Here is a 144,179-nt window from a genome sequence, read left to right on the forward strand (position 1 = left end):
ATATTTCAGCTGCTGCAGCTCCATTTCAAACCACCCCCATCCTGCCCCCACACAAACAAACATGAGCTACATTCACAGTTGGGCTCACTGTCTTAGATGTTTGGGAACAGCCAAAGCCCCTGTAGCTATTCTACACTGAGACTGATAGCAGATTCTGTACCCCCCTCCCCCAAAACTCTGATCTTGCCACCTGTGGGTCTGACTAGATTCTCCTGCTTTTGGGAATGTGTACTGCATATTCACAGCCTGCAGAAAATTCCGTGTGGAAAGTGGGTTAAATTAGTTGACAAATTCAGCAGGTTTGGAAGTATTTGCGAAAAGAGAAAGCAGAGTTACTATTTCAGATCCAGGGACCCTTTTGATACAGTCAGAGTCGAGAGTGTGGTGCTGGAAAATCACAGGTCTGGCAGCATCTGAGGAGCAAGTGAGTCAATGTTTTGAGCAAAAGCCCTTCATCAGGAACGTGGGGGGTGGGGGGGGGAGGGAGCTGGGAGCACAGGTAGGGGGTAATGGTGATAGGTCGGAGAGGAGGGTGGAGTGGATAGATGGGAAGGAAGATGAACAGGTAGGACCGGTCAAGAGGGCGGTGCCGAGTTGGAGAATTGGATCTGGGATGAGGTGGGGGGAAGGAGGTGGAGATGAGGAAACTGGTGAAATCAACATTGATGCTGTATGATTGGAGGGTCCCAAGGCAGAAGATGAGGTGTTCTTCCTCCAGACATCGGCTGGCTAGAATTTTGGCGATGGAGGAGGCCCACAACTTGCATGTCCTTGCTTGAAATGTTGACTCTCCTGCTCCTTGGATGCTGCCTGATCTGCTGTGCTTTTCCAGCACCACACCTTTTGACTCTGATCTCCAGCATCTGCAGTCCTCACCTCTTCCCTTCTGATACTGCCTGACCTGTTGGATTTCTCCAGCAATTTCTGATTTTGTTCATTTCAGATCTCCAGTTCTTTGTTTTGTTAAATTAGTTGAGTTCATTCTCAATGATGGAGTCAGTGAGGGAATCTCTAAACAATGGCAGTATTTAAAATATTTTAAACTAAAGTTTGCGTACATTGGCTGTTGTTTAGCTACAGGAAACTGCAAGGTCACCAGAAACATCTGCGACCGATCCACATATCCACTGCCTCCACATGGGAGGCCAATATTCAGAAAAATACTAAAAAGTAAAAAAATTCGGTGCGGGTGGGGGTGGGGTGCGGCATGGAATTACTGAAAATACTTCAGGGCTACACTGACATTAAACCTGGATTTATCAGCCTAACCATGTCTGTTCTACACAATGGGAGAAAGTGAGGACTGCAGATGCTGGAGACCAGAGTCAAACAGCATGGTATTGGAAAAGCACAGCAGGTCAGGCAGCTTCTGAGGAGCAGGAGAATCGATGTTTTGGGCACAAGCCCTTTGTCTTGATGAAGGGCTCTTGCCCAAAACGTTGATTCTCCTGCTCGTCAGATGCTGCCTGACTGGCTGTGCTTTTCCAGCACAATACTGTTCAACTCTACTTGTTCTACTGTAAACCCCGTTTGCTGGTGAAGGCAATGACTAAAAGAAGAAATGTTTCAATTGATCTGAGTAAAGGTTGAAAGTGTGCTGTTTTTTCTCACTGGAACCTATGGAGGGAGTGATCCCAAGCCTGGACAGGTAAAAAGTTTGGGAGATTCTACATTGTCTTGAGTGAGAGAGCAAACCCATTCCCTTGGCCCAGTTCTGTCAGGGCTATTTATCTGAGCCACCCCAGGATCTCAGAAACAGGCCGTTGGCCTTTTAACTAATAACCATCGTCTGAGATTTCTGGGAATTGATAAAACACTGGAATAGATTTTCTTTTATGGCCAAGCAACAGACTGACTGATGTTGGAAGATGTAGTCTACTGCTCCTGAGTGTTGTGTATTCAATTATTCTGCTCTAGCAATAAACGTTTTCTAAATGTTTTGTGCATACCAAGGCAGTTTATTACCTGCACTTTGGTTCTGCAGTAAATAACTGCTTGCCTTTAATGCTCACTGACCTATCAGCTTGAAATTCCGATAACCAATGAGTCACTGGAAGCCACCTACAAAGTTCACTCTTGGTCTGTGCAGTGGGAGCAGAGTGCCATCTGTATCAAAGGCTGATGTGACTGTGCAGCTTTTATAGGTATGTACATTCAGAAAATAACCCATTGAAATGTACCCTCGGTGTATTTATTCAGATTAACAGAAACATTTATTCTCACTTATGTCCTGAGTTTTGCTTAGTCCCAGAATCTGGTTTGACTCTTCTCCTACTTTAAAGCAGATACAGCTAAAAGTTGCCCATTTTACCTTCAGATTCCTCCCGGGCATAGGTGGCACTTATTGCTTCTGAACACTACATGAATTCATTCCCATCACAACACCAAGCCATCTGCATCCCTTCCCCCCCCGCCTCAGGAATTAAACACAGCCACTGTTGTTTTAGGCAAACTTAACAGATTCATCTTTGGAGGGAAACAGAACACCCTTTTATTGGAGGAAGCTCCTAGGGGCATTTTCTTCAACAAATTATCTCTCACACATTTGTGAAGATTCACTTGCTGTTCCCTCCTTCACCTGACTCTGATATCCACACATGCTGCAAACTTTCTGTCTCCAATCCTGTCTCCAGAGCCCACATCTCAACAACAGAAAAAGGAAGCATTACATGTGAGAAACAAGAAATATTGGAAATTCAGAACAGGTCAGAAAGAGCAGAGAGGTTAACATTGCAATCAAACTCAATCTCTCATGAAAGCTTCCAGCTGAGGACTTTGTTGGAATGAATTACTGCAGAGGAAGCTCTCTCTGCATGGATGCTGCCTGACTCGCTGTGATCGCCAACATTTTTTGTTTTCAGTAGAGGACTTTTCCTGTGTTTCAGATCTTGAGTCACTTGTGCATTTTCTCATGTTTTTTGTTTTTAATCCTGATAGCTAGCTGGGCAGAAATAGAACTCAACACTGCCTCGGAAAAGGAAAGGATGAAGCAACCCTTTGAGGTAGCGATGAAGCTGATGGAGGGGGACCAAGACTATGCTGGGCTTTACACCATAAGATGCATTAATGCATTTATAGAAGTGGGGGTGGGGGGGTGTTCAGTTGCATGGACATTTACAGGGAAAGTTAAAATAGAGGAGGGCTCAGCAGAGGTTATTAAAATCTCCAGAACAAGAAATAGGACAGAGAATATGGGAAAAATCAGGAGTTTAACTTCACGCAATGTGGATATGTGAATAGAGCCATAGAGATGTACAGCATGGAAACAGACCCTTCGGGCCAACTCATCCATGCTGACCAGATAGTAAATCTTTTATGAACCCTTTCAAGTTTCACAACATCCTTCCAATAGGAAGGAGACCAAAATTGCATGCAATATTCCAAAAGTGGCCTAACCAATGTCCTGTACAGCCACAACATGACCTCCCAACTCCTGTACTCAATGCTCTGTCCAATAAAGGAAAGCATACCAAACACCTTCTTCACTATCCTATCTTTCAAGGTGCTAAGAACCTGCACTCCAAGGTTTCTTTGTTCAGCAACACTCCCTAGGACCTTACCATCACGTGTATACGTCCTGCTAAGACTTGCTTTCCCAAAATGCAACACCTCGCATTTAACTAAACTAAACTGCATCTGTCACTCCTCAGTCCATTGGCCAGTCTAAGGTAATCTTCGCTGTCCACGACACCTCTAAGTTTGGTATCATCTGCAAACTTACTAACTATACCTTCTATGTTCACATCCAAATCATTTATATAAATGACAAAAAGTAGTGGACCCAGCACCGATCCTTGTGGAATTCTACTGGTCACAGGCCTCCAGTCTGAAAAACAACCCTCCACCACCACATTTGAGCCAGTTCTGTATCCAAATGGCTAGTTCTCCCTGTATTCCATGAGATCTAATATTGTTAAACCAGTCTCCAATGGGTCTTGAAAGCCTTACTGAAGTCCATAGTCATGTCCACCGCTCTGCCCTCATCAATCCTCTTTGTTACTTCAAAAAGCTCAATCAAGTTAGTGAGACATAATTTCCCAAGCACAAAGCCATGCTGACTATCTCTAATCAGTCCTTGCCTTTCCAAATAGGTGTAAATCCTGTCCCTCAGGATTCCCTCCAACAACTTGCCCACCACCGAGGTCAGGCTCACTTGTCTATAGTTCCCTGGCTTGTCCTTACCACCCTTCTTAAATAGTGACACCACAATAGCCAACCTCCAATCTTCCTGCACCTCACCTGTGACTATCGATGATACAAATATCTCAGCAAGGGGTCCAGCAATCACTTCTCTAGCTTCCCACAGAGTTCTAGGGTACACCTGATCAGGTCCTGGGGATTTATCCAATTTTATTTGTTTCAAGACATCCAGCACTTCCTCCTCTGTAATCTGGATATTTTGCAAGATATCACCATCTATTTCCCCACACTCTATATCTTCCATGTCCTTTTCCATAGTAAACGCTGATGCAAAATACTCATTTAGTATTGTCCCCATCTCCTACGGCTCGACACAAAGGCCGCCTTGCTGATCTTTGAGGGGCCCTATTCTCTCCCTAGTTACCCTTTTGTCCTTAATGTATTTGTAAAACCCCTTTGGATTCTCCTTAATTCTATTTGCCAAAGCTATCTCATGCCCCCTTTTTGCCCTCCTGATTTCCCTCTTAAGGATACTCCTAGTGCCTTTCTACTTTTCTGAGGATTCACTCGATCTATCCTGTCTATACCTGACATATGCTTCCTTCTTTTTCTGAACTAAACCCTCAATTTCTTTAGTCATCCAGCATTCCCTATACCTACCAGCCTTCCCTTTCACCCTGACAGGAATATACTTTCTCTGGGCTCTAGAAATCTCATTTCTGAAAGCTTCCATTTTCCAGCCATACCTTTACCTGAGAACATCTGACCCCAATCAGATTTTGAAAGTTCTTGCCTAAAACCGTCAAAATTGGCCTTCCTTCGATTTAGAACTTCAACTTTTAGATCTGGTCTATCCTTTTCCATCACTATTTTAAAACTAATAAAATTATGGTCGCAGGCCCTAAAGTGCTCCCCCACTGACACCTCAGTCACCTGCCCTGCCTTATTTCCCAAAAGTAGGTCAAGTTTTGCACCTTCTCTAATAGGTACATCCACATACTGAATCAGAAAATTTTCTTGTACACATTTAACAAATTCCTCTCCATCTAAACCCTTAACACTATGAAAGTCACAGTCTATGTTTGGAAAGTTAAAATCCCCTACCATAACCACCCTATTATTTGTATAGATAACTGAAATCTCCTAACAAATCTGTTTCTCAATTTCCCTCTGACTATTAGGGGGTCCATAATACAATCCCAATAAAGTGATCAGCCCTTTCTTATTTCCCAGTTCCATCCAAACAACTTCCCTGGATGTATTTCCAGGAATATCCTCCCTCAGCACAGATGTAATGCTATCCCTTATCAAAAATGCCACTCCCCCTCCTCTCTTGCCTCCCTTTCTATCCTTACTGTAGCATTTGTATCCTGGAACATTAAGCTGCCAGTCCTGCCCATCCCTGAGCCATGTTTCTGTAATTGCTATGATATCCCAGTCCCATGTTCCTAACCATGCCCTGAGTTCATCTGTCTTCCCTGTTAGGCCCCTTGCATTGAAATAAATGCAGTTTAATTTATTAGTCCTGCCTTGTCCCTGCCTGTTTGACTCACTTCTGTTCTCAGCTGTACCCATCTCAGATCGATCTCTTTCCTCACTACCTCTCTGGGTCCTACCCTCCCACCTTATTAGTTTAAATCCTCCCGAGCAGCTCTAGCAAATCTCTCTGCCAGTGTATTAGACCCCTTCTAATTCAGGTGCAATCCATCCTTCTTGTACAGGTCACCTCCACCCCAGAAAAGATTCCAGTGATCCAAAAATGTGAATCCTTCTCCCATACACCAGTCCTCAGCCATGCACTTATCTGCTCTATCCTCCTATTCCTGCCCTCATTTTTCCCGTCCTCCATCAAATAATTATGAGAAAAGGGGGCAGTCAACGTAGGACTGAGGGTGTTGTACTTAAACATATGCAGCATCCAAAACAAGGTAAATGAGCCTGTAGTGCAGATTGAAACTGGGAGGTACAACATTTTGGGTATCACAGAGATGTGGCTGCAAGGGGATCAGGCTAGGAACTAAACATTCAAAAATACACTTTCTATCAAAAGGACAGGCAGATGGGCAGAGGGGATGGGGTTGCCTTGTTAGTAAGAAATGAAATTAAATTGATCGCAAGAAGTGATATAGAGTCAGAATCTGTGCGGGCAGAATTGAGGAACCACAAATGAAAAAAGACCCAGGCGAGAGTTATGTACAGGCTTGCTAGGAGGAGACAGGATGTGGAAAAGAAAATAAATCAGGTCAGAGAAAAGGCAGGTAAGAAAGGCACTATTGCAATAAACATGGGGGACTTCATTATGTAGCTGGACTGGCAAAATCAGGTGGGCACGGATCTCAAGAAAAGGAACTTGTGGAACGTCTACAAGATTTTTTTGGAGCTGATTGCGGTTGAGCCCACTAAGGAACAGGCAACTCTGGATTTGTGATGCGTAATGAGGCAGACTGGATTAGGGTGAAGGAACCCTGAGGGGGCAGTGACCATAACATGATAGAATTCACCCTGCAGTTTGAGAGAGAAACTGGAATCAGATGCAATTGATTACAATTGATTAAAGGTAACTGCAGAGACGTGAGAGAGGAGCTGGCCAGAGGTAATTGGAAGGGAAGATGGTGGAACAGCAATGGCAGGAATTTCTGGGTGTAATTGGGAGGCACAGCAGAAATTCATCCCCAGGAAGAAGAAACATACCAAGGGGAGGCAACCCCTTATGGTCTTACATCAAATTAGAAGTGAACCATTCAGCCCATCAAGTCTGCTTCACCATTCAATGAGATCATGGCTAACTTGATAATCCTTAACCCACTTTCCTGCCTTTTCTCTATAATCCTTAATTACCTTATGGATTAAAGACCTCTTTATCTCAGCATTGAATAATTTAATGACACAGCCCCAATGGCCCTCCTCATCTCTGTCCTAACTGGACAGTCTCCTTACTCTGAGATGTTTTCCTCTGGACCTAGACTCTCACAAGGGGAAACAACCTTTCCACATCTACCTTATCATGTCCCATTAAGAATTCATTTCTGTCCTTGTTGGTTTTAATACAGACAGTAGGAATCTACCAGGCAAATTGTATCTCTAGCTTTACATCACAAATAAAAGCAGCAAAATAGAAAAACCGATTGTTTATGGCAGCAATGGAATGAATGGATTAAATAGCCATCTTCACTTTGTAACTACCCACATATTAACACATTACAAGGAAATTGAAACTAAAATGAAGAGCAGCTTTGAATGTGTCTGAAAGCAGAGGCTTTAACCATCGCAGTACAGAGAGAAATCGCACATTTTACACATTGTGCGGCTTGTCTGTGTTCCTTGGCTAACTACAGGAGACTTGAGTAATCTGTTTCCATATGTACATGTTATAGTAACATTGTGGGTCTAACAGCAGAAGTGATTAGCTGTGTGTTTTACATTGTGCACATTGCAGTTTATGATGTTTTTAGATCATTATTGCCCACATTTTGATATGAATGTGTTTGTATCTTTAAAGAATTAACCACAGGTCACTGCATCAGGTCACTGTATCAGGTCACTGCATCAGGTCACTGTGTCATAACTTCATCCAAATGTTCAAACCCGAAACACGAAAACTGGTGCATTTCGAAATTCTGGCGTTACCACAATAGACAAGATCACAGGGATATCCGGATCACAGTGAAAATATTCTACCGCTCCTAACTAACCCTCTTTATCCATCCTCCCAGTGCTCCTACAGGGCTCTTCTGTTCCAGTGGTAATGTTCCTGCCTCTGGATCAGGCGGTCTGGGTTCAAGTCCCACCTACTCTGGAGATGTGCTATAAGACATCTCAGTCCTCTCCAACTGTATTTTTCTTGCAGTGACCTGTTACCCGCACCCCACCCTCCCCTCCCTCAGCGCCAAAGAAGGATTTTCCATTTCTGTCAAACTGAAGCACACTCTCACACCTGCACTCATACAGACATGCAGAGAGACACACAATAACACACACAGGCACACAATAACACACACAGACACACAATAACACACACACAGGCACACAATAACACACACAGACACACAATAACACACACAGGCACACAATAACACACACAGACACACAATAACACACACAGACACACAAATACACACACAGACACACAATAACACACACAGACACACAATAACACACACAGACACACAAATACACACACAGACACACAATAACACACACAGACACACAAAAACACACACAGACACACAAATACACACACAGACACACAATAACACACACAGACACACAATAACACACACAGACACACAAATACACACACAGACACACAAAAACACACACAGACACACAAATACACACACAGACACACAACAACACACACAGACACACAATAACACACACAGACACACAAATACACACACAGACACACAATAACACACACAGACACACAATAACACACACACAGACACACAATAACACACACAATAACACACACAGACACACAAATACACACACAGACACACAATAACACACACACAGACACACAAATACACACACAGACACACAATAACACACACAGACACACAATAACACACACAGACACACAATAACACACACACAGACACACAATAACACACACAGAGGCAAATATCTGTACATGGTGAGATATAATGGAAGAGGTGGGGCTTGAACCCAGGCTTCCTAACTCTGAGGTAGAGATACCACCCCTACACTGCAAGACTCTGCATACAATCACACACAGTCTCACATGCACACTGGTAGCACACATGACATTCCATGTGTCATGTAACTCAGACACAGTCACACACAGACAATTGACACATGAAATGTCCACAGGTACTGCCAGACAAACAGACAGTGAACAGCAACAGGTATACTAACAGCACACTCTCATACTGCCACACAAGCATGGTCTGATACAGTCAGTTAAGTGTAATGGGATAACTGTATAGTTGAACCATCTGGGTTATTGTATCTACATAGAGTGACAGAGCAGCTATTCCATTTAAATTAAAAAGAAATTCTGTCAAACTACCAGCACCATTATACTTTTAAGTTGCTGTGAGAAAGAGTTAAAACAAAAACAAAGAACAAAGAAAATTACAGCCCAGGAATAGGCCCTTCAGCCCTCCAAGCCTGAACCGATCCAAATCTACTGTCTAAACCTGTCGCCCAATTCCTAAGCATCTGTATCCCTCTGATCCCCACCTACTCATGCATCTGTCCAGATGTATCTTCAATGAATCTACCGTGCCTGCCTCTACTCCTCTGCTGGCAACGTGTTCCAGACACCCACCACCCTCTGTGTGAAGTACTTACCGCGTGTATCCCCCTTAAACTTTTCACCTCTCACCTTGAAAGCATAACCTCTCGTTACTGAATCCTTCACCCTGGGAAAACCTTATCTCTATCTACTCTGTCTATACCCTTCATGATTTTGTAGACCTCAATCAGGTCCCCCCTCAATCTCCTTGTTTCTAATGAAAACAAACCTAACCTACTCAACCTCTCTTCATAGCTCGCACCTTCCATACCAGGCAACATTCTCGTAAACCTTCTCTGCACCCTCTCCAAAGCATCCACATCCTTTTGGTAATGTGGCGACCAGAACTGTACACAGTATTCTAAATGCAGCTGAACCAATGTCTTGTACAATTTTAACATGACCTGCCAGCTCTTATACCCAATACCCCGTCCGATGAAGGTAAGCATACCATATGCCTTCTTGACCACTCTATCCACCTGTGCAGCAACCTTCAGGGTACAATGTTCGAGGAGACAGTGAGGACTGCAGATGCTGGAGATCAGAGCTGAAAATGTGTTGCTGGAAAAGCGCAGCAGGTCAGGCAGCATCCAAGGAACAGGAGAATCGACGTTTCGGGCATGAGCCCTTCTTGAGGAAGAAGGGCTGGTGCCCGAAACGTCGATTCTCCTGTTCCTTGGATGCTGCCTGACCTGCTGCGCTTTTCCAGCAACACATTTTCAGTTCAGGGTACAATCTCTCTGCTCATCAATGTTTCCCAAGGTTCATCTGTTTACAGTATAGTTTGCTCTAGAATTAGACTTCCCAAAATGCATCACCTCACATTTGCATGGATTGAACTCCATCTGCCACTTCTCTGCCCAACTCTCCAATCTATCTATATTCTCTGGTATTCTCTGACAGTTCCTTATGCTTTCTGCTACTCCCCCAATCTTCGTGTCATCTGCCAACTTGCTGATCATACCAACAGTGTCCTCTTCCAGATCATTTATGTATGTCACAAACAACAGTGGCCCCAGCACTGACCCCTGTGGAACACCACTGGTCACCTTTCTCCATTTCGAGAAATTCCCTTCAGCTATTACTCTCTGTCTCCTGTTGCTCCACCAGTTCTTTACCCACCTAGCCAGAACACCCTGCACATTATGCAACTTCACTTTCTCCATTAGTTTACCATGGGGAACCTTATCAAACGCCTTACTAAAGTCCATGTATATTACATCTACAGCCCTTCCTTCATCTATCAACTTGGTCTCTTCCTCAAAGAACACTATTTTAAAGCACGGTCTCCCCGCACAAAACCATGTTGCCTATCACTGATAAGCCCATTCTTTTTTAAATATAAATAGATTTTATCCCTCAGTACCTTCTCTAGCAACTTTCCCACCACTGACGTCAGGCTCACTGGTCTGTAGTTACTCAGAATATCCCTACTACACTTCTTGTACAGGGGAACAACATGAGCAACCCTCTCGTCCTCCGGCACCTCATCTGTGTTTAAGAATGCTACAAAAATATCTGTCAGGGCCCCAGCTATTTCCCCTCTCGCCTCCCTCAGCAACCTGGGATAGATCCCATCTGGTCCTGGGGATTTGTCCACCTTAATAACCTCTAGCCTACCCAACACATCTTCCCTACTTATGTCAGCGTGATCCAGAGTTATCAAACTTCTATCTCTAATCTCAATATTCATCATGTCCCTCTCCTCAGTGAACACTGATGCAAAGTAAGCATTCAGAATCTCACCCATTCTCTCAGGTTCGACACACAGCCTTCCTTCCTTCCTTATCCTTTAGTGGACCAATCCTTTCTCTAGTTACCTGCTTGCTTCTTACATAAGAATAAAAGGCTTTGGGATTCTTCTTAATTCTGCTCAACACGGTAGAGACCATTTCAGGGGAAGGTTTGACCGTGTGAGAGAATGAGAAACGTACGTAGCTATATGGAAATTTTATGTAATGCAACTTAAAAATGATGAGGATTGGGAGCTTAATATACACCATGTTCAGAAAAGATGGGGAAGGGAAGTAGAGAGCGAGGATGGGGTACAGATTAGAGAAGGCATTGTGGCCTGTGAAAGAGAGGATGGCTTTGGGAGAGTAAGGACAGAATCCATTTGGTTCGAGCAGAGAAGCAAACAGCCTTTGATCATGCTGCTAAGAGTCGTCTCCAGAGACTGAAAGAGATGCAAGATTGACAGAATGTGATGATAAGGCTGTGCTGGAGGACCTTTAATGATCACATATCAACAACTTATACTTATGTTGCATCTTTAACAAAGCAGAACCTAATTAGCCACTTCACAGGAACATTACCAGATAAAATAGGTGACTCGGAGCCACGTAAGGAAATATTAGGTCAGATACCAAAGAGTGTCCCTGGACCAATCAGGGAGGAAACGTTGGAAAGAAACTGAATCTGGTTCTGGGCAGTGAGGAGGACCAAACATGGGGAGCAGTTGGGTAAGAGTGATCACTGTATCAGAGGTTTCAAATAGTAATGAACAACAACAAGGAACAATGTCAGATTGACCTTCTAAACTGGAAAACGGTAATGTCACTGGGATGAAAGGGGATCAAGCCAGGATGAAACAGATTCAAACACTGACAGGAAAAAACTGTAATGGAACAATTCATGATCTTTACAGAGAAGATGTTTCATGTATATTAGTACATTCGGACAAGGCTGAAGTGGGCTCCTTGAACGATGAGGGATCTGGAGAATATGACCAAACTGAAGAAGAGGCTGAATGATTCTCCTCATCGAGCAGAGAATGAGACAAACTGGATAGTTCTACCGAGAGCTGCTTAGACCCTGATGGTCAAATGGCCTCCTCCTGTGTAATGATTGAATAACGTGATGTCTGGTTGCATATTAATGTTGCCCTGCACCTACTCAGTGTTAACTGTGATTTGAGTGAATGTGCTGAATAGCATGTGCTAGATATTTGCTACTCCACACAGCGACACCCTTATTGAGAAACAGCCTGCCTGAATCCCAGCAGATTCTTGATGTTGAAGTGCTCGGGGTGCTGTTGTCCCTGAGCTCCCAGTTATACAGTTCTTGATCAGAGCAGTGATGTTGGAGTGAGCTGGACATGGTGTCTACACTGGTTGGTGTAAGTGCTAGTTAGTTAGGGCTCAGTAAGATTCTGCTCTGTACTGCTGCCAGAGCTGCTGACTCCTTTACCATCTGTCAGAGAGCAGTTCCACGAGAATGGGAATAATGATGGCCATGGAGAAGACATGGACACTGGCGGATATGGAGTTAAACTCTCATCCTTCAGCACCTCCCATAGATTACCTGTAAATTCAATGAGATGCATTTTGTAAAACAGATTAAGTTTCCGCCATTTGTAAGATTTGAAAAATGAGCTTCACAAACAGAAATCCATCCTATTCTCAATCCTCACTGCCCATCCCAATCCTCACTGCCCATTCCCAATCCTCACTGCCCATCCCAATCCTCACTGCCCATTCCCAATCCTCACTGCCCATTCCCAACCCCGATCCTCAGTGCCCAGTCCCAATCCCAATTCTCACTGTCCACTCCCATCCGCACTGCCCATCCCACTCCCAATCCTCACTGCCCATTCCCAATTCTCACTGCCCATTCCCAATCTGCACTGCCCATTCCCAATCCTCACTGTCCATTCCCAATCCTGATCCTCAGTGCCCACTCTCAATCCCAATCCTGACTGTCCATTCCCAATCCGCACTGCCCATCCCACTCCCAATCCTCACTGCCCATCCCATTCCCAATCCTCACTGCCCATCCCACTCCCAATTCTCACTTTCCATTCCCAATCCTCACTTCCCATCCCAATCCTCACTGCCCTCCCACTCCCAATCCTCACAGCTCATCCTGCTCCCAATCCTCACTGTATACTCCCAATCCACACTTCCCCCTCCCAATCCACACTGCCCCCTCCCAATCCCAATCCACACTGCCTAATCCCAATCCACACTGCCCACTCCCAATCCGCACTGCCCACTCCCAATCTACACTGACCCCTCTTAATCCCAATCCACACTGCCCACTCCCAATCCGCACTGCCCACTCCCAATCCACACTGCCAACTCCCAATCCTAATCCACACTGCCCACTCCCAATCACAATCCACACTGTCCACTCCCAATCCGCACTGCCCACTCCCAATCCACACTGCCCACTCCCAATCACAATCCACACTGTCCACTCCCAATCCGCACTGCCCACTCCCAATCCACACTGCCCACTCCCAATCCCAATCTGCACTGCCCAATCCCAATCCGCACTGCCCAATCCCCTTCCCAATCTACACTGCCCACTCCCAATTCCAATCCACACTGCCCATTCCCAATCTGCACTGCCCACTTCCAATCCACACTGCCCACTCCCAATCCCAATCCACACTGCCCAATACCAATCCCAACTGAATCCATACTTCCCACTCCCAATCCACATTGCCCCCTCCCAATCCCAATCCGCACTGCCCACTCCCAATCCACACTTCCCAATCCCAATCTGCACCACCCACTCCCAATCCACACTGCCCACTCCCAATCCACACTGCCCAATTCCAATCCACACTACCCACTCCCAATCCACACCGCCCCCTCCCAATCCCAATCCACACTGCCTAATCCCAATCCACACTGCCCACTCCCAATCCACACTGCCCACTCCCAATCTACACTGACCCCTCTTAATCCCAATCCACACTGCCCACTCCCAATCCGCACTGCCCACTCCCAATCCACACTGCCAACTCCCAATCCTAATCCACACTGCCCACTCCCAATCACAATCCACACTGTCCACTCCCAATCCGCACTGCCCACTCCCAATCCACACTGCCCACTCCCAATCCTAATCCACACTGCCCACTCCCAATCACAGTCCACACTGTCCACTCCCAATCCGCACTGCCCACTCCCAATCCACACTGCCCACTCCCAATCCCAATCTGCACTGCCCAATCCCAATCCGCACTGCCCAATCCCCTTCCCAATCTACACTGCCCACTCCCAATCCCAATCCACACTGCCCATTCCCAATCTGCACTGCCCACTTCCAATCCACACTGCCCACTCCCAATCCCAATCCACACTGCCCAATACCAATCCCAATTTGCACTGTCCACTCCCAACCGAATCCATACTTCCCACTCCCAATCCACATTGCCCCCTCCCAATCCCAATCCGCACTGCCCACTCCCAATCCACACTTCCCAATCCCAATCTGCACCACCCACTCCCAATCCACACTGCCCACTCCCAATCCACACTGCCCAATTCCAATCCACACTACCCACTCCCAATCCACACTGCCCACTCCCAATCCCAATCCACACTGCCCAATCCCAATCCCAATCCGCACTGGCCACTCCCAAACCACACTGCCCACTCCCAATCCCAATCCACACTATCCACTCCCAATCCGCACTGCCTACTCCAATCCCCACTGCCCACACCCAATCCCAATCTGCATTGCCCACTCCCAATCCACACTGCTCACTCCCAATCCACGCTGCCCATTCCCAATCCACGCTGCCCACTCCCAATCCTCCCTTAGGTAAATAGTGAAGATGTACACAGCACTGCAGTGATGTGGACGGGCAAGTGTTGGACTGGGGTGGACAAAGTCAGAAGTCACATGACACCAAGTTACAGTCCAACAGGTTTATTTGAAATCACAAGTTTTCAGAGTGCCTCTCCTTCGCCAGGTTCCTACAATTCCTCCTGTTATCCCTAATGAGATCAGCTAATTAAAACAGGAATAATCAACAGAAAATTGACAATCTTACCTTGAAGTTCAAAGTCTACAAGACTGGGGTTGAGTGCATCAATATCTGTGTTGATATCTCCTTCTACAAGGATATCGTGCATATCTTTGATTAGGGACTTCTCTGTGAGCAGTTGGCTGCTGATCTCAGCAATGCTGGCAATTGGTGCTGTCTGTCCTGGGATGGGGGACTCTTGAGCAGTGTTGCTCTGCGCACTGGGCTGGCTGTGGAGCTGAGGCTGGCGAAGTTGAGGTTGCATTGTTGCATGACCAGAACAATCCTGGTTCATGTTTGCCTGCATGCCAGTTTCACCATATGGATGAAGTTGAGGACTGAGAATTGCATGTGGATGTTGAAAGTGTCCCAGACACAGAGAGTGGGAATGATCCTGAACATGTAACAGAGACGATGGAGCTTGTGGATAGAGAGATGATGATGTCATCATTGAGGACTTTGTTTGATCAGGTTTTTCTCCAATTAATTTTTCCAATTCATCTGCAAAAAAAATTCTGAAATTTATTGCTTACATACGGTACAGCTCCATCAGTCACTTTAGGTCACTCTCACAGTGTCCAATTACTCAGTGGGCATTCTGGGTCACTCTCAAAGTGTCCAGTTACTCACCAGTCACTCTGGGTCACTGTCACAGTGTCCAGTTACTCACAGGTCACTCTGGGTCACTCTCACAGTGTCCAGTTACTCACGGGTCACTCTGGGTCACTCTCACAGTGCCCAGTTACTCACCAGTCACTCTCAGAGTGCCCAGTGATCAGTTAAACATCAAATTAGCTGTAATTTCTCAACAGTCTATAATATTTTTGTGTCTGTAAACCTTTTGGGACATGCTGAGGTATTGTGAGGTAGTATAAACGTGCATGCTTCTCTTTAATTATATCAAAAGCAGCAGGCAATGAAGATCTGGAATGAATAGGAAGTGTTGGAAAATTCCAGTTAATTAGGCAATTTTATCCTACACTGGAGTTCTGCCAGGTAAACTCACACCAGAGCCAAAGCAGGCTGTAACAAGCTGTGGCATTAGTTACAATGGCTAGTGTCAAGATTAGAGTGGTGTTCGTAAAGCACAGCTGGTCAAGCATCTCCAAGGAGCAGGAAAATCGACATTTCAGGCAGAAGCCCTTTATCAATTTGATTCCTGATGAAGGGCTCCTGCCTGAAATGTCGATTTTCCTGCTCCTTGGATGCTGCCTGACCTGCTGTGCTTTTCCAGAACCACACTGATCTTGACTCTGATCTCCAGCATCTGCAAGTCCTCACTTTCGCCTGCAATGGCCAGTGGATCACTAACCGGTTTGCTGCCTTTGCCACTTGCCTGGTTTGGCCATGCACTTTCTCACAGCTCCTGGATCCTTCCTTCGCCACTTCTGCAGCTCCTCCTGCATCTTCTGGATCTTACTGGGGTTCAGGGTCCACAAACAGCCTTTTCTCGATGTACCTCCAGACTTGTTTTCCACTTTTTCGAAACATTTATTCAGGGACAGGTTGTGTCGCACTGAGTTTTTCCAGCCATCTGGTGCTGTCTGCAATGACATGGGGATAATCTTTATTTCTCCAGGTTAGCCCTGACCCTTGGGGAAGAGTCTTTACCATTTTCATGCCAGCCAAGAGGTAGCTATTTTCCAGCACCTTAGCCCACAGTGTCAGGGTGATCCCAACCTTGTCCTTACTCAAGCTCCCAGCAAGCAAGTGTTATGAAGGTGTTGGTGTGTACTGTACCTTTAGGAGAGAGAGAGGAAGCGAGCAAGGACTGACTGAAAGCACAGAGTGTGCTGAACAAGGTAACAATGTAATATCTGGTTGACAAATTAGCTGGTGTTGTGTTCCCATGGTACAAAAACAAATTTAAATTCAGCCAGTTTCAATTATGTCTCAGAGACCAAAATCCAATTGAATTTGAATTTTACTGTTTGGGATGATGTCAAACCAATGAAATTATTTAATGTTTTATGGGTATAAAATCGGACATTTTGAACAGTTAGGGGAAGAACAGAAAAGAGCAGCCGAACAAGCACCAACATAAAGCCAGCCGGATAACTCTCTGAAAGGTACCTGGCCATCAGACATTTGTGCAGCTAAGTCAACCAAGAAAAATCTACAGAGAAAGTTCAACATCCAAAGACTGGGATTGAAAGTGATTTGGCATAAATTTAAGAGGGAATTTATCGGACCAGTATTGGAGGTACAGAATGGGAGGTAAACGATAGGGTTAAGAGAAAGGAGTTGTAAAGAGTTATTGTTTTAATGTTCTCTTTTGGACTTAAAGAATAAAGTTGTTCATTTTTACTTTAAATAGTGATCTCTGATAGTTCTTTTCCTCAAAATTTAACAGGTTACGGCGTGAGGTGAGCTTCTCTGTGCGTCAGGTTTAAATTAGCAGAGGGGTTTTCCCCCATGTCATAAAACCTGGGGGGTTCGTTGCCAGGATTTGGGAATGATTTGGCAGGATTGACACCCCTTGTGGAGGATCCCAAGGAAAATCAAGAAAGTGAGGAGTTAAAACAGAAATATCCTGGTATTTTCCCAGATTATGTAGCAACCAGATCTCCCTATCATAAGTCACTGCACGAAGCAAGAGCTAAAGAGAGAGATGAAGGAGTTGAGGTTCAGTTAGCGAATGCCCTGTTTGATGTAATGGTGCAGGGAAAAACCTGAAAAGGCAGAGGGTCAGACAGAAGTGTTTAGTCCTGAAATGCTAAGGGACTAACAACAACAAGAAAAGACGATAGAAAATATATATGTGGATGCATACTCCGAAAAGCAGGCTGAGAATATTCCGGAGAGTTATTATCTGAAAGATAGAATCCTAAGGTGAAAATGGAGACCACGGCATGTTAGTGCAGAGGAGAATGGGCCGAAGTGCATCAGATTATGTTGCCGGTAGCATACGGACAGGAGGTGTTACAGGTAGCACATGAACTACCTGCAGGAGGTCACTTAGGGATATGAAAGACTCAGGCTAAGGTACAAAAATATTTTTATTGGCCTGGAATGCACCAGGAAGTGGTTATCTTTTGCCATAATGTGTCATAAATGCCAAATGGTAGGCAAGGCCACAGGCAGCAAAACCCAGCACCTCTGTTGCCAATTCCCTCATTTGAAGAACCTTTCACGTGATTTATGATTGGTTGTATAGGTCCCCTCCCAAGAACTAAAAGTGGGAACCAGTACTTGTGAACCATAATGGATGTGTCTACCAGATTTCCAGAAGCAATTTCATTAGAGTATCAAGGCAGAAAAGGTGACAGAGGAGTTAGTAGCTTTCTTCATGTGGTATGGGCTGCCCAGCAAGTTTCAGTTGGACCAAGGGTCAAATTTTACTGTTAGGCTATTTAAGAAGGTTATGGATAGCTTAGGTATGCAGCATTTTAAATCCAATGTGTATCATCCTGAATCCCAGGGAGCTTTAGAAAGGTGGCATCAGACCTTGAAGATCATTGGCAGCATACTGTCAGGGTTACCTCAATAATTAGGATAAAGGGTATCCCGTTCTATTTGTTTTCCATTAGAGATGCCCCAAATGAATCTACTCAGTTCACTCCCTTCGAGTTAATATTTGGTCATGAAGTGAGAGGCCTTTTGTAATTAATTAAAGAAAAATTGACAGGACCTAAGTCAAAGATCTCACACTTAAGTTATGTATCTGAAGTGAGGGAGAGACTAAATTGAGTAGATGAGTTAGCTAAACAGCATCTAAAGAGAGCACAGTGTAGAATGAAGTAGGTGGCAGATAAAAACTCTGAGACTTGGATGTTTTCCCAAGGGGATGATGTGTTAGTACTGTTACCAGAAATAGGAAATCCCTTCAAAGCAGGTTTAGTATTCCCTAATAAATTGAGAAAATGTTGAGTCAGGTGAAATATCTAATAAAAATGTCAGATAGAAAAAAAATGTACTGGGTATGTCAACATGTTGAAACCATATACTGGATTAGTGGTGCTGGAAGAGCACAGCAGTTCAGGCAGCTTCCAACGAGCATCAAAATCGACGTTTCGGGAAAAAGCCCTTCATCAGGAATGGCTTTTGCCCGAAACGTCGATTTCGCTGCTCGTTGGATGCTGCCTGAACTGCTGTGCTCTTCCAGCACCACTAATCCAGTATTTGCTTTCCAGCATCTGCAGTCATTGTTTTTACCATGTTGAAACCATATTATACTAGAGAGAAAGAACTGGAGAAACAGGTGTTAGTTACTGCTCCGCAGAATGAGGAATCAAATCCAGATGATGTGGATTTTGATGGGCCTCAAAATAGATTAAAAAATAAAGAAGTCCTTGAGGAATGGGATAGGTTAGTAAGCTATCTGTCTCAGGAGCATAGAACGCAGTTGAAAGATTTGTTACTGCAGTATAAGGACATATGTAAGAATCAGCTGGGGAGGACTAATGTTATTGTACATGAAGTGGACGTAGAGAATACTGCTCCAATGAATCAACACTTCCTTTGGCTTAATCCTTTCAAAGCCAGGCAGGTCCAGATGGAGGTGGAGGCCATGCTCGATAATGACAACGCGAACCAAGCCAGACCGAGTGGAGTTCGCCGATCATCTTAGTTCTCAAACCGGACTGGACTCAGTGATTCTGCGTGGATTATCGGAAGGTCGACACTGTTACAAAATTGGACTTACACCCAATTCCTAGATTGGAGGACTGTATCGAGAAAGTTGGACAAGCCAGTTACATCACCAAGTTGGACTCAATGCATGGTTACTGGCAGGTACCTTTATCAGAGACTGAGAAAAAAATTTCTGTGTTTGTAATCCCAAATGGGCTACCTCAGTTTAAAGTGATGTCCTTTGGAATGAAGAATGCACCCACCACATTCCAAACATTCCAGAGTTGTGGCTGGGTTAACAAACTGGGCAGTTTATTTGGACGATGTAGTGATCTTTCGTAATTCCTGGAAAGATCACATGGTACAGTTGGCCGAGCTCTTTGAATGACAAGAGAAGCAAATCTGGTGATAAACTTAAATAAAGCTGAATTTGCAAAAGCAGAAGTGACGTTCATGGGACATAATATCGGTCATGGAAGGTTGACCCCACGGAACGCAAAGACAAAGGCCATTGAGGAATTTCCACGACCAACCTTGAAGAAAGAGGTGCTTCGATTCTTAGACTCAACGGATTCTATTGGATGTTTGTTCAAAGTTGAGCAGCATAGTGGCACCGTTAACCAATGTGCTGAAGAAGAACACAAAGTTGCAGTGGACAGAACCATAGCAGGAGGCATTCGACCAGTTGAAAGCCATATTAACCACCAAACCTGTTATCGCTCCACCAAACTGTTCAAAACCTTTCAAAGTCGCCATTGATGCTAGTGACATAGGAGTTGGAGCTGTACTCCTACAGGACGATGAGGATGAGATTGAACTGCCAGTTGGTTACTTTTCAAAGAAGATCAACATCCACCAGAGGAAATACTCCACAATCAAAAAAGAACTATTGAGTTTGGTAATGGCCTTACAACATTTTAATCTGTATATGATGAACAATGTGTCGGATCACAATCCTCTCACATTCTTAGAGCAGTTCAAACACAAGAATATGAGACTATTTCTTTTGAGTCTTACTTTACAGACTTTTAATTTACAAATCGTACGTGTTACAATTATAGATGAATCATCGTGGATTTAACTGATATATATGAGATTGGTAACTATTGAATGTTATATATATGTAGGGAGAAGTTAATATGAACTGAGATTAAGGTTATGTATATGTCATGTTACTGTGGTTAAGGAATAGAGAAAAAAAAAGCCATCTTTCCATTTTGATGGTTCAGTTTTTTCCTAAGGGGGAAGGTGTTATGTAGGTGTTGGTGTTAAGAGAGAGAAAGAGGACTGACTGAAAGCACAGAGTGTGCTGAACAAGGTAACAACGTAACATCTGTTTGACACAAATAGGTGGTGCTGTGTTACTATGGTACAAAAACAAATTCAAATTCGGCCAATCATAGTCATAGAGATGTATAGCATGGAAACAGACCCTTCGGTCCAACCCATCCATGCCAACCAGATATCCCAATCCAATCTAGTCCCACCTGCCAACAGTCGGCCCATATCCCTCCAAACCTTTCCTATTCATATACCCATCCAAATGCCTCTTAAATGTTGCAATTGTACCAGCCTCCACCACTTCCTCTGGCAGCTCATTCCATACACGTACCACCCTCTCTGTGAAAAGGTTGCCCCTTAGGTCTCTTTTATATATTTCCCCTCTCACCCTAAACCTATGCCCTCTAGTTCTGGACTCCTCGACCCCAGGGAAAAGACTTTGCCTATTTACCCTATCCATGCCCCTCATCATTTTATAAACCTCTATAAGGTCACCCCTCAGCCTCCGACGCTCCAGGGAAAACAGCCCCAGCCTGTTCAGCCTCTCCCTATAGCTCAAATCCTCCAACCCTGGCAACATCCTTGTAAATCTTTTCTGAACCATTTCAAGTTTCACAACATCTTTCCAATAGGAAGGAGACCAGAATTGCACACAATATTCCAACAGTGGCCTAACCAATGTTGTGTATAGGCGCAACATGATCTCCCAACTCTCGTACTCAATACTCTGACCAGTAAAGGAAAGCATACTAAACGCCTTCTTCACTATCCTATCTACCTGCGGCTCCACTTTCAAGGAGCTATGAACCTGCACTCCAAGGTCTCTTTGTTCAGCAACACTCCCTAGGACCTTACCATTAAGTGTATAAGTCCTGCTAAGATTTGCTTTCCCAAAATGCAGCACCTCGCATTTATCTGAATTAAACTCCATCTGCCACTTCTCAGCCCATTGGCCCATCTGGTCCAGATCCTGTTGTAATCTGAGGTAATACTCTTCGCTGTCCACTACACCTCCAATTTTGGTGTCATCTGCAAACTTACTAACTGTACCTCTTATGCTCACATCCAAATCATTTATGTAAATGACAAAAAGTAGAGGGCCCAGCACTGATCCTTGTGGCACTCCACTGGTCACAGGCCTCCAGTCTGAAAAACAACCTTCCACCACCACCCTCTGTCCTCTACCTTTGAGCTAGTTCTGTATCTAAATGGCTAGTTCTCCCTGTATTCCGTGAGATCTAACCTTGCTAATCAGTCTCCCATGAGGAACCTTGTCGAACACCTTACTGAAGTCCATATAGATCACATCTACTGCTCTGCCCTCATCAATCCTCTTTGTTACTTCCTCAAAAAACTCAATCAAGTTTGTGAGACATGATTTCCCACACACAAAGCCATGTTGACTATCCCGAATCAGTCCTTGCCTTTCCAAATACATGTACATCCTGTCCCTCAGGATTCCCTCCAATAACTTGCACACCACTGACATCAGGCTCACTAGTCTATAGTTCCCTGGCTTGTCTTTACTGCCCTTCTTAAACAGTGGCACCACATTAACCAACCTCCAGCCTTCCGGCACCTCACCTGTGACTATCGATACAAATATCTCAGCAAGAGGCCCAGCAATCACTTCTCTAGCTTCCCATAGAGTTCTAGGGTACACCACATCAGGTCCTGGGGATTTATCCACCTTTATGCGTTTCAAGACATCCAGCACTTCCTCCTCTCTAATTTGGACATTTTGCAAGGTGTCACCATCTAGTTCCCTACAGTCTATATCTTCCATATCCTTTTCCACAGTAAATACTGATGCAAAATACTCGTTTAGTATCTCCCCCATTTTCTGCCGCTCCACACAAAGGCCGCCTTGCTATCTTTGAGGGGCCCTATTTTCTCCCTGGTTACCCTTTTGTCCTTAACGTATTTGTAAAAAGCCTTTGGATTCTCCTTAATTCTATTTGCCAAAGCTATCTCATGTCCCCTTTTTGCCCTCCTGATTTCCCTCTTAAGTATACTCCTACTGCCTTTATACTCTTCTGAGGATTCACTCAATCTATCCTGTCTATACCTGACGTACGCTTCCTTCTTTTTCTTAACCAAACCCTCAATTTCTTTTGTCATCCAGCATTCCATATACCTACCAGCCTTCCCTTTCACCCTGACAGGAATATACTTTCTCTGGATTCTTGTTATCTCATTTCTGAAGGCTTCCCATTTTCTAGCCATACCTTTACCTGCGAACATCTGCCCCCAGATCAGCTTTTGAAAGTTCTTGCCTAATACCGTCAAAACTGGCCTTTCTCCAATTTAGAACTTCAACTTTTAGGTCTGGTCTATCCTTTTCCATCACTATTTTAAATCTAATAGAATTATGGTCACTGGCCCCAAAGTGCTCCTCCACTGACACCTCAGTCATCTGCCCTGCCTTATTTCCCAAGTGTAGGTCAAGTTTTGCACCTTCTCTAGTAGGTACATCCAAATACTGAATCAGAAAATTTTCTTGTGCACACTTAACAAATTCCTCTCCATCTAAACCCTTAACAGTATGACAGTCCCAGTCTATGTTTGGAAAGTTAACATCCCCTACCATCACCACCCTATTACTCTTACAGATAGCTGGGATCTCCTTACAAATTTGTTTCTTAATTTCCCTCTGACTATTAGGGGTCTATAATATAATCCCAATATGGTGATCATCCCTTTCTTATTTCTCAGTTCCACCCAAATAACTTCCCTGGATGTATTTCCGGGAATATCCTCCCTCAGCACAGCTGTAATGCTATCCCTTATCAAAAATGCCACTTCCCCATCTCTCTTGCCTCCCTTTCTCCCTGGTTACCCTGCTAGTCCTGCCCATCCCTGAGCCATGTTTCTGTAATTGCTATGATATCCCAGTCCCATGTTCCTAACTGTGCCCTGAGTTAATCTGTCTTCCCTGTTAGACCCCTTGCATTGAAATAACACCTTCAGAACTCTGGGGTGTAGGCCATCTGGTCAGGTTAATTTATCCACCTTCAGAGCTTTCAGCTTCCCCAGCACTTTCTCCTGAGTGATGGCCACTGCACTCACCTCTACTCCTTGACTCTCTTGAAGTTCTGGAATGCTACTTATTCTTCCATTGTGAAAACTGATACTATTCAGTTCCTTCACCATTTCTTCATTTCCCCATTACTACTTCTCCAGCCACATTTTCCAGCAGTCCACTGTTCAGTCTTGCCACTCTCTTACCTTTTAGATATTAGAAAAAAACCCTTGCAATCTTTTACATTACTAGCCAGCTTAATGGCATATTTCATCCCCCCCTCCCCCTTATTACTTTTCTATTTAGCCTCTGCTGGTTTTAAAGACTTCCCAATTCTCTGACTTCCTATGAGTCTTCACCACATTGGATGCTTTTCCTTTTGCCTTTATGCTGTCCCTGACTTCCTTTATCAGCCATGGCAGGCTCGTTCTCCCCTTAATATATCTCTTCTTCCTTGGGATGAATTGCTGGGATGCCTCTTGAATTTCCCGTGAGAAACTCCTGCCATTGCTGATTTCCTACCTTCCCTGCTTGGCGCCCTTCCAAACAACTCTGGCTAGCTCCTCCTCCTTGTCTCTGTAGTTACCTTTCCTCAATTATAATACCATTACTTCTGATTCCAGTTTCTCTCTCTCAAACTGCAGGCTGAAATCTATAGTCACTACACCCCTGGAGTTTCTTCCCCTTCAGCTCCTTAATCCAGTCTCCCTCATTACACATTACCAAATCCTGATTTACCTGTTCACTGGTGCTGCAGCAGATATGGATATGTGATTTTCCACCGCATTATCCAAGTCATTAATAAATAAGAGAATAATTGAGGTCCAAAAAAGATCTGAGTAGGATACCACTGGTCACATCCTGCTAATTTGATTACCCGTCTGGTATCCCTACTTTCTGTCAACTGCCACTCAACCAATTTCCCAACCATGTCAGAAACTTGCCCTCAATTCCCTGGGCTTCTTCAGTGGGTCTTTATCAAATGCCATTTAAACAACATCTATAGGGATTCCTCTGTCCACTGCTTTCGTCACTCTTCAATAAAGACACCACTTGACTATTGCAACTGAACTCTTGAGTGCTGACATTTTATAAACAGGATATTTCTGAGACCTTTTTGTTACATTAGAGGTGTAGAACTACCACAGTATAAAACGGGGATTCTTTACCTTACTGGATAACCTGATTTTCATTGAATAAGGACACTTCAGTTCACATTGTACTTAAGAAGCTGGAGCATTAGAGACATTTTAGGTCAGATTCGCTAGGAAACTGGTACAAATGTCACGACTTAAAAAATTGGGGTCATTAGAACAGACATAAATTGTTCTTAGCTACTGAATGAAAATTGGATGGTCTTATTGTCAGGCATTGTTAATGCAAATCAAAGCAATTGATAAATGTAGCCAATTCTCTTATTCATGCTCTGACCTAAGTTAACTCTTTTTGGAGCAATGCCTTAATTTCAAACTTCTCATCTTTGTTTTCAAACCCTTCCATGGCATCGCCACTCCCTATTTCTGAAAACTCGTCCAGCCTCACAATCTTCTTCAATATCTATTCTCTTCTAAATCTGGACACTTGGATTTCTCTGATTTTAGCCATTTCATAATTGGGGAATGAGCCTCCAGCTGCCTAAGCTCTGGAATTTCCAATCTAACCGTCTCCCTCTCTCTCTCTCTTGCAGGTCCCACATGGCTCTGTGCATTGGTTGATAAAGCTGTTGTGAAGTCTCGTTGGATATTTTACCACATTTGAAGCAAGCCATTCAGCCCAACATCCATGTGGCTCACACTGCCCCATCCTATCTAGCAGGTGCTTTCTCCAGCATGAATTGATGTGGCTTCCACTAAATATCTTTCAGTATTAACCTCAGGTTTTACACTGCAACCATTTCATAATAAGCAAGTTCCTTTTGCCACATCCTGCCATTTTCTTTGTTATGTTTGTTGAAAACATGAACACTGGGGAAATCGGAAAGTTTTTGTGCGGATACTAGTGAATTTTAGGCACATTAAAAGCATTCACAACGTATTCACCACAGCATCAGTTCACCTCAGAAGCATCCGAACCAAAAGGTACAAACTCTAGATTTTCTCCAGGTTCACAGAGAAAGAGCTGCTGACACTCAAGAAAGAGCCAAGGTGGAATTTCACTCTCTCAGGAAGCACCTTAACAGCAGAAGGAAGTAGCAGCTTAGGGTTTCTTCCTTTCCTGGAGAGAGCACTTCTGTTTTACATAAAGAGAGTAACATTTCGCTGCAGAAGGAGCTCTTCTCTGTTTGTGTTGAATTTGATCCCTAAAAACGTTGTGAATCTTTATATCATATCAGTCAGTGTGGTTTTGTCTTCATCTTCATGGTAATTGAGTATCATCTGCTGGTCGGAATGCTTTACTGCAGTCTGTTCCCAAAACCTCCCTTGCAGCCTTTCCCATCTTGTTAAATCTGAAGCACAACTGTACAAATTGTAACTTATCATTATGTGAGCGAGCTGTCATTTCAAGATGTGTCAATGTTGTTTAATGCAATGAAGATGTAGTATTTTGGATCAGGCAGATGATTTGTGAGCAATATCAGAAAATCACCATGGGATTGAACAATGACTGGTGATTAATTCACATATCACATCGAACAATAATAATATCTGATGCTGAAAGCTGTAGTCCCGAGGATTCCCAGGTGGCAAAAGCTCTAAACTGGCATGTATTAAAGAATGGGAATAAATGTATGCTATGTTTAATATAGACAGCAGTGGTTTAAATGGGCCACACTTTCTGGTGCCTTCACACTGGGAAAATGAGTGGGGGAGTTGCAGTTGAATTTGCAGTATCTCCTGATTTACAACATGCCCTGACAATTTACTACAGAGGCCGAAATCTTATATAGGAATATTAATAGTGTATCAGAGTGTCATTCTCACCTCTCACACAGAAAGTTTGTGATTCAACAGTTGCTTGCATATAAATATATTTTAGTCAAATACTGATAGAGTTCTGCACTGTTGAGGGGTCAGTGCTGAGGGAGCCCTGTACTGTTAGAGGGTCAGTGCTGAGGGAGCGCTGCACTGTCAGAGGGTCAGTGCTGAGGGAATGCCGCACTGTCGGAGGGTCAGTGCTGAGGGAGCACCGCACTGTCAGAGGGTCAGTGCTGAGGGAGCACCGCACTGTCAGAGGGTCAGTGCTGAGGGAGCACCGCACTGTCAGAGGGTCAGTGCTGAGGGAGCGCTGCACTGTCAGAGGGTCAGTACTGAGGGAGCGCTGCACTGTCAGAAGGTCAATGCTGAGGGAGCGCCGCACTGTTGGAGGGTCAGTGCTGAGGGAGTGCTGCATTGTCAGAGGGTCAGTGCTGAGGGAGCGCCGCACTGTCGGAGGGTCAGTGCTGAGGGAGCGCCGCACTGTCGGAGGGTCAGTCCTGAGGGAGTGCCCCACTGTCGGAGGGTCAGCGCTGAGAGAGTGCCGCACTGTCAGAGAGTCAGTGCTGAGGGAGTGCCTCACTGTCGGAGGGTCAGTGCTGAGAGAGTCTTGCACTTACGGTGGGTCAGTACCAAGGGAGTGCTACACCTATGTGTCAGATAGATAGCACAATAACATCTCTACTTCTTCATGGTGCTAAGGAAATTCAGCATTTCAGGTGAGGGGGAAAATCTTAAAAGGTACCTAAGGGTCAACCTTTTCATGCAGAGGGTGGTACGTGTATGGAATGAGCTGCCAGAGGAAGTGGTGGAGACTGGTACAATTACAGCATTTAAAAGACATCTGGATGGCTACATGAATAGGAAGGGTTTGGAGGGATATAGGCCAAGTGCTGGCAAATGGGCTCAGATTAATTTACAATATCTGGTCGGCATGGACGAGTTGGACTGAAGGGCTTCCATGCTCTACATCCTTATGACTCTATATCTGTTAAGACTCTAACAAAGTTTTATAGAAGCACCATAGAAGGCAGTCTATCTGGATACATCACAGCTTGGTACGGCAACTGCTCTGCCCAGGACCATAAGAAACTACAGAGAGTTGTGAACCCAGCCCAGTCCATCATATAAGCCAACCTTCCATCCATTGACTCCATCTATACTTCTCGTTGCCGTGGAAATAATTAAAACATATAAGACATCAGACAGTTACATAGGATGTACATTGAAAGGCTTTTTCCTCTGATGGCGATGGCTAACACAAGGGGACATAGCTTTAAATTGATAGATATAGGACAGATGTCAGAGGTAATTTCTTTACTCAGAGAGTAGGAGGGGTGTGGAATGCACTTCCTGCAACAGCAGTAGATGCGCCAACTTTAAGGGCATTTAAATGGTCATTGAATAGACATATGGATGAGAATGGAATTGTGTAGGTTAGATGGGATTCAGACTGGTTTCACAGATTGGTGCAACATCAAGGGCCGAAGGGCCTGTACTGTGCTGTAATGTTCTATGTTCTAATACCAAAGACCCCTCCCACCCCAGTTATAATCTCCCCTAACCTCTTCCATCAGGCAGAAGACACAGAAGCTTGAACTCATGCACCAACAGGTTCAAGAACAGCTTCTTCCCTGCTGTTACTAAACTGAATAATGGACCTCTCTAATTTCAAATCTAATGTGATCTCACTCTTTGTGCACCTTCTCTGCAGCTGTAACATTGTATTCCTCACTCTGCTCCATTACCCTGATGTACTTTGTATAGTATGGGTTGCCTGGACTGCATGCAAACAAAACTTTTCACTGTAGCTAGGTACATGTGACAATAATCAAATCAAATCAAATCAAATAAGGTAGGTGTTGAAGGATCTTGCTTGTTGATTGCTCCAGGGTATGTCTCCTGAGGGTTTCTGACAACGCAGGGATATGTGAATTTTGTCAACTCTTGGATATCAGAGTGTGCTTTTGAAAGCATTAAATTACATTGTTGGGTAGAGTTTTAATATTTATTTGAAAGAGAACTTGTTTTGAAAGCTGTTGGTTTTTTGAGGCTTTCCTCGGCCTGTAGTTATCCAGGGAGTAGAGATGAATGACTTCATCAGGAATGCTGCATTGGTGTTGGTCAGAGGATTGGGGCAGTTGTTGGTCATGAGGAGGTGCAGCTTTCAGATCTTTAGCAAGGAGCAAGACAGCAAGGAAAAGGGAACAAGGGGAAAATGTGTGCAACCCTCCCCTTGTTTGATGTGTGAGTTAATGCAGGAACAGCTCAGGAGCTTAATGTCTGAGAAAAGCCCACATAGCCGCTGGTGATTCCAAATGGCTGGTATGAAGCATAAAGCTGCAGACTAAAAGTCTCTTTTGTGTAATAGATTCCTGATACAAGTGGAAGATTCTCACTCCCTCTTATCTCTACATCTGTCAGTAAAATATTACATAATGATTTACCAGGTTATTGCATTAGGTAGCAGCTGCGCTGGATCAGATTTCTTAATTCCTCCTAAATTGTAATTACAGATTTATTCCAGTCTGATCTGAACTCTCCGGTGCACATGAAGACTTGTGATAAACACAAACAACATCACCATTTCCAAACAGTCAAATTCCTCTCCTATTCCTTCATCTTCTGATAAATAAACTGCCTTTGATATCCTGACCAATCTTGTGTGGTCATGACAGATCTGTTGTTTCTTGTTGTGGTTCTGTTCGCCGAGCTGGGAATTTGTGTTGCAGATGTTTCGTCCCCTGTCTAGGTGACATCCTCAGTGCTTGGGAGCCTCCTGTGAAGCGCTTCTGTGATCTTTCCTCCGGCATTTATAGTGGTTTGAATCTGCCGCTTCCGATTGTCAGTTCCAGCTGTCCGTTGCAGTGGACGGTATATTGGGTCCAGGTCGATGTGCTTATTGATTGAATCTGTGGAGGAGTGCCATGCCTCTAGGAATTCCCTGGCTGTTCTCTGTTTGGCTTGTCCTATAATAGCTGAAAATGTGTTGCTGGAAAAGCGCAGCAGGTCAGGCAACATCCAAGGAGCAGGAGAATCGACATTTCGGGCATGAGCCCTTCTTCAGGAATGAGGAGAGTGTGCCAAGCAGGCTAAGATAAAAGGTAGGGAGGAGGGACTTGGGGGAGGGGCATTGGAAATGCGATAGGTGGAAGGAGGTTAAGGTGAGGGTGATAGGCCGGAGTGGGGGTGGGGTCGGAGAGGTCAGGAAGAAGATAGCAGGTTAGGAAGATGGTGCTGAGTTCGAGGGTTGGGACTGAGACAAGGTGGGGGGAGGGGAAATGAGGAAACTGGAGAAATCTGAGTTCATCCCTTGTGGTTGGAGGGTTCCTAGGCAGAAGATGAGGTGCTCTTCCTCCAGCCGTCGTGTTGCTATGGTCTGGCGATAGAGGAGTCCAAGGACCTGCATGTCCTTGGTGGAGTGGGAGGGGGAGTTGAAGTGTTGAGTCACGGGGTGGTTGGGTTGGTTGGTCCGGGTGTCCCAGAGGTGTTCTCTGAAACTTGCGGAACGTTTCAAGCCCACACTGACTCTCTGAAAAGCATCCCACTCAGACCTACCCGATCCCTGTAACATTGTATTTCCCATGGCTAACCTACCTAACCTGCACATCTTTGGACTGTGAGAGGAAACTGGGGCACCCAGTGGGGACTCTCACAGATGTGGGGAGAATGTGTAAACTTCACACAGACACTTGCCCAAGGGTGGAATCAAACCTGCATCCCTCATGCTATGAGATAATAGTGGCTAACTACTGAGCCACTGTACTGCCCCATGGTGACCCTCAGGTTAAACTGCCTGCAGTCCTCTCTCTTGCTCATGAAAGATCATCCCTATGGTCTGGTGAGACTATGGTGACTTTAACTGACATGTGAATCCAGTCATACAGCAACTCTCGACATTCCTCTGGAATGGCCAAGTGAATCATTCAGTTCTGACTCAAAATGTTGACTCTTTTCTCTCTGTACAGATGCTGCTAGATCTGCTGAGTTTCTCCAGCATTCTCTTTGTTGTTTTAGGGAATCACTCAGTCATATTGAAGATGGCAGCTCATCACAGCCTTCCCAAGTCAATCAGGGTCAGGGAATAAACAGTAATGATCCTTATATCCAATGAACAACAATGAAATATCAAGTTCCAAGTCACTATCTATCTCTAGGCGTTAAGACTTGTTAGCAGTCGAACCGTTATTTTATAGAGCTCTGTTATTAAAGTATAAATTAGGGTTTACTCATGGGGTGGTCCTGGGTTAACTGCTAAGACATTGAGGAAATGAGACTTCATACTTAAATAGTTAACACACCTTAAAGTAAGGAAAATGTTCAGTCATGAAGTTGTAGATCTCACTCACAGGCAAACTTCCAGCTTTACTGTTCCTCAGTGCCATGAAGATGAGAATGCTATAGAGAGAGAAATGTAGAGTTAGTGTTTAATATTTATTCAAGATCAAATTCACATCCCTACCTCGATACAAAAGTTAAAAAAACCCTGCAATTTCTGGAAATCTGAAATGAAACTGCACAATGCTGGGAAATGTTCAGCAGGTCAGGCAGCAGCAGTGTGAAAAGAGAGAGACAGAGTTTACGGGCAGAATTTTATGAAACCAAATGGGTGACATGGGCAGAAATGAAAACAGACATATCCTTGCCTCCAGCCCCATCACATGGTGCTGTATCAATCACACAGTGACCAGTTCGCCAGGAGGAAAGTTGGCTGTGGAGAAGCCCAGAATTGAAGAGTGTGGTACTGGAAAAGCACAGCCGGCCAGGCAGCATCCGAGGAGCAGGAGATTCGATGTTTCAGGCGTAAGTCCTTCATCAGGAATGAGGCTTGTGGGCCAAGAGGGCTCGACATGGACATCTCCTACAAACCCACTGACTCCCACAGCTACCTGGATTACACCTTCTCCCACCCTGCCTCCTGTAAAAATGCCCAATTCATTGCATCTATTTCTAGGAGGATCAATTCCAGCACAGAACATCCCAGATGGCCTCCTTCTTCAAAGATCACAATTTCTCCTCCCATGTGGTTGATGATGCCCTCCAGTGAATCTTCTCCACTTCCCGCAGACTGCCCTTGAACCCCACCCCTCCCAGTGCAACAAGGATAGAACCCTCCCCGGTCCCCATCTTCCACCCCACAAACCTCTGCATACATTGCACCATTCTGCGCCATTTCCACCTCCTACAAACAGAACCCACCACCAGGGATATATTTCCCTCCCCTCCCCCATCAGTGTTCCAGAGAGACCATTCCCTCCATGACTCCCTTATCAGATCCATGCCCCCACCAACCCACCCTCCCCTCCCGGCACTTTCCCCAGCCACTGCAAGAAATGCAAAACCAGCGCTCACACCTCACCCCTCACCTCCATCCAAGGCCCCAAAAGATCCTTCCACATTCATCAGAAATTTACCTGTACCTCTACCAATGTCATCTACTGTATCCATTGCACCCGATGTGGTCTCCTGTACATTGGGGAGACAGAGCACCAACTTGTGGATTGTTTCAGAGAACATCTCTGGGACACCGGCACCAACCAACCACACTGCCCTGTGGCTGAACACAAAATACCTCTCCCATTCCCCAAGGACATGCAGGTCCTGGGCCTCCTCCATCGCCAAACCCTAACCACCTGACACCTGGAGGAAGAACGCCTCACCCTCTGCCTTGGGACCCTGCAACCACACGAGGTCAATGCCCATTTCACCAGTTTCCTCATCACCCCTCCCCACATCTTATCCCAATGCCAACCTCCCAACTCGACAGTGCCCTCTTGACCTGTCTATCTTCCTTCCCATCTATCCGCTCCAGCCTCCCCTCTGACCTATCACCTTCACCCCCACCTCCATCCACCTATTGCACTCTCAGCTATTTTCTCCCTATCCCCAACCCCCTCCCATTTACCTCTCCATCCCCGAGGCTCCTTCATTCCTGATGAAGGACTTATGCCCAAAACATCAATTCTCCTGCTCCTTGGATGCAGTCTGACCTGCTGTTTTTCCAGCACCACACTCTCGACTCTAATCTCCAGCATCTGCAGTCCTCACTTTTTCCTTGGAGGTTGAAGCCCAGAGCAGGCTGATAGGTGATAATGGGGTTCAGGGGAAACCTATAGCAAGTGGGAGGTTTACCAGGACATGAGCAATAAGATGCTGCTTGGGAAGAGGTCCTCCAGAAAACAAGGTAAAAGTGAAGTGCAGAGGAACTACCACAATCCTGTTAGATCCATCATGTCCCACTTGCTGTGAGAGACTGAAGGCAGCTCACATCCAAGGGCTTACAGAGAGTCACCCTTAACAATGGGTGAGGAGCACTCACAGACAGCCGCACAGTTTTATAATAATTGCTGATGTACCCTCCTGCAGGCTGTCAGCAAAGCTGAGCAGGTCCACTTCCTAAAGCTGGGATTTCCTTATCTAGCAAAGAAACCCAATGGGAGCTGCATAGGACTGCGCTGCGAGAAAGCAATAACTGACTGGTTTGATCACATGGAATACAATGAGAACTAGCCAGTTGGATACAGAACTTGAAGGTAGAAGACAGAGGGTGGTGGTGGTGGTGGTGGTGGTGGGTTACTTTTCAGACTGGAGGCCTGTGACCAGTGGTGTACCACAAGGATCAATGCTAGGTCCACTGCTTCTTGTCATTTATAGAAATGATTTGGATCTGAACATAGGAAGTATAATTAGTAAGTTTGCAGATGACACTAAAATTGGAGATGTTGTGGAGAGCAAACAAGTACAACGGGATCTTGATCAGATGCGCCAATGGGTTGAGGAGTGGCAGACAGAGTTTAATTTAGATAAATGCAAGGTGTTGCATTTTGAAAAGGCAAATCAGAGCAGTTATACGCTTAATGGTAAGGTCCTAGGGAGTGTTGCTGAACAAAGAGACCGTGGAATGCAGGTTCATAGCTCCTTGAAAGTGGAGTCGCAGATGGATAAGATAGTGAAGAAGGCATTTGGTCTGCTTTCTTTTATTGGTCAGAGTATTGAGTACAGGAGTTGGGAGGTCATGTTGCAGCTGTACAGGACATTGGTTAGGCCACTTTTAGAATACCACATGCAATTCTGGTCTCCCTCCTAAAGGAAGAATGTTTACAGAAAGGATTTACAAGGATGTTGCCAGGATTGGAGGGTTGAAATATAAAAACTGGCTGTGTCGGAGGATGAGGGGTGACCTTCTAGAGGTTTATAAAATCATAAAGGGCATGGATAGGGTTATCAGACAAGGTCTTTTTCCTGGGGTGGGGGAGTCCAAAACTGAATGGCACAGGTTTAAGATGAGAGTAGAAAGATTTAAAAGGGACCTAAGGGGCAACTTTTTCACACAGAGGGCGATGTGTGTATGGAATGAGCTGCCAGAGGAAGTGGTGGAGGCTGGTACAATTACAATATTTAAAAGGCATCTGGATGGGCACATGAGTAGGAAGGGTTTGGAGGGATATGGGTCAAGTGCTGGCAGGTGGGACTAGATTAGCTTAGGAGATCTAGTCGGCATGGACGGGCTGGATGGAATGATCTGTTTCCGTGCTGTACAGCTCTATGACTCTGTGACCTTCAACATTTTGTGTTGTGTATGTGTGTGTGTGTGTGTGTGTGTGTGTATATGTGTGTGTGTGTGTGTGTGTGTGTGTGTGTTGGGGGGGAGCGGCGGTGGTGGGTGGGTGGGATGTGTGTGTGTGGGGTGGGTGGGTGAGGCGTTGGGTGGAGTGTGTGGGGGGGTTGTGAGGGGATGTGGGGTTGGGTGGGTGGGTGTGGGTTTGGGTGGGGGGGAATGTGTGTGTGTGTGTGGGGGGAGTGGTGTGGTGGGTGGGTATGTGTGTGGTTGGGTGGGGGGGATGTGTGTGTGTGTGTGGGTGGGTGGGTGTGGGGTTGGGTATGGGGGAATGTGTGTGTGGGGGGTGGGGGGTTGGTGGGTGTGGGGGGGGATGTGTGTGGGTTTGTGTGTGTGTGTATGTGGGGGGGCAGTGGTGGGTGGGTGGGTGTGGGGTTGGGTGGGGTTGATGTGTGTGTGTTTGTGTATGTGTGTGGGGGCGGTGGTGGGTGGGTGTATGTGGGGTTGGGTGGGGGGGTATGTGTGTGTGGGGGTAAGTGGGTGTGGGGCATGGGTGGGTATGGGGTTGGGTTGGGTGAATGTGTGTGTGTGTGTGGGAGGTTGGTGGGTTGGTGGGTGTGGGGGGATGTGTGTGTGTTTGTGTGTGTGTGTGGGGGGCGGTGGTGGGTTGGGTGGAGGGGATGTGTGTGTGTGTGGGCGATGTGTGTGTGTGTGTGGGCGATGTGTGGGTGTGTGTGTGCGATGTGTGTGTGTGTGTGTGGGCGATGTGTGTGTGTGTGTGTGTGGGCGATGTGTGTGTGTGTGTGTGTGTGTGTGTGTGTGTGGGTGATGTGTGTGTGTGTGTGGAGGGGGACGGTGGTGTGCGGGTGGGTGTGGGGTTGGGTGGGTGGGTGTGGGGTTAGGTGGGGGGATGTGTGTGTGTGTGTGTGTGTGTCTGGTGTGTGTGTGTGTGTGTGTGTCTGCATGTCCACAATGGCACCTGAAGTTATCTCATAACATCATTACACATGGGAGCATTCAGCCTATCAAGCCGACTCTGCCTTTTGATAAGAGGATGCCTATTTTCCTGTGGCCTCAACTCCATTTTCTTGCCTATCACTTATAACATCAACTCTCTTGTTGATGAAAATCTGCCTATGTCAGCCTTGAAAATATACAATGACCCAACCTCAACGCTGTGTGGGGAGGAGAATTCCAAACACTCAGTTCGCTGAGAGAATAAATCTCTTCTCACCGACAATAGCAGACCTTTTACAGTATTCAGAAATTGTTCCTCCTAGTTCTAGGTTGCCTAAGTGGTTAGGGTATGAATGGCACATAGGAACACCTTGAAAATATACTCTGGACACAATCATGGAGTCAGTATTCAGGACCATCATTAAAATTACCTGTACGAGTAAATGGGTTTGGGGTAAAGCAGATGGTGAGATTCCTGGGCAACATGAGGTGTATTTCTCTGATAGAGGTACTGATCAGTAGGAGGACAGGCCCTGGGGTAACTGGGAATGCCAGAGTACTGTAAAACAAATACAAATTCACAATCAATCACTTCTGGACTCAATAAAACAATGACTTGAATCTACATGGACCTGTATAATATGTCTCAACAAAAGCCTACAGTTTCTTCACTTGCAACAGGTAAATTACTCTGAAACTCCATACCACCATCAATACCTTTGTTATCTCCAGATGGCATTATTTAGTGACCCTCCTAGCTAACCTCCACTTGGCCACTTATGCAAATTTGAACTTACCTAAACATTTGTGACTCATTTCCTATCTCACTTGAAGTTCTGTTCACCCAAAACTCCTCTCTACTTGCTGACTTACGCTGGCTCCCCTTACAGCAATGTCTCAATTTTAAAATACTTATTCCTGTTTTCAAATGCTTGTATGTTCTCAGCCCTTCCATCACTAATGTTTCCCAGCCCTGCAATCCTGTCACCTTTTTGCACTCATTTCATTCTAGCCTCATATGCTTTTAATAACTCTGCCAGTGATTGCTCCGCCTTCACTTGCTTGGGTCCTGAATGCTAGAATTCCCTCCTGAAACCTCTGTCTCTCTAACTCTCTCATCCTTTAAGAAAGACTTGAAACCTTCCTCTACGAAAGCAAAAGGTTCACCTGTCTTAATATCTTGGAATATGCTTTGGGGTTTCAATTGCTTGCTCCTTCTCCTAGGGAGGAGCTTGAGGTTGTAATTATGTTAAAGAGCCTTTGGTGCTGGTCTCCCCAGGGTGACTGTACCTGCTGTTGGAGAGCTGGAATGGAGCAGTAGATGGGTTGGGCGTGTGGATGATGGCACAGCAGTTCATGTCCCACCTGCTCAATCCTATGTCCAGGCAGATTGTTACTTTCATATTTGGGATTCGGAATCTGTAAGAAGATAGAGACCACAAGTCTATAAGATAAAGGAGCAGACTTAGGCCATTCAGCCCATCAATTTGAGCATGGCTGGTATGCTCCTCAATCCTATTCTCCTGTCTTCTCCACAAGATGTGGTTGAGTCTTAACTGTCCTCTGGGTAATTAGTATGGATAATAAATGCTAGTCTAGCTAGTGACACCCACATACCCTGAACAGGTATTCTTTGACCCTCCCCCAACCAATCAAGAACATATCCATCACTGTCTTAAAGATACTCAATGATTTGACCTCCACAGCCCTCTGTGGCAATGATTTCCACACATTCACTACCTTCTGGCTGAAGAAATTAATTTTCATCTTAGTTCTAAAGGGTCATTCCTTTACTCTGAGGCTGAGCCCTTGGATCCTAGTCTCTCCTAGTAGTGGAAACATCTTTTTCACATCCACTCAATCCAGGTCTCTTAGTATTCTGTACATTTCAATCGGATCCCCCCTCATCCTTCTAAACTCTATTGAGACCCAGAGTTCTCAAGCGATCTCATATAGGCGAAAGTGAGGACTGCAGATCAGAGTCTAGATTAGAATGGTGCTGGAAAAGCACAGCAGGTCAGGCAGTATCCGAGGAGCAGGAAAATCGACATTTCCTGATGAAAGGCTTTTGCCCAAAACGTTGATTTTCCTGCTCCTCAGATGCTGCCTGTCCTGCTGTGCTTTTCCAGCACCACTCTGATCTAGAAGCAATCTCATATGCCAAGCCCTTAGTTCTGAGGATCATTCCTGTATACCTTCTCTGGACCCTGTCCGAGGCCAGCACATCCTTCCTTAAGTATGGGCCTAACACCGCTCACAATATTCCAAATGCAATCTGATCAAAACCTGTACAGCCTCAGTAATTCATACCTGCTCTTGTATTCTAGCTCTCTTCAAATGAATGCTAACATTGCATTTGCCTTCCTAACTTCCAACTGAACCTGCATGTTGACATTAAGAGAATCCTGAATCAGGATTCCTTGGTGCTTCAGATTTCCAAAGTTCTTCTCCAATTAGAAATTATCCACACCTGTATTCTTCCCACCAAAGTATATAACCTCACACTTTCCCACTTTATCGGCTATCTGCCACTTCTTTTCCCACTCTCCTAACCCATCTAGGTCCTTCTACAGCCTCATCACTTCCTCAACACTGTCCATCCACCAATTTTTGTGTCATCTGCAAATACAGGAACAATACCCTCAGTTCATTTGTCCAGATCGTTAGTACATAACGTGAATAGTTGTGGTCCCAGCACTGATCCCTGAGGAACTCCACTAGTCACCAGCTGCCATCCTGAAAAAGACCCCTTTATCCATACCCTGTGCCTTCTGCCAGTCAGCCAATCCTCTATCCATGCCAGCACCTTGTCCCTAACACCATGGGTTCTTACCTTATTTAGTGGTCTCCCATGTTATTCTTGTCAAAGGCCTTCTGGAAATCTAAACACATCACAGCCAATGGCTCATATTTGTCTACCACGATAAAAACCAGGAATGAAGCATGTGGCCTGGTGAAAGGGAGAGCTTTTCCCTTGAGGAGCAGGCTAGCCAAAGGATAATATAATCACTGATGATTCTCTGTATGTTGACAACCTCGAGTTTACAGTAAAATAGGGAGACCTCAGTGCTTCCACACAAATACAGCCACAAAATGGGGCAATTGAATGATGAGGTCCTGATCAGTTTGCCCTCACCCTTTTCCCAGCACCAACAGGGCCTAGGGGCTACATTGCTGCTTTGACTGAGTGGATGGACTATAGCATTGCCAGTTAACTAGCACCTGTGAGGCCAGAAAATGATTTGGCATATTCATCCAGTTGGTTTCCCAGTCAAGGAACTGTATCCTGAGGTTGTTTCAAACACTCCCAGATGCTACAATGACTCATGCCATCTCACTTTAATCTTTTTTCATTTTCACCTTGTTGCCAAAGTTTCCAAATGTTCTGTGAAATGGACCTTCCTGTAAATTCTTGTCCTTTACCTTTCAGGCATTAAGTGTAAGCAGTGTCAATGAGATGCTTTATCAACGTTTTCACAACAAGTCTGCAGTGCACCCTGGGTCATGTTGTGCTGAAGATGTAAATGTTTCACAACAGTATCCATTGTGAACTAATAATTTCAATCCATTTCCAAATTCTGGGAATGTTACATTTATCCAAAGCTGGCTCCGTACTCACCTTGCCATTCTATTTCATTGCGTTGTCTTTCAACAGATTTTCATTTCTGAGGTGAAGTGTGGAGACAGGTTCAAAATCAGGAGAAACCTCCACTCAAATGAAGAATTGTATTCTTTTAGGTTTATTACATACTCAGAGATGGAACAATGCCAAATTTGAGTTTGGGGAGGTGTTTCTGAGGCTGTTAAGGACATTCTGAGCCCCAACTCCAGGACCACAATTACATATCACTGGGCAGCAATTCACTGTCTGGAACCCTAGGTATTTACCGTCAAGTAAAATGTTATAATTCCAATGGACTGCAGTTCTTTGACAACATTTAGCTCTCATTCATTCAGAACCATTCAACATCTAATCTCACCAAATCACATTCAACTGAACCGTAACAAGCACAGATAATCACAGCCCTGGGGGATTCCTATCTCTCACTGTGTCTATCAATGCAGGAGCAGTGCTGATACCCCCATGTGAACATCTCAAAATGCTGTAATCCTTCTGCAGGCAAAAGGTGTGCACAGCCAGTGTCAGTGTGTACCATTTGGGTGAGGGATGGTGTGCCTGACATAAGGTGTGTGACCTTTATCGAGGAACAGGCTGCCCATTGGTAGGGCAACAAAGAGCAGTGTACGTGTGCTGACGGGAAGATAGGATCAGTCCGGCTAGCCAGTGAAGAAGCCTCTATTCTGCTCCTGCCAGACATCAACATCTTCATGACACTTTAGGCAAGGATGATACATCCTGACATTAATGAATCTTTATGTTTATCTCTGCAACTCTGGAACAGAGCATCAGGCAAAGGCCAGCCCCAGCCCCAAGAGGCGTTCTCTCAGCTTTACGTCAGGAGGAGCCCCCGGGACCTCAGTAGATGCTACCTTAGACTTTCCTCCCCATCTCCACCATTGCAAAGACAGAGACATTCACCTTTGGTGGGTGTGGACTCAGGGCTCTGACAAACAACATCAGTGGGTTTGCTGCTGACTGACAAGATTCTGTGGGTTCAGGCATAAGCAACACGGGTTACACACAGCCATCTCACAGTGGAGGGGAATTAGTAACAGCTTGCACTGGCATTCACTGGTGCACACAGCAAGAACATGGCTCGATGGTTAGCATTGCTGCCTGTCAGTGCCAGGGACTCAGGTTTGGTTCCACCCCTTGTCTGGAGTTTGTCCATTCTCCCCATGTTTGTGTGAGTTTCCTCCAAGTCCTGTTTTCTTCCACAGTCCAAAGATGTGCAGTTTAGGTAGATTGTCCATGCTGAATTGCCTGCAGTGCCCTTGGGTGTGCAAGCTAGGTGGCTTAGCCATGGGAAATGCAGAGTTGGGAGGGTAGAGGGATCTATCTGGGTGGGATGCTCTTCGAAGGATCGGTGAGGACTCTGAGTGGACTCGAGGGATTCAGTTGTAGGAGACTATGCCATGAAGATGATATACCAAAGGTGTAGAATAATCTGATTTCATGGATAAACAAAAATCTGGCAGGTGGAGCATATAGTGGGAAAATCTGAAGTTCTTTACTTTGGCAGGGAAGATTGAAAAGGTTTAGAAGAGGAACAACTGCCACATTCTAAAATGCAGTGTGATCGAAATGCTCCAGTGCTTGAGTCAAAGGCTAATGTAATTATACCCTTTGTCATGGGAGAACTTGAACATCAAGGTAAGGATGTAATGCTTCAATTATGAAGAGTATTGATGATCATTCCAGCCGATGTGCAGGTCAGGTGAATTGGCCAAGCTAAATTGTCCATGGTGTTAGGTCCATTAGTTGGGGTAAATGCAGGGGAAATGAGTCTGGGTGGGTACTCTTCAGAGGTCGGTGTGGACTTGCTGGGGCAAAGGCCCTGTTTCCACACTGTGGGGAATCTAATCTAAGCAGCTTCTGGAATAATGTGTATATTTAAGTGTCCTTAATTTAGGAAGGTTGTAATTGCATTAGGGGGCAGTTCAGAGGAGGCTTACGAGATTGATACTTGCAGTGAACTGATTATCTTGGGAGGAAAGATTGGACAGGCTGGGCTGATTTGTGTGAAGATCATCCTCAGATGGTGATGACCAGCACAAGGGGACATAGCTTTAAATTGAGGGGTGACAGATATAGGACAGATGTCAGAGGTTGTTTCGTTACTTACTAGTAGGGTCGTGGAATGCCCTGCCTGTAACAGCTGACTCGCCAACTTTAAGGGCATTTAAATGGTCATTGGATAAACATATGGAATTGTTTAGGTTAGATGGACTTCAAATTGGTTCACAGGTTGGCATAACATTGAGGGCCGAAGGGCCTGTAATGTGCTGTAATGTTCTATTGATTTAACATGGGAGAAATAATATACCACAGCCAGCCCTGGTATCTGGGACACAGTGATTCGAGACCCCTATAGAGAATCGTGGCCAGGTTCATCCCTCATAGGCAATACTACAGCGAGGCTGTGAGTCCTTTGCTTGATTTGTATTAGTGACTGAAGTTCTGTTTGTAAATCAGTGTTCAATCTCAGTTCCAGGACAATTCTGCAGGAGTTCCTCAGGGTAGTGTCCTAGGCCCAACTATCTTTAACTACATCATCAATGGCCTTCCTTCCATTGGGTTCATCATAAGGTCCAAAGTGGGGATGTTCGCTGATGATAGCACCATGTTCAGCACCATTTGTGACTCCTCAGATACTGAAGCAGGCCATATTCAAATGTAACAAGTTCTGGACAATATCCAGGTTTGGGCTGACAAGTGACAAGTAACATTTTGCACCACACAAATACCAGGGAATGACGATCACCAATAAGAGACAATCTAATCACTGCTCCTTGATGTTCAATGGTGTACCATCACTGAATTCCCCACTACCAACATCCACAGCCTTCTCCTAAGATTGCCAGCATCAACACAACAGCTGAAAGCAGTGGGTGCTGCAATGATGTGTCTCCCAACAACATTCCAGCAATAGTCCTGAAGACTTGTGCTCCAGACCTTGTCGCTCCCCCAGCCATGCAGTTCCAGTGCAGTTACAAAACTGGCATCTACCCAACAATGTGGAAATTGCCCAGGTATGTCCTGCATGTAAAATGCAGGACAAATCCAACCCGGCCAATTACTGGTCCATCAGTTTATTCTTGATCGTCAGTAAAGTTGTGAAAAGGGTTGTCGGCACTATCAGGTGAGATTAGAGTGGTGCTGGAAAAGCACAGCAGTTCAGGTAGCATCCGAGGAGCAGGAAAAATCGACATTTCAGGCAAAAGCCCTTCATCAGGAATGTTAATGAGAACATGTAAGGGCCATCTATGTAACTGGTATAGTTTTGGTGGTTGATAAATGTCTGTGTTTGCTCTGACAGTCAATCAGAAATGAGCAGTAATAGTCTGGCAACTATAAATTGTTCATGATGATTGTTGGACAAGAAACATGTGCCTCCAAGCATATACTTAAAGAGAATCAGTAATAACTATACCCAAGACAAAGATCACCTCAACAATTGATTGGAGTCACAGCTGGTACATTGGAAGATGATTGTGGTTGTTGGGAATCAGTCATCTTAGCTCCAGGAGATCTCTGCAGGAGTTCCTCAAGATAGTGTTCTAGGTCCAACCATCTTCAGCTGCTTCATCAATGACCTTCTTTCCATCATAAGGTCAGTAACAGGGATGGTCGCTGATGATTACACAATGTTCAGCACCAGTTCATGACTCCTCAGATACTGAAGACAATATCCAGACTGACACATGGCTAGTAACATTCGTGCCACACAAATGCCAGACAATGACTATTTCCAACAAAGGAGAACCTAACCATTGCTCCTTAAAATTCATTGGTGTTACAATTGTTGAATCCCTAACTCTATTAACATCCTGAAGGTTACCAGAATCTGAATTGAACCAGACAGAGAAATACTGTAGCCACAAGAACAGGTCAGAGACTTGAAATTCTGTGATTAGTAACCAGGCATGAATCAGGAATGTGATGGAATACTCTTCAAAACACCATCCAGAGAAAGCAGCCTGTTTGATTGGCACCACGTCCTTAAACATCCACTCCCTCCACCATCGACACGCAGTAGCAGCAGTGTGTACTAACAAAAGATCTGCTGCAGAAATTCATGAAGTGTCCTCTGACAGCACTTTCCAAACCCATAATCACTTCCATCTGTAAGAACAAGGGCAGCAGAGACATGGGAACACCGCCATCTGAAAGATCCCCTCCAAGTCTCTCACCACCCTGACTCGGAAATATTTGGTGTTGCTAGATCAAAATCCTGGAAATCCCCTCTCCATCTGAACTAGGGGCAATTAGGAGTGGGCAATAAATGCTGGCCCAGATAGAGATGCCCACATCCCACGAACAAATGAACAATAAAGATATGCGTTGCTTCTTTCCTGAGTAACTGTGTCAGGACAGTCAGCTACACTGCAAGTTCCATCTCATCCACATTGTGCAACATTCCAGATGATGTAATTCTTTCTTGTTAAGAGACTCTGGCTGTAAAAAGCCCCTGTTCCACTCTTTGCCTGAATACGCACTTTGCTGTCTTTCCAGGTAACAGGAGCTCGTACAAACACGACTGATATTGTTTGAGTCAAAAATGGTTTAAACTTGGACAGGATATCACTGCTTTTATGAAGCACATCAAGTGAATGTGTTTGAGATTTCTTTTGTTTTAATGGGAATTGGATAAGTGTTGAGCTCAAGTCAGTAATAACTTCCTGCATCTGAATGCTTCATTCCGATTACTCATAATCTGCTGTTTCTAGTCATAATGGAGGACGCCAGACTTAACGTTTATTCAAAAAGTCAATCACAGGAAGGAGACTTCATGTTACTGATATTTTGAAGACAAGAGCTAAAATCTTATGATATTATTTAAGATTTAGTGTATAGTAGAAACTGTTACTTCAGTTGTATTGCTACACAACTACAGTCTGTTGTAATTGTTTGCCTAGTACAGCCATGATGTAGAATGGTGGAGCAGGCTTGAAAAGTTGAATGGCTGACTCCTCCTCCTTTGTGTTCCTACCACTGACTGTACTCCCTGTAACCCGAGGAAAGTCAAGCATTCTACAACTTAATAATTGCACAGCACAATTTAACAGGGCAGTCTTTTTAGCCTGTAATATCAACAAATAAGTTAATGTGGGAAATTAATGTCATGCAACTAATCAAAACAAAACAAAGAATTGCAGATGCTGAAAATCTGAAGCAAAAATGGAAATTGCAGGGGAAACTCAGCAGGTCTGGCAGCAGCTGTGGAGAGAAACCAGAGTCAATGTTTTAAATGTAGAACCCCCAGTGAGAGTGTTGCATTGTCAGAGTTGCCTTTTTTTTAATGTAGGCTGTAAGCAGTCTAAACCAATAGATGCAGAGCTGGAGAAGCACAGCAGGTCAGACAGCATCGGAGGAACAGGAAGGTTGATGCTTCGGTCTGGGATCCTTCATCAGACAGATGCTGTCGGACCTTCTGTGCTTCTCCACCACCACATCTATTGGCTCTGGCTTCAATCATCTGCAGTCCTTACTGTCTCCACTAAGCAGTCTACCTGCGTTGCTGGAAAAAGATCTCTCTCTATTTCTTCAAGAGCTATGTCAAACATCAGTGTCATGTACCTGATGTCCTGGAAAAATGTAATGTTCAGCCTTAATCCTTGAAGTTACTTTTATTCACACTGTAATTAGCCCTCAATAAAGTGACCATAATATTTTGATTCAGAAGTGAGATGGTACTATTCACTGAGCCTTGGCTGACACCTCCTGGTCAGAGGTTGGTTAAGGAGGAAGTGTCAGATCTTCTTAAACCATATACCTGCAAAGGTAAAGTTTACTCGCAAATGCCGGGAGCAGCAGGTAGAGAGGTTTGGATATTAAGAGACACAGGATCCTCTCAAACTTTGATGTTAAAAGATGAGGAGATATGTACCTCTGAAGGACAATTGCCAGAAAAGGTACTAGTAATGGGAATTTACTGTGAGACAAGAAGTGCTCAATTATGTAGTGTGAGGTTAGAGTGTCCAGTGAAGAGTAGAGAAGTCATGGTAGGAATACTGGACAATCTCTCAGCTCCAGGAACACAATTTGTCCTTGTTAATGATATAGCTGGTTCGCAGGTTGGAGTGCTGCCTACTGTGGTTGAAAAGCCAATGAGCACTCAGGCAACTGAACTATTGCAGGAAACATATCCTGGAATCTTTTCCTGACTGTGTGGTAATGAGGTCACAAAGTCACCAGCTGAAACAGGGGAGATCAAAGAGTATAGAGAAGAATGTTGAAGTGGAATTAGCAGAGACCCTGTTTGATCAGATAGTTGAGATAAAGTAGGAGCAGATAGATGACACAGCAGACATCTTTAGCTCAGATAAATTTATCAAGTTACAGCAGAAAGATCAAAATTTAAAGCAATTGCATCAAAAGGCATACATAGAAAAAGATTCCAAATGTATCCCTGAATATTATTACCTTAAAAATGATGTCCTAATGAGGAAATGGAGACCATCACATATTCAAGCAGATGAGAAATGGGCAGAAAATCATCCGATTGTATTACCAGTGGTACAGAAAGGAGGTCCTCCCACTGGCACATGAGCTACCACTTGGAGGTCGTTTAGGAATGAGGAAAACACAGGCTAAAATACAAAGGCATTTTTACTGGCCTGGATTACACAAGGACATAGTTGAATTTTGCCAAACATGTCATACATGTCAGGTAATTAGAAAACTGCAGGCAGTGATAAAACTTGCACATTTAATACCTATTCCTGCATTTGAGGAACCTTTCACAAGAGTCTTGATTGATTGTGCAGGTCCTCTACCTCAAACAAAAAGTGGGAATCAGTATTTGTTAACAATAATGGATGTGTTGACTAGATTTCCAGAGTCCACTCCATTACGCAAGATCAAGGCAGTAAGGATTATAGAGGAATTACTCAAATTTTTCACTAGATATGGACTACTGACAGAAATACAATCTGATAAAGGGTCAAACTTTACATCAAAATTATTCAAGGAGGTTATGGACAGCTTAAGAAAGCTGTGTTACCCACTGCCCCAGTATTAGCCATGCCTAATTACACAAAACTATTCTCGGTATCTATCGATGCCAGTGATGTAGGTGTCGGTGCAGTTTTCTTGCAGGAAGACAACGAGAAGATAAAAAGGCCTATCGGGCATTGCTCCAGGAAGTTGAACATTCATCACCTGAAATACTCAATGGTTGAGAAGGCGACTTTGAGCTTGGTGTTGCAACATTTCAGTGTTTATCATATACACCGATCATCACCCATTGAGGTTTGTAGAGAAATTTAATGATAAAAATTCCAGACTGTTTAGATGGAGCTTGTTGTTACAGCCATTCAATTTGAAAATTGTGCATGTGGCAGGATGAGAAAATGTAATTGCTGATGCATTGTCAAGACCTGAATGAGAAATGGAGGCTTTCGCTGGTGGGAGGACAACAGACTAAAATGGAATGTATTGGTGCGTGTTTACATGTTTAAAGTCAATGTAATATATTTGTGTGTTTTAGAGCACTGACCAAATTTGTAAGGGCTTTTAAAATGTAGCCAACTTTGGATATTGATGGTTCATTTTTTTAAGGGGGCGGAGGTGTGATGAAGCAGTTCCTTCAATAAGGCTAGGTTGTCCTTGGTTTGTTTTAGAGAGCTTGTAAGTGACCCATGTTCCGAAAAGTCTGAGTTTGGATGGATTTTAGGGCCAATTTATTTACAGCTAACAGATATTGCCTCAGGCAGAAGGCTTTCAAGTTAAAAAAAAAACACTTGTATAATGAAAGGGGAGTGGCTAGTTCTTCCAGCTCACTTTTTTTCTTTGGTTTGGGTTTTTTTTAGCAATAGCAGTGAAGAAAGGTTGTTGGAAGTAAATCCAGCCTGGTACTCTCTCTCTCTCTGACTTCTCTCCTGTATGATCTTGTTTGCTTTTTCCTTTTGTGCCAAGAGGTGGTTATGGGGATTGTTGCAAGTATTTTGGAACAGCATCATTAAGTTGGGATAGTCTGTTGGGTTTTCAGATAGGATAAGTTATTCCGTATTCCATTTTCTGTTCTTTATGTTCATTCAGTAACCTTGTAAGTAAGTTCTATTTTTTTTAAACAAAGTTGTTTGACCAATTGATTCTCTCCTGGAATATCCACTGTACACCTGCTTAAGTCAAATAGCAAAGCTAGGGTCTGGACTACCTTCTTGAAATGTTTTGAGGCGTCTGGCCTGATCCATAACAACACATCGTAGATATTTTTCTGAGATATTGTTACAGATCTCTGGAGCAGGTGGGACCTGAACCCAGGCCGCCTGGCTCAGAGGTAAGGACACTACCACTACCACTGTGTCATAAGGGCACGGGAAGGAAGGTTAGATATTTTCTAATCCCTCTGTTCAGATTTGCTATTATGCATCACAGAAGTAGGCAGGATTTGAACTGAGACAGCCTAGGCCAGGAGGTAGGGACACTACACTGAACCCTCCTTGATGCTTATTGTAAACTGTAACTTTTATAGAGTCAGACAGAAATTGGGTCATCTCACCTGTGCTAGCATCACATGAACATGCCCAGCATTGTGTAAATGACAAACCCGAATCACTGGAACCGCTGATAGTGGAGTTGTGCAAAACTTTAATGTCTCATTTCAGGGGTTCGGGGGATAGGGAAATGTAATTGATCAGGAATATCCCAGCATTGGGAGTTCCTGTCAAATGGCCACAAGTAGACAAACATATGACTGTCGCTGGGGATATGGCTGATCACCCAGGGAGAGGAGAGTTTCACATCCGAGTGTGTTAAGAACTCACTGTGTGTAGAAGGTGCAGTGGCAATTCCACAGACGAGTGTTGAATGTCAGTCTGTTGCTGGTTCAGGAAGGAGTTGTTGTCTAATGATCCTGGAATGTAGTTCATGTCTGCTCGATAACACTATACCTGCTCTCAGAACAGCCTGGTTCACCAGAAAACCTAGAGTTAAATAAAGACACAAGTCAGTTTTATTTATTGTATCAGCATTGATTCTTGTCAGCTTTTGCCCTTTTGCCTTCATTTTCAAATGTAGTTATTCCTTTCTTGAACTCATTCCACGAACACCAGGGACTATCTGTCATCTTGTTCAGATAGTTATTATTCAAACTTGAACCTGTGGAAATGTAGTGATAATGTCACTGGACTGGTAATCCAATAGCTCCAGGCTAATGTTCTGGGCTTGAACCCTACAGATGGTGAAATTTGAATTCATTGATAATCTAGAAGGATCAGCCAGCCTGCACTCTCATGAATACAATCCTAACTGATCTAATCTGTCCTCATACATGAGTCCTGCCATCCCAGCAATCAGCCTGGTAAACATTCACTGCACTCTCTCCGCAGTAAAAAATTGCTTCCTCAGATAACGACACCAAAACTGCACACAATATTCCAGGTGTGCTCTCAACAAGGCCCTTTATAATGCAGCAAGACTTCCCTGCCCCTCTACTTGACTCCACCTGCTCTGAAGGCCAGCATACAATTTGCTTTCTTTACTGCCTGCTGCACCTGCAATGCTTACCTTCAACAACTGATGTACAAGGATACCCAGCTTTCATTGCTCTCAATTTATAGCCATTCAGAAAATAAATCTGCCTTCCAGTGTTTGCTTTTAAAGTGAATAACTTCATATTTACCTCCAGCTGTCATGTAATTACCCACACACTCAATTTTGTCCAAATCACACTGAAGTTTCTCTGCATCCTTGTTACAGTTCACCCACCCACCCACCCAGCTTTGTGTCATCTGCAAATTTAGATTTAATTCCCTCATTCAAATCATTTCTATTGTGAATAGCAGGGGTGCTAGCACTAATCCCTGCAGAATTCCACTTAGCACTTCCTGTTATTTGGAAAGAGACCCATTTATTCATACCTTTTGTTTCCTGTCTGCAATCTAGTTCTCTATCCCTGTTAGGACACCTCTCCCAAATGCATGTGCTTTAATTTTACACATTAATCTCTTATATGGGACTTCGCCGAAAGCCTTTGGAAAGTGGTCAAATAAATCACATCCACCGTCTCCCCTTTATTAACTCTACTATGGAGGTGGTGGCCTAGTGGTATTATCACTGGGTTGTTAATCCAGAGACCCAGGAAATATTCTGGGGACCCGGGTTCGGTGTCCATGATCGAAGCAAATGGAATTTTAATTCAACAAAATCTGGAATTAACAATCTAAGGATGACTACAATTTGATTGCCAGGAAAACCTAATGTCTGTGAGGGAGGGAAATTGCCGGCCTTACATAGTCTGGCCTACATATAACTCCAGACCCATAGCTATGTGGTTGTCTCTCAACTGCCCTCTGAGCAAATAGGGATGGGCAATAAATGTTGGTCCAGCCAGAGATACCCACATCCTGTGAATGAATAAAAAGAATTATATGTTTCAAGAATTCCAGTAGGTTTGTTAAGTGCTTTCACAGCACACCCTGTACCCTGGCCAACATCGCTATCTCAGGCTTGCTGCAGTGCTCCAGAGAAGCTCTGTGCAAGCTGGAATAACAGCACCTCACTTTCCACTTGGGAACCCTGCATCCTTTTGGACTCTATAGAAGCATGAAGGAGGAACTGGGTAGAATTGACTGGGATAGAGGCCGAGTAGGCAAGGCAGTGGAACAGCAATGGCAGGGGTTTCTGGGAGTAATTTAGAAGACACAGCAGAGATTCATCCAAAGGAAAAAGAAGCATAGTACAGGGAAGATAAGGCAACCATGGCTGACTAGGGAAGTCAGGGATAGCATAAAAGCAAAAGAGAAAACATATAATGTGGCAAAGAGCAATGGGAAACCAGAGGATTGGGAAGCTTACAAAGGGGACAACCGAAAAAGAAATAAGGAGGGAGCTGATTAAATAGGAGCGTAAACTTGCCAGTAATATAAAGGAAGACTGTAAGAGTTTCTTTAGACATATAAAAGGCAAAAGAGAGGCAAAAGTGGACATTGGGCTGCTGGAAAATGACGCTGGAGAGATAGCAGTGGGGAATAAGGAAATGGCTGAGGAACTGAATAATTACTTTGTGTCAGTCTTCACAGTGGAAGACACAAGTAATATCCCAAAATTCAAGAGAGTGAGGGGCCAGAGCTGAGTGTAGTGGCCATCACCAAGGAGAAAGTGCTAGAAAAACTGAAGAGCCTGATGGTGGATCAATCACCTGGACCGGATGGTTTCCATCCCAGAGTTCGACGGGAGATAGCTGAAGAGATAGTGGAGGCATGAGTGGTGATCTTCCAGGAATCGCTAGAATCAGGGAGGGTCCCAGAAGACTGGAATTTCACTATTTAAAAAGGGAGTGAGGCAAAAGACAGAAAATTACAGACCGATTTCCCTAACCTCGGTTGTGGGTAAGATCCTGGAATCCATTGTGAAGGATGAGATTTTGGAATACTTGGAAGTGCATGGTAAAATAGGGCAAAGTCAGCATGGTTTCATCAAGGGGAGGTGATGCCTGATAAATCTTCTAGAATTCTTTGAGGAAGTAACGAACAGATTAGACCAAGGAGAGCCAATGGATGTTATCTACATGGACTTCAGAAGGTCTTTGACAAGGTGTCACACAGAAGGCTACTGAGAAAGATAAGGGCCCGTGGTGTCAGAGGCAAGGTGCTAGCATGGATAGAAGCTTGGCTGTTTGGTAGAAAGCAGAAAGTGGAGATAAAAGGATCTTTCTCAGGATGGCAGCCGGTGACAAGTGATGTTCCACAAGGCTCAGTGTTGGGACTACAACTTTTCCCTGTATACGTTAAAGATCTGGATGAAGGAAATGAGGGTATTCCGGCTAAATTTGCAGATGATACAGAGATAGATAGAGGGACAGATGGCAGTGTGGAAGCAGGGAGGCTGCAGAAGAATTTGGACAGGTTAGAAGAGTCAACAAAGAAGTAGCAGATGGAATAGAACGTGGGAAAATGTGAGGTCATGCACTTTGGCAGGAGGAATAGAGGCATGGACCGTTTTCTAAATGGGGAGAACATTCAGTAATGTGAAGTGCAAAGAGACTTGGGAGTTCAAGTCGAGGATTCTTTCGAGGTAAACTTGCAGGGTGAGTCAGTAGTTAGGAAGGCAAATGCAATGATGGCATTCATTTTGAAAGGACTTGAATATAAAAGTGGGGATGTATGTCTGAGGCTCTATAAGGCTCTGGTCAGACCACATTTGGAGTATTGTGCATGGTTTTGGGCCCCATATCTCAGGAAGGATGTATTGACCCTGGAGCGTGTTCAGAGAAGGTTCATGAGAATGGTCCCAGGAATGAAAAGCTTAACATATCAGGAATGTTTGAGGTCTCTGGGTCTGTACCTGATGGAGTTTAAAAGGGTGAGGGGGGGATCGAATTGAAACATACAGAATACTGAATGGCCTGGACAGAGTGGATGTTGGGAAGATGTTTCCATTGGTAGGAGAGACTAGGACCCGAGGGCACAGCCTCAGAGTAAAGGGAAGACCCTTTTTGAACGGAGATAAGGAGAAACTTCTTTAGCCAGAGAGTGGGGAATCTATGGAATTCATTGTCACAGAAAGCTGTGGGGGCCAGGTCACTGAGTATATTTAAGACTGAGAGAGATAGGTTCTTGAGAATCAAGGAATCAAGGGTGGGAGAATGGGGTAGAGAAACCTATCAGCCATGATTGAATGGCAGAGCACTTGATGAGCTGAATGGCTTAATTTCTGCTCCTATGTCTTATGGTCATATCGTCTTATGGACTGAATATCAAATTCAACAATTTTAGGGCTTGAGACACCTTCTCCCATGTCCTCACCCAACCCCCACACACCAGGCCTTCGTATCATATGGTAAAAACAATGACTGCAGATGCTGAAAATCAAATACTGGATTAGTGGTGCTGGAAGAGCACAGCAGTTCAGGCAGCATCCAACGAGCAGCGAAATCAACGTTTCGGGGAAAAGCCCTTCATCAGGAATAAAGGCAGTGAGCCTGAAGCATGGAGAGATAAGCTAGAGGAGGGTGGGGGTGGGGAGAGAGTAGCATAGAGTACAATGGGTGAGTGGGGGAGGAGATGAAGGTGATAGGTCAAGGAGGAGAGGGTGGAGTGGATAGGTGGAAAAGAAGATAGGCAGGTCGGACAAGTCAAGGAGACAGTAACTGAGCTGCAAGTTTGAAACTAGGATGAGGTGGGGGAAGGGGAAATGAGGAAGCTGTTGAAGTCCACATTGATGCCCTGGGGTTGAAGTGTTCCGAGGCGGAAGATGAGGCGTTCTTCCTCCAGGCGTCGGGTGGTGAGGGAGCGGTGGTGAAGGAGGCCCAGGACCTCCATGTCCTCGGCAGAGTGGGAGGGGGAGTTGAAATGTTGGGCCACGGGGCGGTTTGGTTGATTGGTGCGGGTGTCTCGGAGATGTTCCCTAAAGCGCTCTGCTAGGAGGCGCCCAGTCTCCCCAATGTAGAGGAGACCACATCGGGAGCAACGGATACAATAAATGATATTGGTGGATGTGCAGGTGAAACTTTGATGGATGTGGAAGGCTCCTTTAGGGCCTTGGATAGAGGTGAGGGAGGAGGTGTGGGCACAGGTTTTACAGTTCCTGCGGTGGCAGGGGAAAGTGCCAGAATGGGAGGGTGGGTCGTAGGGGGGTGTGGACCTGACCAGGTAGTCACAGAGGGAACGGTCTTTGCGGAAGGCAGAAAGGGGTGGGGAGGGAAATATATCCCTGGTGGTGGGGTCTTTTTGGAAGTGGCGGAAATGTCGGCGGATGATTTGGTTGATGCGAAGGTTTGTAGGGTGGAAGGTGAGCACCAGGGGCGTTCTGTCCTTGTTACGGTTGGAGGGGTGGGGTCTGAGGGCGGAGGTGCGGGATGTGGACGAGATGTGTTGGAGGGCATCTTTAACCACGTGGGAAGGGAAATTGCGGTCTCTAAAGAAGGAGGCCATCTGGTGTGTCCTATGGTGGAACTTGTCCTCCTGGGAGCAGATACGGCGGAGGCGGAGAAATTGGGAATATGGGATGGCATTTTTGCAAGAGATAGGGTGGGAAGAGGTGTAATCCAGGTAGCTGTGGGAGTCGGTGGGTTTGTAAAAAATGTCAGTGTCAAGTCGGTCGTCACTAATGGAGATGGAGAGGTCCAGGAAGGGGAGCGAGGTGTCAGAGATAGTCCAGGTAAATTTAAGGTCAGGGTGGAATGTGTTGGTGAAGTTGATGAATTGCTCAACCTCCTCACGGGAGCACGAGGTGGCGCCAATGCAGTCATCAATGTACCGGAGGAAGAGGTGGGGAGTGGTGCCGGTGTAATTACGGAAGATCAACTGTTCTACATAGCCAACAAAGAGACAGGCATAGCTGGGGCCCATATGTGTGCCCATGGCTACACCTTTGGTCTGGAGGAAGTGGGAGGATTCAAAGGAGAAATTGTTAAGGGTGAGGACCAGTTCGGCCAAACGAATGAGAGTGTCAGTGGAAGGGTACTGTTGGGGACGTCTGGAGAGGAAAAAACGGAGGGCTTGGAGGCCCTGGTCATGGCGAATGGAGGTGTAGAGGGATTGGATATCCATGGTGAAGATAAGGCATTGGGGGCCAGGGAAACGGAAGTCTTGGAGGAGGTGGAGGGCTTGGGTGGTGTCTCGAACGTATGTGGGGAGTTCCTGGACTAGGGGGGTAGGACAGTGTCAAGGTAGGTAGAGATGAGTTCAGTGGGGCAGGAGCATGCTGAGACAATGGGTCGGCCAGGGTGGTCAGGCTTGTGGATCTTGGGAAGGAGGTAGAACCGGGCAGTGCGGGGTTCCCGGACTATGAGGTTGGAAGCTGTGGGTGGGAGATCTCCTGAGGTGATGAGGTTCTGTATGGTTCGGGAGATGATGGTTTGGTGATGGGGGGTGGGGTCATGGTCGAGGGAGCAGTAGGAAGAGGTGTCCTCGAGTTGGCGTTTGGCTTCAGCGGTGTAGAGGTCACTGCGCCAGACTACCACTGCGCCCCCTTTATCCGCTGGCTTGATGGTGAGGTTGGGATTGGAGCAGAGGGATTGGAGGGCTGCGCGTTGTGAGGGTGAGAGGTTGGAGTGGGGGAGGGGGGACGACAGGTTGAGGCGGTTAATGTCCCGGCGGCAGTTGGAAATGAAGAGGTCGAGGGCAGGTAATAGGCCAGCACGGGGTGTCCAGGTGGATGCAGTGTGTTGGAGGTGGGCGAAGGGGTCCTCGGAAGGTGGGCGGGAGTCCTGATTGTGAAAGTAAGCTCGGAGGCAGAGACGACGGAAGAATTGTTCGATGTCACGTCGTGTATTAAATTCATTGATGCGTGGACGGAGGGGGATGAAGGTGAGTCCTTTGCTGAGGACTGATCGTTCGTCCTCAGTGAGGGGGAGGTCTGGAGGGATGGTGAAAACTCGGCAGGGCCGGGAGCTGGGATCTGGTGTGGGTGTGGAGCTGGGAGTGGGGTCGGAGCCAGTACCTGGAGTGGGTGTGATGGTGGGGGGAATGGGGGTGGAGGCATGAGCTGGGGTAATGTTGCCCTCGGGGTTCTGGGGTGTGGGGATAGTGACAGTAGGGTCTGTGGGGGGCGAGTCAGCAGAATGCAGGTGAGTGGCGCTGGTGGGGGTGGAAGTGGTGGTGATCATGGCAGTAGGGGTGGCGGAAGTCACTGAGCATGTGGCATCAGCGACTTCGTATCATATGGTCTGCTATTACACACTACCCATTGTTAGCCACCAATAGTCCCCATTAACAGCCAATCATTCTCCTCGGCTGACTGTTATCCACTCCTTTGTCCAACTGTTACTCTCTCTCTTTAAGCTCTGTCTCCACTTATACTTTACTCCTTAACCCCTCCCCACCTTACCTTCTGCATTAAAAAAAACCCTTTTCCTACCTACTATCAGTTCTGAGGAAGGGTCACTAGACCCAAACTGTTAACTGATCTGTCCACAGATCAGTTCTAACGAAATGGCAAGATCACCAACATCTATGCTAGTCTGAGCTAGGTTAGTGAAGGTTAGTTCATTAGAACAGGCCTCACCACCATATGCTGATGAGGGTGTGGGCTAAATTAACTAGAATTCTCACTGCCCACTGTCTACAAACTCTTCCTGAATAGTGCCTGTGAGTGAGCACTGAATGACGAAGGTATTAGTATTAGTTTACTTAATGCCCTTTATGAAGGAAAGTGTGGCACTTCTATAACACCTTCCCGACCTCATCATATTCCTAAGTTCTTCAGATTCAGTGAGATGTTTTTGAAGGGCAGTTACTGTTGAAATGTGGAAAACACAGGAACCAGTCTGCAGACAGGAAGTTACCAGGTTCTCTGTTTTGGAGATTAACTGAGGAAGAGGATTCTGGGAAGATTCCCTTGCTCTTATTGAAACTAGTGTCTTGGCATCTTTTTACATTCACCTCACAGAGTAGACAGGGTCTCAGGCTTATATCTCATCTGGAAAAAAACCTCTAATAGTGCAGTTTATCTCCCTACTTCATGGGAACGGTCAGTCAAGAGTGTTCTGCTTACGTCCCTAAACATCAAACTTAACCCTACAATCTTCTGAGTTAGAGGGGAATGCCTGCTCCCAACTGAGCCATGGTTTACACATCAATCAGCCTGTTCCCACTAATCAAACACAGTGATTGGCCATTTGGGTGAGGAGCTAGAGAGAGTCTGGGCTCTGGAAGAACGATGCCCTTACTCACAGAGAGGAGGGGAGAAATGTTTCGATGAGTTGTGAAAGATGAAACAGGACACTGCTTTAAAAAGTATTAGTCAAATGACAGCACTATCTGTTGGATCAGCATTGAATGACTTGTAATGCCTAATAGCCATTTGGTAATTTGCCAAGGGAGGACAATGCTGTGGTTTATGCACTCCTGTCCAATGATATCTGATATTGTGCAAACTGACACACGCTTCTTAAAATGTTTACAGCCATTCTAACCAAACACCAAATTCGAGTAAAAGTCTCTATGATGGAGCTTGTTGTCAGCTGTAATGTATAGTATTTCTGATGTTCTGACTTGAGACCAACTTGTAATTCAAACCCTAAGCCTTAATTAATTCTCCTAGGATGTGCTACCTGCATGACGTCAGTTATGTTGATGCTCTGTCCAAAAAGATTAACCAAGCAGCGTGAAAGATCTTAGCCATTTCTCCATTGTTACAGACACAGGTAGAGTAATGGAAGCCTGTTGCTGTGCAGCCTCAATGAAATCAGATAGTATTATCAAGACCCCAAAGTCCAAACAGTTAACTAGATGGATCCCTAGATTAGAGTACTGTGCTCAATTCATAACATAGTGCTATACAGAATGAGGCCATTCAGTCCAATGAGTGTGAGTCAAATCTCTTGAAAAACAAACCAGTTAGTCCTCATCTCTTGCTTTTTTCCCCCAGATCCTTGCAATTGGCTTTCCTTTAAGCAGTAATTTAAAGGCTCTTTTGAAGGTTTCTACAGAAGCTGCACCCATCACTGAGTTAGGTAAATCCTGACCATTCACTGCTTAAAGAAGCTATCCCTCAGATCACCTCTGGTTGCTCTGTCAGTCACCTTCAATCTGTGCCATCTGATTACTAACTCTTCTGGGTTGTCAAACAGGTTCTTTCATTTAATAAATCAAACCCTTCATGACATTAAACACAGCCTCTTGCAAATCACCTCTCAGTTTTCTCTACCACAAGGATAGTCGGTTAGTTCAGTTGACTGGACAGATAGTCTCTGTTCTAGAGTGATGCCAACAGCATCAATTCCGACACTGGCTGAGGTTACTGTGAAGGATTCTGTTTCTCAACCTTGTCTGAGGAATGGTGGCCTTCAGGTTAAACCGCCATTAATTCTCTCTCTAATGAGAGAACAGCCCTATGGTGTGGTAAGACTATGGTGATTTTATCTTTTAATATACAATGAAGGAGAAAAACCTTAACTTCTCCAGTCTTTCCCTGTAACTGTAATCCCTCATCACAAAAACTAATCTAGTAAATCTCTTCCAATGCCCTCTCCAAAACCATTTAGCGCTACCTTAATGAAATGTCCCAAACTGGACACAATCTTCCAGCTGGGGATGAATTAATGTTCTAGAAAGGTTATCATAGCCTCCTGGATTTTTAACTCTGACTATGTCAATAAAACTCAGGATTAATTTATCAAAGTGGAGACAGTGGAGTTGAGGCAAAAATCAGTCATGATCATATTGAATGGTGGATCAGGCTTAAGGGATCAGTTGGACCCACATCCCAACTTCCTATGTATTTACACGCTTGTTTTGACAATATAGATGAAGGCTCATTCTGGATTAGTGGTGCTGGAAGAGCACAGCAGTTCAGGCAGCATACAAGGAGCAGCGAAATCGACGTTTCGGGCAAAAGCCAGGCTTTTGCCCAAACGTCGATTTTGCTGCTCCTTGGATGCTGCCTGAACTGCTGTGCTCTTCCAGCACCACTAATCCAGAATCTGGTTTCCAGCATCTGCAGTCATTGTTTTTACCTAGATGAAGGCTCAGTCTAACTTGCTTTGAATGTTCTGTTAGGTGACTAACAAGTATTGTAGAAACTGCCTTTGCACTGTAGGTTATGGTGTTGCTGGACAATCTGATATAATCAATGCAAATATATACTGTGAAAATCCAGATGATTACTGAGAACAACCTATCCATCAGCTCATGGAAGCTGTCTCCACTGTTACACCAACACATGGCATCTAAAGGCACCTGGACAGACAAAGAAAACATCCTCCACAGAGGCACAAAACCATAGCCACATAGAATCCAAAGAGGAAATAAAACAGCTGCAACACTCAATCTTGGGACAGAATCAACTGACAGCAAATGAGAAGTATTACTTGTTGCTGCCTCAGGACACTGACATGTGTCAGGTTGGTAGCTTCGGGCCTTAGCCTATTAGTCAGGAGTCTGGTCAGGCACTGACATCACTGTCAGGTTAACATTTGAAGCAACTGTAAATTAATTGACCGAGAGCTAATTTGTTTAGATTCGTAGACTTTAAAATAATATTGTGTAAGATTAACAGGGTGAATGTTTCCATTAATTTTGTGCAAAATGTTTGCCATTCAGTCCCATATCTCAGCTTTTTGTCCACAATCCTGTCCATTCCTCAGCCTGAAGCACATAACCAATTGCCTTTCAAAGCTTTATTATTAAAACAACTTCCACCATTTTTTCAAAGTTTTCCAGATCCTAAAAGCACTAAGTACAAGAAATTATCCTCCTATCCCTTACTGATGCTTTGCTAATTGCTTTAAATCTATGGTCTCTGAGCAGAGGGAATAGTTTCTCTCAATCAAAACCCGCCAGCAGCTGGTAAACCACTACTTGGTCACAACTTTCAAGGAGTATATTCTTAACTTCTTCCAGTTTCTCTTCAGAACTGAAGTTTTAGTTGGTTAAAAATGTTCCAGAGAGTGACAAACAAAGCAGTGTGGTCAAATAGTTATTTTCACAGATGCAGTGTTGCTCCAATTCTATTTGTAGTGAAAGAACACTTTGCATCTCAGAGGTCTACAACCTTTGACCACTTAAATAATACAATTCTCTTTTATTCTTCCTGCAAAAATGGACAATTTCACATTTCCAACATTATATTCCAATTGTCAAATTTTTGTCCAATCACTTGACGTATTTTGGTTAAAGCTAAGGAGTCTGACCAGCGGCATCTCTCCTGGAATATTCACTTTACATTTGCTTAAAACAACTGGCAAAGTTAGGATCTGGACTACCTTCTCAAAATGTTTTGTAGGGTCTGGCCTGGTCCATTACACAGTCCATTTTAATACTCCTTCCCACTCCCTTTCTGACATGACTATCCTTGGCTCCTACACTGCCACAACAAATCAGATCGCAAATTGGAAAAACAACACCTCATCTTCCACTTTAGCCCAGCGGACTTAACATTGAGTTCTCCAATTTTGAATAATCTTCCTTCCCATCACCTATCCTCCTTCCCAGCCCCTCCCACTCCCTTCCATTCCTCCGACCAACCCTTCCTTCCAGCCACCAACTGAATTCATTCCTCCCATTAACCAACCAGGCCGTACCCTCTGCCTGTCTTCACCTATTCCCTCCCATTTATCTGCAGTTCTCCCCGCACCCACCCCCAGTCCTGAAGAAGGGTTACACCCGAAACGTTGACTTCTCCACCTCCTGATGTTGCCTGGCTCGCTGTGTTCATCCAGCCTCCTGCTTGTCTACGCTAGATCACCTTCAGCACAGAACCTTTTCCAAATCGGTTTGTCCAGCATTTAAAGTAATAAGACCCATCCCCAACTTCCTGAAATGTTTTGATGCCTTCTCTCTGTAAAGTCGTTTTAACTTTTTGTAAACAGGTAGGTGAACCACAGCACATTTTAACTTTTGATTTTTCAGTTTAAAGAAGTCACACAATAAGCCCTCTGCAGTCCAGAAATTGCCCGAATACTGCTATTTCTTCCAACTCCCTTCACATAGTTACTTTTTAAAAAAGAACTATGCATTCCCAACTTGCCTTCACCATCGGGAAATAAAACGCAATTTGCAAGATTGCTTCATTATGATTTGGCATGAAACATATACACAAAAAAAATCAGATTTACAGTCATGCATCCTCGTTTATTCATTATACAAGATTTGTATAATTTCTTGCCATAGTGGTCAAACCACAGCCTATAAGGGAAACTAGAGTTATATTAGAACCGAGGGAGAGACATAAACATTGGCCAGAAAAAGAACAACAGGTGGAAGCAGTTTCAAATTCAGTCAAAGTGAACAAAGGCATTGATGAAAAAAAGGAAAACAGAGTATAAAACAAAATATAAATTTGCAGAGGGCATAAAAACTGTCTGTAAATGTTTCTATAGGTATGTGAAAAGAGAAAGATTGGTGAAGATAAATGCAATTCTCTTCCCATCAGAAATGGGAAATTATAATGAGGAACAAAAATAGTTGACCAACTAACTACATACTTTACCATTCCTGATGAAGGGCTTTTGCCCAAACATCGATTTTCCTGCTCCTCAGATGCTGCCTGACCTGTTGTGCTTTTCCAGCACCGCTCTAATCTTGACTCTAACCTCCAGCATCTGCAGTACCCACTTCTGCCTGAATACATACTTTAGTCTAGTGAGAGGGAGTAACTGAGCAAATCAGTATTAGTAGAGAAATGGTGTTGAGGGATTTGACGGGATTGAAGGCAGATAATTCCATAGGGCCTGATAATCTACATCCTAGAGTACTTAACAAAATGGCCTTCGAAATAGTGGATGAATTGGTGAAAATTATCCAAGATTTTTTAGATGCTGGAACAGTTCGTACAGATCTGAGGGAATGTAACCCCTCTATTTCAGAAGGGAGGCAGAAAAAAAAAAGTGAATTATGGACCAGTCAGCCTGATATCAGCACAGGTCTGCACAGACTAAAGAGGGAGAACAATTTCCCAGTTGCAAAAGGTTTGAGAATACGAAGGCATAAATTAAAAGTCATTAGTAAAAGAAACAGAAAAAAATGACCTGGGGATAAATTTTGACATGAAGTGGCTGGTTATGGTCTGGAATTTATTGCATGAAACAGTGATGGAGGTAAGTTCAATCAAGGTATTTAAAAGGGAATTTTAAGATTATTTGAAAAGGAATAATGTAAAGGGTTATTTGGAGAAAACATGAGAATGGCATTTGGTAAGTTGCTCATTTGGAGAGCTGACACAGACACAATGGGCTGAATGGCCTCCTATACTGTAATAATTTGATGGTTTTGTCAACTATTGTTTACTTCTATTAATATTATTGGGAATGGAAGAAATTAATCACTGAAAGCTAATATGTGAGAATTATTATCCAGCTAGTTATCAATATTTCTGGAAATTCCTTGCCAAATGCAGAAAGGTTCACCTGGACTAACTGGTGAATTTGCACTCATTAACAACTCATTAAATTAAATAGTGCAATTTGAGAAAAAGGCAAGCATTTTCACCAACTTTCTGTCCTCATGAAAACGCAAATGAACCAGGAAAGGCATTTTCTGTGGTTGTGGGATTTAACTGTGTGAAATAGCTGAAACAATGTCCTACAAAACAAGTTGCTGCATTTTCAGTCATCCAAATATTATTGGGTTATTAACAAAGCAAAAATCTTTCCTTAAATTTCTGTAAAATAATGATTTCTGTTCCATCAGCAATTCTTGGGCAGGAAACATCTGTAAAATATAATCCATTGAAGTATAAAATAGATTAATCACTATGATTAATCTCCTGTTAAAGTGCCATTTCTCAGGATGACACTCAAGTCATCCGACATATTGATGGCCTCAATTCATCATTTTTGCTATTAGTCAGAGAAACTGATGACCAACAGTGTTCCAGGGTTTCATATGCAAATACAGACTATGTTGAGGCTTGTACAATTTTTGGGATCAGGATTCAAAGAAAAACCTGTTTCACTTCATTGGGAATCATTAAATATTATAATCAATATATTTACAATAGCCAAAAGAACCACTGAGCACTTATGTTATTTATGTAATTTTCCCATTGATGCATGATAAACATGTGAACTGCAGAGGTAGACTCCAATTACCTTTATATGGAAGTTAATGTCAGCAAAGCAATCATTTAGATCAACACTTCCATTAGAATAGCTCCAAACACAGTTATGTACAAATATTTTTATTTAACATAAAAACAGTAATTTCTAGTACACAGAATGGTGATGGGGAGTGGAAGCAGTGTATTCAGAAGCGTTGATGACTAGTTACCATAAGACCATAAGACACAGGAGCAGAAATTGGGCCAGTCAACCCATCAAGTCTGCTCCACTATTCAATCATGGCTGATAAGTTTCTCAACTCCATTGTCCCACTTCCCCCCTCCCCCCCCTCACCCCTGATACTCAAAAACCTATCTCTCTCAGTCTTAAATATACTCAATGATCTGGCCCCCACAGCCTTTTATGGCAACGAATTCTATAGATTCCCCACTTTCTGGCTGAAGAAGTTTCTCCTTATCTCTGTTCGAAAAGGCCTTCCCTTTACTCTAAAGCTGTCCCCTCAGGTCCTAGTCTCTCCTACCAATGGAAACATCTTCCAACATTTTCTATGTCTAGGCCATTCAGTATTCTGTATTTTTCAATCAGATCCCCCTCATTCTTCTAAATCTTAGCAGGACTTATACACTTAATGGTAAGGTCCTAGGGAGTGTTGCTGAACAAAGAGACCATGGAGTGCAGGTTCATCACTCCTTGAAAGTGGAGTTGCAGGTAGATAGGATAGTGAAGAAGGTGTTTGGTCAGAGTATTGAGTACAGGAGTTGGGAGGTCATTTTGCAGTAGTACAGGACATTGGTTAGGCTAATGTTGGAATATTGCGTGAAATTCTAGTTTCCTTCCTATCGGAAAGATGTTGTGAAACTTGAAAGGGTTCAGAAAGGGTTTACAAGAATGTTGCCAGGGTTGGAGGATTTGAGCTATAGAGAGAGGCTGAACAGGCTGGGGCTGTTTTCCCTGCAGTGTCGGAGGCTGAGGGTTGACCTTATAGAGGTTTACAAAATTATGAGGGGCATGGAGAGGGTAAATAGACAAAGTCTTTTCCCTGGGATCAGGGAGTCCAGAACTAGAGGGCATAGGTTTAGGGTGAGAGGGGCAAGATATAAAAGAGACCTAAGGGGCAACCTTTTCACGCAGAGGGTAGTACGTGTATGGAATGAGCTGCCAGAGGAAGTGGTAGAAGCTAGTACAATTGCAACATTAAGAGGCATTTGGATGGGTATATGAATAGGAAGGGTTTGGAGGGATATGGGCCGGGTGCTGGCAGGTGGAACTAGATTGGGTTGGGATATCTAGTCGGCATGGATGGGTTGGACTGAAGGGTCTGTTGCCATGCTGTACATCTCTATGACTCAATAAACCCAGAGTCCTCAAACATTCCTGATATGTTTAGCTTTTCATTCCTGGGACCATTCTCATGAACCTCCTCTGAACACGCTCCAGGGCCAGTACATCCTTCCTGAGATATGGGGCCCAAAACGATGCACAATACTCCAAATGTGGTCTGACCAGAGCCTTATAGAGCCTCAGACATACATCCCCACTTTTATATTCAAGTCCTCTCAAAATAAATGCCATCATTGCATTTGCCTTCCTAACTACTGACTCACCCTCCAAGTTTACCTTGAGAGAATCCTCGACTTGAACTCCCAAGTCTCTTTGCACTTCAGATTTCTGAATTTTCTCCCCATTTAGAAAACGGTCCATGCCTCTATTCTTCCTGCCAAAGTGCATGACCTCACACTTGCCTATTCTCCTAACCTGTCCAAATCCTTCTTCAGCCTCCCCACCTCCTCACTGCTATGTCTCCCTCTACACATCTCTGTATCATCTGCAAACTTAGTCAGAATGCCCTTAGTTCCTTCATCCAGATCATTAATGTATAAAGGGAAAAGTTGTGGTCCCAACACTGAGCCTTGTGGAACACCACTTGTCACCGGCTGCCATCCTGAGAAAGATCCTTTTATCTCCACTTTCTGCTTTCTACCAAACAGCCAAGCTTCTATCCATGCTAGCACCTTGCCTCTGACACCACGGGCCCTTATCTTTCTCAGTAGCCTTCTGTGTGACACCTTGTCAAAGACCTTCTGAAGTCCATGTAGATAACATCCATTGGCTCTCCTTGGTCTAATCTGTTCGTTACTTCCTCAAAGAATTCTAGAAGATTTATCAGGCATGACCTTCCTGTGATGAAACCATGCTGACTTTGCCCTATTTTACCATGCACTTCCAAGTATTTAGAAATCTCATCCTTCACAATGAATTCCAGGATCTTACCCACAACCGAGGTTAGGGAAATTAGTCTGTAATTTTCTGTCTTTTGCCTCACTCCTTTTTCAAACAGGAGTTTCAGTTCTTTGGGACCCTCCCTGATTCCAGCGATTCCTGAAAGATCACCACTAATGCCTCAACTATCTTTTCAGCTATCTCCCTTAGAACTCTGGGATGGAAACCATGTGGACCAGGTGATTGATCCACCTTCAGGCCATTCAGTTTTTCTAGCACCTTCTCCTTGGTGATGGTTACCACATTCAGCTCTGCCCCCTCACTGTCTTGAATTTTGGGATATTACTCATGTCATCCACTGTGAAGACTGACACAAAGTAATTATTCAGTTCCTCAGCCATTTCCTTATTCCTCAATGCTTATCTCTCCAGCGTCATTTTCCAGCAGCCCAATGTCCACGTTTGCCTCTCTTTTGCCCCTTATATATAAAGAAACTCTTACAGTCTTCCTTTATATTACTGGCTAGCTTATGCTCATATTTAGATTAGATTAGATTACTTACAGTGTGGAAACAGGCCCTTCGGCCCAACAAGTCCACACCGACCTGCCAGACCCATTCCCCTACATTTACCTCTTCACCTAACACTGCGGACAATTTAGCACGGCCAATTCACCTAATCTGCACATTTTTGGATTGTGGGAGGAAACTGGAGCACCCGGAGGAAGCCCACGCAGACACGGGGAAAATGTACAAACTCCACACAGTCAGTTGCCTGAGGTGGGAATTGAACCTGGGTCTCTGGCGCTGTGAGGCAACAGTGCTAACCACTGTGACACTGTGCCACCGTGCCACCAATTTAATCTTCTCCCTCCTTATTTCTTTCTTTGTTGTCCTCTGTTGGTCTCTGTAAGCTTCCCAATCCTCTGGTTTCCCACTACCCTTTACCACATTATATGCTTTCTATTTTGCTCTTATGCTATTCCTGACCTCTCTCGTCAGCCATTGTTGCCTCATCCTCCCTCCAACCGCAACAAAAATAGAACCCCGCCGTGGTCCTCACCTTCCATCCCACTAATCTCCAGATACAGTGCATCATCCTCAGCCATTTCCACTACCTACAATCAGCCATATATATCCCTGCCCACCACTATTGGCATTCTGCAGACACTAATCCCTCTGTGACTCCCTTGTTAGTTCAACGACCCCCACCAACCCACCTGGCACCTTCCCTTGTCATTGCATGAGGTGTAAAACTTGCCCCTGCACCTCCCTCCTCACCTCCATCCAATGTCCCAAAGAATTCTTCAACATCTGGCAGCGATTTTCCTGCCCATTCAAACACCTCATCTATTGTGTCCGTTGTGACCTCCTCTACATTAGGGAGGCAGGATGCCAACTTGTGGAACATTTTAGGGAACATTTCTGGGACACATGCACCAAACAACCTCACCACCCTGTAGCCTAACACTTCAACTTCCCCACCTGCTCCACCAAGGACAAGTAAGTCCTGGGCCACCTCCACCGCCAAATCTAAGCCACTTGCCGACTGGAGGAAGAACACCTCACCTTCCATCTTTGGACCCTCCAACCAGACGGCATTAACATCAACTTCACCAGTTTCCTCATCTCCCCTCCGCCCCAATCTCATACCAGATCCAACCCTCCAACTTGTCTCCACCCTCTTGAACTGTCCTACCTGTCTATCTTCCTTCTTACCTATCTGTTCCACCCTCCTCCTGACCTAACACCATCATCCCTCACCTGCATCTATCTATTGCCTTCCAGCTACCTTCCCTCCAACCCCACCCCCACCCTCCTATTTATCTCTCAGCCCCATTTCCAACCCCACCCCTACCCCCAACATTCCTGATCAAGGGCTTTTGCCCGAAATGTCAATTCACCATCACCTTGGATGCTGTCTGACCTGCTGCGCTTTTCTAGTGTCACACTTAGCAGAGACTCATCCCGAGGAAAAAGAAGCATGGTACAGGGAGGATGAGGCAGTGTTTCCTGAATTTCCTCCCAGAAACCCCTGTTCCACTGCCATTCCTGGTAGGCTCCTTTCCCTGGAAATTCTACTCAGTTCCTCCCTCATGCCTCTGTAATTGCCTTTATTCAGCTGTAATACCATTACCTCTGATTCTACCTTCTTCATCTCAAATTGCAAAGTAAATTCAACCATATTATGATCACTGCCTCCCTAATTCTACCCATACAGATTCTACACCATCTGACCCTAATTAATTTCTTACTTTTGATTTAATTTTATTTCTTACTAATATGACAACTGCACCACCTCTGCCCACCTGCCTATCTGTTCAATAGGATGTATATCCTTGAATATTTAGCTCCCAATCCTGATCCCCTTGCAGCCATGTCTCCCTGATGCCCACCATGTCATTCCTGCCAACTTCAATCTACGCCACAAGCTCATTTACCTTATTCCTTATAGTGGGTGCATTCAGATATAACACCTTCAGTCCTGTATTAACCGTCTCTCTTCTCAGTGAGATTGGTTTGTCCAGTGTGCTTGAAGTTTGATTGCTAACCCTTTCCACACACTCTGTCCTATTTGTGTCTGTGCTGGAGATTTTAATAACCTCTCCTGAGTTCTGCACTCTTACTTCGTCCTTTAATTTGGGTTTTCTAATTTCCCATATAACCCCCTCCTCCTTTGCCCCATTTAGTTTGAATCGCTGTCTACAACCCCAGTTATGCGGTTCGGTCCCAGCACAGTTCAGATGAAGACTGTCCAATCAGAACAGGTACCTTCTTCCCCAGTACTGGTGCCAATGTTCCATGAATTCAAACCCATTTCTCCCATATCAATCTTTGAGCCACGCATTTACCTGTTTAATCTTATTGACCCTGTTGAATGGAGAGTGGACAATGAAAGCTATGTACCTAAGCCATGTAAGAAGCAACATGATGTTTCTGCTGCTTGTGAATGATTAGGGGGGCGGTGAAAACCTGCTGGTACTGGTCATCCTATTTGGCATGTCATATGATCATTCTGCATTGACAGTGGAAAACAAGGCACGTTTGCAATCAAATAATCCCAAATTCATTTTTGTTCAATCCAGGGACCAGCAGTGTATTATGTCAAATCATGTGATTTAATTCTGGAAGCCATTAGTCCTTAGTGAACCCCATCTGAAAACAATATCAACAGAAGCCAAATGAACCAATCACCTGCTGGCGTCCCCCAAAAGCATGTGCCCTGAGTACAGTATGGGTCAGGACAATGTGACTTCATGCCCCACTTTCATAGTTTGCATCATTTGATCCACTGTCTAATATGAGTCTGCTTTGCAACAGAAGTCCATTTTATGAGACTAAAGAATGGACATATGGAGGCACTGTTCACCAAGAGGTCGTAAGGGGAACTGGAGATGGTCAATAGAGATAAAAGTTTGTTCAAATGTAAAGGTGATCAAAAGTTGTTATAGAATCTGACAATCATTATTCTCTTTTCTCTGTGTTAAGCACTGTCACCAGTCTTTTTTTTAAGTTTGTTCATATTTGAATATCTCTGGCTAAGCCAGCATTTATTGGCAATCCTTAGTTGCCATAAGAAGGTGGTGCTGAACTGTCTTTTTCAACTGCTTCAGTCCATGGGGGAATAAGTACACTGACAATGCAATTGAGAAGGGAGCTCTGGGATTTTGACAGAAGGACAATGTATACTGGTAATACTTCCAATGGGAATGGTGTGTGGCTTGAATGGGAACTTGCAGAGTGTTTGTGTTTACACATACTGTAGCTAATAGAGATTCCAGGTTTGAAATGTGCTGTCAAAGAAGCCCTGCTTATTTCTGTCTTCTAGATAGTACCACAGTGTCTTCAATCAAACTTTAATGCTCGGTTTGGGTAGCTTCAGCTATTCTGATTGTAGTTTCTTTACTCTTTCACATATGTTAGTAAGGAATTGTATGGTCCATACAATCATTTCCCATAGAACCTGTGAACTGGAGAATTAATTAGGTTCAATTTTGCTAATGTAATCAAAATGTTTTGTGAGCAATGTTCTCTCTAAACAATGTGTGCTGTGTGGGCTACATACAAGCCTGCTTCATGCATGTACAGGTGGCACCACCAAATAAAGGGTTATAAACTTAACCAAAATGTAACCCACATACTCCAAAAAGAAGATTTTTAGTACAAATTATAGTTGAGTGGATAGGCCAATTCTTTTACTTACTGCCCTCACAATAATCATTCATAATAAACTGTGTCAGCAACAAAGCTAAGAATGAATACAAATGTAAAATCTTAGAATTCATTCTTGTTTTTGATAGTCAAATGTAAAGTCACTTCAAGGAAATTGTTTGAAAAGTAGCTATGTATACTTTCAAACGAAGACATATTCATATACACCGTTCAGTACAACAGTGACTGGCTATTGTTATAACTGATAAAAGGAATACACTGATAATCAAACCCCAGTGTTCCACCATAGGATCACTACAAAGCAGAAACGGGCCATTCGCCCCATAGCAATCTTCCAAAGAGCATCTCACCCAGACCTGCTTCCCTACCACATCACCTGTATTTCCCACAGCTAATCACCTAAACATACCTACACACTATGGGGCAATTTGGCATGCCCAATCCACCCTAACCTGCAAATCTTTGAACTGTGGGAGGAAACTGGAGCACCTGTAGGAAACCAACACAGACACAGAGATAATATGCAAACTCCACACAAACAGTTGCCAAAGGCTGGAATTGAACCTGGGACCCTGCTGCTGTGAGGCAGCAGTGCTAACTACTGAGCCACCGTGCTACCAATCGCATAATTTGTTGATTCAGTCACCAAAATGGCCAATAGATTCCTTTTTTTATGCTATCCAGAATAATGATGGACTATAATTTGGAGTTTAGAAGAAACAAACTATAAGCAGAAGTAGGCCATTTGGCCTTTGAGTCTCCATCACTCATTATGATCATGGCTGATCAGACTATTTAACTGCCTGTTCCTGCTATTCCCCCGTATCCTTGGACCCATTAGCCTCAAGTGCTAGGTCCCAACCCTTGAAATCAGACAATATCTTGGCCTCTAATGCTTTCTATGTCCCTGGTAATAAGACAAATTACACTGGATGCTTTATTAACTGCTCTCTCAAGCTGTCCTGCCACTTTAATGAGGTGTGCATATGTATGCCCTGCACCCCTTTAGGGTTGTATCCTCTATTTTACATTGTATTACAACATTCCTCCTCCCAAAATATATCACCTCACACTTCTCTGCATCTGCCACCTATCCACCCACTCTACCAACCTGTCAATGTCCATTTGGAGTTTCACATCTTTCATCTCACATTTGATAAACCTTCTAAATTTAGTAAAATCAATCCTCTTTTCAAAATACATTAATTACCTAAGTCTAGAAATGCAGAATTTTAAAATGATACAAAATGTTGAAGTGGGTAAATAAGGAACATATAACATAAACCTTTAATATTGCTATACAGAGAGACACTGCTACCAAAGCTTTTTGTCTTCCATTCACCAGCACTAAAGGAAGAATGCCAAATGTTGAATGGTCACAACAATTTATACTACAGACGAAACAGGTGCTGATTGGATGCCAAGATGGCTTTGATTGGCCTAGGCACTGCCCTGTAGAAAACAATAGGGCAAGATCAGCTGTGCAGGCTCTCAGGCAATTCAAAAAAAGGTGTAAGCTTGAATATCTCCTTTCTGTTTGTGGAGAACATGTCCCTGTGTGCAAATATCACTTCTATCAGACATATATTAACTACACTATGAGTTTGACCAATTATCTTAAATTAATTGTTAGTATAGCTGTCAGGATTGTTCAGCAAGTACTGCCTAACCCCAGAGTCACATTGCCAGTGGACATTTTGGTTTGGATTTTGCAAGTGCAGGCTAGTTGAGTATGGTCTGTACTCTTCTTATTGTGAACAATAAAAACAATATGCTATTTAATTTTTCAGTCAATTGCTGAGATGTAGGCTCCACGTACCTGACATCACATCAATACTGAAATTCAAATAAAACATTGCTCAATTTTCTGGATGCAGGACATCTTTTTGACAATTAATAACCTGCTTATAAAAGGAAATTGACAAGAAATATAAAACAAACAGCAAGAGCTTCTATGGTTATCTAAAAAGAAAGAAAATAGCTAAAGCGAGTGTTGGACCCTTGGAAGGTATGCTTGGGCAATTGATAATGGGAAACAGGGAAATGGCAGATAATTTAATCCAATATATTGCATAGTGGAGGACACTATAAAACATCACAAAGATATCAGGTAAGCAAGATGCTAATGGAAGGACAGCTCTTGTAACAGTCTCTATCACAAAAGGTAATGTATTTGACAAACAAATCGGACTAATGGCAGACAATTGCTAGGATCTGATGACCTCCATCCAAGGGTTTTAAAGAAAATGGCTGCAGAGAGAGTGGAGGCATTGGTCAATCTGTATTCTGAGAAGGTTCTAGCAGCTTAGAAAACTGCGAATGCAGTGGCTTGTTTAAGAAGGGTGGGAGAGAGAAAGCAGGAAACTACAGGCCAATTAGTCTAACATCTATCATTGGAAAAATGCTGGAATCCATTATTAAGGATGAAATAGCAGGTCATTTAGAAAAGCTTAAAATAGTTAAACACAGTCAGTATTGTTTTGTGAACGGGAAATCATGTTTGACAAATTTTCCAGAAAAGTTCTTTGAAGATACAAAAAGTTGAGTTGATAAAGTGGAACTGAGAGATATAATGTATTTGAATTTCCAAAAGGCATTTCCATAAGATACCACATGGAAGTTATTGCACAAGATGAGAGCTCGCTATACTGGGGGTAATGTATGAGCATGGAGTGAGTATTGGTTAACATGGAAGGCAGAGAATCCAGATTAGTGGGTCTTTTTCAGAATGGGAATACAGGACTAGTGTTGTGCCACAAGAGGAAAATGCTAGAGTTTATTAGGAAATGAATAGTTGTGGTCCTAACCCTGCAGAACTCCACTAGTCACCGGCTGCCGTCCTGAAAAAGACCCCTTTAACCCTACTCTCTGCTTTCTGCCAGTCAGACAAACTCTATCCAGGCCAGTACTGTACCTTGCCCCTAACCCCATGGGCTCATCTTATTTAGCAGTCTCCTGTCACCTTGTCAAGCGTTTTCTGGAAATCTAAATAGATCACATTCACTCTTTCTGTTTTGTTGAACTTGCTCATTACCTCCTCAAAACATTCGAACAGATTTATCAGGCATGAATGTCCCTTGATGAAACTGTGTTGACTCAGCCCCATTTTAGCACGCATGTCCAAGTATTCCAGAATCTCACCCTCAATAATAGAATCTAAGATCTTACCAATGGCCAAGATCAGGCTAAGTGGCCGATATTTTCCTGTCTTCTGCCTCCTCATTTCCTGACTCCAGTAATTCTTGGAAGGTCACCACCAGTGCCTCCACAATCTCCTCAGCTATCTTCTTTAGAACTCTGGGGTGTAGTCCATCTGGTTTGGGTGATCTATCCACCTTCTAGATTAGAGTGGTGCTGGAAAAGCACAGCAGTTCAGGCAGCATCCGAGGAGCAGCAAAATCAACTTTTCAGGCAAAAGACCTTCATCAGGAATACCGGCAGAGAGCCTGAAGGGTGGAGAGATAAGTGAGAGGAGTGTGGGGGTGGGGAGAAAGTAGCATAGAGTACAATAGGTGAGTGGGGGTGGGGTGGGGATGAAGGTGATGGGTCAGAGAGGAGGGTGGAGTGAATAGGTGAAAAAGAGGATAGGCAGGTAGGACAAGTCATGGGGACAGTGCTGAGCTGGAATTTTGGAGCTGGGGTGAGGTGGGTGAAGGGGAAATGAGGAAAGTGTTGAAGTCCACATTGATGCCCTGGGCTTGAAGTGTTCCGAGGTGGAAGATGAGGCGTTCTTCCTCCAGGCGTCTGGTGGTGAGGGAGTGGCGGTGAAGGAGGCCCAGGACCTCCATGTCCTCGGCAGAGTGGGAGGGGGAGTTGAAATGTTGGGCCACAGGGCGGTGTGGTTGATTGGTGCAGGTGTCCCAGAGATGTTCCCTAAAGCGCTCTGCTAGGAGGTGTTCAGTCTCCCCAATGTAGAGGAGACCGCATCGGGAGCAACGGATACAATAAAAGATATTAGTGGATGTGCAAGTAAAACTTTGATGGATGTGGAAGACTCCTTTAGGGTCTTGGATGGAGGTGAGGGAGGAGGTGTGGGCACAGGTTTTACAGTTCCTGCGGTGGCAGGGGAAGGTGCCAGGACGGGAGGGTGGGTTGTTGGGGGGCGTGGACCTGACCAGGTAGTCACAGAGGGAATGGTCTTTACGGAAGGTGGAAAGGGGTGGGGAGGGAAATATATCCCTGGTGGTGGGGTCTTTTTGGAGGTGGCGGAAATGTCGGCGGATGATTTGGTTTATGCGAAGGTTGGTAGGGTGGAAGGTGAGCACCGGGGGGGGTGGGGGGGGGGGGGTGGAGTTCTGTCCTTGTTACGGTTGGAGGGGGGGTCTGAGGGCGCAGGTGCAGGTTGTGGATGAGATGCTTTGTAGGGCATTTATCTCTCCACCCTTCAGGCTCTCTGCCTGTATTCCTGATGAAGGGCTTTTGCCCGAAACGTCGATTTTGCTGCTCCTCAGATACTGCCTGAACTGCTGTGCTTTTCCAGCACCACTCTAATCTAGAATCTGGTTTCCAGCATCTGCAGTCATTGTTTTTACCTGATCTATCCACCTTCAGACCTTTCAGCCTCCCCAGCACCTTCTCCTTAGTGATGGCCATTACACTCTCCTTGGCTCCTTGATTCTCTTGTAGTTCTGATATGCTGCTGATGTCTCCACTGGAAATGGTTGCAAAGTACCTTTTCAGTTCCTCTGCCATTCCTTTGTTCTCCATTACCACTTCTCTGGCGATCCAATGTTCACTCTTACCTCTCTCTCTTACCTCATGAATGGGAAATCAAGCCTGACAAATTTTATTCCAGTTCTTTGAGCAGTTACTAAGCAGGATAGATGAAGGGGAAGCAGTCAATATAATTAATTTGGGTTTTCAGAGTGTGTTTGATAACATAGGAATATAGAAGTTAGGAGGAGTAGGTCATTTAATGCCTTGAGTCTGCTCCATCATTTATGTTGATCAGAGCCATAATTAATAGGAGTCAGAGAATTGGGATGGGGGGTAGGCTTCCAAGGATAATAACTTGGACCAAGTGGAGTGCTGCAGGGATCAGTGCTGGGGTCACAGTCACTTGCAATATACATTAATTATTTGGATGGGGAAACTGAGTGCCACGTTTGTGGACGGCATAAAAATAGTTGGGAAGTCAAGTGCTGACAATGACACAGAGTCTGCAGAGGGCTATTGACAGGATAAAATCTTGCAGATGGAATATAATACGGAATTGTGAAGTTAGACACTTTGGTAGGAAGAATAGAGGAGCTGAATATTATTTAAGTGGATAAAGATGAAAGAAAGCTGAATAGTAGAGGGATGTACGAGTCATAAAATCCCTAAAATGTGGGAGCAGGCTATTCAGCATATAAAGTCCACACTGACCCAAACCCACCCTGCATTTCTCATGGCTAATCTATCTAGCCTGCACATCCCTAGATACCATAGCAATGTAGCATGGTCAATCCACCTAACTTGCACTAACCTTTGGACTGTGGGAGGAAACCGGAGCACCCGGAGGGAACCCACGCAGATACAGGGGAGAATGTGCACACTGAGTCTCCAGAGCTGTGAGGCAGTAGTGCTGACCACTGCAGACTATTATTTAAATAGAAAAATAATTCCAAAACAAACATGTATCACAAAGGGATCTGGGTGTTACTGTGTTTGAAACACAAAAATGTAGAATGAAGATGCAGCAGGTACTTTGGAAAACAAATGAAATTTTAACCTTTGTTACTGGGGTTTGGAGTTTAAAAATAGGGATGCCTTTTTATAACCGTACAGGTAGTTAGTGAGGCTGCACCTGGTGTACTGTGTACAATTGCGGTCCCTATATTTAAAATAGGAGGTGATAGCCTAGTGCTAGTATTACCAAACTATTAATCCAGAGACCCAGATAACGTTCTGGGGACCTGGTTTCGAATCCCACCATGGCAGCTGGTAGGATTTGAATTCGATAAAATATCTGGAATTAAGAGTTTAATAATGACTATAGAACTGTTGTGAATCATCAGGAAGAAATCCCATCTGGTCCAGTAATGTTCTTTAGGCAAGGAAATCTGTCATCTGTACCTGGTTTGACCAATGTATGACTCCAGACCCATAACAATGGGATTGACCGTTAATAGCCATCTGGGCAATGTGCAATAAATGCTGAGCATTGGCAGCAATGTCCAAATCTTGTGACTGAATTAAATAAAACTGAATTACAATCAGAAGAGAAGAGTTACTCAATGAATCAATCCCACTCACACCCCAATAAATCTCAGCGTCATCAATAACATGGAACTGGGGATAATGATAATATGCTATTTTCCTGCACATCAAACCACAGCCACATCAAACCAAGTCCATCTCCTACAGCTCTGAATACATAATTTCTAACATGGGCTTCACAACGCAGATTGGAGCTGAGTCTACTATCTCACTTGAAATTCCATACTTTCGATAATGTAGGATTTACTGAGTACCACATTGAGGATTAATTGAGATTATGTTGTCAAGTCCTAGAGAGGAATTCAAGAACACAAACTTCTAAAAAAAGTTAAAAATTACACTTCACCAGGTTATAGTCTAACAGTTTTATTTGGTAGTCATGATATAGAGATGCCGGTATTGGACCGGGGTGTACAAAGTTAAAAATCACACAACACCAGGTTATAGTTCAACAGGTTTATGCTCCTTCATCAGGTGGTTGTGGAGAATAATAAAAAAAAGGTGATCTGATAGTAATGCTGAGTTCTGATTCATGGCTTTTGTCTTGTGCTCTGAAACCATGAGCTGGTTGGAATGTACAGGATAACGAAATACAAGTATAGTTCTTATATTAGTGTTGATTGTGGGATTAATTTGTTAAATAGAGGGATGAAAGAACTGGTTCAGAAATCATGGACTGAATGGTGTCCTTCTGTGCTACACCATGCCTTAGTTCTATTCTGGAACTGTGCCACAATTTAATCCATTGTCTTCTTGAAATTGATAAGATTGCTTATTTGTATTGTCTGTCAATCAGCCTTTTTGTGAAGAAATGAGGGGTGATAAATGAGTGCTGATACATTGGCTGACTGATAAAACTTCAGCATGTATAGTAGGAGGCTGATCATTCTTACTCCACTATATGCCGACTGTCAAAAGACCAAAAGCGAAGTACAGCACAGGAACAGGTCCTTCAGCCCTCCAAACCTGTGCTGATCATCATGCCCTAACTAAATTAAAAAACAAACCTTCTGCCTTTATTCGGTCTGTACCCCTCTATTCCCTCCCTGTTCATGTAACTATTCAGATGCCTGGATCCTTTCCCCCTCTCCCCTTGAGCCTGTGCTCCCTTGTAATTGAAACTTCAACCCTGGGAAGAAGCCTCTGACTATCCACCCTATCTATGCCTCTCACAATTCGGTGACCTCTATCAGGTCTCCTCTTAGCCACTGTCTTTCCAGTGAAAACAACACAAGATTTTTAAAACTTTTCCTCATAGCCAATGCTCTCGAGACCAGGCAACATCCTGATGAACCTTCTCTGCACTCTCTCTAAAGCTTCCACATCCTTTTGGTAGAGTGACGACCAAAACTGCACACAATACTCCAAATGCAACCTAACAAGAGTTTTATATGGCTGCAACATGTTTTGCCAACTCTTGCACTCCATATCTTAGCCGATGAAGGCAAACATGATATATGCCTTCTTCATCACCTTGGCCACCTGTGTTGCCACTTTCAGGGAACTGTGGACCTGTACGCCCAGGTCCCTCTGTATGTTGATGTTCCTGAGGGTTCAGCCATTTACAGTGTAATTCACACTGAAAATCGATCCTCCAAAATGCACCACCTCACATTTGTCTGGACAAATTTGACTGTCCTCTGATGTTGCGCATGAACCAGACAGCACCTAGCTGAATTTCATGAAGTTCTCCATGAAGCTGAATTTCATTCCACCACTTCCCTTTTGCATCTTAAACGTAGATTCTTCAAGTTTAATTTATTTTCTTTTTATAAACAGGGAAGACTTTAGCTATAATTTTAGCTTCAGCTATCATCATGTGTGCACATTTTGAATATTCCAATAATCCCGTTGCACTAAATCAATAAAGGGACACCTGTGAATTGTAAGTAATTGTATTCTCTTTATCCCGCTTTAAGTTTATTAACATTGTCTTCTACTATTTATCAATGAACTAATCTGATCAATTGTGTAGCAAATACAACGCAAGGTGAATCAGAAAGATGGCCCTAAATTGAGTTGGATATGAGACAGAAAGGCAAGGCAAAGTGATCAGAGGATGAGATGGATGCAGTCAGAGAGTCATAGAGTCATAGGAAACAGACCCTTCGGTCCAACTCGTCCATGCCGATCAGATATCCTAACCTAATCTAGTCCCATTTGCCAGCACTTGGCCCATATCCTTCCAAACCCTTCCTATTCATATACCCATCCATTTTTCAAATGTTGCGATTATACCAGCCTCCACCACTTCCTCTGGAAGATCATTCCACACACGCACCACCCTCTGCGTGAAAATGTTGCCCCTTAGATCCATTTTAAATCTTTCATCTGTCACCCTAAACCTATGCCCTCTAGTCTGTACTCCTGCACCTCAGGCTAAAGACCTTGTCCTATCCATGCCCCTCATGATTGTATAAACCTCTATAAGGTCATCCTTCAGCCTCTGACGCTCTAGGGAAAACAGCCCCAGCCTGTTCAACCTCTCCCTATAGCTCAAATTCTCCAACCCTGGCAATATCCTTGGATATCTGTTCTGAACCCTTTCAAATTTCACAATATCCTTCCAATAAGATGGAGACCAGAATTGCATGCAATATTCCAAATGTAGACTAATCAATGTCCTGTACAACCGCAACATGACCTCCCAACATCCTTATTCAATGCTCTGACCAATAAAGGAAAGTATACCAAATGCCTCCTTCACTATCCTATCTACCTGCAACTCCACTTTCAAGGAGCTATGAACCTGCACTCCAAGGTCTCTTATGCAGCAACACTCCTCAGGACTTAACCATTGAGTGTATAAGTCCTGCACTGATTTGCTTTTCCAAAATGCAGCACCTCACATTTATCTAAATTAAACTCCATCTGCCACTCCTCAGCCCATTGGCCCATCTGATCAAGATCTTGTTGTAATCTGAGGTAACCTTCTTCACTGTCCACTACACCTCCAATTTTGGTGTCATCTACAAGCTTACTAACTATCCCTCCTATGTTCACATCCAAATTATTTACATAAATGATGAAAAGCAGTGGACCCAGCACTGATCCTTGTGCCACTCCACTGGTCATCAGCCTCCAGTCTGAAAAGCAATCTTCTGTCTTCTACCTTCGAGCCAGTTCTGTATCCAAATGGTTCTCCCTGTATTTCATGAGATTTAACCTTGTCTCCCATGGGGAACCTAGTCGAATGCCTTACTGAAGTCCACATAGATCACATCTACTGCTCTGCCCTCAATCCTCTTTGTTACTTCTTCAAAAAACTCAATCAAGTTTGTGAGACATGATTTCCCACACACAAAGCCATGCTAACTATCCCTAATCAGTCCTTGCCTTTCCAAATACATGTAAATCCTGTCCCTCAGGATTCCCTCCAACAACTTGCCCACCACTGATGTCAGGCTCACAGGTCTATAGTTCCCTGACATTTCCTAACCATCTTTCTCAAATAGTGGCACCACGTTAGCCAACCTCCAGTCTTCTAGCAACTCGCTTGTGACTATCGATGATACAAATATCTCAGCAAGAGGCCCAGCAATCACTTCTCTAGCTTCCCACAGAGTTCTAGGATACACCTGATTAGGTCCTGGGGATTTATCCACTTTTACGCGTTTCAAGACATCCAGCACTTCCTCCTCCATAATATGGACATTTTCCAAGGTGTCACCATCTATTTCACCACATTCTATACCTTCCATATCCTTTTCCACAGTAAACACTGATGAAAAATATTTGTTTCGTATCTGCCCCATCTCCTGTGGCTCCACACAAAGGCCGCCTTGCTGATCTTTGAGGGGCCCTATTCTCTCCCTAGTTATCCTTTTGTCCTTAATATATTTGTAAAAACCCTCTGGATTCTCCCTAACTCTATTTGCCAAAGTTATCTCATGTCCCCTTTTTGCCCTCCTGATTTCTCTCTTAAGTATAGTCCTACTTCCTTTATACTCTTCTAAGGATTCACTCAATCTATCCTGTCTACACCTGACATATGCTTCCTTCTTTTTCTTAACAAAACCCTCAATTTCTCTACTCATCCAGCATTCCCTATACCTACTAGCCTTTCACCCTCACAGGAATATACTTTTGCTGGACTCTTGTTATTTCATTTCTGAAGGCTTCCCATTTTCCAGCTGTGCCTTTACCTGCGAACATCTGTGCCCAATCAGCTTTTAAAAGTTCTTGCCTAATTCTGTCAAAATTGGCCTTCCTCCAATTTAGAACTTCAACTTTTAGATCTGGTCTATCCTTTTCCATCACTATTTTAAATCTAATAGAATTATGGTCGCTGGCCCCAAAATGCTCCCCCACTGACACCTCAGTCACCTGCCCTGCCTTATTTCCCAAGAGTAGGTCAAGTTTTGCACCTTCTCTAGTAGGTACATCCACATACTGAATCAGAAAATTTTCTTGTACACACTTAACAAATTTCTCTTCATCTAAACCCATAACACTATGACAGCCCCAGTCTACATTTGGAAAATTAAAATTCCCAACTAAAATCACCCTATTATTCTTACAGATAACTGAGACCTCCTTAAAAATTTGTTTCTCAATTTCCTGCTGACTATTGGGGGGGGGTCTATAATACAATCCAAATACGGTGGTCACCACTTTCCTATTTCTCAGTTCCACCCAAATAACTTTGCTGGATGTATTCCCAGGAATGTCCTCCCTTAGTACAGCTGTAATGCTATCCTTATCAAAAACACCCCCCCCTCTCTTTCCCCCCTTTCTATCCTTCCTGTAGCATTTGTATCCTGGAACATTAAGCTGCCAGTCCTGTCCATCCCTGAGACATATCTCTGTAATTGCTATGATATCCCAGTCCCAATGTTCCTAAACATGCCCTGAGTTCATCGGCCTTCCCTGTTAGGCCTCTTGCATTGAAATAGATGCAGTTTAATTTATCAATCCTATCTTGTTCTCTGCTTTGTTCTTGCCTGCCCTGACTATTTGACTCACTCCCTTTCCAACTGTTGCCAGTATATTAGACCCCTTTTAATTCAGGTGCAATCTGTCCTTCTTGTACAGGTCAACTCTAACCCAGAAGAGATTCCAAAGATCTAGAAATGTGAATCCTTCTCCCCCGCACCAGCTCCTCAGCTACACATTCATCTGCTCTATCCTCCTATTCCTACCCTCACTAGCTCTTAGCACCGAGAGTAATCCGGATATTACTACCCTCATGGACCTCGTCTTTAAATTCCTGCCTAACTTTCTATTTCTCCCTTCAGAATCTCATCCTTTTCCCTTCCTATTTCATTGGTTCCAATGTGTATAATGACCTCCTGCTGGTCTCTCTCTCCTTTGAGAACATTCTGCACCCGCTCTGAGACATCCTTGATCCTGGCGTCAGGGAGACAACACACCATTCTGATGTTTCGCTGCTGGCCACAGAAACGTCTGTCTGTGTCTCTGACTAGAGAGTCCCCTAACACAATCAATTGCTTGGAACCCAACATTACCCTCATTACATTTGAGCCAGTCTCGATACCAGAAACTTGGCTTTCATGATACGTTCCCCTGAGAATCCATCACCCCCTACATTTTCCAAAACAGCATATTTGTTTGAAATGGGGATAGCCACAGGAGACTCCTGCACTACCTGCCGACCCCCTCCTATCTTTCCTACCTGATTGTATCTGCAGCTTTTCTCCCTTCCTATAACTGCCATCCATCATAGCCTGTAACTCCTGTAAATTCCTCAATCCCCTAACTGCTGATCCATGAGATCTGATAGAATTCACAATCAGAGACACTTCCTGCAGACATAACCATCAGTAACATGGAAACTCTGCCTGAACTCCCACATCTAACAGGAAGAACACATCACTCTGTTAAAACATCAGGCGTGTAACTCAATCTAGGAAGGCAGTAGATAATTGCACAAGGCAAGTTATTTTGCATCAGTAATTGTGTCAAGCACGAAGTTATCCTAAGGGCATGTCTAATAGTGATGTGAATGATGTGTAATTAAGCTGTACAGTCAATGCTATGGATCAGCACAATACAGCTTCCAGCATGCAGGCTGAATGAAGTGGTATAGCACAATAGTGCGTTTCTAACCTTAACTGCGTCATACAGTAGAGGTGCATCTCAGAGGGACAGCAAGCACAGCACTGGTCTGACAATATGGCATATTCTTGTCATTGTACAAATTTCATGTCTAACATGGGGAAATTGCGTGAGAATTTACAATGACATGCCTTTTGAAAAATGCATGGATACTTTTGAGGTTAAAGGAACTGATTTTTAGGCACATTAATTATGTAGAACATAGAGTACAGAAACAGGCCATTCACCCCAACCAGTATATGTAGCCTTGTGCCACATTAAACTGCACAGAATTTAGTGAAACCCAGTTGCTTGGAAAGAGACTATGAGAATGAATATATGAGTGAGTGTTTGTTGTTTTATATATTTAATTCCTTTTTCACCCTTTGTAATGAATTTGCCATGCGCAGCAAATTTCATGACTACAAGTCAGAACCCAAACTACTGATGAGATTTTTACACTTTAATTCCAAAATGTATTTTTTCAAAAGAGGATTGAGACAATAACTGCATTGTAAAAACTTCTGTGTGAGACTAATGGGATGTGACATGTGAAGGTGTCTTGTTCAAATAGACTGGACTGTGATCTCTTGTAAATATAAAACTCTGATCTCAAAGGAGCTGATTACACCAATTTAACAGCAAGCCACACCTTGTGGTTTATGTACCAAACAACAGCACATATTGTGTTTTTCTCTTGGAAGAGTACATGAGGACTGGGGTTAAAAGTTGATTTCAACTCTACTGGAGTAGACTAGTGGAAATGAATGTCAGTTGATGCACACAAGAACATTCAAGCATTAATATAGAACATAGAACATAGAACAATACAGCACAGAACAGGCCCTTCGGCCCACGATGTTGTGCCGAACTTCTATCCTAGATTAAGCACCCAGCCATGTACCTATCCAAATGCCGCTTAAAGGTCGCCAATGAATCTGACTCTACCACTCCCTCGGGCAGCGCATTCCATGCCCCCACCACTCTCTGGGTAAAGAACCCACCCCTGACATCTCCCCTATACCTTCTGCCCTTCACCTTAAATTTATGTCCCCTTGTAACACTCTGTTGTACCCGGGGAAAAAGTTTCTGACTGTCTACTCTATCTATTCCTCTGATCATCTTATAAACCTCTATCAAGTCACCCCTCATCCTTCGCCGTTCCAACGAGAAAAGGCCGAGAACTCTCAACCTATCCTCGTACGACCTACTCTCCATTCCAGGCAACATCCTGGTAAATCTTCTCTGCACCCTCTCCAAAGCTTCCACATCTTTCCTAAAGTGAGGCGACCAGAACTGCACACAGTACTCCAAATGTGGCCTAACCAAAGTCCTGTACAGCTGCAACATCACTTCACGACTCTTGAATTCAATCCCTCTGCTAATGAACGATAATACTCCATAGGCCTTCTTACAAACTCTATCCACCTGAGTGGCAACCTTCAAAGATCTATGTACATAGACCCCAAGATCCCTCTGTTCCTCCACCTGACCAAGAACCCTACCATTAACCCTGTATTCCGCATTCTTATTTGTTCTTCCAAAATGGACAACCTCACACTTGGCAGGGTTGAACTCCATCTGCCACTCCTCAGCCCAGCTCTGCATCATATCTAAGTCCCTCTGCAGCCGACAACAGCCCTCCTCACTGTCCACAACTCCACCTATCTTTGTATCTTTGTATCATCTGCAAATATCTGCAAAAATATGATGTGAAAGTCACAGTTGGAAAACTATTCCTGGTCACCCTTGTGTTGCAGACAAAGACTGTCTGTCACTCTGCATGCTGCAAACCAGTTAATAAAGGAATCAATACAAGGAACTTCAATAAGCCTACAAAACCAAGCATCTCAAAACAACTACTGCTCAACTACTTATGCCAGTGCAACAGGTAACCTCCACTGCAGCAGCCACAAGGTTCAACTCTCTTCTCTCTTCACAACCAATTCAGAGACTGATTTACACATCTTTTTAAAATTTCTATTTGGACTCATCTCTTACTCTAATCTGTCTTTATGTGTTGCATTGCTAATTCTCCTTGCATTTAGGAATTAATAATCTCACTCTTTGTTAATTCAAGAAAACGCAACTACGTTGGCTCCTTTTAAAACAAGAACTTACTTGAGTCTTTGAGAAAGGCATTCACAACAGAAGGGATCCTTTTGGAATTAACACAGTTGCCACCAACCAAACGTGTGGGTGAATAAAGAAGGAAATCCAATCCATTCCTCCTCACCCAGAAAAGCAACAGGTTTGGAAACCTTTCTAGAACCTCACTCAGAGTCTGGTTGTATCACAGGATTAACATTTAGGTAGCTCATAAGAAGGTAATTAGAAGGATCTGAAACATTAAATCTATTTCTGTCTCGAAAGATACTGCCTGACTTGCTGAGATTTTCCAACAACTCATGTTCTTATTTCAGATTTCTTACATCTGCAGTGTTAACATCTCCATTTCTCTAAAGGTCATTAGTCTCCAGAAATCTATCAAGCTTAGTCTTGAACCTGCTCAAATATTGAACTTCCACAGACTTCTGGGGTAGAGATTTCTAAAGATTCACTTATTCTTTGAGTGAGGACATTACTCCTCCTCATGCAGAATCTCCATAGCGCAGAAGCAGGCCTTTCAGCCCATCAAGTTCATTTCAAACCTCTGAAGGCAATCCCACCTAGACCCATATGCCCCACTCCATTCCCATAATCCTGCATTTCCCATGGCCAATCTACCTAATCTGCACATTTTTGGACTGTGGGAGAAAGCCAGAGCACCCAGAGGAAACACATGCAGATACAGGGAAGATGCGCAAACTCCACACAGACAGTTGCCCACAGGTGAGTTTAAATCCAGGTCACTGGAGCTGTGAGGCAGCAGTGCTAACCAATGAACCACAATATCTCAGTCCAAAATGCTCCAGCCTTTATTCTGAAATTATGTCCCCCCAGTTTGAGTCACTAGCCAAGGGAAGCATTTTACCTATATTTATCCTGTAAGAAGTTTATAATTTCAATGAGGTCATCTCATTTTCTAAGAAACTCTAAGGAATGCAGATTCAGTTTCCTCAAGCTGTCCTCATACACAATCTTGTCAGCCCTGGGATTAGGTTGGTGAACACCTAATGATCTCCCTCGATGTAAATATATCCTTTTTAGATGAGATTAAAACTGTACATAATGCTTCAGGAATTCCCTCCCTAACAGCATTTAGGTCTACCTACACCGAAGGGAAAGCAACGATTCAAGAAGGCAGCTGCCACCACCTTCTGTGGTGGCCATTAAATACTAACCCAGCCAGTGAAGCCCATATCATTGAATGAATAAAAAAAAGGTGTGGTTTCACTAAGGTTTTATATAACAGCAGAATGGTGTCTTTTTATCAGTGAAATCCCCTTGAAATGAATGCCGACATGCCGTTTGCCTTCCCTCATTGCTCGCATGTCCTGTATGCTAGCTTTTAGTGGCTAATGAACAAAGTCACCCAGCTTTCTCAGATACTGAAGCACTCCATGTTGAAATGCAGCATGGTCTGGACAATAGCTTGGTTGGGCTGAAAAGTGGCAAGAAACATTTATTGCACAGAAATGCCAGTTGTTGATCATTGCCAACAAGATAGAATCTTGCCCTTGACATTGAAAGGCAGCACTCAGGCTGAATCCCACCCTATCAATATTGTGGGGATACTATTGATCAGAAACTGAACTGGATTAATTATATGATAATTAGTTCAGAGGTTAGGGTTTAAGCAGCTGTGCAACTCCCCCAGACTGACCTCTATGGAGCTAAAGACTGACAGTGACCCACTCCTCAGACTGCAGAAGGACTGAACCCCTGACTGGATACCTGACCACAGCCAATCCCTTGGACTGGCATGGGAAACTACTCTTAACTTACTGTGTCAGGACCCCACAACTGATAGAGGCCTCTACGGTCTTCTGTGAGGTCTACTCCGTTAGGACTTTGAGACATGTTTGCTTGCTTGATGCAATGTGTTGGCCACATAAGCTCCTGACACATGGTGCAGGGATGAGACTGACATGGCACAGCAAGACATACAGCCCTTTGAATGAGGACTGCTGCCAGCAAGGCAGGCTACCTGATGGTGTGACTGCACTAAAAGGCACAGCAAAGCAAGCTAAGGCAGGGGATTCTGTGAGCACCCAGAAAGGTGCTCAGTAAATGAGCACAAAAAGGGCAAGTAAGCAGCCTAGTCCAGCCTGTGTGCTGAGCACTTGATGTGAACACAAAGTGCCCTTGCAGAAGTCTTTCAATGCAAGTTGCCAGTGTGGCCTGCAATACATACCTTCATTTTCTAAGTGTCCAACAAGTGGATTGGATGGATGCCATGATGGTTGTTGAGGCAGTGGTGAATGTTGGATGGCTAGATTGATGGATGACTGCTCTGTATGGTTGGTGCCCATGGATCATGTTCTGAAATGCTGTTTGGTGCTGAGTAACATGGAGGCTGCACATAGCCAATGGGGAGCTGCAATTGCAAGGTACACGCACTGATTTCCATGTCAAGAATTCTCATGGTCGCGTTTGTTTGGCATGTTTGGATGAGATAGGAAGCTGAATATTAATGAGCTATTGTGATAAGAAGATATTTAATCTCAGTTACCTCATGAGAAACCACCTAGCAGTTTGGCAAAGGTTTATAAGATACAAATTGCTCCCAACATTGCAAAAGGCCTCACCAGACTTATTGCACGATTCATCCACAAATCTTGCCACAACCCAGATCAATCAGGCCCCTATATGATTCCACTCATTTCTCAGTTCTCCATTATAGATTTGCCTGTCCTCGCCTGCAATGGGCCTACATTTGTCCTTGCTAATCTCTTTCCTTTCACATATCAATACAAAATTGTACAGCTGCCTTAAGGTTCCATTCTAGCTTACGTTCATATTCCCATTTTCCTTTCCTTCCTTGGCCTTCCTGTGTTGTCCTTAGAAATTGCCTCACTAGTTACCTAGTCCCAGGAGTAATTCAGACTAGGCAGCAAATACCCACCCTGCCAGTGACACCCAGACTCCATGAAAGAATGAAGGAAAAATCTATGATGGCAAGTGATTCTGATGAAAGGTCATTGGTGTGTTAAGTTCACCTTCCATTCCTGTCTGTATAGCTTTCTTCATATCATTTAATTTTTCAGTATTTCATGATTTGGACTAAAATGAGAAATGAATTGATTTAAAAGCCAAGGATTGTTGCAGTATTTTTATAGTTTCTATATTTACAAGTTTATTTGGAAGCACTAGCTTTCATCAGGTGGTTGTGGAGCCGGAGCATAAGACACAGAATTTATCGCAAAAGGCTGAAATATATTATACAAATTTATATTAAGATTTCATCATTTAGAATGGCTTTGCTAGTTTCAGTTCATTAATATGTAAATCCCAGGACTCCTTTTAAGTCACATTCTCAAGATAACTTCAGGTTTTCTAACAAAATGGGTCGTCTCAGGTCAGATAATGCATTAAAGGTATGAGATTAAAGTCTGTCTGTGTCCCCATCTTGAGTTAGACTGGTTCTATTCCAAAACTGGGATTAGACTCTCTGCATAAAAAACCTACCTCTGACATCTCCCCTATACCTTCCTCCAATCACACTAAAATTATGACCTGTCATGACAGCCATTTCTGCCCTGGGAAAAGTCTCTGGCTATCTACTCTATCTGTGCCTCTCATTACCTTGTACACCTCTATCAAATCACCTCTCTTCCTTCTTCTCTCCAGTATGAAAAGCCGGAGCCCACTCAACCTCTCTTCAGAAGACAAGCCCTCCAATCCAGGCAGCATCCTGGTAAATCTCCTCTGCACCCTCTCTAAAGCATCTACATCCTTCCTATAATGAGGCGATCAGAACAGGACACAATATTCCAAGTGTGATCTAATACTCCAGGTTTTATAGAGCTGCAGCAAAACCTCGCAGCTCTTAAACTCAATCCCCTGGTTAATGAAAGCAAAAACACCATATGCCTTCTTAACAACCCCTCAACTTGGATGGCAACTTTGAGGGATCTATGTACATGAACCCCAATGTTTTGCTGTTCCTCCACATTGCCAAGAATCCTGTCTTTAATCCTGTATTCAGCATTCAGATTCGACTTTCCTAAATGTGGTAATGGGTCTGGGTGAGTTGCGCTTCGGTGGGTCGGTGTGGACTTGTTGGGCCGAAGGGCCTGTTTCCACACTGTAAGTAATCTAATCTAAAACAAATCATTTCACATTTTTCAAGGTTGAACTCTATCTTCCACTTCTCAGCTAGCTCTGCATCCTGTCAATGTCCTGTCAACGACACTGCTGACCTTTGCATCATCGGCAAACCTATTAACTGACCCTTCCACTTCTTCATCCAAGTCATTTATAAAAACTACAAAGAGCAGAGGCCCAAGAATAGATCCCTATGGCACACCACTGGTCACCAAGCTCCAGGCAGAATACTTTGGTAGAAATCATCAAACATCTGGTGAAGCAGCAGCTGTCTATGCTCTCATGTCTGATCAAAGCCAGCCTCTTTCCCCTTCCCATTTGCTGTAAGCCATGACTTTTAATGGATGGCAAAGACCTTTGTAAATGTAAAGTGTAATGAGTGGGAAAATGGGACTAGTGTATATACTGGTGTATTTTTGACTTGATGGGCTGAATGGCCTCTTCTGTACTGCATGATTCTATAATTCAGTTACCCTGTATCTCCAGAAACAAGCTTCCGGAAAAGGAATCTAAAAAAGTGGCATTTTGAATATCAAAAGCATTAGCTCAGCAATCCCCATGAACAGAGATCACTGAATTGTTTTCCCTCTCACCCATTATGTGCACGTGAACATGTGCATGAGTACGTGTGCATGAGCATACATGGGTATATGTGTGCATATGCATATGCTTACGTATATATGTGTGTGTTTAAAGAGGGACTTTATAAGGGGGTTAGAGTTTTATCGAGTAGTTTGATATGCCAACAGTTCATAGTTATTTACCTGTGGTTGGAATCTGTTTATTCGTAATAATTAGACATTCTTGCTGAGAAACCTGATCTGTACTGTTTGCCAACCAGGGGTTGAGGAACCAAATTGAAGAATTCTGTGTACTTTTATAAAATTGTTAACTTTTTTGATAACTCCAGGAAAAGCAGGGCTTGATTTCCACCACGCTATCCCAGTAAGGGGTGACAATAGAGGCTGTCTGATTGATGCAATGCTCCAGAATTTTCTGCTTTCATTTCTTTTTCCAATCTGCAATATTTTCCATTTTATAATGACTCTTTTTGCCATCAGATTTATTTATTGGAGCATGAAGAATGCATTACATTCTGAGATCTAAGAAATGCATCATAGAACAAAACAGAGCCACTGCTGCAGCCTTTGTGACAAATAACCTGCCTCATGTGAAAAAGAGCTTAAAAATGTGTTGCTGGAAAAGCGCAGCAGGTCAGGCAGCAAAGCAACACATTTTTAAGCTCTTTAAATGTGTTGCTGGAAAAGCGCAGCAGGTCAGGCAGCAAAGCAACACATTTTTAAGCTCTGATCTCCAGCAAATGCAGCCCTCACTTTCTCCTCATGTGAAAAAGAGACCACCTTCTCAAGGACAAATAAGGACAGGCAATAACTCCTGGCCAACCAGCAACGATCGTGTCCCACAGTGAATAAAAAATGTAAACCCATTATGAAGTTGGGTGGGTCTGGGATGGTTTGACAATCATCTAATTTCCCACCTATGAAAGCTGAAACTCAGAATAAATAAAAACAGAAAATGCTTGACAAACTAAAGAAGATATCCTGTTCTGAAGAACAGTTTAACCGGGCTCAACATGTTAACTCTATTTTTCTCTCTAGAGATGCTGCCAGACTGCTGAGTTTTCCAGCATTTTCTGTTTTTATCTCAGCTTTCCAACGCCACGATGTTTTGCTTTCATTTAACTGAATCTCAGCATAATAACCATGATTTATATCACAAATGACCCTGCCAGTGCAATTGTAACACTAGTTTCAGTGTTTCCCATTAATCTCATTGAATGAATTTCCCAAATAAATGTTGATAAAATGTCAGTGAAATCTTGACAAAGTATCCCAGCAAATCTTTAGATATGTTTTTAAAGTTCTCTTCAAACTCCACCAACAGGCAAACAGTGATATACCTTTAAATGGCACTTAATATACTGTGCAGCAATTTGTTTATTCCCAAATAGCTGATCACTGTTGGGAGAAGTGGGTGAGATTAAGTGCCAGCCAACTGCAGGTTGGACATATGAACATAATACCTGTACATATAATTAGGGGCAGGTGTTGGCCATTCCGTGCCTCAGTCCTGTTTTGCCTTTTAATAAAATTGTGTTTGATTTGACTGAGGCACCTACTTTCCAGTCAAGCCCTGATAACTGCTGACCCTCTTGGTAGTCATGAATCTATCAAACTTGGCCTTAGAAATTATGCTGCCTGCACCATTTTCTGGTGAAGGTAATTCCAGAGGCCAATGATCTGCTGAGAAAAGCTACCTGGACTATACCTCCTCCCACTCAGTATCCTGCAAGAATTCCATCCCATTCTCACAATTCCTCCGCCTCCGCCTCCGCCACATCTGCTCGAACAAGGAGACATTCCATTCGTGAGCATCCCAGACATCCAGCTAATTTGAACAATGTGTTTTTTCCTCCCTCTGTCATCCAGACAGCCCTCTGCTGCATCACCATTTCACTGCTCTAAACCCCCTCCTAATGCAATAAAGACGGGGTCCCCCTTGTCTTCACCTACCACCCCACCAGTCTCCGCATCGAACACCTTTATCCTTAAACACTTCTGCCAACTCTAACTAGACCCCACCACTAAGACCATCTTCCCCTCCCCACCCCTCTCTGCCTTCCTGTGTGGACCGTTCCCTTTGACAGTCCTTGGTTTGCACCTCTCTCCCTACCAATCCCCCTGAACCCCCAGGTACCTTCCCCTGCTGGTACCCTCACCTCCATCCAGGGCCCCAAACAGCCCTTCCAGGTGAGACAGACGTTCACCTGCCTCTCCTACAACCTAGTTTACTGTATCAGGTGCTCTCGATGTGGTCTTCTCCACATCAAGGAGACCAAACGTAAACTTGGGAACAGTTCACCCTGAGCATCACAGCCGGGCCCACAGGGGTCAACTGGACCACCCAGTCACCATTTCAATTCCCCCAACCACTCCCTTTCTGATGTGACCATCCTTGGTCTTCTCCATTGCCACAACGAACCACAAATTGGAGACAACACACCTCATCATCCACCTGGGCAGCCTACAGGTGGAGGACTCAATATTGAGTTCTCTAAGGCAAAAGTGAGGACTGCAGATGTGGAAGTCAGAGTCGAGGTCAGAGTGGAAGAAAAGGCAGGGAGTGGTGCCGGTGTAACTACGGAAGATGGACTTCTTCCATAGTTACACTGGCACCACTCCCCGCCTTTTCCTCCGCTACATTGATGACTGCATTGGCGCCACCTCGTGCTCCCACGAGGTAGTTGAGCAGTTCATCAACTTCTCCAACACATTCCACCCCAACCTTAAATTCACCTGGACCATCTCTGACATCATCTTCCCCTTCTTGGACCTCTCCACCTCCATCAACAGTGACCGCCTCAACACTGACATTTTTTACAAGCCCACCGACTCCCACAGCTACCTGGATTATACCTCTTCCCACCCCACCTCCTGCAAAATTGCTATCCCATATTCCCAATTCCTCTGCCTCCGCCGTATCTGCTCCCAGGAGGACCAGTTCCACCACAGAACACACCAGATGGCCTCCTTCTTTAAAGACCACAATTTCCCTTCCCACGTGGTTGAGGATGCCCTCCAGTGCATCTCATCCACATCCTGCAACTCTGCCCTCAAACCCCACCCCTCCAACCATAACAAGGCCAGAACCCCCGATCCTCACCTTCCACTCTACCAACCTTTGCATAAACCGCATCATCTAATGACATTTCCACCACCTCCAAACGGACCCCACCACCAGGGATATATTTCCCTCCCCACCCCTTTCCACAAAGACCATTCCCTCCGTGACTACCTGGTCAGGTCCTCGCCGCCCTAACCCACCATCCCCTCCTGGCACCTTCCCCTGCCACCACAGGAACTGCAAAGCCTGTGCCTAAACGTCCCTCCTCACCTCCATCCAAGGCCCCAAAGGAGCCTTCCACATCCATCAAAGTGTCACCTGCACATCCATCAATATCATTTATTCTATCCGTTGCTCCTGATGCGGTCTCCTCTACATTGGGGAGACTGGATGCCTCCTAGCATAGCGCTTCAGGGAACATCTCCGGGACACCTGAACCAATCAACCACACCGCCCTGTGGCCCAACATTTCAACTCCCCCTCCCACTCTGCCGAGGACATGGAGGTCCTGGGCCTCCTTCACCGCCGCTCCCTCACCACCAGACACCTGGAGGAAGAACGCCTCATTTTCCACTTCGGGACCCTTCAAACCCATGGCATCAATGTGGATTTCACCAGTTTCCTCATTTCCCCTGCCCGCACCTTACCCCAGTTCCAACCTTCCAGCTCAGCACCACCCTCATGACCTGTCCTACCTGCCAATCTTCCTTCCCACCTATCTGCTCCACCATCCTCTCTGACCTATCACCTTCATCCCCACCTCCATCCACCTATTGTACTCTTTGCTACCTTCTCCCCAGCCCCACCCCCCCTCCCATTTATCTCTCCACCCTGGAGGCTCCCTGCTTTCATTCCTGATGAAGGGCTTTTGCCCAAAATGTCAATTTTCCTGCTCCGCGGTTGCTGCCTGACCTGCTGTGCTTTTCCAGCACCACTCTAATCTAGACATTGAATTCTCCAATTTCAAATAACCTTACTCCCCAACCCCCAACTCCCTTCCCAGCCCCTTCCCCTCCCTTCCACTGCTCCTGGCCACCTCCCAATTCATTCCTCCCATTGACCAATCAGGTCGTACCCTCTTCCTGTCTTCACATATCCCCATTTCACCACCCTGCCTCCGCCAACCCCTTTATCTGCAACTCCTCCTACACCCACCCCCAGTCCTGAAGAAGGGGTACACCCGAAACGTCGACTTCCCCACATCCTTATGCTGCCTGACTTGCTGTGTTCTTCCAGCATCCTGCCTATGATTATGTAGTTTGTGCTGTCCATGTAGTACTCTCAGTCCTGGAGGAACGCTTTCTTGTTTTTTTTTGCTGTATCAGTTGTATATGGTAGAAATGACAAATAAAAAGCCACTCTGTCTGTTAAATAATGCTAGTAGGCAACTTAATTGGAGTTTAGCAATTCTCCAGTTGATTGTTTCGAGCACCTTTTCCAAGAGGATTTCTTGTGCTAAATGTGGGCAGAGTGAGCTTTTCAGCTTATGATCTTCCTTGGTCAACTTGGAGGCATTTTAAGACCCAAAGTATATATCCCCAATTTGTGGACACCAGCTGATGACAGAATGAAGCTCAGTTGTGATGTCTGACATGATTAAATATCCCTTCAATTCACAGAGGAGCAGGAAAATTGACATTTTGGGCAAAAGCCCTTCATCAGGCTTTGAAATAAGAAAGTCACCTAAATTTGAATAAATTTAAATGCATCAAAAAAATCAAATCTTTTGGAAAGTAGACAGAGAAGGAAAAGTTGGCTGAGAAAATTCTGTTTAAGAAATTGCTGCCATAGTCATCTCTGGACAACTTGCATCAATATGTATTGCCTGCAGTTCCAGCACTTTTTTAAAAAATTGCATGTGGAAAGCACTTTTTTGCCAATTTTAATAACTGGGAACACTTCAATTAAGGCAGTGTAACTGTCAGACAACAACTGGCATAAGGAAATGGTGGTAAACTGATGTTCTTAATAATTTAGGAAGTTGTTCTAGATATAAATATAATTATAAACAAAGCACAATCTAGTTCAGCATACTCACGATTAAGCAACAACTTTCATGTGAAAATTTAAAAATAATTTTAACATTTCTGCTGAGTGTAGCCTTTAATCAGAAAAGCTCCTACTTAATCTCCCGCTTAAATTTCCTTTCTGAAGTACCCATGCCAAAAGTTTTCATTTTGTTTGATATCTTTTATAGTTTCACAAGGATTTTGAGTTTAATGCAGCATGAATTAATTCATCTATTATAGAAAGTATTTTTATTCAATTGCTCAGAATGTTTTACCTTGAAGCACTCGAGCTTGCTTTGCTAATATGATCTCATAAATAGAAAAGTCTTAAGCAATTACCTAACAGGTTTCTCCCCTGCTCGGCAAAGTTCACTGACTCGTTATTTCCAAAACCAATCAACACTCCTGTTTATTTGGAACAAGCTATGGTGTTGTTACAGCAGGTGGCTTACTTGTCTGTGAATAAAATATTTTCTAAACTTGCAAAGTTGAAATAAAAACGTAACATACTGTGCAATCGTTGTCCCACCAGATTTTTAGTCCAAAGTTACTTCATTCACTAGTGGAAAACCCGTGTCAGATCATCCAGGGAGGGGTTTTACAATCTTTAAGCTCTGCAAGCTTGCTTTCCTTATGTGGTCTCCTCTTCTGCTACTGGGCTGCTTTTATATTTAATACTACAGCTTTACTGAGCATCAGCTCGTCCAAGTTTACTTTGGTTTGAATTTCAAAAACTTCAGAGCAAACAAAATGACAAAGCTTCCACTTACCTTTTTCCACTGACCCTAGACGACAATACAGCTCCTTTAGGCCGTTTGAGAAAATGCCATTGAGTAGCAATGGGTGGGGAAGAGCATGGTTACATCAGGTGGAGAAGAATGGCAGCTGGGAGCAGTAAATATGATCTTTTATGTGCCCCAGGCACTGTTACATGAGAAAAGGTGAATATATTGTTTTATTTGCATTCTTTTGTATGGTATTGAAGACAGCTGGGTACAACTTCAGTAATTCCTCAGGTTTTAGGTATATATGAAGCACTGATTGCTTACTCGACAAAACTTCACACCGAGTCTCATTGACCTGTATTTGTCATGGTGCGTTGGTATCTGTGAGACCATGTGACCATCTGAAAGCTGAAGCAGCTGTCATGTTGGTTAGTGCCGATTACGTACTTAGATCTGGTCAGTCCACAGCTCCAACAAAATTGTGCAATCAGCAGCAGCAATAAGAGAATTTTGCTTGTTAACATTTTAAACTTACCTTTTATGGATTTTTAAAAAATATATTTGTGAGTATTGCTAGGTAGGCCAGCATTTATTGTTATCCCTAATTACCCTTGAGAAGATGGTGCTGAGCTGTCTTCTTGAAACACTGCAGTTCTTATTGTGTAGGGACATCTGCAGTGGTGATAGAGAGGGACTTTCAGGATTTTGACCAGTGACAGTGAAGGAACAGTGATATATTTCCAAGTCAGGATGCTGAGTGGCTTGGAAGGGAACCTGTAGGTAATCATGTTCATGTGTATCTGCCACCCCTGTTCTTTTAGGTGGTAGAGGTCATAGCTTTTGAAGGTGTTGGTGGAGCAGTTTTGGAGAGTTACTCCAGTGCATCTTGGATGCTACCACTATCTGCCCAAGATGAAGTGAATGCTGTCAAACCAATCAAGCAGACTGCTTTATCTTGAATGGTGTCAAGTTTCTTGAGTGTTGTTGGTGCTGCACTCATCCAGGCAAGTGGGGAGTTTCAATAACATTCGTGACTTGTGCTATGTAAATGGTGGGAGAAAGTGAGGACTGCAGATGCTGGAAACCAGAGTTGAAAAGTGTGGTGCTGGAAAAGCGCAGCAGGCCAAGCAGCATCCGAGGAGCAGGAGAATCAACGTTTCGGGCATAAGCCCTTCTTCAGGAATGAGGCTGGTGTGCCAAGCGGGCTGAGATAAAAGGTAGGGGGGAGGGAATTTGGGGAAGGGGCGCTGGGAATGTGATAGGTGGAAGGAGGTGAGGGTGAGGGTGATAGGCCGGAGAGAGGATGGGGGCGGAGAGGTCGGGAAGAAGATTGCAGGTCAAGAGGGCGGTGCTGAATCCGGGGGTTGGGACTGAGATAAGGTGGGGGGAGGAGAAATGAGGAAGCTGGAGAAATCTACATTCATCCCGTGTGGTTGGAGGGTTCCTAGGCGGAAGATAAGGCGCTCTTCCTCCAGGCTTCGTGTGGCCAGGGTCTGGCGATGGAGGAGGCCAAGGACCTGCATGTCCTTGGCGGAGTGGGAGGGGGAGTTAAAGTAGGTAAAAACAATGACTGCAGATCAGCCACGGGGCGGTTGGGTTGGTTGGTGCAGGTGTCCCAGAGGTGTTCCCTGAAATGTTCAGCAAGTAGGCGGCCTGTCTCCCCAATGTAGAGGAGGCCATATCGGGTGTAGCGGATACAGTAAATGATGTGTGTGGAGGTGCAGGTGAATTTGCGATGGATATGGAAGGATCCATTGGGGCCTTGGAGAGAGGAGGTGTGGGCGCAGGTTTTGCACTTCTTGCGGTTGCAGGGGAAGGTGCCGGAGTGGAGGTTGGGTTGGTGGACACTCCCTCTATGACTCCCTCGTCAGACACTCCCTCCGCGACTCCCTCGTCAGATCCACACCCCCACCAACCCAACCTCCACTCCCGGCACCTTCCCCTGTAACTGCCAGAAGTGCAAAACTTGCGCCCACTCCTCCCCCCTCACCTCCCTCCAAGGCCTCAGTGGATCCTTCCATATCCGTCACAAATTCACCTGCACCTCCACACACATCATTTATTGTATCCGCTGCACCCCGATGTGATCTCCTCTACATTGGGGAGACAGGCCGCCTACTTGCGGAACGTTTCAGGGAACACCTCTGGGACACCCAGACCAACCAACCCAACCGCCCTGTGGCTGAACACTTTAACTCCCCCTCCCTCTCCACCAATGACATGCAGGTCCTTGGCCTCCTCCATCGCCAGACCCTGGCCACACGAAGCCTGGAGGAAGAGCGCCTTATCTTCCGCCTCGGAACCCTCCAACCACAAGGGAGGAATGTAGATTTCTCCAGCTTCCTCATTTCCCCTCCCCCCACCTTATCTCAGTCCCAACCCCCTGATTCAGCACCGCCCTCTTGACCTGCAATCTTCTTCCCGACCTCTCCGCCCCCACCCTCTCTCCGGCCTATCACCCTCACCCTCACCTCCTTCCACCTATCGTATTCCCAGCGCCCCTCCCCCAAATTACCCTCCCCCCCCCACCTTTTATCTCAGCCCGCCTGGCACACCAGCCTCATTCCTGAAGAAGGGCTTATGCCCGAAACATCGATTCTCCTGCTCCTTGGATGCTGCCTGGCCTGCTCCCCTATGTAAATGGTGGACAGGCTTTGGGAAGTCAGGAGGTGAGTTCCACACTGCAGAATCTTTGGCTTCTTGATCCTGCTCTTGTAGTCAAAGTGTTTTTATGGCTAGTCCAGTTCCTGTCATTTTCATGTTGGAGTCAGACAATTGTGGGTTCAAATACTACACCAAGATTTGAATGAATAACTCGAGCAGACATAACAATGAGTATCAAGGATTGTTGATTTATCATAGATGTCAATCTACAGGTGACATTAAAATTGACATCCTATTTGTTCAGGTAATTAGGAACATCAGAACAGGAGTAGGCCATGCAGCCTCTCAAGCCTCTACCACCATTCAATGAGATCATAACTGACCTGCCTTTGGCTTATATCCCTTAATCATTTACATAACAAAAAAATTATCTTAGAATTGTTTAAGCTAATATTGGTAAGGCAACAGAAAAAGATTGCAGTCTCGCTGCATATTAAATCTTGATTACTGACAGTTATATTTGAATACGTCTTTGTCTTTTCCACCTACCTCTTTCACATCTCTTTCTTTTCCAAAAGAAAGTGGTCTTGCTGAGCTCCCAATAATGAACTTCCTATTTCCCAAAACCCTCACCTTTGTTCTTCGACCAGTCCTGATATCTCAGCTGTTCTTAAGTTCCTCTTCATGCCCTTATCTCATATTGTGGACCTTCTATTCTCACTGCACCACCATAACCACTGTCCCCTTACCCAAAGCACTGAGTGCAAACTTGAAGAATGATGTCATTGAACAGGTTTGGCTTTGAATCACCAGATCTGGTGTAGCCATGCAAACAAAGAACAAGAGGAGGCCATTTAACCTTAGAGCCTGTTCTGCCAAAACTACCTATTATTCTGAAGCTCCTCTTCTCTGAGTCCAAAATTCTTGAGCTTCTGACTTCTTAAGTAAAAAAATCAATTACTGAGAAATTTTGGATTCTTTGCACTATTTCCTCTCTCACCTTTCTCCCTGCCTGTAATCATTCCATATCACCTTTCCACTCTTACCCTGAAACCTGTCCCTTAGTTTCTCTCCCATTTTCTCCTCTCTTCAAATTCATCTCATCCACAAGACACAGCACTTGTTCTCCCAGTCTCCTCCCCTCCTTTCCCCATTCGTTCAGTTTCCTTTCCTGACAATCAGATAGGTTCAATATCACTACAGTACCCTCTGTTCAGATATTGCATGTCTCCCCATTAAATTGCGGATCTTCTTAAGAAAGAAAAAGAACAAAGAAAATTTACAGCCCAGGAACAGGCCCTTCGGCCCTCCAAGCCTGAGCCGATCCAAATCCACTGTCTAAACCTGTCGCCCAATTCCTAAGGATCTGTATCCCTCTGCTCCCCAACTACTCATGCATCTGTCCAGACGCATCTTAAATGAATCTACCGTGCCTGCCTCTACTCCTCTGCTGACTACGCCTTCCAGGTACCTACTACCCTCTGTGTAAAGTACTTGCCGCGTGTATCCCCCTTAAACGTTTTGGCTCTCACCTTGAAAGCACGACCTCTCGTTATTGAATCCCTCAACCTGGGAAAAAGCTTATCTCTATTTTCCCTGTCTATACCCTTCATGATTTTGTAAACCTCAATGAGGTCCCCTCTCAGTCTCCTTTTTTCTAATGAAAACAAACCTAACTTACTCAACCTCTCTTCATAGCTAGCACCTTCCATACCAGGCAACATCCTCGTAAACCTTATTTGCACCCTCTCCAAAGCGTCCACATCCTTTTGGTAATGTGGCGACCAGAACTGTACACAGTATTCTAAATGTGGCTGAACCAAAGTCTTGCACAATTTTAATATGACCTGCCAGCTCTTATACTCCATACCCTGTCCGATGAAGGCAAGCGTACTATATGCTTTCATGACCACTCTATCCACCTGAGCAGCAACCTTCATGGTACAATGGACCTGAACTCCCAGATCTCTCTGCTCATCAACTTTTCCCAAGGCTCTTCTGTTTACTGGTTAATTCGCTGTAGAATTAGACTTGCCAAAATGAATCACCTCACATTTGCCCGGATTGAACTCCACCTGCCACTTCTCTGCCCAACTCTCCAATCTATTTATATTCTCTGGTATTCTCTGACAGTCCCTTATGCTTTCTGCTACTCCACCCATCTTTGTGTCATCTGCAAACTTGCTGATCATACCAACAGTGTCCTCTTCCAGATTATTTATGTATGTCACAAACAACAGTGGCCCCAGCACTGACGCCTGTGGAACACCACTGGTCACCTTTCTCCATTTTGAGAAACTCCCTTCAACTACTACTGTCTGTCTCCTGTTGCTCAACCAGTTCTTTATCCAACTAGCTAGAACACCCTGCACACCACGTGACTTCACTTTCTCTATTAGTTTACCATGGGGAACCTTGTCAAACGCCTTACTAAAGTCCATGTATATGACATCTACAGCCCTTCCTTCATCTATCAACTTGGTCACTTCCTCAAAGAACTCTATTTGTTGGTAAGGCACGATCTCCCCCTCACAAAACCATGTTGCCTGTCACTTAAAAAAAACTTGTGCCCCATCCTTCTCTCTATCAGCACATACCAACTTCCTTCATTATATTGCTCTAAAATCACAGCTTTATAAATTATATTCCAGATCTCTAAGACCAGAGGAACTCCCTCCTTCACAGAATTTCCTCCTCGTGCAAATGATAGGGTTTGAAATGCAACCAATTAGTAACACGTGGATTTACTTCCTCTCTCCTGCTCTTTTTGTTTGTAAATATTTTTACTGAGAAATTTTTTTTAAACTTTTTACAAAATCACTACAAAATATAATATAATGACAATAACAGTAAACAAACTATGCTCTACTCCACAAACCACTGAGGAGAGAGAGAGAAAAAAACCTACAAAAACTACAATTCAATAAATAACTAAAAAAAAATTAAACCAAGTTAAACCAAGGTAAATTAAATTACATTCAGTTAAGTTACTGCACTCAGCGTAATCCCACCAAACCTCCCCACACTGGGAGAATTAGTAGGCAAACCTGTAGTTGTTCAGGATTCTTTCTCCCAGGGACGCCCAGACAGCCAGACAGAGCCCTCATGACTACATAAAGGCCCTGTTCAATATAGCCGACAAGTCTGGGTCTATATAGTTCAGAAAGGGCCACCACGTTCTATAAAACAATTCCGTTTTCTGGTGCACCATACTTGTAAGGAAGTCTGGGGGGATGTGCTCCATAACTAATCTATGCCACCGAGAGTCAGGGAATTCTCCAATACCCACCTCAGTAGAATGTTCTTCCTCGCACAGAATGAAAGAATATTAAAGTTTCTTCCCATGCATGTCCAAAGAAGGGAGATTTGGCAAGTCCAAAAGGAGGGACACTGGATCCACCTTAATCTCTGTTCCCAAGACCCCTTCCAAAACACTCGCGATGGCACCCCAATACCTATGAAGCTTGTGGTGTGAACACATGCAATGAGTAAGAGTGACAACATCTGTTTTACATTTGGGGCACATTGGGGATGCTCCTGTCTTAAATTTCACAAGCTGTTCTGATGCCAATAAACCCTGTGGAATCCCTTGAATTGCATAGCCTGCATCCTGTTACAGGTCAAAATTTTCCTTATGTTCTCCCAAATATCCTCCCACACCTCTGATGAGATTTCCATCCCCAATTCCTGAGTCCAGATTCTGCATAGCCGCTCAATGTCCTTCAAACATTACCTCCTAACAAGTGATTGAGGATGCTGACTGAGAGAGCGCCCATAGGCCGAAGCACTCTCCTCTCCATATCCGACTTATAGGCACTAACCATTAATGTAGTCTTTTTCTGTATAAAGTCCCTAACCTGAAAGTAACGAAAGAGATCCCTCCTAGATAGCTCATATTTCTGTCTCAGCTGCTCGAAAGACATCATGACCTCCCCATCAAATAAATCTCCCAAACAGGAGACTCACCTAGACTCCCAGAGCTTAAAGTCAGAGTCCATTGATCCCAGTCGGAATCCTAACATTTCTACTATGGGAGTAAAAGGGGAAGTTTTTTGTAAATTGCCCTCACCTTGTCGCATCATTCTCCATGCATTAACCTGTTAAGGACAATCGGGTCTCTGCAATGGTCCATAACAGTCCTCATCAACCTGCTCCTCCAAGCCCCAAACCTGCCATTCCAGGGCCTGGACTCGACCCGCTGAGGAATCCACCCTGTTTTCGGAGGCCAGGGTCCACTGCTCCACCTCCACAACGCGCTGCCTGAGATGTTGGATCTCCTGGTCATGCTTCTGCAGTATGACCGAGATCAGTTCAAGCCTGACCCAGGTCTCTTCCATTGCCGAATTGATTTTCTCTTGGAATTTCACAAACTCCAAGACCAGGATCTGCTCCACAGGTAAGTCCCCTGGGGCGATCGCAGACACTGATGCCGCAGCCACGGGTGTGTATGTTGCTGCAGGAGGGTGCCCTGCTTACTGCGATCCTCGCGGTCCCTTCCCTTTAGCCAAAATCCTAACTATGTTAAACACTGAACAATTCTGGGGATCAAAAAGTAACTATTTCTACCACATTGGGTAATAAAGGGAGGGTGAGTGCACTATTTTGTCTCGGTTCTGGTGCAGAGCTCAGCAGGGCAGACCTACTGGATTGCCGCCAAGTTGAATCCCACCTCTCCTGCTCTTTGATGCCCTGCAGAATGGGCCATGAGCGCTTGCTCGGGCCTCTCAATTTAGAACAGTGAATATATGATAAAAGAACCCCTGAATATAACATTGGTGACCACGTAACCATTGTCAGTTGTAAAAAGCCAACTAGTGCAATCATGCCCTTTATGGAATGAAATCAGCCACCCTTTCTGGTTTTGCCTATATATACCTGCAGACCCACAACTATGCGGGTAACTTTTTCCTCTGGAAAATTAGGGATAGGCAACAGCCAGCAAAGGAGCAGGAAAATCAACATTTCAGGCAAAAGCCCTTCATCAGGGCTTTTGCCTGAAACGTCGATTTTCCTGCTCCTAGGATGCTGCATGATCTGCTGTGCTTTTCCAGCATCACTCTAATCTTGACTGATCCCCAGCGTCTGCAGTCCTCACTTTCGCCTGATAGCCAGCAAAACCCATGGCCCATGAAGGAATAAAGAAAGAGGATCAAGGACTTAAGAGAGATGATTTAAAGATAGTTTATTTGGCTAGATTCAAGAAAGCATATAAAATGGAAACAGGAATTCAAGCGGCAGTGCTTTTAAGAAAATAAATTAAAACAGAAAATCTTGGAGAAACTCAGCATGTCTGGCAGCATCTGTGGGCAGAGAAAAACAGAGTTATCATTCCAAATCTAATAGGACTCGTTTTCAGAACTCAGAACTTCTGAGAGATTGCTCAACAGTGGCGCAGTGGTTGAAACTTCCACAACTGGTAGGGGCAGCTGAGATCCATGATAGGAGAAACAAAGGTCTTGACAGGCATATAGGAAGATTAGATTACGTACAGTGTGGAAACAGGCCCTTCGGCCCAACAAGTCCACACCAACCCGCTAGAGCGCACCCACCCAGCTCCATTCCCCTATGTTTACCCCTGCATCTAACACTAGCATGGCCAATTCACCTGACCTGCACATTTTTGGATTGTGGGAGGAAACCGGAGCACCCGGAAGAAACCCACACAGACACAGAGGGAATGTGCAAACTCCACACAGTCGCCTGAGGCGGGAATTGAACCCGGGTCTCTGGCACTGTGAGGAAGCAGTGCTAACCACTATGCCACCGTGCAAAGTAACAAAGGTCACAAAGTAAGTGAAAAGAAAGGGCTCTGAGAATTTTCAATTAAGAACCAAGATTTCTGAATTGTATACATTCAGGGATAGAATGGAAATATTGAAGTGTGGGAAGTAGAAACTAGAATTTTGGGTAGATTGGAGTTTGAGAGATCAGGAAAGGGGCACTAGAGAAGACAAAAGAATGAATTAGTGTTTCGATGAAGAGAAAAGAGTAGAAATAGACAATAAAACCATAAGACTTAGAAGCAGAAGTAAGCTATTCAGCCCATTGAGCCTGCTCCATTATTCAATAAATACATAGCTAATCTGATAATCCTCTACTCCACCTTCCTGTCTTTTCCCTATAATCCTTGATTCATTACTGATTAAAATTCTATCCTCTGCAGAAAAGTCACTCTCAGGCTTGAACACACTTAATGGTCCAGCCTCAACAACTCTCTATGGTAAAGAATTCCAAAGATTTACACCCTACTGAGAGACGCTCCTCCTCATCTCTGTCCTAACTGGATGACCCCCTTATTCTGAAATTATATTCTCTAATCCAAGACTGTAATACAAGGAAAAACAAACCCTCCAGATCTATCCTGTCAAGTCTCCTGAAAATCTTATGTTTCAATAAGGTCAATATGATCATAAGAAACAGGAACAGGAGTAGGCTGTTCGACCCCTCAAACCCGCTCGGCCATTCAATAGGATCATGGCTGATCAAACATTCCTCGCATCAACTTTCCTGCCCTCAATTCCCCTATTCATCAAGAGTCCATCAACCTCAGCTTTAAATATACACTAAGACTCTGTGCCCACAGCTGTCTGTGGCAATGAGTTCCAAAGACTCAGAATCCTCTAAGAGAGGATATTTCTCCTCATCTCAGCCTTAACTTGGTGCCCCTTTATTGTGAAACTATGCCCTCTGGTCCTAAATTCTCTCATCATGTGAAACATCCTTTCAGCATTTACCCAATCAAACCCCTGAAGAGTCCTCTTTATTTCAATGAGATCATCTCCCATTCTTTTAAACTCCAGTTAATGGAGTCCCAACATGTTCAATCTTTGTCATAAAACAATCCCTCCCTCCCTAGGGATCATCCTAGTAAACCTCCTCTGAACTGCCTTCAGTGAAACAATATCTTTCCTTTGGCTCTCATTGTTCTAAACCAATGAATGCAAGCCCAACCTACTCAACCTCTTATTATAAGAAAATCCCTCTATACCATGATCAATCTATGATTTGGAGATGCTGGTGTTGGACTGGGGTATACAAAGTTAAAAATCACACAACACCAGGTTATAGTCCAACAGGTTTAATTGGAAGCTAGTGTGCTTCCAACTTATGCAGTTTTATGCAGTTTTCAGAAAATTTCCGTAGTTTTGTACTTCATTCCCTTCGAAATAAAGTCCAAAATTCCATTTGTCTTTCTGCTAAACTTGAATACAATTTTTTGTGGTTCATGCATAAGGATCCTCTCAACTCCCTGTGCTGCAGCCTCTGTCCATTTATGTTTACTGTTTTCTGATCCTTTATTCATCCTGTCAAAGCGCATAAATGCATGTTCCACATTACAATCAATTTGCAATGTTTTTGCCCATTTGCTTCACCTGTGTCTGTAACCTGCTGCAGACTTTTTGTGTCATCCTCATGACATATATTGCTGAAATGGAAATGCTTGTCTCATCCTTGAAACTTGATACCTAAAAATCAGCAAAGCGGTATTATTAATACTGTAAAATCTAGCCAGCAGAAACTGGTTGATATCAGATACAGATATAGCATCCGACCGTGAGATAAGCAGTGAAGAAAAATTATCTGTGGCATGTTGAGTATAGAGTACAGACATGCAGCTGTGGCCTGAGGTGCTCTGGCAGGCATAGAAAGTGGCACAGATTTGATTCCAATGGTTGCATCAGTTAATTTCAATGTTGCATACTTTACTGCACCTGGCATTACAAGATATCAATGGCTTGCTTGTCATGTTGTAAGTGAAATGCTTTATCCACAGCTGTGCAAGTGCAGGATAGAATACACAGAAACTTGGAGGTTGGCTGCATTAGATTCCAATATACAAACATTACATCAGAAATCAAATGAATTTAATGCACACCAGACTCTCTCATCTTCTCCTATCCACAGTTTTGGGGGTGAAGTTCAAATGCAGCTCAGATTTATTGATGCAATCTACAAGCGTCTATTATGAAATAATTGGACAGTCAACCCAGTTCTTAGTATATACATTCCTCCATGGGAGTGTTTAATGGGGACAGTGCAGAGGAGTTTTATTCTATATCTAACAATGTGCTGTCCCTGTCTTGGGAGTGTTTGATAGGGACATTGTAGATGGAGCTTTATTTTGTATCTAATCCTGTGTAGTAACTGGCTTGGGAGTGTTTGTTGTGGTTAATGAAGATCTAAATTGGGAGAGTATTCCATTGTTCTGCACCACTGCTCCTCATCTGATAAACAGAATAATTTCCATGAAAGATTAGATTAGATTAGATTACTTAGATTAGATTACTTACAGTGTGGAAACAGGCCCTTCGGCCCAACAAGTCCACACCACCCCGCCGAAGCGCAACCCACCCATACCCCTATGTTAATAAAGAACTATGAACTAGTCCTTGATTTCAAACTGCCTGCAAAACGTATGACGCAATTTCTCTGTGACGAAATCCAAAATCCTTTTTGCATTTTTAGCATGTATTTGGGCAGATTTGCCCTGAACTGACATAGGTAGTAGTGCTTTGTCTGGGCGCAGAGTCCCCAAAAGTAGCATTTTTGCATATGCATCGGTTAGCTTTGCAAGCAGTTTAAACTTTTTGTTTAAAAGCAGTGTCCATTTTTCTCAGTTTCAGTCCATATTCCAAAGCATAAAAAGTTGTGGTCTATTAAGTACCACTGTTAAAAGAAATAGGCACCTGAATGATGTAGGCAATGGCTTGAAATGTGGCAGAATTGCAAGAGAATTTTGGAAAGGCCTGCCTTGACCCCATTGGGAGCAACTCACTACAACTTTTAAGCAAGTTTCAGGCGTCGAAGCAAGGGAGATTCTCAATCAGGAAGTATGCATTCAATATTAAAGGGAATTACTGCTTGGTAAACAACAAGGATGCTGCAGGTTACAGAGAGGCATTGGTAAGCTGCAGAGCTGGGCTGAGGGGTGGCAAATGGAGTTTAATGTGGAAAAGTATGAGGTGATTGACTTTGGAAGGAGCAACAAGAATAAAGAGTATTGGGCTAATGGTAAGATTCTTGATAGTGTAGATGAGCAGAGAGATCTTGGTGTTCATGACCATAGATCCATGGAAGTTGCCACCCAGGTTGATAGGGTTGTTAAGAAGGCTTTTATTGGGAACGGGATTGAGTTTCAGAGCCACGAGGTCATGCTGTACAAAACTCTGGTGCGGCCGCACTTGGGGTATTGCATACAATTTTGGTCACTGCATTATAGGAAGGATGTGAAATCACTTTACTCAAATCCATATACACCACATCAGCTGCTTTACCTACATCTACCTGTTTGGTCACCTTCTCAAAGAACTCAATAAGGTTTGTGAGGCACGACCTACCCTTTACAAAATCATGATAACTACTCCTAATCAACATATTCCACTCTAGATGATATTAATCCTATCTCTTATAACATTTTCCAACACTTTTACCCACACCCCAAGTAAGGCTCACTGGCCTATAATTGCCAGGGTTGTCTCTACTCCCTCTACAAAGGGACAACATTTGCTAACCTCGAATCTGCTGGCATTATTCCTGAAGACAATGATGACATAATGATCAAAGCCAAAGGCTTTGTAATCTCCTCCCTGGCTTCCCAGTGTATCCTAGGATAAATTCTATCCAGCCCAGGGGACTTATCTATTTTCACACTTTCCAGAATTGCTAACATCTTCTCCTTGCAAATGTCAATCCCGTCTAGTCTAGTAGCCTGTCTAGTATCTCATTATTCTCCTGAACAACATGGTCTTTTTCCAGTGTGAATACTGACAAAAAATATTCATTTAGCACTTGCCCATCTCCTCAGACTCTACACATAACTTCCCACTACTACTCTTGATTGGACCTACTCTTTCTCCAGTCATTCTTTTACTCCTGACATACGCATAGAAAGCTTTAGGGTTTTCCTTCATTCTATCTGCCAACAACTTTTCATGTTCCCTCCTGGCTCTTCTATCTTTACGTCTTTCCTGACTAACTTGTAACTCTCAACCGTCCTAACTGAGCCTTCATGTCTCATCCTAACATAAGCCGTCTTCTTCATGACAAGAGATTCAACTTCTTTAGTAAATCACAGCTCCCTCGCTCGCCCACTTTCTCCCTGCCTGACTGGTACATAGTTATCAAGGTCATGCAGTAGCTTTTCCTTGAATAAGCTCCATATTTCACTTGTGCCCATCCCCTGCAGTTTCCTTCCCCATCCTACGCATCCTAAATTTTGCCTAATCTCACCATAATTGCCTTTCCCTCTGCAATAATTCTTGCCCTGTATTATATACTTATCCCTTTCCATTGCAAAAGTAAACATAACTGAATTGTGGTCACTATCACCAAAGTGCTCATCTACCTCCAAATCTAACAAGTGGCCAGGTGAATTACCCAGTACAAAATCCAATGTGGCCTTGCCCCTTGTTGGCTTGTCGACATACTGTGTCAGGAAACCATCCTGCACACATTGGACAAAGACTGACCCATCTAAAGTACTCAAACTATAATATTTCCAGTCAATATTTGGAAGGTTAAAGTCCCCCATAACAACTACCCTGTTACTCTCAGTCCTAACCAGAATTATCTTTGCTATCCTTTCCTCTACGTCTCTGGTTCTATTCAGAGGCTTATAGAAATCTCCCAAAAGGGTGACCTCTCCTTTCCTGTTTCTAAGCTCACTCCATACAACCTCAGTAGATGAGTCCTCAAACGTCCTTTCTGCTACTGTAATGCTGTCCTTGACTAACAATGCCACACCTCCCCCTCTTTTACCATCTTCTCCGTTCTTACTGCAACATATAAATCCCAGAACCTGCAACAACCATTCCTGTCCCTGCTCTATCCATGTCTCCGAAATGGCCACAACATCAAAGTCCCACGTACCAACCCAAGCTGCAAGTTCATCCACCTTATTCTGGATGCTCCTGGCATTGAAGTAGACACATTTCAAACCACTTTCCTGCTTGCCGGTGAACTCTTGTGACCTTGAAACCACATTTCTGACCTCACTACTCTCAACCTCCTGGACACTGGAACAACGATTTAGGTTTCCATCCCCTTGCTGAATTACTTTGAATCTTCCTGAATAGCATCAGCAAACCTCCCCCCCAGGATATTGGTACCCCTCTGGTTCAAGTGAAGACCAGCCTGTTTGTAGAGGTCCCACCTACCCCAGAATGAGCCCCAAACATCCAGGTATCTGAAACCTTCCCTCCTACACCATTCTTATAGTCACATGTTCAACTCCTCTCTCTCCCCGTTTCTCACCTCACTAGCATGTGGCACGGGCAACAAACCAGACATAACAACTCTGCTTGTTCTAGCTCTAAGCTTCACCCTAGCTCCCTGAATTTCTGCCTTAAATCCCTTTTCCTACCTATGTCATTAGTACCTATGTGGACTATGACTTGGGGCTGCTCCCCCCCCTCCTCAAGGATCCTGAAAACATGATCCGAGACATCACGAACCCTGCCACCTGGGAGGCAACACACTAACCATGAGTCTCTCTCGTTCCCACAGAACATCCTGTCTGTCCCCCCAGCAATGGAGTACCCAGTGACTAATGGCAATGATTAATGCTCTGTGCATCTCCCTCCTTCCCTTCTGAGCAACAGGAACAGACTCTGCGCCAGAGACCTGTACCCAATTGCTTAGCCCCGGTAAGTCGATCACCATCCCCCCCCCCACCCCCACCCCCACCCAACAGTATCCAAAACGGTATACTTGTTATTGAGGGGAATGGCTACAGGGGATCCCTGCACTGCCTGCTGGTTCCCTTTCTGGCCCCTGACAGTAACCCATCTACCACTTTCTTGCACCTGAGATGTGACTACCTTCCTGTAACTCCTCTCTCAATAACCCCTCTCCACCTCCCGAATGATCCGAGATTCATCCAACTCCAGCTCCAGTTCCCTAATGCGGTTTCCAAGGAGCTGGAGTTGGTGCACTTTCCACAGATGCAGTCATCAGGGACACTAGTGGTGACCCTTACCTCCCCCATTCTGCAGGAGGAGCATTCAACTGCCCTAACTGCCATTCCCACTATTCTAAATTCCCAAAGACGCTGTAGAAAAATAAAGAATAAAAAAAAACTAGTTTCTTTTACCAATCCAGCAAACAGAACCTTTTTTTTGGTTAGAGGAGGAGGGTGGGTGGGAGACATTACCTCAGTAATGTTTTGGGTAATGCAACCACCCAAATATATTACTTCACTTATTCAGCAGTCCCATGTCTGCTCTTGCTCAGTGTGTGCTCTGCCTATTCACTAGGTAAGGTTATATCATTTAAAATTTACCTTCCTGGCAGGCTCCTGGTCCTCACTGTCACTCCTCCCACTGCCTCTGCTATGAGCAAAATGGAGAGGCTATCCTGTGCATTTTCTTCTACATTGACAAGTTGGTATGCTATCTTTTGCATCCAGTGTAATCTTTCAAATTTTATATAATGTTCTTTCAATTTTTAATGATATATTTTTCACATAGCTCATCTCTGTCTCCCCATTTCTCTTCTGGACTTCTCTGTGTCGCTCACAGATTTTCCCAATTCCTCAACTTGTTGTTATATTAAAAAAAAATTGCTTGGAGAAGTTATTTTGAAGGGAAAAGGTGTTTATTTCAAGTTTTGTAGGCATACTTGGAGTCATTTTTTAAAAGAACTCACTAAAAACTCATTGGACACTTTTATCAACAAGGCTCCTCGAATATACGTGCTTGCTTTGCTGTGGACCCTGCCTGGGCTTACTTTACCTGGTCAGTTGGAGAAAGTCCTGCTGAGTTGGGAGAAAAGTTGCTGTGATTTTGACCCAGTGACACTGAAGGAACAAGTCAGGATGTGAGTGGTTTGGATGGGTACTTGCAGGTGGTGGTGTTCTCATGTATCTCCTGCCTTTCACCTTCTAAGTGGAAATCGTCATGGCTTTGAAAGTTGTTGTCAAAAGAATCTTGGTGTATTTCTGCAGTGCATCTTGTAGTTGGTACACACTACTGCTACTGAGAATCGATGGTGCGCAAAGTGCATTTTTGTGGATCTCGTGTTAATCAAGAAGGCTGCTTTAATTGTCCTGGATTGTGTTGAGCTTCTTGAGTGTCACTGGAGCTGCACCCATCCAGGCAAGTGGAGAGTATTTCATCACACTCCTGACTTGTGTCTTGCAGATGGTGGACAGGTTTTGGGGAGTCAGGAGGTGAGTTTCTTACTCAGTATTCCTGGTCTCTGACCTGCTTTTGTAGCCACAGTTTTATATGGCACATCTAATTCAGTTTTTTGGTCAATGGTAACTCCCAGGATGTTGATAGTGGGAGGGCTCATAAATAGTAATATGATTAAATGTCAAGGGGCAATGATTAGATTCTCTCTTGCTGGAGATGATCATTACCTTTACCTGTGAGGTGCGAATGTCTCTTGTCCCTTATCAGCCCAATCATAAAACCTGTTTGAAAAAACAAAGAACAGCAGATGCTGAAAATCAGAAATAAAACCAAAAATTGATGGAAAAACTCAGCAGGTCTGGTAGCATTCATGGAGAAAAAGCAGAGTTAACATATTGTGTTCAGTGACCCTTCTTCAGAACAGTGGGCTTTCTCTCCATAGATGCTGCCAGACCTGCTTGAGTTTCTCAGTAATTTCTGGTTTTGTTCCTAAAACCTGGAAATTGACTAGATCTTGCTGAATTTGCACAGGGACTGTTTCAGAATCTGAGGGGTCATGGATAGTGGAGGAAGGAAGGTAATTAACAAAGCAGCTGAATTTGTTTAGATCTTGAATACTCCTGTCTAGAATTCCTGCAGAGATGCCATGGAACTGAGATGACTAACCTCCGACAACCACAACCAGCTTCCTTTGAGACAGATATGACTTAAACCAGGAAAGAGACTTCCCCTGATTCACATTGTTGGGTATGCACATTCTCCCCATGTCTGTGTGGGTTTCCTCCAGGTGCTCCAAGTTTCCTCCCACAGTCCAAAGATGTGCAGGTTAGTGGATTGGCCAGGCTAAAATTGTCCCGTAGTGTCCAGGAATGTGCAGGCTAGGTGGGTTAGCCATGGTTTATTCAGGATTACAGGGTTAGGATGGGAAAATGTGTCTGGGTGGGATACTTTTTGGAGGGTCGATGCAGACCAGTTGGTCAAATGGTCTCTATCTGCAGTGTAGGAATTCTATGATATTATTCTATGATTGCAGTTTTGCTCAGGCTTCTTGATATCAAAGGCACTCAGTCTCACCTCCCCTCTGGAATTCCATTTTTGAACCAAGGCTGGGATGAAGTCAGGAACTGAGTGGCCCTGGTAGAACCCAAACTGGGTGTCACTGAGCAGGTTACTGATGAGCAGATGCTGCTTGATAGCACTGTTGATGACACCTTACTGATGAGGAGAAAGTGAGGACTGCAGATGCTGGAGATCAGAGTTGAGAGCGTGTTGCTGGGAAAGCACAGCAGGTCAGACAGAATCCGAGGAGCAGGAGAATTGACGTTTTCGGCGTAAGCCCTTCATCAGGAATCTGATTTTTAGAAATTCCTGATGAAGAGCTTATGCCTGAAACTGATTCTCAGTTATCACTTTACTGATGGGACGCTTTTGGTCCAGTTGGACTTTTCCTGCTTTTGTGTATTGGACATAACCTGTCAATGTTCACAGTGTTATAGACAGCTTCCATGATTAGTGGTGTTAGGGATTGGGGTTGGCGAGTGTAGGTGAAAAAGATATCATGTGCAATATTGAGAGTTGTAGAGTGTGAGCATGGTGTAGAGTGTGAGCATGGTGAGAGTTGGGTACATTAATAGAGACTGCGTGAGTGCAAAGTTTTGGACTCAAGATGGTAGCACTTACCATGCTGGTTGGAGAAGCACATTAACATTATTCCTACAGTGCTGTGCATTCCTCCATATGGTCAGAATGCTTTAACCTAGCTGTCAAACGTGGATGAGGCTGGCATGATCTGCTCATCCAGGGGGATGTGCCTTTTTACACCACCCCATCAAGCAGGACCTCCACAACCAGAATGTCCCTCTCTCTAGTCCATGTGTGGGGCCAATGTCAGGAACTGTGCCGAGCAGCTCTGGATTGATAGTGCTTGTCTGGGGGCCACAATGGGATTTTAATGATGGCCTGGGTGCCAGGGATGTTGGTGAATTCCAGAATACAGAGGAACCTTGATTATCCAAATATCGATTATCTGAATTTCTGATTATCTGAAGAAGATTTCAAGGTCCCACAAAATCGTTATATCAAAGAGGTAAGTGCATTCAATTTACCTGTACTGAAGAAGATGTGAAAACACTCACAAAAACAAAAAAACACAAGCAGCTCAAGCATCAGCGACTGGATCTTTTTTAGGTAAGGGTTGTTACACAGCCCTTTGCAAAAGTAACTGTTTTACAGGGTACTGTCGTCATTTTACCATGCCATTCATGAAAAAAAATGGCCAAAAATGTAACCGCATGCGCGAGGTTGTGCTTCTGTCTTTCTATCGCTAGACTGAGTTCCCAAAAACTGACAAATGCTCTTGCGATCATTGAAGATGTTCGGGACCTTGTTAATGCCGGGATTTGATACAGGTATACAATATTTATGTGATGGCAAGTCCTTCTCATTTTAACTTGTAATTTGCAGACTGCAAGGATCAGTTTGTTTAAATGGCAGACTCATTAAAATTATAAACACATTCTCCGGTAGAGCACAGCATTAGAACAGTATGGCTTCCCTTGTTTAAGGTAAAGTCGATTATCCAAATAATCAATTATCCGAGCGAAATAGTCCCCCCCCCACCCCAATCAGCTAATCAAGGTTGCTCTGTATCTGCATGACAAGTTGTTCTGACAGTGGTGCATGGTAAGATGGGCAGAAATCAAATGAGATACTTATTGAGGGATCAAATATCAATTCATTTGATAATTTTGATAAGAGGTGGTGAGAAAGCTCACCCGATGTGGCCTCCTATACATTGGGGAGACAGGCCGCCTACTTGCGGAACATTTCAGAGAGCACCTCTGGGACACCCGCACCAACCCAACCGCCCTGTGGCTGAACACTTTAACTCCCCCTCCCACTCCGCCAAGGACCTGCAGGTCCTTGGCCTCCTCCATTGCCAGACCATGGCAACACGATGCCTGGAGGAAGAGCGCCTCATCTTCCGCTTAGGAACCCTCTAACCACAAGGGATGAATGCAGATTTTTCCAGCTTTCTCATTTCCCCTTCCCCCACCTTATCTCAGTCCCAACCCCTGGATTCAGCACCGCCTTCTTGACCTGCAATCTTCTTCCTGATCTCTCCACCCCACCCCCTCTCCAGCCTATCACCCTCACCTTAACCTCCTTCCATCTATCGCATTCCCAATGCCCCCTCCCCCAAGTCCCTCCTCCCTACCTTTTATCTTCATCCCCTCCCCCACTCACCCATTGTATTCTATGCTACTTTCTCCCCACCCCCACCCTCCTCTAGCTTATCTCTCCACGCTTCAGGCTCACTGCCTTTATTCCTGATGAAGGGCTTTTGCCCGAAATGTTGATTTTGCTGCTCCTTGGATGCTGCCTGAACTGCTGTGCTCTTCCAGCACCACCAATCCAGATTCTGGTTTCCAGCATCTGCAGTCATTGTTTTTACCTCTTTTATCTTAGCCTGCTTGGCACACCCTCCTCATTCCTGAAAAAGGACTTATGCCCGAAACATCGATTCTCCTGCTCCTTGGATGCTGCCTGACCTGCTGCGCTTTTCCAGCAACACATTTTTTCAGAAAACTCACTCAGCCTCACAGGGAGAATCTCACTACCAAACTTGATGCAACTTAGACCAAAAATCAATAATATTCATCCCTGTCTTGTGTGCTAACCAATCTTAATCCACGCAACCACATTAAACCCAACACCATGAGTTTCTATTTTATGCAATAAATTTTTACATGGGATCTAATCAAATGCCTTCTCGAAATCCAAATATACCATATCTAGCAGTTCCATTTATCAACTCTGTTTGTTATATCGTCAAAGAACTCATTCTGACCACATGTGATTTTGTAAAATTCCTATATTTTTATTTTCCCCTGCTTTTGACTGTGGGAAATGGGAAAAGAGTTTAAGGTGTACTTTAAAGTATTATTAAATGATTGTGAGTAAAATTGTGGCTGTAACAGCTGCTCCTTTTTTGAGGCATTTACAGTGTTGGAGCTGATTTCCTCAAATTTTAGCAGCAGTAATTAGTGTTTTATAAGCTGTTGCATTGTTTTGGAACTTTTAAATCAAAACAATGGCACTTTAAAAAGGAGGAAGATAGACAAAGGTAGAGACCATTTAAAAAGGAGGAAGATAGACAAAGGTAGAGACCATTTGAAAAGTGTATCAAATGGAGAAATAAACCTGCACTGTTGTCTGACCCAGTAGTGTATCTGCGCAGCTGACTGTTCTACTGTTTGATTTCCAGTATCTCTGGACATAGAACATAGAACATAGAACATAGAAAAATACAGCGCAGTACAGGCCCTTCGGCCCTCGATGTTGCACCGACTGAAGCCTACCTAACCTACACTAGCCCAATAACCTCCATATGCTTGTCCAATGCCCGCTTAAATGACCCTAAAGAGGGAGAGTCCACCACTGCTACTGGCAGGGCATTCCATGAACTCACAACCCGCTGAGTAAAAATTCTACCCCTAACATCTGTCCTATACCTACCGCCCCTTAATTTAAAGCTGTGTCCCCTAGTAACAGCTGACTCCATACGCGGAAAAAGGTTCTCACTGTCAACCCTATCTAAACCCCTAATCATCTTGTACACCTCTATCAAATCTCCCCTAAACCTTCTTTTCTCCAATGAGAAAAGTCCCAAGTGCCTCAGCCTTTCCTCATACGATCTTCCTACCATGCCAGGCAACATCCTGGTAAACCTCCTCTGCACACGTTCCAATGCCTCCACATCCTTCCTGTAGTATGGCGACCAAAACTGCACACAATACTCCAGATGAGGCCGCACCAGAGTCTTATACAACTGCAACATGACCTCAGGACTCCGGAACTCAATTCCTCTACCAATAAAGCCCAGTACACCATATGCCTTCTTCACAGCACTATTTATCTGGGTGGCAACTTTCAAAGATCTGTGTACATGGACACCAAGATCCCTCTGCTCATCCACACTACCAAGTAGTCTACCATTATCCCAGTAATCCATCTTCTTGTTACTCCTACCAAAGTGAATGACTTCACACTTAGCTACATTGAATTCCATTTGCCACCTTACTGCCCAGCTCTGCAACTTATGTATACCGCGCTGTAACCTGCCACATCCTTCTTCACTGTCCACAACTCCACCGACTTTCGTGTCATCCGCAAACTTGCTCACCCAGCCTTCAAGCCCCTCCTCCAGGTCATTTATAAAAATGACAAACAGCAATGGTCCCAAAACAGATCCTTGTGGAACACCGCTAGTAACTGCGCTCCAAGATGAACCTATACCATCAACTACTACTCTCTGTCTCCTTCCAGCCAGCCAATTCCTAATCCAAACCTCTAATGCACCCTCAATGCTATACCTCTGTAGTTTTTGCATTAGCCTGCCATGGCGTACCTTATCAAATGCCTTGCTAAAATCCATATACACCACATCTACTGCTTTACCCTCGTCCACTTCCTTGGTCACCTTCTCAAAGAATTCAATAAGGTTTGTGAGGCACAACCTGCCCTTCACAAAACCATGCTGACTATCCTTGATCACATTATTCCTATCCAGATGTTCATAAATCCTATCCCTTATAATTGTCTCTAAGACTTTGCCCACAACAGAAGTGAGACTGACTGGCCTATAGTTACTCGGGCTATCCCTGCTCCCCTTCTTGAACAAGGGGACCACATTTGCTATCCTCCAGTCTTCTGGCACTGTCCCCAAAGACAACGACGACCTAAAAATCAAGGCCAATGGCTCCGCTATCTTCTCCCTAGCTTCCCAGAGGATCCTAGGATAAATGCCAGCAGGCCCAGGGGACTTATCTATTTTCATCCTTTCCAGTATTCCCCAGACATCTTCCCTATGTACCTCAAGGCCATCCATTCTAATCACTTGTGACTCAATATTCACATCAGCAACAGTGTCCTGTTCCTGAGTGAATACTGACGAAAAGTATTGATTTAGTGTCTCACCAATCTCCTCCGCCTCCACACACAACTTCCCACTACTATCCTTGACTGGACCGATATCTACCCTAGTCATCCTTTTATTCCTGACATACCTATAGAAGGCTTTTGGGTTTTCCCTAATCCTACCAACTAAGGACTTTTCATGTCCCCTTCTCGCTGCTCTTAGCTTTCTCTTTATATCCTTCCTGGCTACCTTATAACTCTCAATCGCCCCAACTGAACCTTCACGCCTCATCTTTACATAGGCCGCCCTCTTCCCTTTCACAAGGGATTCCAATTCCTTATTAAACCACGGCTCCCTCACAAGACCCTTTACTCCCTGCCTGACTGGTACATACTTATCAAGGACACCCATTAGCTGTTCCTTGAACAATCTCCACATATCATTTGTGTTCTTCCCTTGAAGCCTATTTTTCCAAGCCACGCATCCTAAGTCATGCCTCACCGCATCATAATTTCCCTGCCCCCAGCTATAACTGTTGCCCTGCAGTGCACACTTATCCCTCTCCATCACTAGAGTAAAAGTCACCGAGTTGTGGTCACTGTCCCCGAAGTGCTCACCTACCTCCAAGTCTAACACCTGGCCTGGTTCATTACCTAGAACCAAATCCAGTATAGCCTCACCTCTTGTTGGCCTGTCTACATATTGTGTCAGGAAACCCTCCTGCACACATTGGACAAACACCGACCCATCTAACGAACTCGAGCTATAGCTTTCCCAGTCAATATCTGGGAAGTTAAAGTCCACCCTGCTACTTTCACTCTTCTCCTGAATCATCCTCGCAATACTTTCCTCTACTTCTCTCGGACTATTAGGAGGCCTGTAGAAAACTCCTAACAGGGTGACCTCACCTTTCCTATTCCTAACCTCAGCCCACACTACCTCAGATGGCAAGTCTTCCTCCATCACCCTTTCTACTGCTGTAATACTATCTTTGACAAGCAATGCCACACCTCCCCCTCTTTTACCCTCATCTCTGACCCTACTAAAACATTTAAACCCTGGAACCTGCAACAGCCATTCCTGTCCCTGTTCTACCCACGTCTCTGTAATGGCCACAACATCGAAGTCCCAGGTACCAACCCATGCTGCAAGCTCACCTACCTTATTTCTTATACTTCTGGCATTGAAGTATACACACTTCAAGCCACCTTCCTGTTTACAGGCACCCTCCTTCGAGATCGATGCCATGTTCCTAACCTCCCTACACTCAAGGTCCTGTACCCTAAAGCTACAGTCCAGGTTCCCATGCCCCTGCAGAGTTAGTTTAAACCCTCCCAAAGAGCATTAGCAAACCTTCCCCCAAGGATATTGGTGCCCCTCAGGTTCAGGTGTAGACCATCCTGTTTATAGAGGTCCCACCTTCCCCAGAAAGAACTCCAGTTGTCCAGAAACCGGAATCCTTTCCTCCTGCACCATCCCTGTAGCCACGCATTTAACTCTTCTCTCTCCCTATTCCTCGACTCTCTATCACGTGGCACGGGTAACAAACCAGAGACAACGACTCTTTTCGTTCTAGCTCTGAGCTTCCAACCTAGCTCCCTGAAAGCCTGTCTAACATCCTCACCCCTCTTCCTACCTATGTCGTTGGTGCCAACGTGGACCACGATCTGGGGCTGCTCCCCCTCCCCCTTGAGGACCCGGAAAACACGATCAGAGACATCACGTACCCTTGCACCTGGGAGGCAACATACCAATCGTGAGTCTCTGTCGCCCCCGTAAAACCGCCTATCTGTGCCCCGAACTATCGAGTCCCCAATAACTATTGCTCTGCTCTTCTCCGCCCTTCCCTTCTGAGCAACGGGGACAGGCTCCGTGCCAGAGGCCTGAACCTCGTTGCTTACCCCTGGTAAGTCATCCCCCCCACAAGTATCCAAAACGGTATACTTGTTCTTGAGGGGAATGACCGCAGGGGGTCCCTGCACTGGCTGCTTCCTCCCACTCCCCCTCACTGTCACCCATCTCTCTATAACTTTTGGAGTAACTACTTCCCTTAAGCTCCGATCTATGACCCCCTCTGCCTCCCGAATGATCCGCAGTTCATCCAACTCCAGCTCCAGTTCCCTAACACGGTCTTGGAGGAGCTGGAGATGGGTGCACTTCTTGCAAGTGTAATCAGGAGGGACACTAATGGCTTCCCTCATCTCATATATGTTGCAAGAGGAACATTGCACTGCCTTCGCTGCCATCACTCTAAAAGAGAAACTTTAAAAACTAGATCTGAAGAAACAAACAAGCAAAATGCAGCACTTACCTGCTTGTCACAATGGGTCTTATTATTAGGTTAGAGGAGGAGGGCGGGTGGGAGGCTCTACCCCTGTAGTGCCTCAGGTTCCTCGTTTGCACGCTTTTATAAGAAAAAAAACCTTCCCAGGTAAGCTAGCGCGACACCAGCTTCCGGGTCCGCTAGGCGCTTAAAAAAACTTTAAATTTTAGCCATTAGAAAAACAATAACTGGACTATACCGCGACTTACAAAAACACCATCCAGACAGCCATTACCTGCTCCGCTGAGAGAGTGAGGAACATCGGAGTTGACTTAAAAAAATGAACAGAGAAATTCACAGCTGACCTTGGAAAAACCTGTATGGGAGAGTTCGCAGCAGGGGAGCAGCTAAGTGGCTTTTTAAAATGTAACCTTACTCGTTATTTTGTAAATCTATAATAGTGGGTTTTTAATTATATGTTTTATTGAGAATTGTCTCTTGATTAAACTTTAAAAATATAAATCATAGGTACTAGGTTAGCCTGGAGCAGTGTTTTTTAAAGCAGTAAGACCTGTGCTATTTTGATTTAGAATTAGGATTAGAATTAGAATTCCTACAGTGTGGAAACAGGCCCTTCGGCTCAACAAGTCCACACCACCCCTTCAAAGAGTATTCCACCCAGACCCATTATCCTGCGTTTCCCATGACTAATGCACCTAACCTATATATCCCTGAAAACTATGGTCAATTTAGCATGGCCACTTCACCGAACTGGCACATCTTTGGATTTTCTGTGTCTGCAGATTGTTAAGGTGTAAAGATGGCCTTTAGTAGAGTGATGTGCTCTTCCTGTCAGATGTGGAAGATTAGGGAGAGCTTCCATGTTATTTATGATTATGTTGGCGGGAAATTTGGTTGTGACTTCTGTTGGAGTGCATGGATCAGTTCGAGTGGCAGTTACAGACAATAAGGAATTTCCATGAGCTGGGAGTGTGATGGATGGCAATTGTAGGGAGGGAGGTAAAGTGAAGATGCAGTCAGGTAGATGGGTTGCCTCCAGGAAAGGTAGTAGAGGGAGGCAGGTTGCGCAAGAATTTCCTATGGCTACCCTCATCTCAAACATATGCTGTTTTGGAAAACGTTGGGGATGAATATACTCAAAGGAGAGAGGGAGCAGCAAGAGGTTGTTGTACACACTGGAACTAACAACATAAGAAAAGAAAAGGATAAGATTATGAGGAAAGAATATAAGAAGTTCAGCAGGAATTTAAAAAAGAGGTCCTCGAGGGATTATTCCTGGTGCCACAGGCCAGTGAAGGTAGGAATAGGAAGATAGAATAGATGAAGGCATGGTTGAGGAGCTGGTGCAGGGGAGAAGGATTCACATTTTAGGATCACTGGAATCTCTTCAGGGAGTAACCTATATAAGGACAGATTTCACCTGAATTGAAACAGGACAAATGTAGTGGTGAAGAGATTTGCTTGAGTTGCTCAGGAGAATTTAAATTGGTACGAGGGAGGAACCAGGAAATCAGTCTGAGACTGATACATTTAGGAAAAAGAGTAAGTCAAACAGTCAGGGCTGGCGGGAACAAAGCAAAGATAGGATAGGACTGTAAGTTAAATTAAACTGCATTTATTTCATTGCGTTATAGTGACAGAGATGTACAGCACAGAAACAGACACTTCGGTCAAACCTGTACATGCCAACCAGATATCCTTAATTAATCTAGTCCCATTTGCCAGCACCTGGCCCATATCCCTCCAAACCCTTCCTATTCATATACCTATCCAGATGCCTTTTAAATGTTGTAATTGTATCTGCCTCAACCACTTCCTCTGGTAGCTCATTCCATACACGCACCACCCTCTATGTGAAAAAGTTGTCCCTTAGGTCCCTGTTAAATCTTTCCTCTCTCACCCTAAATCTATGCCCTTTAATTCTGGATTGCCCCACCCCAGGGAAAAGACTTTGCCTATTTACCCTATCCATGCCCCTCATAATTTTGTAAACTTCTATAAGATCACCCCTCACCCTCTGATGCTCCAGGGAAAACAGTAGAACCTTAATTAGCCTCTCTCTACAACTCAAATCCTCCAATCCTGGCCACATTCTTGTAAATCTTTTCTGAACTCTTTCAAGTTTCACAACATCTTCCGATAGGAGGGAAACCAGAATTGCATCCAATATTCCAAAAGTGGCCTAACCAATTTCCAGTACATGATCTCCCAATTCCTATCTCAATACTGTGACCAATAAAGAAAGCATACCAAATGCCTTCTTCACTTTCATTAAGGGCTACTCTTGGGAAATAAGGCAGGGCAGGTGACTGAGGTGCCAGTAGGGGAGCACTTTCAGGCCAGTGACCATAATTCTAGTAGTTTTAAAACGCTGATGAAAAAGAATAGACCAATCTAAAAGTTAAAGTTTTAAATTGGAAGAAGACCAACTTTGACAGTATTAGGCAAGAACTTTCAAAAGTTGATTGGGGCGGATGTGTGCAGGTAAAGGGACAGCTGGAAAATGGGAAGTCTTCAAAAATGAGATAACAAGATCAGGTTGTAAGTTTGCTCGCTGACCTGGTAGGCTTGTTCTTAGATGTTTCATCAACATGCTAGGTAACATCATCAGTGAGCCTCTAGTAAAGCATTGGCGTTCTGATGCACTTGCTACTTATGTGTCTCAGTTTGTTGTGGTGGCTGATATTATTTCCGGTTCTGTTTCTGAGAGGTTGGTAAATGGGATCCAACTTGATATGCTTATTAATGGAGTTCCAGTTTGAATGCCAGTCCTCTAGGAATTACCATGCGTGTTTTCCTGCCCCAGGATGGATATATTGTCCCAGTGGTGTATGTGTATGGATACCAATTATCGTTGGTCATGTCTTTTGGTGGCTAGTTGGTGCTCATGTATCCTGGTAGCTAGCTTCCTGCCCATCTTTCCCTTGTAATGTTTGTTCCAATCCATGCCGGGTATTTTGTATATGATGTTCGTTCTGCTGGTTGCCGATATGTGGTCCTTTAACTTCATCAGGATCTTCTCGTCTTCACTGGCAACTGGGGTGGTACCAGGGGACTGGAGAGTAGCGAATGTTGTGCCCCTGTTCAAAAAAGGGAATAGGGATAACCCCGGGAATTACAGGCCAGTTAGTCTTACTTCTGTGGCAGGCAAAGTAATGGAAAGGGTACTGAGGGATAGGATTTACGAGTATCTGGAAAGACACTGCTTGATTAGGGACAGCCAGCACGGATTTGTGAAGGGTAGGTCTTGCCTTACAAGTCTTATTGAATTCTTCGAGGAGGTGACCAAGCATGTGGATGAGGGTAGAGCAGTGGATGTAGTGTACATGGATTTTAGTAAGGCATTTGATAAGGTTCCCCATGGTAGGCTTATGCGGAAAGTCAGGAGGCATGGGATAGAGGGAAATTTGGCCAATTGGATAGAAAACTGGCTAACCGGTAGAAGTCAGAGAGTGGTGGTAGATGGTAAATATTCAGCATGGAGGCCAGTTACAAGTGGAGTTCCGCAGGGATCAGTTCTGGGTCCTCTGCTGTTTGTAATTTTTATTAATGACTTAGAGGAGGGAGTCGAAGGGTGGGTCAGTAAATTTGCAGATGATACAAAGATAGGTGGAGTTGTGGACAGTGAGGAGGGCTGTTGTCGGCTGCAGAGGGACTTAGATAGGATGCAGAGCTGGGCTGAGGAGTGGCAGATGGAGTTCAACCCTGCCAAGTGTGAGGTTGTCCATTTTGGAAGAACAAATAAGAATGCGGAATACAGGGTTAATGGTAGGGTTCTTGGTCAGGTGGAGGAACAGAGGGATCTTGGGGTCTATGTACATAGATCTTTGAAGGTTGCCACTCAGGTGGATAGAGTTTGTAAGAAGGCCTATGGAGTATTATCGTTCATTAGCAGAGGGATTGAATTCAAGAGTTGTGAGGTGATGTTGCAGCTGTACAGGACTTTGGTTAGGCCACATTTGGAGTACTGTGTGCAGTTCTGGTCGCCTCACTTTAGGAAAGATGTGGAAGCTTTGGAGAGGGTGCAGAGAAGATTTACCAGGATGTTGCCTGGAATGGAGAGTAGGTCGTACGAGGATAGGTTGAGAGTTCTCGGCCTTTTCTCGTTGGAACGGCGAAGGATGAGGGGTGACTTGATAGAGGTTTATAAGATGATCAGCGGAATAGATAGAGTAGACAGTCAGAAACTTTTTCCCCGGGTACAACAGAGTGTTACAAGGGGACATAAATTTAAGGTGAAGGGTGGAAGGTATAGGGGAGATGTCAGGGGTGGGTTCTTTACCCAGAGAGTGGTGGGGGCATGGAATGCGCTGCCCGAGGGAGTGGTAGAGTCAGATTCATTGGCGACCTTTAAGCGGCATTTGGATAGGTACATGGATGGGTGCTTAATCTAGGATAGAAGTTCGGCACAACATCGTGGGCCGAAGGGCCTGTTCTGTGCTGTATTGTTCTATGTTCTATGTTTCAGTGAGGTGGTAGATTTGTGGGCTACCATGATGCCTAGGGGTTGGATAGTCTGGTCATCAACTCCGAAATGTCTTTGGTGTATGGCAGGGTGGCTAGAGTCCCTGGGCGTGTTGTGTCTTCCTGTCTGGATATATTATGCAGAAATCGGCGGACTACGTTAATTGGTTACCCATTGTTCCTGAATACATTTGTATAGGTGTTTTTCCTCAGTGTCTCACAGTTCCTGGGTGCTGCAGTGTGTTGTAGCTCATTTAAATAATGTCCTGATGTAGCTCTGTTTGTGGGTGTCGGGATGATTACTCGTGTAGTTGAGTATCTGGTCCCTGTGTGTGGCTTTCTTGTACACGCTGGTCTGCAGTTCTCCATTGGCTTTTCGTTCTACTGTGACATCTAGGAAGGGGTCTTTGTTATTGTTCTCTTCCTCTTGGCGAATTTTATACTGGTGGTCACTGATGATGTTACCCAGCAAGGTGACAAAATATCTAAGAACAAATCTACCAGCTCAGCGAACAAATTTACAACCTGATCCACAACCTGAGCTATAAATTTTCTCCAAAATCTCAGATAACGTGAGTCCAGAGATTGTATGTTCCTGTAAGGTAAAGGGCAAGGCTGGTAGGTGTAGGGAATGCTGGATGACTAGAGAAGTTGAGGTTTTGGTCAAGAACAACAAGGAAGCATATGTCAGGTATCGACAGCAGAGATCAAGTGAATACCTAGAAGACGAGAAAAGCAATCGGAGTACACTTAAGAGGGAGATAAGGAGGGCAAAAAGGGGACGAGATAGCTTTGGCAAATAGGACTAAGTAGAATCCAAAAGGATTCCACAAATACAGTGAGGACAAAGAAGGAGCTAGGGAAACAATAGGGCACCTTAAAGATCAGCAAGGCCGCCCATGTGTGGAACCGCAAGAGATGGGGAAGATATGAAATGAGTATTTTGCATCAGTTTTTACAGTGGAGAAGCATTTGAAAGACATAGAATGTGGGGAAATAAATAGCACCATTTTGAGAAAATACAATGTAGGAGCAAATTGCAGCAGATGATGGAATCTGTACTGAAAACAACAAATGCTGGAGATCACAGTGGGTTAGACAGTATCCATTGAAAGAGAACAAGCCAATGTTTTGAGTCTAGATGATATTACAGAGGAGAAAGTGCTGTAAGGCTTAAAATGCACAAATGTGGGTAAATCCCTAAGATCTGATCAGGTGTACCCAAGAACTCGGTGGGAAGTTAGGGAACTGATTGCTGGGCCTCTTACTGAGTTATTTGTATCATCGACAGCCACAGTTGAGGTGCCAGAAGACTCGAGGATGGGCTAATGTAGTGCTAATATTTAAGAAAGATGGTAAGGAATGTTACGACACAGGATAAACCCTCCTGCTTAATTTAAACCAGCAACATAGAAAAGGTTTATCTGGTGCAGTAATCTCTGAAAATTCAAGAGACCAGGAACTATTTCACGTAAAAATGAACAACTTTATTTCTTAAAATATAACAGAGAATAATTAACCAGCAACTATTTACAACTCCTTCTCCAACTTATCTTTTACTTTCTCTTCTATAATACTAGTCTGATAAAACCCTTGATTAAGATTTACCAAAAATTCAAATTTCAATTCCAGCCGGCTGTCAAATCTTCCCTTTGCATCTTCCTCTGTAGATTTGCTCTCCAGGTTGGTGTTAATGTTTTTTCTCTGTGCAAACTCCTTCTCTAGACAGAGAGTTAGCAGCCTACATCTACTGGTCTTTTGGCAGTTCTCTCTCAAATGTTCAATTTTCCCCAGTCTTATACCCCCAAAATATCAGATTATGTCATTGACTTTTAATATTGTCAATATACTCAATTCAAACTATATTGGAGTTTGGGTTTTTTTGGGGTTATAATTTAAACTGATTGGCCAAAGTCAAATTTATTTTTGTCTCCAGGCAACCAGCTACCCTAGCTGCTGGACCACATGTTACATTGTATCTTATTCAGAACACTTGGTGCTGTCAGGCAGTTCTGCTAGTTTCTAACTCTCTTAAAGGTACTGTACACCCACATCTTCATAACAGGAAAAGCCGGGGAACTATAGATCAGTGAACCTGACATCAGTGGTGGGTAGGTTGTCGGAGGGAATCCTGCGGGACAGGAATTACATATACTTGGAAAAGTCAGGACTGATTAGGAGTAGTCAATATGGCGTTAGTGTGTGGGAAATCATATGTCACTTATGTAATTGAGTTTTTGAAGAAGTAAAAGAGGATTAAAGAGGGCAGATCAGTGGACATGATCGATATGGAGTTGACAGTGTGGTGCATGAAAAGCACAGCAGTCAGGCAGCAGCCGAGGAGCAGGAGAATTGACATGTTGGGCATAAACCCTTCATATACAGATTTCAGTAATGCATTTTACTCGGGATCCTCATAGTAGACTGGTTACCAAGATTATATCACATGGAATACGGGGAGAATTAGCCATTTAGATACAGAACTGGCTCAAAGGTAAAAGACAGAGGGTGGTGGTGGAGGGTTGGTTCTTAGACTGGAGGCCTGCAACCAGTGGTGTGCCACAAGTATCGGTGCTGGGTCCACTGCTTTTCGTCATTTATATAAATGATTTGGATGTGAACATAGGAGGTTTGCAGATGACACCAAAGTTGGAGATGTAGTGGATAACAAAGGAGGTTAATTCAGAGTACAATGGGATCTTGAACGGATGGGGCAATGGACCTCAGAGTGGCAGATGGAGTTTAACTTAGGTAAATGTGCGGTGCTGCATTTTAGAAAGGCAAATCAGAGGAGGATATATACAGGATAGTAAGGTCCTAGGGAGTATTACTGGGCAAAAAGACCTTGGAGAGTAGGCTCATAGTTCCTTCAAAGAGGAGTTGCAGGTAGATAGGATAGTGAAGAAGGCGTTTGGTATGCTTTCCTTTATTGGTTAGAGTATTGAGTATAGAAATTGGGAGGTCATGTTGTGGCTGTACAGCACATTGGTTAGGCCACTGTTGGCAGTACTACAAGCAATTCTGGGTTCCCTGCTATAGAAAGGATGTTGTGAAACTTGAAAGGATTTAGAAAAGATTTACAAGGATGTTGCCAGGGTTGGAGGATTTGAGCTATAGGGAGAGGCTGAATAGGCTGGGACTATTTTCCCTGGTGCATCAGAGGCTGAGGCGTGATCTTATAGAGATTTATAAAGGGGCATGGATAGGGTAATTGGATAAGGTCTTTTCTACAGGGTGGGGGAATCCAAACTAGAAGGCATAAGTTTAAGGTGAGAGGGGAAAGATTTAAAAGGGAACTAAGGAACAATGCTTTCATGCAGAGGGTGGCACATGTATGGAATGAGCTGCGAGACAAAGAGGTGGATACTGGTACAATTACAACATTTCAAAGGCATCTGGATGGGTGTATGAATAGAAATGGCTTAGCAGGATATGGAGAAGTGCTGGCAAATGGAACTGGATTAATTCAGGATGCCTGGTCGGCATGGATGAATTGGACCGAAGAGTCTGCTTCCATGCTGTACATCTCTATGATTCTCTGATTTTTAAAAGCAAATAACCTGATATTCATTGTAAGAGCTGATTGCTCTGCTATGAAGATGTGGGTGTACTGTATCTTTAAGAGAGTTAAAAGCCAGCAGAATTAGGAAGAGTAGAGAGCACTGGTAAGAATTTAACACAGGATAAAAAAGAAGCCCAAGAAAGTGGACAGGAGGTGCTGTCATGGTAATGGTAATGGATTGGGACACAGAAAATTACAGTGCCGGTGGTTTCAGAAGGGCACTGGGAAAAGGTGTTTTCACTGCCAGAAGGCAGGACACGTAAAGTCACTGTACTGGTTGTTAAAGAAAGGCATTATGGGAAAAGATGTGGTTAAGATAAAGCTAAACCAGTGGCATTAGTGAAGGTAGTAAAGGACATCCCCAAGAAGAGCTGAGGAGCTGCAGGAGAGTGCACAGCCTAGGCAGGTGATAGGTATGGAGTCAGTACCTGATTTCTACAAAGAATTCACATCTGTGGATAAAGTTTACTCAGAAAGAGCAGTGGAGGAAGGACAAGAAGTTATAGTTTTGAGAGATACAGGATCTAACCAGTCATTGATAGTAAGGGATGAGCGAATATGATCTGTTACCCAAGAGTGTAGTAATTTGTGGGATAGATTGACAGAAATTTAGCATTCCCCTGTGTAAGATCAGGTTGGAGTACCAACAGAAGATTGGGGAAGTTACAGTGGGAGTGATTGACAGAGTGTCAGTTCCAGGAATTCAGTTTGTTCTAGGGAATGATTTGGCAGGATCCAAGGTGGGACTGACACCCCTTGTTGTTGAGAAGCCCAAGGAAGACCAAGAAACTGAGAAGGTAAAATAGAAATATCCTGGTATTTTCCCAGATTATGTAGCAACCAGATCTCCCGATCATAAGTCACTACACGAAGCAAGAGCTAAAGAGAGAGATGAAGGAGTTGAGGTTCAGTTAGCGAATGCCCTGTTTGATGTAATGGTGCAGGAAAAAACCTGAAAAGGCAGAGGGTCAGACAGAAGTGTTTAGTCGTGAAAGACGAATAGATTTGCAACAACAAGACAAAACGTTAAAAAATATTTATGTGGATACATATTCCAAAAAGGAGGCAGAGAATATTCCGGAGAGTTATTATCTGAAAGATAGAATCCTAAGGTGAAAATGGAGACCACGGCAGGTTAGTGCAGAGGAGAATGGGCCGAAGTGCATCAGATTATATTGCCGGTAGCATACGGACAGGAGGTGTTACAGGTAGCACATGAACTACCTGCAGGAGGTCACTTAGGGATATGAAAGACTCAGGCTAAGGTGCAAAAATATTTTTATTGGCCTGGAATGCACCAGGATGTGGTTATCTTTTGCCATAATGTGTCATAAATGCCAAATGGTAGGCAAGGCCACAGGCGGCAAAACCCCTGTTGCCAATTCCCTCATTTGAAGAACCTTTCACATGATTTATGATTGGTTGTATAGGTCCCCTCCCAAGAACTAAAAGTGGGAACCAGTACTTGTGAACCATAATGGATGTGTCTACCAGATTTCCAGAAGCAATTTCATTAGAGTATCAAGGCAGAAAAGCTTTCTTCATGTGGTATGGGCTGCCCAGCAAGTTTCAGTTGGACCAAGGGTCAAATTTTACTGTTAGGCTATTTAAGAAGGTTATGGATAGCTTAGCATTTTATACAGCATTTTAAATCCAATGTGTATCATCCTGAATCCCAGGGAGCTTTAGAAAGGTGGCATCAGACCTTGAAGATCATTGGCAGCATACTGTCAGGGTTACCTCAATAATTAGGATAAAGGGTATCCCGTTCTATTTGTTTTCCATTAGAGATGCCTCAAATGAATCTACTCAGTTCACTCCCTTCGAGTTAATATTTGGTCATGAAGTGAGAGGCCTTTTGTAATTAATTAAAGAAAAATTGACAGGACCTAAGTCAAAGATCTCACACTTAAGTTATGTATCTGAAGTGAGGGAGAGACTAAATTGAGTAGATGAGTTAGCTAAACAGCATCTAAAGAGAGCACAGTGTAGAATGAAGTAGGTGGCAGATAAAAACTCTGAGACTTGGATGTTTTCCCAAGGGGATGATGTGTTAGTACTGTTACCAGAAATAGGAAATCCCTTCAAAGCAGGTTTAGTATTCCCTAATAAATTGAGAAAATGTTGAGTCAGGTGAAATATCTAATAAAAATGTCAGATAGAAAAAAAATGTACTGGGTATGTCAACATGTTGAAACCATATACTGGATTAGTGGTGCTGGAAGAGCACAGCAGTTCAGGCAGCTTCCAACGAGCATCAAAATCGACGTTTCGGGAAAAAGCCCTTCATCAGGAATGGCTTTTGCCCGAAACGTCGATTTCGCTGCTCGTTGGATGCTGCCTGAACTGCTGTGCTCTTCCAGCACCACTAATCCAGTATTTGCTTTCCAGCATCTGCAGTCATTGTTTTTACCATGTTGAAACCATATTATACTAGAGAGAAAGAACTGGAGAAACAGGTGTTAGTTACTGCTCCGCAGAATGAGGAATCAAATCCAGATGATGTGGATTTTGATGGGCCTCAAAATAGATTAAAAAATAAAGAAGTCCTTGAGGAATGGGATAGGTTAGTAAGCTATCTGTCTCAGGAGCATAGAACGCAGTTGAAAGATTTGTTACTGCAGTATAAGGACATATGTAAGAATCAGCTGGGGAGGACTAATGTTATTGTACATGAAGTGGACGTAGAGAATACTGCTCCAATGAATCAACACTTCCTTCGGCTTAATCCTTTCAAAGCCAGGCAGGTCCAGATGGAGGTGGAGGCCATGCTCGATAATGACAACGCGAACCAAGCCAGACCGAGTGGAGTTCACCGATCATCTTAGTTCTCAAACTGGACTGGACTCAGTGATTCTGCGTGGATTATCGGAAGGTCAACACTGTTACAAAATTGGACTTACACCCAATTCCTAGATTGGAGGACTGTATCGAGAAAGTTGGACAAGCCAGTTACATCACCAAGTTGGACTCAATGCATGGTTACTGGCAGTTACCTTTATCAGAGACTGAGAAAAAAAATTCTGTGTTTGTAATCCCAAATGGGCTACCTCAGTTTAAAGTGATGTCCTTTGAAATGAAGAATGCACCCACCACATTCCAAAGACTCATGAACAGAGTTGTGGCTGGGTTAACAAATTGTGCAGTCTATCTGGACGATGTAGTGATCTTTCGTAATTCCTGGAAAGATCACATGGTTCAGTTGGCAGAACTCTTTGAATGACAAGAGAAGCAAAACTGATGATAAACTTAAATAAAGCTGAATTTGCAAAAGCAGAAGTGACGTTCATGGGACATAATATCGGTCATGGAAGGTTGACCCCACGGAACGCAAAGACGAAGGCCATTGAGGAATTTCCACGACCAACCTTGAAGAAAGAGGTGCTTTGATTCTTAGGATTCAACGGATTCTATTGGATGTTTGTTCCAAACTTCAGCAGCTTAATGGCACCATTAACCGATTTGCTGAAGAAGAACACAAAATTGCAGTGGACAGAACCATGGCAGGAGGCATTCGACCAGTTGAAAGCCATATTAACCACCAAACCAGTTTTAGCTACACCAAACTTTTCAAAGCCTTTTAAAGTCGCCATCGATGCTAATGACATAGGAGTTGGAGCTGTACTCCTACAGGACGATGAGGATGGGATTGAACTGCCAGTTGGTTACTTTTCAAAGAAGATCAACATCCACCAGAGGAAATACTCCACAATCAAAAAAGAACTATTGAGTTTGGTAATGGCCTTACAACATTTTAATCTGTATGTCACGAACAATGGGTTGGAGATGGTTATGTACACGAATCACAATCTGCTTACATTCTTAGAACACTTTAAAGACAAGAATATGAGACTATTTCATTGGAGTCTTATGTTACAGACTTTTAATTTAAAAATCGTACATGTTGAGTTTTAAGAATGTGATTACAGATGCATTATCGTGAATGTAACTGTTAAACTTTAAATGAGATTTGTATTTATTTAATGTAATACACATATATATACATTTATACGGGAAGAAGGTGAACTTATATTAAAGTTATTGGTATGTTAGGGTAATGTGTTCAAAGAACAGAAAAAAAAGAAGCCATCTTTTCATTATGATGGTTCATTATTTCTTAGGGGGGGGGGAGGTGCTATGAAGATGTGGGTGTACAGTACCTTTAAGAGAGTTAAAAGCTAGCAGAACCACCTGACACAACACCAAGTGTTCTGAATAAGGTAACAATGTAACACTTGATTGAAAGCTCGATTAGCTGGGTTGCCTGGAAATGACAAAACGGATTCTAATTCGGCCAATCAGTTTAAACTATACCCTGTAATCACATTCTTTAAACTCTAATTGAGTTTCAATTTAGTATGTTGACAATCTTAAAAGCCAATGACACAATCTGATGCTTTTGGGGTATGTAACTAGGGAAATTTGAACAGTTAGGAGAAGAACTGCCAAGCCAACAACATCTGCAGACTGCCCTGAGAATAGCTCTCTTAAAGGTACCTTTTTCGATCAGTAACCTATGAAGCTTAATCCTGAAGAAGAAGATACATGAAGATCTAGCTGGCTGGTTTTGAAAACTTGAATTTTTGGTAAACCTTAATCGGGGTTTTATCAGACTAGTATTGTAGACGGGGATGGTAGAAGATAGGTTAGAGGAAGGAATTGTAAATAGTTGTTAGTTAATTATTCTCAGTTACACTTTAAGAAATAAAGGTGTACTTTTACTTTAACTAGTTCTTGGTCTCTCGAATCTTCACAGATTACTGTGCGGGATGAATCTTTTCTGTGTTGCTGGTTTAAATTAAGCAAGAGGGTTTACCCCATGTTGTAACAATTCACACTGGAGGAAGTCTAGTTTATAGATAAGCTGGAATCAAGGGATGCACATAAATTGAGCTTTGACTGACAACAAATAGTTCAGCTGTCTATGGACTAACCCAAATGCAGAGTACTGGGCTAATGGTAAGATTCTTGGTTAGTATAGATGAGCAGGGAGATCTCAGTGTCCAGGTAGATAGATCCTTGAAAGTTGCCACCCAGGTTGATAGGGTTGTTAAGAAGGCATATGATGCATTAGTTTTTATTGGTAGAGGAATTGAGTTTTGGAACCATGAGATCATGCTGCAGATGTACAAAACTCTGTTGCGGCCACATTTGGAGTATGACATACAGTTCTAGTCACCACATTATAGGAAGGAGGTGGAAACTTTGGAAAGGGTTCAGAGGAGATTTACTGGGATGTTACCTGGTATGGAAGGAAGGTCTCACGAGGAAAGGCTGAGGGTCTTGAGGCTGTTTTCGTTAGAGAGAAGGTTGAGAGGTAACTTAATTGAGACATATAGGATAGTCAAATGGTTAGATAGGTTGGACAGTGAGAGCCTTTTTCCTCGGATGGCGATGGCTAGCATGAGGGATATAGCTTTAAATTGAGGGGTGATAGATATAGGACAGATGTCAGAGGTAGTTTCTTTACTCAGAGAGTAGTAGGGGTGTGGAACACACTGCCTGGGGGATGTGGAGGAGAAAGTGAGAAACTATTGGACATCTGGAAGGGAGGGGAAGGGACTCAATCTGCTCTGCACAAAAAGCATCTCAACCTTGAACTCAGTTTCAAAGAAGAGTCACTCTGGACGTGAGATGTTAATTCTGTTTCTCTCTCCACAGACGCTGACAGAGCTGCTGAGTTTCTTCAGCTCTCTCTTTGTTTAAATTGAGGGGTGATAGACATAGGTCAGACATTAGAGGTAGTTTCTTTATTCAGAGAGTAGTAAGGGTATGGAATGCACTGCTTCTAACAATAGTAGACTCGCCAACTTTAAGGGCATTTAAATGGTCATGGGTTAGATGGACTTCAGATTGTTGCACCAACCTGTGGAACCATCGAGGCCGAAGGGCCTGTACTGCGCTGCAATGTTTTATGTTCTATGACTAGTTATTGGTGTCAAAAACCTTTGCCTGCCAACAACTCTGTGATTGGTTCTCAGGTTGCCAAATGGATGGGGAATATGGAGGAGAAAGTGAAAAACTATTGGACATCTAGAAGGGAAGGGGCTGTTTCTGCTCTGCACTAAAAAGCATCTCAAGTTTAAATTCAGGTTCAAAGAAAAATTGTTCTGGACTTGAGATGTTAACTCTGTTTCTCTCTCCACAGATGCTGACAGACCTGCCGAGTTTCTCCAGCACTCTCTTTTTAGGGGCCAGACAGGCTATTTCCCCTTGTGGGACTATCTACAACCAGGGTGCACAATCATGGAATAAAGGGTTGCCCAGTTAGGTCAGGTAGAAGGAGGAAATTCTTCTGTTTAGAATGTAAAGAACTTATGGAATTCTTTATTGGGTGGGGGGGGGGGGGAAGCAGTAGACTTATATAATTAAGTATATTCAAGGCTAAGAGAGACAGATTTCTAATAATTAAGGGAATGAAGGGATATGGGAGAAGGCAGGAAAATTAAGTTGAGAATTATCAAATCAAATGAACATACAAACTTGGAGCAGTAGGTAATTCAGCCCCTTGAGCCTGCTTTGCCATTTGTTATAATCATGGCTGATATCACCCCAGTCGCAACTTGACTTTCCTGCCTATTCTCCATAGCACTTCAACCCATTACTAACTAAAAATCTGTCTATATCCTCCTTAAATTTACTCAATATCCCAGCATCCATAGCAATGTGGGGTAGTGATGTACACAGATTCACAACCCATTGAGAGAAGTAACTTTTCCTATCTCTATTTCAATTCTGCCACCCCTTATCCTAAAACTATGACCTCCCATGAAGAAACATCTGCCCTAATCACCTTTAGCATGTTATGTACTTCAAGTAGATCTCCTCTCATTCTTCTAAACTCCAGAGTTTGGGGCCTAAACTGCTCAATCTCCGAACCACCTCTCATACAACTACATTCCTCAAGTCAGGGGACCAAAATGGTGTGGTCTCATTAATGCTTTGTCCAGCTGAAGTACACTTCCCAACTTTTATATTCTATTCCTTTAACAATAAATACCAAAATTCCATTTGCCTTCCTTATAACCTACTGTAGCTGTTTAGAGTTTACAGCAATTCATGCATAAGGTCACCCACATCCTTCGACATTAAAGCACTCTGAACTTTCTCTTTTAGATAATAAATTGCCTTACTATTCTATTCCTCTGACCAAAATAGAAAACCTCATATTATTAAATCAACTATCTAATTTAATAGTGCAGCAAGATTGATGGGTCAAATGGCTCACTTTTACACCTATGCCTTACATGAACCCTTCTTGCACCTTCTCAATAATAGATGTCGTAATGATAGGCATGTCGCAGTATGACTGATTTGTCCCCATCATTTGAAAATAAGAATGATGAACAGCTTCCAGCTTAAGAGAACTATTCATGACCTTACTGAACTTTTGAAAATAAGGGGGAACTCATTGAGCACCTGTCCCATCTCATTAATCACGCTTGGGCAGATATTAATGATCTTACCTGAAGCTTTATCATTTTTAAGCACAATGTTATTTATATCTATTTTGAAATGATATACAATACCAAAACCCCCACAAAAAATCTGGAACATTGATGCAAGATAGTTATTCAGCAGCTATACCATATTGGAAAGTCAGTTCTACTGTATGTTTATGTGTTTGGCCCTGTGCTATTCTTAATTGTCTTCTACCATTATCTGAAAAATATTTTGCACTTACTGCCACAATTACACACCAACCTCTTACCCAGAAATTCCTTTGCTAGTGATACAGCTGTTTTTGTCTTCATGTATGTGACATTTATCTATATTCCCTTGTGAATTAAATATATTTAGATTCAATTAATTTTGTCTGTGATTCTAAAATAGTTCTGTTTTTCCACATGTCCTTTTAATCATTGGGATCTTTGAAAATAATTTAAAATATAACTCATTTGTACTTCATACTTGATTTCCTGCATCAGAAGGCAGTACGGTTAACTTTTGCCAGATAATGGGGCCACTTTTTGTCTTTATTCTTGCATGGGGATTGCATTTATTGCACATTTCTTAATTATCCTTGAATTGATTGCTCATTCAGCCATTTCAGAGGGCAGTTAAGAGTCAACTTAGTCAACAAGAGTTACTGTGGATCTGGAGCTATAAGTAGGCTAGCCTGGGTAAGGAAGGCAGATTTCATTCCCTAAAGGACATCAGTGAACCAAGATGGGTTTTTACAACAATCAACAATGGTTATACCAACATCACTGGACTAGATTCTCATTTCAGATTTCTACAGAATACACATTTTACCATGTGACCTTGTAGAATTTGAATCATTGTTCCCAGAACATTAGCTTGGGGCTCTAAATTAACAAGTCAAATTACCAACAATTACCACAGCCTCCCTTAAATCCTCTAAAATCCAAGACCAGCATGAGATTGGCTGCAGCCTTAACTGGCCAATAAGATGAACCCTAACTATAGTTTGTTGCCCTGTGTACTTCATGGTACAACTCAATTATGGTTTACACATTGAAATTTGGGCTTAATTTACTTTGTACCTTAGTCGCAATAAAGTCATTCAGGTATATAAAACCAGAATATTTCACAAGCAATTTTTAATTTGTTCCATACAAATTATGTAAGACTACAGAATGAAGGCTGGTAATGCAAGGATTACCTGGATTTAAGCATGTTTCTACAAACTATATACTTTGAAATGTCATATCTTAAAAACTCTAAACCAAATTCAGTTAAAATCTTCATTTGCTGTCCATTTCAACACAAGTAAACTGTTCAGTTGCTAGAAACAGTCACAATAAGTTTAATGGGTACCCCTAAGTTTGTCGGATAGGCAGCTGATATATCTCCTCTTTCTGCAAAACTTTTCTGGAAGTTTTTAGTGTGTTTTTTGGCGTTTGACTGACTCTTCTCTTGGAGATGTAGGTACAGTGAAGTCAACCTGCAAGTGAGATATTGGAGTATAAGTGCCTCCTCTGAAATCAGTTGAAGGGAGGTCTATCTGATGTCCAACAGGATTGTTCCAAGCTATTGACAACATTTGAGCTGCCACAAGTTGCAAGGCCATCATTCCAACTGGGCTTGATCGCCTGTCCCCAAGGGCATCTTCAATGTAATTGAGTCTCAGCTGGTTACCAGGTGGGTACTCAAATCCATTTAGCTTTTCTTTGGCATGTACTGCTGATGCCACATTGTTGTACTGAACAACAGCATAACCCAAGTTCGGATCATTCTGAATTTCACAATATTCCAATCCTGGGATAACATCAAAGAGGCTATAAATTTGCTCATAAGTAAGCATACATTTCGTAAATACTGAAAGGCATGTAGTAATAATTTCTCCACCTACCATTTCACAAGTTCCCATTTTGCCAACTCTTCTCAATTCTCCAGCTTTTATTTCACCAGCTCCCATCATCTCAGCAATACTCATCTCACCAGTTTGTATCATTTCGCCTTTCATCTTACTAACACCCATCATGTCACCGACTCCTCTCATTTCACCAACTCTTCTCGCTTCACTCACTCCTCTCATCTCACCACCACCTTGCAACTCTACACTTCTTTGCATCTCAATGACTGCTTTCAACTCACCACCTCCCCTCATCTCACTGACTGCTCTCATCTCACCACCTGCCCTCATTTCATCAATGCTTCTATGCTTACTGATCTCCCTCATCTCACCACATCCCCTCATTTCACTAATGCTTCTCATCTCATTGATCCTTCTCATCTCACTGCTTACTCTCGTCTCCCCAATGCTCCTCATCACACTGACTTCATTTATTTCTCCAACTCCCCTCACCTCACTGACTCCTCTCATTTCACTGAACCTCCTTTTCCCATCTTGCACTTCACTGGCTCCTCTCATTTCACCAGCTCTTGCTCCAACTCTGACTTCATAGACATCTCTCATTTCACCAATTCTTCTTATGTCACCTGTCCTCTTCCCAATTCCTATTTCACTGACTGCTCTCACCTCACCAACTCCTTGCATTACATCACCTCCCCTCATCTCACTGACTCCTCTCCCCTCACCACTTCCCCTCATCGCAACAACTCGCCTCATCTCACCACATCCCCTAATCTCATCAACCCCTCTCATCTCACCACTTACCTTCATTGCACTAATTCCCCTCATCTCACCAATCCCTCTCATTTCACCAACACCTCTCATCTCACCACCTCCAATCATTGCACTGACTCCCCTCATCTCATTGATCCCGTTCATCTCACCACCTCCTTTCATCTCACTGACCCCGCTCATCTCACCACCTCCCCTTATCTCACTGACCCCTCTCATCTCACCATCCCCCCTCATCTCACCACCCCCTTTCATCTCACTGACATCTTTCACCTCACCCACTTCCCTCATCTCACCGTTGCTCCACATATCACCATCTCCTCTCATCTCACTGATGTCTTTTACCTCAGTAATTCCCCTCACCTCACTGAATCCCCTCATCTCACCACTTCCCCTCACTTCACTGACACCCCACATCTCACCAACACCCCACATCTCACCACATCCTCTCATTTCACTGTCTCCTCTCACCTCACCGACTCCTCCCATCTCACCGATGCCCCACACCTCACCACCACTTCTCATATCACCAACTCCCCTTACTTTTCCAATTCCCCTTAACTCAGTGACTGCTCTCATTTCCCCAGTTCCTCTTATTTCACAAACCCTTCCTTTCCCACCTTGCATTTCACCAACTCCTCTCATTGCACGACCTTCCCCCGCCTCACTGACTCCCCTCACCTCACAAACTGCTCCCATCTCACTGACTCCACTTACCTCTCTGATTCCCCTCACCTCACTGACTCCCCTCACCTCACTGACTCCCCTTATTTCACCAACCCTTCCTTTCCCATCTCGCACTTCATTGACTCCTCTCATCTCACCTCCTCTTTCTCCAACTTCATAGACTTCTCTTATTTCACCAAATCCTCTTATTTCACCTGTCCTTTTCCCATCTCTAATTTCATAAATTCCTCTCATTTCATCAACTCTTTCACCACCTCTCATTTCATTGGCTGTTCTTATTTCACTCTTTCCTATCTTACCAGTTCCTCTCATTTCATCAGTCCTTCTTTCTCCCCCTCTCATTTCACCATCTCTTTCTCCACTGACTCCTCCTCTCATTTCATCAAGTCCTCTTTTTCCTTCACCTTTCAGCGCACCAACTCCTCTCATCTCACCAAATCTTCTCAATCCACCAGCCCCTCTTGTTTTTGTTGCAGTTTCATTACCAATTATTTCACTTGTTTCAAAGTTGCTACGTTCATGAAAAGGTGACATATTTTGATCTCTTTGAGGACGAAACGCTCGTCTATGTGATGAATATTCTTTGGCCCCTCTCACACAAATATTCTCAGAGTATACAGATTTTTTTTTTGGCTCTGCAAGTATTGCCTTAAAAGATGGATCACAGTTTTCAATGGCCTGAGCAGCCTGAGATGGTTTCAGAAATCTTACATAGCCAAAGCCTTTGCTCTCCCCTGTTTTCTTGTTCTTGATAATATTACAGTATTCAATATCTCCAAAAGCCTTAAACTTTTCTCTCAGATCATCTTCAACATAGGATTTTGGAACCACAACAAAAATCCTAGTCAGCTCTTCATCTTCGAAATCATGGTGGCTCTTAGATCCTCTGGACTGTGCAATGAACACCTTGATGGGTTTGGTGTCCCCAGTGAGAGTTTTGCCGTGCATGTCCTCCATCGCTTTACAGGCTTGCCATGATTTTCCGAACTTTACATAGGCAATGCCCTTATGATTTTTGGACTGTTTGTCCCGCACTACCCAAATATCCTGGATATCGCCAAACAAGGAAAACTTTTCTCTGATTGCCTCCTCAGATATTGATTTGCTGATGACCAGAAAGAGTCGACTATTGGGTGGATGATCGACGTTCAGCATAGGACCTGAGCTACCACTCTCCTCCATCATTACAAATGTCAAGCAAACTGCTGAGATGCCACTGTGTTTTTCATTACCCCACACACTTCATCATATTCAATTCTACTTGCCATAGTTTTCTGTCTGTGTCTTTTTGTGTCTTTCTGATCCAACTACACAACTTACTGTGCTTCTTAATTTTGGTCTCTTTGGAAAACTTTGACATAAAACACTTCTGTTTTGTTGGTGAGGTTGTTGTATTCTGCTATTACAGATGTTCTTCACTCCAGGAAGTCTTAGAAACTCACGTCTTAAGTACCTGTCAAAGGAACAAGCCTTTAAATTTTAAGCACAAAAGAGGCAACTGAATAGGTTAATACTTTTATTATCAATTGTTTCATGCTGAAGCTTAGAAAAAAACTAATTGGAACAAATGCATTTTCAAGATGTATTTTGAATAATTTCTTTGTTCCTCCTCTTTTTCTAGGCTGTGCCATTGGTAACTACAAGCAAAATTCATGGTGCCCGCAGTTTTAAATGATTTCATAATTTAGCTCACTGTTGACAACAGGATGCCTGATCAGGGGGCTATCATCAGCAGCAGCTGGTACTGAAAAAGCTGCAACCTTTAAAGGAGAGCTGCAGTGTGGCTGAGGCAAATACTGGCAATCCAGTGATCTTAACCTGACCTTGAAGAATGCCACAATATAGGGGGGAGCTGGATTTTAGGAATTTACTTGCAGCACTAAAAATCTTGATGAAGGTGCATGGTAGGAAGAATGTCCACAGGTTGAAATGGTGGAATCTCTCTAGAAGGTGGACACAATCAGGAATTAGTTGGAGCAGGTAGTGTGGAGGTCAATGTCAAAATCAATACCAAGGACCTGGATGCAATGTCACAAGAAGTTAAATGGGCTCATACAAGTGAACGTATCTTCAAATAATTTATCATACCAACTGCACCACAAGTAATAGAAACAGCAACAGACCATTAATAGATGTGTTCAAATCATGAAGGATCTGGACAGATAGGGCGTAACTGTTCACATTAGTAGAGCATTAAGAACCAGAGGGCATTAGAGAGATGAATGTTCAGTTCAAACACTGCTGTAGGAGAAATAGTATGTGGGAACAGTGCTATTGGGATGGTCTTCAACCTTTGCTGGGTCCAGTGTTCTGGTGAGTCATTTAACCAGGTCAGTAGAGGAGGCTGTAAATTAGACAGTGGGGGTGAGGAATCACGTTTGAGACAATTTGTTAAATTAAGTAGAGAAGACAAGGCAAGAAAGCAAGGTAGCAATACTCAATATGGTAGCATTCATGATACCTGCAGTTTTAAATGATTTTGTAACTGGGTGCTCCAGTTTCTTCCCACAGTCCAAAGATGTGTAGGTTAGGTGGATTGGCCATGTTAAAATGTCCTTAGTGTCCAGGCATGTATAGGTTAAATGGAATAGCCATGGGAAATGCAGGTTTACAGGGACAGGGTAGGGGTTGGGCCTGGGTGAGATGCTCTTCAGAGGGACTCAATGGGCTGAATGGTCTGCTTCCACATAGTAGGGTCCTATGTTTCCATGAGAAATAATTCCTCCTACTCTGTTTTAAATCTGCCATCCCTCATCCTAAAACTATTACCTCTTGTTCTAGATTGTCCCATAAGGAAAAACATCCGCCACAGGTCTACTTGGTCAATCTCATTTCGCATCTTATATACCTCAATTAAAGCTCTCATTCCTCTAAACTTCAGCAAGTGCAGCTTAACTGCTGAACTCTCCTCATAAGACAGACCACTGTTTTCAAAACAATTTCTTACAGCAGCATGCACTATAGATCAGCAGAGAGAAGGTAAATGCTAGAATCTATTAAGGAGGAGGGGATAGAATAGGACATTTTGAAAATCTTAGTGAAATCATGCAGAGGCAACATGGTTAAGGATTGGTTAACTAATCTGAAGCAGAAGATCGGTGTAAATGGGTTGCTTTTAGGTTGGCAGGACATGATAAGCAGTATGCCACAAAGACCAATGTTGCAGTATGAATTATTTACTTGGGATTTTTACTATTCATCTGTGGGGCATGGCCAGGGACAGGAATGGTTGTTGCAGGTTCCAGGATTTAGACGTTTCAGTAAGAACAGAGGAGATGGTAAAAGAGGGGGAGGTGTGGCATTGTTGGTTAAGGACAGTATTACAGTTGCAGAAAGGATGTTTGGGGACTTGTCAACTGAGGTAGTATGAGCTGAGGTCAGAAACAGGAAAGGAGAGGTCACCCTGTTGGGAGTTTTCTATAGGTCTCCGAATAGTTCCAGAAATGTAGAGGAAAGAATAGCAAAGGTGATTCTCGAGAGTAGTTGTCATGGGGGACTTCAACTTTCCAAATATTGACTGGGAATATTATAGTACGAATACTATAGATTAGATTAAAGTGTTATTAGATTAGATTACTTACAGTGTGTAAACAGGCCTTTCGGCCCAACAAGTCCATACCGACCCTCCGAAGAGCAACCCATCCAGACCCATTCCCCTACACCTAACACTACGGGTAATTTACCATGGCCAATTCACCAAAATTGCACATGTTTGGACTGTGGGAGGAAATCGGAGCACCCGAAGGAAACCCACACAGACAGGGGGAGGTTGTGCAAATTCCACACAGACAGTTGCCTGAGGTGGGAACTGAACCCAGGTCTCTGGTGCTGTGAGGCAGCAGTGCTAACCACTGTGCCACCATGCCGCCCACTAGAGATGGGTCAGTTTTTGTCCAGTGTGTGCAGGAGGGCTTCCTGACACAGTATGTAGACAGGCCAACAAGGGGCGAAGCCACATTAAATTTGGTACTGGGTAATGAGCCTGGCCAGGTGTTAGACTTGGAAGTAGGTGAACACTTTGGTGATAGCGATCACAATTCTGTTATGTTTACTTTAGAAAGGGTTAGGTGTATACCACTGGGCAAAAGTTACAGCTGGGGGAAAGGCAATTACAATGGGATTAGGCAAGATTTAGGAAGCATAAGATGGGGAAGGAAACTGCAGGGGATGGTCACATTAGAAGTGTGGAGCTTATTCAAGGAAAAGCTCCTGTGTGTCCTAGATAAGTATGTACCTGTCAGACAGGGAGGAAGCTGTAGAGCGTGGGAGCCGTGATTTATGAAGGAAGTGGAATCTCTGGTCAAGAGGAAGAAGAAGGCTTATGTTAGGATGAGATGTGAAGGCTCAGTTAGGACGCTTGATGGTTCTAAGGTAGCCAGGAAAGACCTAAAGAGAGAGCTCAGAAGAGCCAGGAGGAGACATGAGAAGTTTGTTGGCAGATAGGATTAGGATAAACCCTAAGGCTTTCTATAGGTATTTAAGGAATAAAAGAATGACAAGAGTAAGATTAGGACCAATCAAGGATAGTAATGAGAAGTTGTGTGTGGAGTCAGAGGAGATAGGGGAAGCACTAAATGAATATTTTGACAGTATTCACTCTAGAAAACGACAATGTTGTCGAGGAGAATACTGAGATACAGGCTACTAGACTAGGTGGGATTGAGGTTCACAAGGAAGAGGTATTAGAAATCCTGCAGAGTGTGAAAATAGATAAGTCCCCTGGGCTGGATGGGATTTATCCTAGGATCCTCTGGGAAGCCAGGGAGGAGATTGCCGAGCCTTTGGCATTGATCTTTAAATCGCCATCGTCTACGTGAATAGTGCCAGAAGATTGGAGGATAGTAAATGTGGTTCCTCTGTTCAAGAAGGGGAGTAGAGACAACCCTGGTAATTATAGACCAGTGAGCCTTACTTCAGTTGTTGGTAAAGTGTTGGAAAAGGTTATAAGAGATAGGATTTATAATCATCTAGAAGAGAATAATTTGATTAGAGATAGTCAGCACGGTTTTGTGAAAGGTAGGTCGTGCCTCCCAAACCTTATTGAGTTCTTTGAGAAGGTAACCAAACAGGTAGATGAGAGTAAACCGGTTGATGTGGTGTATATAGATTTCAGCAAGGTGTTCGATAAAGTTCCCCACAGTAGGCTATTGTACAAAATGCAGAGAAATGGGATTGCGGGAGATATAGCAGTTTGGATCAGTAATTGGCTTGCTGAAAGAAGTCAGAGGGTGGTGTTTGATGGGAAATGTTTATCCTGGAGTCCCGTTACTGGTGGTGTACCGCAAGGGTCGGTGTTGGGTCCACTGCTGTTCATCATTTTTATAAACGACCTGGATGAGGGCGTAGAAGGGTGGGTTAGTAAATTTGCAGATGACACTAAGGTTGGTGGAGTTGTGGATAGTGACGAAGGATGTTGTAGGTTAAGCTGCAGAGCTGGGCTGAGAGGTGGAAAATGGAGTTTAATGCGGACAAGTGTGAGGTGATTCGCTTTAGTTGGAGTTACCGGAATGCAAAGTACTGGGCTAATGGTAAGATTCTTGGTAGTGTAGATGAGCAGAGAGATCTTAGTGTCCATGTACACAGATCCTTGAAAGTTGTCACCCAGATTGATAAGGTTGTTAAGAAGGCTTACAGTGTTTTAGCTTTTATTAATAGAGGGATCGAGTTCCGGAACCATGAGGTTATGCTGCAGCTGTACAAAACTCTGATGCGGTCGCACTTGGAGTATTGTGTACAGTTCTGGTCACCGCATTATAAGAAAGATGTGGAAGCTTTGGAAAAGGTGCAGAGATTCTAGGATGTTGCCTGGTATGGAGGGAAGGTCTTAAGAGGAAAAGCTGAGGGACTTGATGCTGTTTTCATTAGAGAGAAGGAGGTTGAGAGGTGACTTAATAGAAACATTTAAGATAATCAGAGGCTTAGATAGGATGGACAGGGAGAGCCTTTTTCCAAGTATGGAGATAGCGAGCATGAGGGGGCATAGCTTTAAATTGAGGGGTGATAGATATAGGACAGATGTCAGAGGTAGTTTCTTTACTCAGAGTAGTAAGGGTATAGAATGCTTTGCCTGCAACGGTAGTAGATTCGCCAACTTTAAGTACATTTAAGTTGTCATTGGACAAGCATATGGATGTACATGGAATAGTGTAGGTTAGATGGGCTTCAGATGACAGGTCAGCGCAATATCGAGGGCTGAAGGGCCTGTACTGCGCTGTAGTGTTCACTGGCTGGCCAGTATTAATTTCTGTCCTCAGTTGCCCTTCGGAAGGTCATGGTGATATCTTCTTGGAGAGACAGATAGAAGCGATGAGGAATTTGCAACAGCAACAGTATGTGATGGATGGCAGTTATAGAAAGGGGGAAGTCTCAGATACAGTCACATAGATGGGTTAACTCCAGGAAGGGTAAGAGAGGTAGGCAGCTAGAGCAGGAGTCTTTTGTGGATATACCCATTTCAAACAAGTATGCTGTTTTGGAAAATGTAGAGGGTGATGGATTCTCAGGGGAACGTAGCACAGACAGCAAAGTTTCAGGTATTGAGACTGGCTCTAATGCAACGAGGGGTACATCAGCTTCCAAGAGATCAATTGTGTTAGGGGATTCTGTAGTCAGAGGTACAGACAGACGTTTCTGTGTCCAGCAGAGAAAAAGCAGAATGGTGTGTTGTTTCCCTGGTGCCAGGATCAAGGATGTCTCAGAGAGGGTGCAGAATGTTTTCACAGGGAAGAGGGGCCAGCAGGAGGTCATTGTCCACATTGGAACCAACGACATTGGAAGGGAAAAGGCTGAGACTCTGAAGGGAGATTACAGAGTTAGGTGGAAATTTAAAAAGGAGGTCCTCAAGGGTAGTAATATCTGGATTACTCCCAGTGCTGCGAGCTAGTGAGGGTGGGAATAGGAGGATACAGCAGATGAATGCATGGCTCAGGAGCTGGTGTATAGGAGAAGGATTCACATTTTTGGATCATTGGAATCTCTTTTGGGGTAGAAGGGACCTGTACAAGAAGGACAGATTGCACCTAAATTTGAAGGGGACTATTATACTGGCAGGGAAATTTGCTAGAACTGCTTGGAAGGATTTAAACTAGTAAGGTGGGGGGTGGGGGGGACCCAGGGAGATAGTGAGGAAAGAGATCGATCTGAGACGGGTATAGCTGAGAACAGAAGTGAGTCAAACAGGCAGGGACAAGGCAGGACTAATAAATTAAACTGCATTTATTTCAATGCAAGGGGCCTAACAGGGAAGGCAGATGAACTCAGGGCATGGTTAGGAACATGGGACTGGGATATCATAGCAATTACGGAAACATGGCTCAGGGATGGGCAGGACTGGCAGCTGAATGTTCCAGGATACAAATGCTACAGGAAGTATAGAAAGGGAGGCAAAAGAGAAGGGGGAGTGGCATTTTTGATAAGGGATAACATTACAGCTGTGCTGAGGGAGGATATTCCCAGAAATACATCCAGGAAAGTTATTTGGGTGGAACTGAGAAATAAGAAAGGGATGATCACCTTATAGGGATTGTATTATAGACCCCCAATAGTCAGAGGGAAATTGAGAAACAAACTTGTAAGGAGATCTCAGCTGTCTGTAAGAATAATAGGGTAGTAATGGTAGGGGATTTTAACTTTCCAAACATAGACTGGGACTGCCATAGTGTTAAAGGTTTAGATGGAGAGGAATTTCTTAAGTGTGTACAGGACAATTTTCTGATTCAGGATGTGGATGTACCTACTAGAGAAGGTGCAAACCTTGACCTACTCTTGGGAAATAAGACAGGGCAGGTGACTGAGGTGTCAATGGGAGAGCACTTTGGGGCCAGCGACCATAATTCTATTCGTTTTAAAATTGTGATGGAAAAGGATAGACCAGATCTAAATGTTGAAGTTCTAAATTGGAGAAATGCCAATTTTGATGGTATTAGGCAAGAACTTTCAAAAGCTGATTGGAGGCAGATGTTCGCAGGTAAAGGGACAGCTGGAAAATGGGAAGCCTTCAGAAATGAGATAACCAGAGTCCAGAGAAAGTATATTCCTGTCAGGGTGAAAGGGAAGGCTGGTAGGTATAGAGAATGCTGGATGACTAAAGAAATTGAGGGTTTGGTTAAGAAAAAGGAGGAAGTATATGTCAGGTACAAATAGGATAGATCGAGTGAATCCTTAGAAGAATATAAAGAAAGTAGGAGTATACTTAAGAGGGAAATCAGGAGGGCAAAACGGGGACATGAGATAGCTTTGGCAAATAGAATTAAGGAGAATCCAAAGGGGTTTTACAAATATATTAAGGACAAAAGGGTAACTAGGGAGAGAATAGGGCCCCTCAAAGATCAGCAAGGCGGCCTTTGTGTGGAGCCACAGAAAATGGGGGAGATGCTAAATGAATATTTTGCATCAGTATTTACTGTGGAAAAGGATATGGAAGATATAGACTGTAGGGAATAGATGGTGACATCTTGCAAAATGTCCAGATTACAAAGGAGGAAGTGAAACGGTTAAAGGTGGATAAATCCACAGAACCTGATCAGGTGTACCCAAGAAGTCTGAGGGAAGCTAGAGAAGTGATTGCTGGGCCTCTTGCTGAGATATTTGTATCATCGATAGTTACAGGTGAGGTGCCGGAAGAGTGGAGGTTGGCAAACGTGGTGCCACTGTTTAAGAAGGGTGGTAAAGACAAGCCAGGGAACTATAGACCGGTGAG

The 144,179-nt window shown here is 43.9% G+C and overlaps 1 protein-coding gene and 1 pseudogene across 2 annotated transcripts; both read right to left on the bottom strand.

Moving 5' to 3' along the window:
• Nucleotides 1-12,084: 12,084 nt before the first annotated feature.
• Nucleotides 12,085-93,040, bottom strand: LOC140491647 (forkhead box protein N1-like). 2 transcript variants are annotated; one of them, XM_072590107.1, is made up of 8 exons: nt 92,822-93,040; nt 47,860-48,018; nt 36,757-36,885; nt 35,898-36,025; nt 31,301-31,349; nt 16,501-16,708; nt 15,192-15,665; nt 12,085-12,706 (listed from the first exon to the last, which is right to left on the bottom strand). In XM_072590107.1, the coding sequence occupies exons 2-8, from the start codon at nt 47,962-47,964 to the stop codon at nt 12,537-12,539; spliced, it is 1,263 nt and encodes a 420-aa protein (XP_072446208.1). In that variant the 5' UTR covers nt 47,965-48,018; nt 92,822-93,040; the 3' UTR covers nt 12,085-12,536. The 2 variants fall into 2 exon arrangements, with proteins under 2 accessions (XP_072446208.1, XP_072446207.1); XM_072590106.1 differs by having other exon boundaries at nt 31,253-31,349.
• A 40,548-nt stretch (nt 93,041-133,588) lies between these two features.
• Nucleotides 133,589-136,665, bottom strand: LOC140491216 (RNA-binding protein 45 pseudogene; annotated as a pseudogene).
• Between the last annotated feature and the right edge of the window lie 7,514 nt (nt 136,666-144,179).

The sequence above is a fragment of the Chiloscyllium punctatum genome, chromosome 19 (assembly GCF_047496795.1).
Source record: "Chiloscyllium punctatum isolate Juve2018m chromosome 19, sChiPun1.3, whole genome shotgun sequence".
NCBI lineage: Eukaryota > Metazoa > Chordata > Chondrichthyes > Orectolobiformes > Hemiscylliidae > Chiloscyllium > Chiloscyllium punctatum.

Coding starts and splice junctions, on each gene's coding strand:
- LOC140491647 (XM_072590106.1), bottom strand. CDS start 47,964: ATGAACTACATTCCAGGATCATTAGACAACAACTCCTTCCTGAACCAG. Junction 16,709..31,252: donor AACATTTTCCTTACTTTAAG/GTGTGTTAACTA, acceptor ATGTCATTGCAG/ACAGCACCAGATGGCTGGAA. Junction 15,666..16,500: donor AAAGTGCATGGCCAAACCAG/GCAAGTGGCAAA, acceptor TTTTTTTTGCAG/ATGAATTGGAAAAATTAATT.